We start from the raw sequence: 141,217 nt of genomic DNA on the forward strand, positions 1-141,217 counted from the left end.
ATTTATAACCATCCCTTAAACCTTAATTCCGAGACTTCTCTGAGGTCTTAGGCAGTCACCACCTTCTGTCCCTAACAGGGCACTCTGGCTCCCATCTTCCTGACTCACACCTGAGTCCTTCACCCTAGCTTAGTACCCAAATGCACACCAGGGGCCCGTACTATGTGGGGTGCGACCAAAACACAGGCCCTGTCCTCAAAGGCTCAGGCACAAGAAGAGTCCTTTCTTCTCACTCTTTACAGGGACCTCTTTGGGTGGGGAGACAGCTGTTCTGTGAAGACATAGCCTGCTTCTGTTGAATTTTCCCGTTTCCCACCATTCTGCCCTGAACCATCAGCCCTGGCAGCAGAAAGCTAGCTGGAGTAGTTCTGAGATATCATGCTGTGTCCTCTGCCTTGTTCCTTCCTGGCCAACTCCTATTCAGCCTTCAAAACCTAGTCAGTCCTCAACCCCACAGACTAGATTCCGGACTTTATTCACATTCCTACTCATCTTTGTCACATATGCGATCTGTTCACATAGCTTCCTCTTTGTGTTTCTTCCCTTCTAAGCTTAGACTCAGGTGGCCCCCAGTGACAGGGACCCCTTGGTAGGGGCCATGTTGAGGGGTCAGGACCCTGAGGGCTCAGAGGGGGTGAGGCAATGTCTGCTGCTGGATGCACTGACCATTTTCAGATTCACTGGGATGCATCCCTGCTCTCTACCCACTGTTCTCTCTCCACTTAGATGCTTCTTCTCATCCCCCCAGAAGATCACAAGTCTCGAAGAGCGTCTAACTCTTTTCTTGCCATTCCTGTGAATGAATCAAAGATGATTTTTACTTTAAGTAAAAAATAGGGGCGCCTGGGTGGCTCAGTCAGTTAAGTCAGGATCCCAGGGTCCTGGGATCGAGCCCCGCATCGGGCTCCCTGCTCAGTGTGGAGTCTGCTTCTCCCTCTGCCCCTCCCCCCTGCTTATGCTCTCTAATAAATAAGTAAATAAACAAATAAATAAAAATATTAAAAAAATAAAAACCAGAAGCCAGAAATTCCAACCTCCTATCCATAGACGTATGTGTACGAGTGCCCTCTGGTGCTGCTGTGTCTGACTCTGGTCATCCTGTGCCCTCACCTTCTGTGCCGGTCCCCTCCCCGGGGCTGGGAGCTCTCTCCAGCCCCGCGGCTAGCAGAGCTCCCTCGGGCGTCTCTGTCCTTCGGCTCTCTCCACAGGCGATCTCACGCCCTGACCCTCAGTCTGACCTCCGGAGTTTCAGCAGCATCTCTGGGTGCTCAGTGTTGCTCTGGCTGGCCCCCAGGGGACTCAAGCTCAACACTGTCTGTTAGGGCCTGACCTGTGCGCCCACAAAATTCATATGCTGAAACACCTCAGAGTGGGACTGTGCTGGAGATAGGACCTTTCAAGAGGTAATTAAGATAGAGTCAAACGGTGAGTTCTGGATGACGGGTGTCCTTGTAGGAAGCGGAAACGAGGACACGGACAGGCACAGAGGGAAGACCATGTGAGAACACAAGAAGATGGCCATCTGTAAAGCAAGGTGAGAAGCCTCAGAAGAAGGCAGCCCTGACGACACCTTCCTCTCGGACTTCCAGCCCCCGGAACTGTGAGAAGGTTAATTTCTGTTGCATAAGCTCCCCCAGTCTGTGGTCCCTTGTCTATGGCAGCCTTAGAAGATGAATACAGTGTCTAAAGCTGAATTCATCTCCAAATCCAAACAGAATTCACAAGGAGGGACAGCATCTCACGCCGTCCAAGGCGGAAATCCAGGCATCCAGAACTCTATCCATGGGCTGCATCAACTGGTCACTAAGTATTGTGATTCCAACCCCTTCTCTTCCCCACCTCACTGCTCCGGTTGAAGCATTATGCATCACCTTGATGACCACAACCGCCTCTATCCCTCTGCCGCACTGTGCTTGGAAACCGACTCTTCTTGCGACTGCCAAGCAATCCTTTAAGGCCAGGTTTTCAGTCTCAGCACCACGGACATTTTGGGGCAGTACAAGTCTTTGTTGAGGGGAGGTCTGTCCTGTGCTTTGGAGGATGCTGAGCAGCAGCATCCCTGCTCTCTACCCACTGCACGCCAGAACACCCCCTCTCCAGTCGTGGCAACCAAAACTGGCCACATCACTCTAGGTTGCGAACCATTGCTTTAAGGACAGGTGAGCCTGGATGCTGGCACTTGGCAGCCACTGAAGATTATATACAGGAGAAAATTCAAACTCCTTTGTCGCCTCATTGGTTCCCTCTAGCATCTAGAATAATTCACGCCACATAGTAGGCGCTCAATAAACATTCGAGAAAGATAAGGCAAAACCAAGGTCCTTGAGCTCAGTACCTTTTTCTCAAGCTCCCCTTCTTCCATCTCCAGTTTCAGCTACAAACTACTCGCCACCTGAATAGAACGTACCTGTGCTTCCCATCTCTTTCCCTCTGCCAGTCTCAGCCTGGAACAGCTAGCCCTCTCTCCACCCCAACCCACTTTCAGTATCTGGCTCAAGTGCCAGTCCTCCGGGAAGGAGGAGCTGGGGATTCCCATGTCCTCTAGGCGCACCCTGCACATTTCTCACCCCAATTTGAGCTTTAAGGAAGAAGGAAGACAGGAAGAGGCAGCAGATCAGTTCCTTGCTGCAGGCAGGACGACTAGTGCACGACACCCAGTGCTTACAAGAAGCAAGAGGACTCCCCTCACAGATCTCCAAAATGCTGAGGACCTGGAAGCCCTGGGGAGTTCGGAAGGTGGTGGGGGGGGGGGGGGGGGGGGGGGATGCAGGGAAAAGGCAAGAACAGCAAGACTAGTCAAAAATCTTCACAAAGAAGCAGTCAGACCCCAGGACCTTGCTTTCACCTTAGAACTGGCAGGCACCCGTTAACCCAACCAGAAGAAAACAAGGTTACACCTCGGAGCAGTCAAATCTAAAGGCTCTGGTGTCGGGCATCTCAGGCACAGCTCAGAGGGAGAGGTGGGGAACAGCCTGAATACTAGGCATTAGTGAAAATTTGCACCAGAGAAAGAAACAGCCAGGGCCTCCATACTTTTTTGAGGGTGGGAATTTTTTGTTAAGCTTCTAATATGGGCTAGCTGCTGTAGAGATCCTCTAATCTTCCCTGTCATTGAAGCTAATGCCTTTTAGTGTCCTGTTCTGATCACCAGCAGGATAACCTCCCTCCTCTCCGAGGACTCCACAGAACCCACCCTCCCCCGGGCTCCCAGGTCCTGGGTCAGTGACAAAGGGAAGGTGGTGGTACCTGCAGGAAGTCGTCTGGGTGTAGACCCTGCTATGGACAGGGCCAGAGCACACCGGCCGCCAGCTCTGGTAAAAACACCTTCACGAACATCCCAGCCCAGCAAGGGTAATGCTTACTTCAGGTTCATGCTTCAAGTAGAGTACTTATTAAGATACTGAGTGCTTTCAGTTTCAGACGGCAACTCCCAAGGCAAGAATTTCTCTGCTTCTCCATCATTACCCCACCAAGGACTCCATAGCTGGAAAAGAAACCTCTCCCTGGGGACCCAGGGACATGGCTCGATCTGGGGCTCAGCAGTGGGTGTTGGGGGAGAGGGGCTGAGTCCAGACACAGACTTAAAAGACTCTTCCCGCTTATTTCGAAAATACCCACAAAAAAGGGGTAAGAAGTAGGGCACCTGGGTGGCTCAGTCGTTAAATGTCTGCCTTCGGCTCAGGTCATGATCCCTGGGTCCTGGGTTCGAGCCCCGCATCGGGCTCCCTGCTCCACGGGAAGCCTGCTTCTCCCTCTCCCACTCCCCCTGCTTGTGTTCCCTCTCACTCTGTCTCCCTCTGTCAAAAAAATAAATAAAATCTTAAAAAAAAAAAAAGGGAGTAAGAAGTGAGAAAAGAGAACGTGACTTAACATCTGTTCTAGTTTGGGACCATGAGAGAAGGTGAGGGCAGCTCCAAGTTTATTTAAATAAATTATCTGGCTTGCTCCACCCACTTATAATTGACTCACCCAGCCGGTATCTCATCACAGGAGAGCCTCAGGGTTAGGTGTCCAACCCTCATTGGCCGTTCTCCTTCCCAATGCCTGGGGCAGCTGTAGGGCCAGGAGGGGTCTCTCTACTTAGTGGTTTAAACCCACAGAGGAAGAACTGCTAGTATGTATGAATCCATGTGTCCCGTGAGGGAAAAAGCAGGGAAAGAAGAGGAAAGAAAACGCCAGCTCTTGGTTTCTGGGTGAAGACACCAATAGTGCAGGCCAGATGTACTTGCTGAACATTGACTGATCCAGGTCCTTGAATAGGCACTGGCCAGGGTTTCCTAACCCGCTTCCCTTTCTACAATACCTTAACTCTACCTCTAACCCAAGCCTGTAAGTCCTTGAGGACCTTCAGAAAGAGACCCATTCAGTTGCCTGGGCTGGACAATTTGCATCGGTCCACAACCCCTCTTAAAGGCCTGCAGCTTAACAGGTAGGGGTCAAAGTCTATGGATCTGAGCACTGTGTTAATGAGCTCTAGGACACTAAACAAGCAAGGCTCATAGATATTGGGAATCAGTTCGTAGGTTAACATTAAGAAACTTGTCCCCTGAACCCAAGGCAAGGTCACTGGGGACACATCCAGGTAGCCCCAAGGCTCACTGGTGCCTAAAAAAAGCAGAGACCCCCCATCCTGAGTAATAGGCTAGAACTCAGTGTCCGAAAAAAATCAAAGCAGGTAGATTCAGGCCAAGAGTACAGGCCCTACCCTTCTGGTGCGGGCTGGGCTGGGTTCTGTTCTGTTCTGGCCTTGCCAGGGGCAGAGCCTGGTCCCATGGAGATTTCCCACCTCTACAGAGAATACATTTGTCTGGCTGAGGGGCTTTTCGAGCACATTAAAGAGAGACCTCCTTGAACCTGGGCCATGCTGGAAGGGACCAACCAGTTTACTCCTTAGGTCCTGCCAGGTCCTTTTACTGACCAATACACTGATCTCTAAGACTGTATGTGGCTAGGTCCTAGAACTATAATACCTTTCTCATCAGGGACCCCTTTAAAAATAAAAAAATATAGATTTTTTTTTTTTTTGCCTAAAAGGCTCATAGGCACTTTAAAAAGTATTTCAGATGTTCAAGAGCCCCAGGCTAAAGACCCTTGGTCTTTTGGAATCCCGGTTCTTGGACCCTGTGCCTTTACTTTATATGGCATGGGGCTAGAGCCCTAAGTTGTAAGATGGCTGCCGCAGATTGGCCTGTGAATTCATGTGGCTTCAACCTCTACTGCCCTCTGTTGGCCATGAGGAGGGAGGATAGGTTAAAAACAAAAAACAAAACAAAACAAAACCAAAACACCACTTGACTCCTTCCTAGCATTGAAACCCAGACGGGCTTTCTGTCCCAGAAGCCTAGGGGCAAACTTCCAGCAAGCTTTCGCCAGAACCTCTAGAAGGCTTACCCTTCCTTGAGGTGGGTTGGGGATAAGGGGGGTACACACAGGGAACCACCCCAGGATGTCAAAGCACCACAGTCCCGGTCCTGAGCCCCTGCATGGTTGTCAGGGTGGTCTGCTCCATCCCCCGTTATGTACCCCCGGCCGGAACCAGCGAATGCAGAGGGCGCCCTGCCCCTTGACTTAGAAGGACGACAAGGAAGCTGGAAAGTTAGCGAAGGCCCGTGCCGGGGCAGAACTCCACATCACAGAGCTCCACATCGCTTGAGACACTGATTGTATTTGTGGGGGGTTAGGGAAACAGTGGAATGAGAAATACAAAACTAAGGGGAGAGCGGACGTCGCAGACGCCAGGACCCCCTAGAACTCCTCGCTCTCATCCTCACCGTCCATAGACTCTGTTCCCACTTCTTCATAATCCTTCTCCAGGGCGGCCAGGTCCTCTCGGGCCTCGGAGAACTCCCCTTCCTCCATGCCCTCGCCCACGTACCAGTGCACAAAGGCCCGTTTGGCATACATCAGGTCAAACTTGTGGTCGAGGCGGGCCCAGGCCTCGGCGATGGCTGTGGTGTTGCTCAGCATGCACACGGCCCGCTGCACCTTGGCCAGGTCGCCCCCGGGCACCACTGTGGGGGGCTGGTAGTTAATGCCAACCTAAGAAGAAATGGCAAATAGTGTAAGCCCCTGGGTCTGGGTTCCCGGGAAGGGGTGTGTGGAAGGATTCCCAAAGCTGGGAGAGGGGCAGTCCCCTGGTGTTTGGCATTTGCCAGCCTGTAAGGAACACAGGGGTAAGGGAACAAGTTAACCACCGTAAGGAAACAAACAAATCCGGAATGTGGGACTTTCAAGACACGAAGACTAGTCCCTTCAAAGTCACCATCAAGAAGAAGGGTGGATGCTTTACATTAGAAGATTGAAGAGACAAATACAATGCCTGGGCCTGGATTATATCCTGACTTTGCAAAACGGATATAAAAGACATTTGTGGAAATTGGGAAAGTTCAAATACTGACTTAGGTATTCTTATTTTGGAGAGGATTATTAAACAACACACTGGTGGGTCATAAATAGCTGTAAATGAGTTTAAATGGGTCAGCAAAGCAAACATAAAGGAAACCTAGCAGAGTCAGATGCTGAATCTGGGTAATGGGTATATAGGTGTTAATTATACTAATCTCCCCACCTTCCTATAGTTTACAAAATAGCTTAAAAAATATAAAATCTTGTGAAGATCTCCAGTTGGATCTAGACTTAATCTACTTTAAATGTTGCTCTCTTCAGAATATACATTTCATATTCAGTGTTAAAGAAAAAAACAGTCAACTTCCCCCTTACTGCCTCTACGGACAGCAAGCTTACTACTTCCTGAAGGCAGCCTTTCTTCGAGTAGCTGAAGATTTCCTAATATGGAGCTAGAAGAATCCGCCTTCCAGACTTCCTCTCCCTGGCTTCTAGTTCTGAGCTACGGGACAGCTCCTCAGTCGAGCACACGGCTGTTGGCTTTGACTGAAGTCCCTGCGACGCCCCCCCCCCCCCCCCGTCGTGTCACATCTGTAACAGCGTCACCAGGCAGGGAAGCTGTGGGTTTCCGAAATGCCACAGCTGCCACCTTTAATCTTTCTAATTTCACCCTGGAACAAAACCCATAAAACTTAAACTAGGTCGCATGCCCAGTACCCTCTCTCTGTGGAGAGAGGAAAGAAAGGGGCATAAACAAATTCTTCCTCATTACTTCAAAAGGAAGGGGCTGTGTCCCTAGACCCTCTGATCCACGTCTTGCCCATTATCTGAACGGAAGGCCTTTCTGCGCTTCCAAAAGCACTCCCTTCCGAGCAGGAGCCATATTGGGTGGGTATGTCCCTGGCACAGGTGAATGGTCCCAGCCGGGCTGGCAAACCTAGGGAGCGCCCATTTGCCAGGCTGAGAGACATGAAACCTATTTTTCCTTTCATACAGGCAAGCTTTCGAGTGGAATAAAAAAGCTGTTATTTGCCCGATTCTCCCCATCCCTAGGGCTTCTGTCGTCCCGCCTGTGGCTCTGTGGGAATCTCTCCTCTCAGCGCGTACAGAGGCCACAGGCTTACCGCCTCCCCTCCCCCACCCCCCGCAACTGCATTCCTAACTTGCCTTGAAACCTGTGGGACACCAGTCCACAAACTGGATGGTACGCTTGGTCTTGATAGTGGCAATGGCAGCGTTCACATCCTTGGGCACCACTTCTCCGCGGTAGAGCATGCAGCAGGCCATGTATTTGCCGTGACGGGGGTCACACTTGACCATCTGGTTGGAGGGCTCAAAGCAGGCGTTGGTGATCTCTGCCACCGACAGCTGCTCATGGTAGGCCTTCTCAGCTGAGACGATGGGGGAGTAGGTGACCAGGGGGAAGTGGATGCGGGGGTAGGGCACCAGGTTCGTCTGGAACTCCGTGAGGTCCACGTTGAGGGCCCCGTCGAAGCGCAGGGAGGCCGTGATGGAGGACACAATCTGGCCGATGAGCCGGTTGAGGTTGGTGTAGGTGGGGCGCTCGATGTCCAGGTTGCGGCGGCAGATGTCATAGATGGCCTCGTTGTCCACCATGAAGGCGCAGTCCGAGTGCTCCAGGGTGGTGTGGGTGGTCAGGATGGAGTTGTAGGGCTCCACAACCGCTGTGGATACTTGGGGGGCGGGGTAGATGGCAAATTCCAACTTGGACTTCTTGCCATAGTCCACAGAAAGCCGCTCCATCAACAGGGAGGTGAAGCCTGAGCCAGTGCCACCCCCAAAGCTATGGAAGATCAGGAAACCCTGAAGCCCGGTGCACTGGTCTGTCTGGGGTAGGAGAGAACACTGTTAGGATGCAGATGACCCACCCCCGGCCCCCAGCCCTCTTCTCCTGACGGAAACCTGTCCTGTCTGCAAAGCTACTGTAACCCAACTACAACTGTATTCACTTCTGGATTTAGAAAACAAAGCAAAATAAAACTTTTAAGCACAATTTGTACTTAAAGTGTATACATTTTATTGCATGTACAATGAACGGTTTGACAAGTGTATATACCTATATTACCAAACTAATCAAGATACAGAAATTTCCGTGACTCCAGAAACTTCTCTCATGCTCTCTTGCTTCGCCTCTGTAGAGGTGAGAAGAGACTACCTCCAGGGGTTTGGAGTTCTAGGGCACAGATGACCTCGAAGAGCACTGCTGTGTGCGTGAAGCGGCAAGTGAGGGGTGGTGGGAGCGGAGCGGAGAGGAGGGTCAGGTGGGACGGAAGGCTGTCGTCAGACAGCTGGGCCCTCTCAACTTTGTAGCTTTGCCCCCTGGTTGCAGCAGAGTGGGAGGTGGGGGGGAGGTAGTGGGGGCATCTTGTTGAACATAGAGATTCTCAGGGCCCCCACGTCAGACTGGAACCCAGGGACCTGCGGGTTTAACAAGGACCCCCGCTGACTTCTGATGGAGCCGTTCCTTGGACGAGAAGAGCATCAGTCTAGACCAGATGCACGGGGAGTAACGATATAAAAATTCTGCATTTACTTGTGATATATCCATATATCGAATCACCATGTGCTACACCTGAAACTAATGCTATGGCAATTATATCTCAATAAAAATCAATTAAAGGAAAAGCAAACTTGATGCAAATTGATAACTAAAAAAACCAAAATACCCCCCCAAACAAACAAAGAAAACCCAAAAAACAAAACACCAACCCCCCCACCGAAAAACTGCTTACGAAAATTCTAGGACACCTGGGTGCCCCAGTCGGTAAAGTGTCTGCCTTCGGCTCAGGTCATGATCCCAGGATCCTGGGATTGAGCTCCGCATCTGGCTCCCTGCTAAGCAGCGTGTTTGCTTCTCCCTCTACCCCTCCCCCCTGCTCGTGACCTCTCTCTCTCTCTCATAAATAAATAAAATCTTAAAAAAATTTAAAAAAAAAGGAAAAGAAAAAAAGAAAATCATAAGCCCAGTGGGTACTTTGTTTTTGCAAGCACAGAATCCCATTCCTCAAGTCAATGAATGGCAAGTCCTCAGTCTGAACTAGTGAGCAGCACAGAGTAGGTCTGGACAATCCCTCTAGAGGACCAGTGCCAAAGTACGGGCTCCTAGTTGGCCTCGCTCCTGGTTCTCAGTGCCTCAGGCAAGGGATGGAGTAAACTGGGAAGTGGTTAAAAACTAACCAGTAAGCAGGAGCCTCTCCCAGGTGTAAAGTTCTGCTTAGGAGTCTAACAAGCTGACCTGCCAAGGCAGCTTCCACCTACCTGCTGGGGGAAGAGAGGGATCAAAGCTCAAAGAAGGCTTGGATTGGACAATTAGACCTGGCAAAGCTAGGAACCAGCAGGGCAGGAGCCTGAGTCCACAGACTCAGGGCAGAACCGGTTATTCAGGCTTCTAACCCTAGATCCACACCCAGGACACACAGCTCCCCCTAGGGGAAGCGGAGGAGACAGACAAGCCAAAGGAGCCATCCGGACACTAAGGGCGCCGGTCACAGCCACAGATCTGTGGTTTCCCCTTCTCCCACACATGTCCCGCCTCCCAGGCCAGGAAGAGAGAGTCAGGACACACGGATCTCCTGAAGGCGTCAAGGGCACTTGGTCCGCTCACCAGTTTTCGGATTCGCTCCAGCACAAGATCGATGATCTCCTTCCCCACAGTGTAGTGGCCTCGGGCATAGTTGTTGGCAGCATCTTCCTTGCCAGATATCAGCTGCTCAGGGTGGAAGAGCTGCCTATAAATGCCAGTTCTTACCCCATCTTGAGGGGAAGAAAGAGGGCAAAGGTGAGAGAGGCTGGTCTCATCCCCCACGTGGACACAGGCGCTAGGACCTAGGCTGCTAAGCTCCCCGAGGTATAACTGCGAAAGGGAGCATGGATGGCCAACAGCCTTCCAGAGAGCCACTTCCAAAGTCCAGTTAGTCCTCCCTGGGCCTGAGAGGGGGTAAGTCAGGGGGCCCCTTCAACAGTGCCTTCCCTCACAGCCACCTCTACTTGGTGAGGAATCAGAGGGGGTCTAGGGGAATCTCACTTCACTTTTGATTGGGACTAGAACATAGACTGATGCAGAAAACCCAGTCCACAGTTTACATCTACAAAACTATCTTTGGAAAGATGGGGAGATGGCGGAGCGCCTGGGTGGCTCAGTTGGTTAAGCGTCTGACTTTGGCTCAGGTCAGGATCTCAGGGTCCTGGGATGGAGTCCCGCACTGGGTTCCCTGCTCAGTAGGGAGCCTGCTTCTCCCTCTCCTTCTGCCCCTCCCCCCCACTCGTGCTCTCTTTCAAATAAGTAAAATCTTAAAGAAAGAAAGAAAAAAAGAAAGAAAAAAAAGGAAAAAAAGAAAGAAAGAGAAAGAAAGATGGGGAGAGGGGTAAAGTTTTCAGGAACAGGAAACTGAGGCGATCCAGATGCAGAAAGGAGGAAGCAGAGAACGCCCTAGGAGCCAGCAACAGCCAAGTTCACATAGGTCCGCATACAATTAAGGGGCCCCTTTCAGTTAAGGCTGAGCAGGGAGCCATTAAGAATGTTCTCAGTGCCCAGTTCCTTAGGCAATGTTATCCTCAAGAGTGTGCGCGTAGGAAAAAGGAAGTTTAAAGTTTCTGCTTCTATATCCATTCTTTTCTGCAGTCTTCATTCTGGGTCTGACCCCTGACTCAAACATCTGGCAGTTTCTGGGCAGAGCGGTTTGACTGATATCCTGAGTGATATCCGTCTCAGCACAGGAAGCCCTCAGGACCCCTCCTGAAGTCAAGAGTCTAGACAAAAGCAACAAACTTCAGTGTTGTTCTTGGCAGGGGGCTGCCTGCATTCCAAGAGCTTTTCCTTAAGCAGGGCTCCCCACTGACTTTGGGGCTGGCAAAAAATACAGGCTAGAGAGGGGAACCCCCGCCTACTCACCTATGACAGCAGGCTCCAGGTCCACAAAGACAGCCCGGGGCACATGCTTGCCAGCCCCGGTCTCACTGAAGAAGGTGTTGAAGGAGTCATCACTGCTGCCCAGCGCCTTGTCACTGGGCATGGTGCCATTGGGCTGGATGTTGTGCTCCAAGCAGTAGAGCTCCCAGCAGGCATTGCCCATCTGCACGCCCGCCTGGCCCACATGGATGGAGATACACTCACGCTGTTGGGGGAAGCAGAGAGATGATGGGGTGTGAATGGGGAAGGGAAGCAAGTGGGCCTTGAAAAGGCCCTGGAAGCACCCTTTTATCTTTCCTCCCTGGAGACTGAGGCCTGACAGTGAGTTACATGTTCCAAAACCTAAAGACTGGGTTCCCTTTCCAGACCTTCCCACACTTTAAGCCAAATGACCTCGTTTTCTTTTTCATTTACTGAGGGCTCGAGAATGAAGGTGGCTAAAGCCCAGGTCTTCAGGGGCAGGAACTAGAGAAAGCTGATACCAAGCAGCCAAATCCCACTGCCTAGTGCCCTGTGTGCTGGCTGGGGTGGTTCAGGGAAGCTCAAGAGTCCTGCACACCAAGATGGAGCCTCCAGCACTGGACCCCTAGGGGAAGGGGTCTCCCACGGTGGGGACTCTGTGTCCTCTACACTCTGAAGGGGCAGAAGACAAAGTTCAGGTTTGTGGGTTAACAGAGGCAGTGGCTCTGGAGTTAGAGCTACTTTGAAAGCTCACCCGCAACCTCCCCTTTTGAGGGGATAGGCCCTGACTCTGGACACTTGTCCTTGCCCACTGCACTACACAGTCAATCCAAATAAGTACTGCTCGATGGTCACAATGGAGCCAGAAGACTCACCCTGGCCCTTTCAGCTCTCCTGAGGTAACTCCTACAATGGAAAGACCCTCTTGGCTTCTCGTCCTTCACCCCCAACCCACAGTCTAGAGGATCCGTGTGAAAGGGCGGCACACTTCCCAGATGCAGAAGGAGTCTTCTAAGACAATCGCCAACAGTTTAGCAATTTTAGGAGCTATCCTTCAAGACAGCCTCAGAGCCTGTACAGGGGCTCAGGACACAGGCGGGGATCTAATGATTCCTGGGAGGCCCTGAGGCCTGACACACCCCGAGCTCTCCGGTTTCACTGAGGGACTTCACGGGCTTGGGCATCAGAAGAGGAGAGAAGTGGAGTAAAGGATATTCCTCCTTAGACACTAGGAGCTCACGGACGTGCCTGACCGGGGATGGGTCAAGGTCGTGCACCTCTGACGTCTGGCCGGGAGTCCGGCCGCGCAAGACAAAGGCATTCAGAGGAACAGTTCAGAACTGGAGAAACCTGCTGGAGTTTGCAGAGCGGCCCAGGTCCGGCCTCCAGCGCGGGAGTGTGACTTCACCCGGGGGCGGGGACTGCGGCTGGGGGCGGGCGCCTCTTTGTCCCGGACCAACGCGGGAGAAAACTGGGGCGGGTCCAGGCTCCCGACTCCGGAGCGCGCTGCACCACCGGACCGGGGTTGGGGTCCGGTGGACGCACCCCGCCACGCTGGGCGCCCCGCCGGCCCCGCGCCGCGGCGCCACCTCTCCCGTCCGCAGCTGCAGCGCGCAGAACTTCTCCAGCTCGCATCCGCCTCTCCCGGGCCAGGGGCTCAGAAAAGCAGCGCTCGGACGCGGCGGGCGTTCCCGGCCTTCCGCACAGCCCCCCAACACCGTGGTCACCGTGACCGCCCAAACCCCCCAAGAAGCCCCGCGCAACCTTTCGCACACACCATGGACTGCCCGGCGCCCCGGGCTCCCCTCCTTCCCGCGCAGCTGGCCCTTACCGGGGACCCTCGGGTGCCCCCAGCACGCTCTCCCGCGCCGTACCGCCCTCATCGTGGACTCCGCCAGTGCCCCCCAGCTCCCTCTCACCATGGTTGTTCCGACAGGTGACGTTTGCGGAGGGTCGTTGACTGCAGACGCGTTACGAGTCTCCAGCAACACCACGAATCCCGGTGCAGGCCCTCTAGTTGGGGCTTATATATCCCCGCCCAGCTGCCGGCCATGCCTCCCAGCGGGGCTCCCATTGGGCCGCAGCCAGACGGGGCCCGCCCCCTCCGCGTCTCTCATTGGGCCAGATTCCCACCGAGGCCCGCCCCCCTCTCCGCTATTGGGCGGGCGCTTATGAAATATCCCCGCCGTAGCCGGTCATTGGGCAGTTTGTAAAGCCAAAGGGAGGGAAAGCCTCCAGGGTCCGAGCCCTCCAGGTCAGCTCGACCCTCTTGCCCTCTGTTGGAGGTGTGCCAGGTCTGAGAGGTTGGCGCTTTGGAGAAACACCATTGTTCCGTCGTTGCCTTAGGCTCATTATATGGGTAACATGGCGGACCTAGTTCGAAAAGTGCATAAACCTTGGACGGTGGCGCAGATTTGAAATCCTCAACCGCTAGAGAAGGAAAGATGCTGTGATGAGAACCAGGTACTGGGAACTTCTGGGGAGAGACAAAAATGCGGCTAGGGTGGGGGAGGGGGACAGGCAGGTGTGGGAGAGAGCATTCCAGGCGCGGGTAATTGAAATTTACTTCCCTTTGACTGGGGCAAGAGCTTCAGATCAGGTGACTCAGATTGCAGGAGAGCAAGGGGCACAGGCTGCTAAGGCGATTGAAGAGGACTTGTAGGGTGAACATAGATGTTACTTTGAAGAGTTTGCACACAATTCCACTGGCTATGGGGCACCTTTGTGGGCTCTTGACTAGAAGAGTGATGTGCCAAGCAGTATTTTCGGCGGTTCATAGATGTTACCTGTGTATTTTTTTTTTTTTTCCGGTGGTGGTTTCTTAGCTGTCTGAGATGAGGTTTTACTTCTAAATCCCTAAGCAACACAAATTAGCCCATTTCCTAGTTTGGGAGGGTTAATTGGCATTTGGTTTTATTAAATGACTGGACACCCCACAATGATTACCTTAATATTTGTTCAGCACATTCCAGAGGAATCCAAGGCATCTGTCATCTCCTGTTCTCACTTCCCATTGGAAAGGTGACTGCACCCAGATTATGCCAGTCAGGCCTGGAGATTTGAATTGTTGCTTTAGGAAAATCTGCAGCTATAATGACTTTCTGTTGATACAACCCAGGAAGACTCAAAGTTACTGTGTCATTCACCAATGTGACATCAGATCAGCTGCCCCCTGGATTCCTGCACCTGTTTTCCCACAAGACTTTAGACATGTTATTCAAAAGTATTCTGAAATATTTAAAATATTTTGAAACTAAGTACTTGTCTAGGTGGCTTGGTGGTTTAAATTCAGGGTGCAGAGGTTAACTTCAAACTCTGAAGAGTGTTCTTTGATCTCAACCCTTGTGTTTTATGAGGCTGCCAGCTTTAAAGTGGTTATCTCTGGTCAAGGGATAAGGTGAGAGAGTGTGGGTGAACATTCAAATAAGTACTTTGAAAACCCTTGTATATACAAAGCTAAGATGTGGTTATTCATTGTCACAGGCCCAAGCAAAACAACTCAAATGTTACATCTTACTGAATATGGGCATATCAGTGATTAAAATGAAGCTATCTGGCCATAAACTCAAAAAGTCATAAACTCAACACCATCATCTCTTCCTTGCCTGGTCCTATTTAGGCATTCATCCCACCAGCTGGTAGTGTCTGCCTGTTCAAAATGTCCTTCCGTTTCTTTACTGAATAGAGTGAGTGGGCTCTACACCAAATATAACTATATTTGCAACAATAATCTTGTGTTATTTGTGGAAACGACACAAACCAACCTCTCTCGACGATATGCTTCTTTATAGAGCACAGATTGATAGTAGTTCTCTTATAAGGTGTTTGGATTTATTTCTATTATCTAGACGGCTGCAAAGCTTAGATTCTTTTTCTAACTTTCATCATCTTTTTCTCTATATCACTCCACTGATCTCCAGCTTAGTGCCATTGCAGATGTGCCATTTTCACACAGTTCTTCAGGAATTTAAGATATACCAAAGTTCGGAGAGAAAGGTCATAGTTACCTCTAGGTTTCAAGCAATCTAAAGATTCCTGATAAGTCTGCATCCTTTCTCCATGGGTACTTGCTCCCTATCCTGCCTTGCCACAAAGAATCAAATAACACTGAATTGAAAGGACAACCACAGTCCGACTGGGCGAGGGAGGGGCAAAGAAGTTGGAGAGGCTTTGTGGGAACAAGAATATCCTGTTCATCCACTGGTGAAGAATGAAGGTAGACAGGGAGACACCAGGGCCATACCTGAGCTATTCATTCTTGAGTCAGTGCCAACATTGCAGAGGTAGTACCTGGTTTTCAAATGACCGAATTATTTAACAACTGATGGTCACTCTAGCAAAGTTGCCAAAGTTGGGTGTGTCCATGAGCTCACTCCCCTCACCATTGTCTTATCTTAACATTCATCTACCCTGTGACTGGGGCAGCTGCTCCGTAGGATGGAACCTCCTCTCCACCCAATCCCTATTTCGCATCTCATACCAGAATCCATTTAGGACAAAGTAGGGAAGGGATGTGTAAACTTATGGGAGTTGATTACTCTCCCCTCACTTCCTTAGGACCGTAAGTGTCCCTAGCCCACATTCTGTCTCCTCACCAGTGCCCCCAGGTCATGGTTCATCCTGGCCCCCAACCTGAAATAGGATGTCTGGGGTCACCAGGTCTGGATTTTGGAGGGACCCTGCTCTAATTTGTAGCAGAGGACTTGTTCCTGACATGAAGAAATGAGAACCATTGATTGTAATATTGTGCTCTGGGTACACACAGTTTTGTGTCACAGGCTACTAATTACTCATCATGGATAACACATTGTTTCTACACAAGGCTAAATGATTTCTAAGTTCCAATAGATTTGAGTGAATATAGTGGATACTTCTCTCACTTAACCTTAAATTCTGACATTTAAACACATTTAGACATATTCCAGGAATTTAATTCTCCAAACACAAGAACACCTTGGTCACAATGGAAAGATTCACAATACTGAAGTTAACACCTTTATTTTCTTACCCTATGAAGACTTAGACGTGGTCATGACCACATAGATGTACTCTGTGCATGATCCTGTACCACGTCTGTTTTCATGGTCTTTATCAAAAAGCTTTGGGGAAAACAAACAAACAGTGCAGTACCTAACCTCTAACCCACTATTATTCACTGCATCAGAAATATAATTCATTCTAGGGACGCCTGGGTGACTCTGTCAGTTAAGCATCTGCCTTCGACTCTGGTCATGATCCCAGGGTCCTGGGACCGAGCCCTGCATCAGGCTCCCTGCTCCGCGGGGGTTCTGCTTCTCCCTCTCCCCCTCCCCCGCTCCTTCTCACTCTTGCTCACTCTCTCTCTTAAAGAAATAAAATCTTAAAAAAAAAACAAAAAACTTCCACTGAATTCTTTATTTTGGTTATTGGATTTTTTAAAATTCTAGAATTGGTATTTTTTTCACATGTCCAGGTATCTGTTCAAATTCCCAGAACTCGTTTATCTCCTTGAATAGAGTAAGGTTATTTTATCGTCTGTTTGATAGCTCCACTATCTGCGGCTCTTGTTTCACTGGTTTTCTTTACATCTTGTCTCAGATGCTTGGCTCCATTTTATTGTATTCACGATATTGTATTAGCAAAGTTACTGTAGAAACAAATCAAAGGGGGCGCCGGGGTGGCTCAGTTGTTAAGCGTCTGCCTTTGGCTCAGGTCACGGTCCCAGGGTCCTGGGATCGAGCCCCGCATCGGGCTCCCTGCTCCGCGGGAAGCCTGCTTCTCCCTCTCCCACTCCCCCTGCTTGTGTTCCCTCTCTCGCTGTCTCTCTCTCTGTCAAATAAAGAAATAAAATCTTAAAAAAAAAAAAAAGTCAGAGTTTAGGATGATGACATTTTTCTCCAGAGTGCGTTTTTGTTTGCTTATGCCAAGGGTTTGGGGAAATTACCACTTTGGGATCCACTTAATCTAATTTCACGGACTGGTATCATTGGAAGCCAAGCTGCAATCCCTTAAGAGAGCCTTTCTATTTCCTACTTCTGGCTCACCCCTCTTCTTGGGGTGCAAAAGACCGAGCGCCTCAGCCCAATGTGACAAACATTTACCAGGTCTACCACTCTTTGACAGGCCCAGACCCCTACTTCTGGAAGGCTGTCACAGTCACCCACCAGCCTCTGTCTGACCTGCCCCCCTCCACATTGCAAACGCCCCCAACAGAAGAGTGGCCTGTAATACTGAGCCCACTTCTCCGGGCCTCAATCTTCTCAGTGGTCCTGGTCCAGTAATTCTTCAAACACGTTAGCTCTCTGATGCCTTTGGATTTTTAAAATATTTTGTCCAGCCTTTCTAGTTGCCCTCAGTGGGATGGTCATCCAAAATTACCTATCCACCATTATCAGGAACAGAAGTTCTCATTAGTTACACATTTGGAGTTACTTGAATAGGTTCACACACGGCATAGTAACAATATGTAAAATGTCAGTACACCGGTATCCACCTCTGATCCTGTGTTAAAAAGAATTTTGTAGAAACAGTGAGGCCTTGGAAAAATCAATTGCTCTCCCTAACAGCAACTGCAGGTTTCTGTACTCATAGCAGCAGGTTTCTATACTCATGGGCTACTTCTTTCTACCTATGACAAAGCAGTTAATGATTTCACAAGTCTTTATTGAGAGCCTGTGAGAGCCTATTATGCGTAAGGGGAACAAAGAGGTGACATCCTCATTTTATAGCAGACACTAAATGATTAATTCGTTGAAAGACCTCAAGAGAAACCCTAAGGTTCAGGTTTCTGCTCTCCTCTGCTTTTTCAAATTGCATATTCTTCCCAAGGACATACAGGAATCTAACTTCTACTGTTTAAATGCCTTTATTTCAAATTAAACTGCAAAGGCAGAATAACAACTTGATAATTTTTGGCTACTGGGGCAACAATGTTTGGCAATTCTTTAAAAAAAAATACAAATGACCAATAAGTATATAAAAATTTCATTAAGCAAAATAAATGCAAATTAAAACAATGAGATACTTTTTCTATTAAAGTGGCAAAGTACTCTTTTAATGATAATAAATACCCAGTGTTAGGAAGGTTTCAGAGAGATGAGTGCTCTTCTACACTGCTGGAGGAGGGTGAAATTAGCACAGCTGTTTTTGAAGAATATGTGTCAATGGAGCAAATCCATGAAAACATGCATACCCTGCAATTCTACTTCTAATAACGTAGGAAATAATTAAGAATGTGTATACAGATTTAACTATAAAGTTGCACGTTACATCACATTGTTTATAAGAAACTGGAGGCAATCTAATAGTAGATTGTTTAAATAAATAATACAGAAATACAATGGAATACTAAAAACAAGGGTGTCCATAGATGGTTATCTGTTAACGTAGGAAGTCAGTATTTTGTCAAATGGAAAAATCAAGTTATAAAAGAGCACAGTATGATATAGTATTTCTTTTTAAAAACCGTATATGTTTATATATACATATAGAAAAACACCGAGAACCGGAGTTTCACCACATTACCAGAGGCAATCTCTGGATGGTGGAAATGAATGATTAAAAAAATGTTTATACCCATTTTTGTATTTATCTGCAATGAATGTGTACTATTCTGTGATTAAAAAAGGAAAAAAAAGTCAAAGTCTAATTAAAAAAAAAATGCTTTGTGTATGTTTTGGCTTGTGATAGGAGGGGCCACATGCCCCTAGAGGCATCTACTTGGTTTTGTTCCTTCTGACCTGAGTGGATAATTCTCACAGTTGTTTTTCTGCAGATGCCATGACCATGGACATCTGACTGTCTAGAGAACGGTTCTCCCATTTTCAGCTAGAGCTCACCGAGGCCATGACTGGGGAAGGAAGCCACCTTTCTAGAGTAGGTTGGTTGCAAAACCATGTCCAAGGCCTGCACTTTAGTTGGGGAGCCCTTAGAAAAGTTCTGGGGAGAAAGAAGGCAGAAGCAAGCAGAAAACAGATACAGAAGGATGGGCTGTAGATTGTAGGGTTTCTCTTTAGTCCTTATTTCAATTTTAGGGTCTCCTCAATCTTAGAGGTAGGGCCTATGGGAGGACACCTGAGACCTGGTCATAGAGATTCCTAAGATGTTGCGTCACTTCAGAAGAGAAATGAGAGAACAAGTGACAATCATATTGAAGGGTGAATAAGTTTGCTAACACTGAACTGTTAGAACGGCCCCACAGCCATAGTGACAGTGGCATTTGGACAGGAAGTCTGTGCGCTCAGTTGGTACGGGGATTCCAACTGAACCACAACTCTGAGGGCCATGCTTAGTAGGTTCGGCAAATGATGACACTATCCATTGGAGAAGTCTTTCCTAAGAACAAAGGAAGAGCCACTCGCGCAGATAAGACACACCTGTAAAGTCATGTATAACGTGGCAACGGTCTGTCCCTCCTGTTGCCCATATCCTCCACTCTGCGTCGAAACCAGCAATGAGTTTTCCTGGGGTGGCTGCCAGATAGGGCTGAAAATCTGAATTTCAACTTACTTCCAATGTAAAGAGAAACCACAGCAAGATTTGAAGGGAAAAGGGGATATATTCATCTTCACAATAAAAAGTCACTATAAACCTAGAGGCTCAGCTCTCAAACCTGGTATTACAGGTGTGTCTGAAGTAACGTGTTTCTTATTAGTAGTTTAAATACCAAAGTCTGTAAATGCTACACTTTTAAAAAAGAATAGATGACTGCAGATAAAGTTAGTCATACAACAAAATCACTCAGACACTTCTATGCTTTCTTGAATGAGACAAAAAGGTGGAGTCTGCACTATTAGCACGAGCATCAGCTGTCATGCGTCATCTTGGCTGAAAGGCTGAATGCTGCTCCTACAGAGCAAGAAACAAGGGAGCCCAGGGTCAGAGAGCCCAGGCAGGATGCCAGGGATGAGAGCAGATTTGTAGACTTGTTCCAGTGTCCTGCAACTGGGGGAAAAGGGAGATTAGGAGATGTGGCGACGCAAAGTGAGCTACGTAAGAGGCATGCACTCGAGGCTTTAAGGAAACGGGATTAGCCCTATGCATGTTCAACCGGACATGTCGATACTCATCATTTACATTAGTACAGAGAAGGTGGCCGCAGAGCGGTTACACCAGGTTAAAGGCCAGTTCTTGAGGGGAGTAGCTTTTATAGTTGGGGGTGGAGCTGCATCCCCCTCCCCTCAGTTACTCATGGGAAACCCGTTCCAAGGCCACGTAGAAACTGTTCTTGTCATCTAGGCAATGCCAGCCAATTGGTCCGATTTCACAGTCTGCGCACACCAGAAACTTGATGTTGCCCACGTCCTTGGTGAAGCCCACATTCTCAAAGATGAACATGTCATCAACCAGCCAGTGCTCCTGGAGGAGATCGCCATCAGGATTGCTGCCATCAGCCAGAGCTGGCTTCTTTCTCATGGAGGGAAGGAAAAGCTGCAGTGGAAGAGAACACAAAGAACACGCAGGCTGACTGGCCCAGTCACATCATCACCCCCATTCTGCTTATACTTTACATTGCTCCCTGGAGTTTCTTGGAATGCAAACGAGATGAGCAGCCCTAACACTAAGTTATAGACCAGAATGCTGGGTGGCTTCTCTGTTGCCTCTAGTCCATGCCCAGGTTCTTAAGACACACGAAAGAGGTACCGCGCTGTTGTCATGTGGCTTCGCTGCTGTCCTTATCTGCCTGTTCCTCATCTCCGTCTAGGTCATTCTGCTGCAGCCGCACTGGCCTTCTTGCCTCCTTCCGACAGGGTGAGTGTACTCTGCCCTCAGATCTCGGCAAAGCTGGCTGCTTCATGTATTCAGCTCAAATGCAACCTCTTCAGGAGGCCTTCTCTGACCAATCTGAGTAAGATTCCCATACTGCCCACTGTTTTGTTTTTTAAAATGCCTTTCCTGAGATGTAATCGACACATACACTGCATATATTTAAAGTGTACAATTTGATACATTTTGGCCCATGCAAATACCGATAAACCATTCCCAGCAAGATGACAAGCATATTCGTCACCCCCGAAAGCTTCCTTATGCCACTACCTCTTTCTTAACATTCTCTGAAATTAGTAATTTATTGGCTTAGTTATTTACCATGGGTCTCCCTCCACTAGAATGTAAGCCCCAAGAAAGCAAGGAGCTTACCTTTCCTGTTCACTACTATAACCCCAGCACCAAGAATAACGGATATAGAGTAGGAACTCAAATATTTATCAAAAGAATAAATACAGGATATCTGGCTTTGCTCTAGTCTATCAGTGTTACGTATATGCTGGATTTATCTTACAAAAAGAGCTTTAAAAAGGAAAATCTAGTTCTAGAATTTGGAATATCATCCCGAGGATCCCTGTACCCCCTAATCAACATGGCTTCCCAATCATCAGGACAAAGCCTCACACACATACACACCCTTAATTTCTTCCCTATGGTTAGTTTACGCACCTTTGGCTGCCCCAGCGTACTCGAAGATACGATGCCAGCAAAGCTTGTTACCCCTCTGCCCCTCATTGTTATTGCTGCTGCCAGTACACTTATTTTCCACCCCAGGGTACACTTCCACTGCGTCCCCAAACTCTAATAAAATAGGATGGCCTCAATGTGCTAGTCTGACATTAGCAAGCAGAATAAAAGCAAAAACCTTTTTTTTTTTAATTAAAAAAAAAAAAAAACTGGACTGACATCAGTCCAAAAGAGGCAAATGCTTTGGTAGGGATGAGCAAGCCTCTTCCTGAACTCGACGATTAGGGAATCACAAAGCTGCTAGTATGTATTAAATACCCTGGAGTTTGCACTTCTGAACTCTGGGCCAGATTCTGGCCAGTGGCTGTCCCTAATAGGGAGGAGAGAGCACTGATCCAGAACATTCTACTCCCCATCTTCCCAGCACTTGGCTTAGTAAAACAGGTATCTGTGCACTACCCTATGTGGTGTCACCTGAGACATCATCTGAGGACATCACAAAATAGGACAGTCCCTCCTCCTGTTATATTGTCATTCCAGTCACCCTTTTCACCTCATCTAATGTTTAAATGAATCCCCATTGCTTTGTTTTACCCTAAGTGAAAATGGGAACAGGCAGAAGCAGAGAGGAATCAAAATTCAGGGACCAGGAAACCTGGATTCCAAACCTAGCCGTATCTCTCTGTGGATTTCCTACAAGTATTTCTGGCCTACAGTGTAGGTGTGAAATCATCTTAACTAAACATAAGGCAAGTGAAACTTTAAGGGGAGAAAAATCAAAGACTTTTTAAACATTAGCCTTTAAGAAGTGTCTAAGAAAGGAACATCAGAGCTTCCCTCCCACTGTGTTTTGTTTTGTTTTGTTTTTATAATGCAAAACACCACCTCTGCAGTCCCTTTTTTGAGTAGTGATTTAAGGGAAATACTATTAACCATTCATTCAAGGGGTCAGACTGGATACTGTTCCCTCTCTTTCTCAACATTCCCATTTTTATTTAAATCCTGTAAGTCAGATCCACAAGGCTAGACATATATATGTACATTGTACGTGTATCTGTATGGCTCTCAACCCATTCTCTGTAGTGCCCAGGGCTATTGCAGGGTCAAGTTTTGGGATCTAACATTTGGAATACAATTAGGCTTTCTAGATAAACAATGGGGTGGAAATCAAGAAATTACTATCTCACTTGAGGCTGCTAACTTAGCTGGTTGGGGGCCAAAGTTGCCAGTTACATCCCTGACCAGGTGGGTTAACTGCTCACGACCCCAACCAGTACCCTAATCCTGGAGCATCTCCTCAGAGAGATGGAGAATACCAACTCAGTGAGACTGTCAGTGGAACTCCTTTTCCTTTTTTTTTTTTTTAAGATTTTATTTATTTATTTGAGAGAGAGAGAATGAGAGATAGAGAGCACGAGAGGGAAGAGGGTCAGAGGGAGAAGCAGACTCCCTGCCGAGCAGGGAGCCCGATGTGGGACTCGATCCCGGGACTCCAGGATCCTGACCTGAGCCGAAGGCAGTCGCTTAACCAACTGAGCCACCCAGGCGCCCTCGTTTTCCTTTTTCAAGAACTGCTAACAAGGGCACCTGGATGGCTCAGTTGGTTAAGCGTCTGCCTTTGGCTCACGTCATGATCCTGGAGTTCTGGGATAGAGTCCACATCAGGTTCCCTGCTCAGTGGAGAGTCTGCTTGTCCCTCTCCCTGCTCGTGTGCTCTCTCTCACAAATAAAATCTTTTTTTTTTTTAAGATTTTATTTATTTATTTGATAGAGAGACAGCGAGAGAGGGAACACAAGCAGGGGGAGTGGGGGAAAGAGAAGCAGGCTTTCCGCTGAGCAGGGAGCCTGATGTGGGGCTCGATTCCAGGACCCTGGGACCATGACCTGAGCCGAAGGCAGACTCTTAACGACTGAGCCACTCAGGTGCCCCACTAATAAAATCTTTTTTTAAAAAAAGATTATTTATTTGTCAGAGAGAGAGAGAGAGAGAGCACAAGCAGGGGGAGCGGCAGGCAGAGGGAGAAGCAGGCTCCCTGCTGAGCAAGGAGCCCAATGTGGGACACCATCCCAGGACACTGGGATCATGACCTGAGCCGAAGGCAGAGCTTAACTGAGCCACGCAGGCATCTCTTAAATAAAATCTTTGGGTAAGAAAAACAAAAACTGTCAACACCCTTTTAAAAATATTTTCTCTTTGTAAAAATCCATTCTCATGGTAGAAAACTTGGCAAGCATGCTACAATATGGATGAAAATAAAAACTGTTACAATACAGAGCAAACTTGTGGTAACTTTTTTGAAATTTTCTCCCTTCTGTGAGTATTTGTGATGGTTTTAAAATGTGCACAAATTCTTTGACAATCCTTCCACCAGGAGGTGGAGTCCATGCCTCTCTCCCTGAGCCTGGACAGGCCCCTGTGCTAGCCCCTGATGATTCAAGTGCAGTGGAGGTGACAGGTTAGGTTAGAAAAGGCCAGGCCACTTTTGCCGGTTTCTGTGGGACCACTTGCTCTGGGAGCCTTCAGTGTCTATGTAAGAATTGCGGCTCCTGAGGCCACCAGGTGGAGATGCCCCCGGAGCCTGTCCCGGTGCTCAGGTGTTTGAGTCTTCCCAGTCCACAGGCAGACACATGAGGGAGAGAGCGTTTCAGATAACCCTTCTGCCTGCACACGAAAGACCCCAAATGAGAACTGTCTAGCTAGGCCCAGTCAACTCCCCAGATTGTGAGCAAAATAAATGTTAATGTTTTAAATCACCATTTCTTGGGTGCTCTTGTTACACAGCAATAGAGAACGAGAATATTGCCTAACATAGTTGAAATGCATGTTCCATTCTAATTCCTAATTTTTTGTGATCAACTATATATACATACCATAAAACTTACCATTTTTAAAAAAGATTGTATTTATTTGAGAGAGAGAGTGTGTGTGTGAGCAGGGGAAGAGGCAGAGGGAGAGGTAGAGAGAATCCTCAAGCAGGCTCGCCGCCGAGTGTGGAGGCTGATGTTGTTGGGGGGGGGGTAGCGATCCCAGGACCCAGAGATCACAACCTGAGCCAAAATCAAGACTCAGATGCTCAACCGACTGACCCACCCAGGTTCCACTAAAACTTACCATTTAAGTAATTTTTAAGTGTGTGGTTTAAGTGTGTGGTTTAGTGGCATTAAATAAATATATGTATGTTGTGATGCAACCATCACCACCATCACCACCATCCATCTCTAGAATTTTTTCATCTTCCCAAACTTGGTACTCATTAAACACTAACTCCCCATTTTCCAGTCCCTTGCAACCACCACCGTGCTTTCTTTCTCTATGAATTTGACTACACTTGGTACCTCATGTGAGTGGAGTCATACAGTATTTGTCTTTTTGTGACTAGCTTATTTCACTTAGCATAATGTCCTGATTTTTAAAATGTTTAGTCAGGGGCGCCTGGGTGGCTCAGTCGTTGAGCGTCTGCCTTCAGCTCAGGTCATGATCCCAGGGTCCTGGGATCAAGCCCCGCATCGGGCTCCCTGCTCCGCGGGGAGTCTGCTTCTCCCTCTCCCACTCCCCCTGCTCATGTTCCCTCTCTCACTGTGTCTCTGCCAAATAAATAAATAAAATCTTTAAAAATAAATAAATAAAATGTTTAATCAGTTTTAAAGTTTTTTTAAAGATTTTATTTATTTATTTGACAGAGAGAGATACACAGCGAGAGAGGGAACACAGCAGGGGGAGAGGGAGAAGCAGGCTTCCCGCAGAGCAGGGAGCCCGATGCAGGGCTCGATCCCAGGACCCTGGGATCATGACCTGAGCCGAAGGCAGACGCTTAACGACTGAGCCACCCAGGAGTCCCAGTTTTAAAGTTTTATTGAGGTAACTGAAGGTTCACATGTAGTGAAGAAATAATACAACTAATATGCTAATTAGTTCTATATTAAGAAACAATACAGAAATTCCATGTACCCTGTGTTTGGTAATAGAGTTTTCCCTGATGGTAATATTTTGCAAAACCAGAGTATAATATCACAAACAGGACATCAACACTGATACACTCCACTGATTTTATTCAGATTTCCCCAGTTTACTTGGACTCATTTCTTTGTGTAATGTGTGTGTATACAGTTCTGTCAATTTCACCCCTAGTAAGTTCATGTATCTGCCACCACAGTCAAGACACTGAACAGTTCCACCACCAGGAGGATCCCTCACGTCACTTTTATAACCACACTTACCAAAGCCCCCAGCCCCCAGTTCCTAACCCCGGCAATCACTCATCTGCTCTCCATTTCTAAAACTCAAAAATGGCACAGAAATGGAATCAGACAGTATGTAATATTTGGGGACTGGCTTTTGTTACTCAGCATAATTCCCTGGAGATTCGTCCAAGTTGTATGTATCAATAGCTCACTCCACTGTAGCTCATTCCAGTGGATGGCCGTACCACAGTCTGTTTAGTCATTCCCCTGTTGAAGGACACCTGAGCTGTTTCCAGTTGGGGGACAGTATGAATAAAGGTGCAATGAACGTTCATGTACAGATTTTTGTGTAAACGTTAAGTTTTCATTTCCCTGGGATAGAGGTCCCACAGTGTACTGGCTGGGTCGAAGATTAACGACATGTTTTGCCTCAGAAGAAAGTGCTCTTGGGTGTGCCCTCAGGTCCTCTGCTCTCATATTCTTCACCAAACACTGCTCTATACTTTCTCCTATGAGTTAATCTTCCACTGCCCACTCCTGCCACGAATCTCGCCCTCCAAAAAATGTAAAACAGCAAATTACTCTCTTCTATGATAACATCATCACTGTTTCCTACATTCTCAAACTTTGGTGAGGGTTTCCCTTTCCTCTTTGTCTTCATTGAAGTAAGGCTCTTTGCCGAGGACACCACCACTGGCTCCCCAGTGCTGCCCATTCTCTGACACTCCACCTACTTCAGGATCGGGAACAGGAACCAGTGCTCTCCTTGCTTCCAAATTATTACTCCTACATCCTCACATCCACCTCTGCTTCTTTAAGGTTTCTGCCATCTGGTGATCCCTCACTGTCATCTGAGGTGTCATCTGCACTATCCACAGCTGACTGGCACCTGGCTCAGTCTCCTTTGTGATTCCACATCCTACCCCGACTTGTGAGCTTCTACCCCCCAAGGGGATGAATCATCCCCAGAGCTCCCTCACCTCCTCTATTCCAATCACCTTAACTCCCTCTGGCTTCGTTTCTTGCCAGTTTTAATACATCTGTGTTCTGGCCAAGTTGAACTTTTCAGTTCTTTAAACACCATACTTTTTCTAACAACTGTGAAACATCACACTGCTGTTCCCTCCATCTCTATTCAGCTTCATTATAATTTCCTCTGTCATCAACTTTAGATAAGATTTCAAGAACTCCCAAGTTCAACGGTATGAACATTTTATATGTAAAACCAAACCAGTTATAGGGGCACTTGGGTGGCTCAGTCGGTTAAGCGGCTGCCTTCAGCTCGGGTCGTGATCCCAGGGTCCTGGGACTGAGCCCCACGGTGGGCTCCTTGCTCAGCGGGGAGCCTGCTTCTCCCTCTGCCTGCCGCTCCCCCTGCTTGTGCTTCTCTCCCCCAACCTCTGTGTCAAATAAATAAAATCTTAAAAAAAAAAGTTATAGGGCTTACAAAGGACACATGCTGCACCAACAGTGACATACTAATCCATTCTCTCCATGCTAACCCATTATTTACACTGGGCTAATAGCTTTGTTCACTTATTTATTTAAATCTAAGTATCAAGATCTTACTTATGTACACAGTCTTAAGTGTAGGAGATACACAGGTGGGCAGGATACAGGACCTCATAGGCTAGTGGTATAAACAGCAAATACTAACAATATCGTAAGATCAACTGAGATTATAGATGTGAATGTGCTCTGTTGTCTTTAGGCCATGGTTTCTCAATCTTGGTACTACTGACAATTTTGGGATGGAGAATTCTTTGTTGTGGGGCCAGGGGCAGTGGGGGTTGGTGTCTTATGCTTTGCAGCAGCATTCCTGGCTTCTACCTACTAGGTGCCGTAGCACCCTGTTATAGACTGAATGTGTTTCCCCCCAAATTCTTATGTTGAAACCTAACTCCCAATGTGATAGGTCATGAGGGCAGAGCATATTTTTAGGGACAGTTCTGAGTGATAGGCTATGCACATAGCTGAAATGAAATTATACTTTACACTTTCCTGTGGGTATGTTACATCTCAATAAAAATTTACCAAAATAAAAAATTGTTTTCAACTTTCCCCTTTGGGGTGATGTAGGAAGGAGATTAAAATCTGTAACTTGAAGAAAAGATTAAAATAGAAATTAAATCTTCCTTCAAAATTGAGTTTCAGGACTTGATGTGTCCATCCCACTTGAAATAGGATTCGTTTGAGAAACTGCGTTCCACCCAGTACCTTGGTAAAGCGTGGGTTACGGGAGTCATCTGTCACATCCCCTACACCAAAGTTGTTTCTGGAGCTCCTTCTGGGGCGGAGTGGCGCCCAACAGAAGGGAGACCGGCGGGTGCACTGTGATGCGGGCCGCGAGTCCAGGTACACGGGCGCCATCGGGCCGCTCCGCAGCGTGGAGCTTCAAGAGCTGCGGGCGTCCCGGGGCGCCGGGCCCTCGGAAGGCGGCGGGCTCGGCTCAGCCCTGCACCGCACGCGGAACAGCAGCGTCCACACCTAGCGCGGGCCTAGGGCCGGGGGTCCGGCCGGCCCGGGAGACCGGCCCCGGGCTGCGCTCCGGCCGCGCAACTCCGGCGAGGGCAGCCTCGGGCGGAGCCGGGCCGCGACGAGGGGCGCGGTCTCCGGAAACGCGCGCGGGGACCCGGACTCCAGCCTCCGCGGCCCCCTGTGAAGGCGTGCGGGTGAGAGCCGCCTCCAACCTGCCTCCCTACCTGTCGGCGGGAGAAGAGAGCGGTCCCTGGCTGCAGCACCCGGGAGCCACAGCGTTGGCACAGCACCGCCTTCCGGTTTCGGCCCTCGGCTGACACTAAGTCGTTCAGCGGCTCGGCTGGTTCCATCGCCGCTACTGCCACAGTTTCCTCGACCACGACCGCGCAGGCGCTGTCTTTGCGGGCTCTTTTCGGAACTGCGCTGGCGCGGCTTTCAGAGACGGGGCGGGGAACGGGCGGTCACTCCCCCTCTGCGCAAGCGTCCGCTTCCCCCGCTCCGGATTCTGCTGCGCAAGCGCCTCATTCATTGCTTAACCTGAGTGGTTAGGTGTCCGCTGCCTTTGTGACAGGGTCACTCACTTCCTGGGACGTGAACAAATCCTCTCTTCATACTCACCTGGTCACTAGCCTTCCCTTACTATTCAGTAAAACCCGGGTAGATAATTCCCGAAAGTTGACCATACCTTTTAGTTTACTGAGATTTGAATTTAGTCTTATAAACGAACGGGGACGTTTCTGGAGGCAATGTGAAGGAATCTGGGTCACACTACACATCAGCAAGTTTTATCCACATTAGTTTCTTCAGTAAGAGACTACTTAGAGGGACATGTACCTTTTTGGTGTTGGGAAAAGATGCCTGGAAACTTTAATTGCTGGTCTCTGTTCTGATCATAGTGACCATTTACTACGTGGCAAAACACCGTGTTGAAATGCTTTAGAAACAAACCTATTGAATCATCATGATTTCCTTATGGGGTTGTCACTAATTACTCCCAGTGCACAACTGAGGAAGGTGAAGATCAGAAAGGTTACTTTCCAGGGTCCACAGATCCAGGCATGGCTTTAAAGCCACTGCTCTTGGGGTCATTACACTACACTTCCCAGTTCCATTTGATTAGTCCATAGATCTCTAGTTTATCAGTTCTAGTGCATTAGGCCATGGATATCCTGAAATGGCAAGGGAAGGGGAATATGAAGGGGAACTAAGCTACTTGATTAGGTAATGTCTAATCTACTCCTCACCCCCATTTGCATGTTTTTCTTTTTCCTCTTTGTCCTTCAGTAATTCAACATTTAGTGTAATATAACTAAACCCCGAGGATACAATGATAATAGGCACCCTATATTTGAGAACACAGTCTAAACAGGAAGACATACCCCAAACCAATGACATATGATAAAGACAATCCTGGGAACAAAGTAAACAGAAGCCAGGATTAGGGAATAATCCCCAGCTGGAGAGTCAGAAAAGGCTTTACCTAGGTGACATTTGAATTAAGCATCAGAGTGTGACTAGGATTTTGTCTGAAAAGCAAGATTTCAGATAGAAAAACCGTAGAATACCTGAACAAAGGTGAGAACAAATTTAAGAATGGTTAGCAGTCCACTGAACACATTATACCTAAGCTGAGAGAGGAGAGTAGAGGGAGGCAGGATCAGAATGGTAGAGCGGGCCCAGAGCACCATGGGCCTAAAGTCATGTGAAGGAATTTGAACTTTATAATATGGGCAATGGGAATCTATAGAATTTTAGGCCAGAAATAACTTTGATATTCACTGAATATTTGCTGTATATTAGGTATTGTAATGATCCTACTTGTACTTCTGGAAGAACACTGATGACAAAACGGAGGGGCTACACTGGAAAAAGGAAGAGTAGAGGTAAAGCTGTCAGGAAGCTATTACTCCGTGAGTCTGGGCAAGAGCTAAAGGCCTGAACCGGGTGGCAGCGGAGAGAATACAAACACAGGAATGTATTCGGAACTCTTAAAGATAAAATTATGTAGAAGGCAGAAATGAATTGGATGTCTGTATTGTAATGGGGATGACACAAGATAAATGACAGACCTCTGAGACTGGATAACTAAGTGGCTGGCTGCCATCTGAGAGAACTAGAAAAACAAGAGGAACCCCCAAATTAGGGGTACCTCTGTGCATGTGCATGAGCAAAGTGCGTAGGACTGGCAAGAGTGGAGAGAGAGCAAGAGTTTCAGTTTTCTGCAGAATATTCAGTTGTGGCTGCCACATGAAGAACTATTTGGGAATTTGGTCTGAAACTCGGAAAAATCAGCAGTAAAGATAACCATCAGTTCTTTACTCCCCACTTCTCTGCCTGCCCTGCATCTCTTCCTGATAGGACGAGTCACATGTTTCATAGCTGTGGTTTGATCAGCAGGCACAATCCATCTGCTGAGGAAACGTTGGCAGGCTCCTTTAGAGAAAGTAACTTCCTCTTGGGCTCCCCAGTCGCTTTGCTCTGGAAATACAGGATTTTTTGCAGTTTTGCAGGCCTTCTGCATAGCTGTTTATATAAATCTAAGCAAACAGAAATAGGACTGGAGTGACTAAAACCCTGAAAGTCAAGTGAGTATTAAATGAGCTCAAGATTGAGTCTTTATTCTATTTGGCATTCAAGTAAATTCCAAGTGTGAAAGGAGTCAATAAATATGCAACTTTAATATAAATATTTTACTGATGAGAATCTCTGCAAGGGTAAAGGGGCTACCTCTTACCTATGTGTAGCAGAGCTAGTTGGCTAACACATAAGGTGAACGGGGAGAAGAGACAGGACATACAGCTGATTGCTAGGCCTGCTCCCCCCAAATATCTGCAAGACAGTGCTGGTTAGCCATGAACTCTCTTACAGGCATTTGAGACAATTGATTTTTAATATTTTCTTAAAAAAATACAAAGGAAATGAACTCTTGAGGTCAATACAACTCAGGGAAAGAGGAAAAAATGAAATTTTGGAATAAAGGGAAAGTGCATCCTTGTTTAGGTTATCACATCCCCAACACTCCCAATACCCACAAAACCAAGAATTTCACTCCAAAACACAGGGGAAACTTGAATGGTGGCTCAGAAATGGCGATAGCAAGTACTGGAACTAACAAAAGGATTTTGGTTGTCCTTGATTATTCTGTCCTGGATGAATAAAATCCACTCTAAGGACAGGTGAGGGAATCTTATAGTAGGAAAAGGATTAATTGTACCAAACACAGCAGTAATAAGCACTCCTCAGCAGAAGGGTGCCCTTAAAAGAATGGAGCAGTAATCAGGTAGCTGCACTTTTAGGCTGCTGACACCCCCACCCCATCCCCAAATAAATAGTAATGAAGTATAATAGTGTAGTAGTATTTGATTCAACACAGAAAGATAGTCTCTCGCCCACTCAAGGCAAACCATGCCATGGATAGCTGAGCCCTGGGCAGGAAATAAGACAACTGTAAAATCACAGGTACTTCTAGTTTGTTCCCAGGCATACCGAACTCCCACATTTATTCCATGTCTGCTCAGCCCAACATTTGTTCACTCTTATTGTCAGTCTCCAGTGCCAAGATGCGCACCATTCTAGTTCAGAAAGACCATGGGGAAATAAAAAGATCCTTCCAATAATACCCCCTTTAAGTCCTCCAGGTTATACTTTAGTGGTGTTCTAGGTTCACTCACATTCCATCAAATTCTGTTGACTTCCCTTACTCCAAACCCAGTTCTGATACACCAACCCTGTGCCTTAAGGGAGTGCCAGGTCTCTCCCCAAGCCCCCCAAAATTTTGACAGGGGGCTTTTCCCTTTGTTATCCTCCAGAATGGAACTGTGTTGCACCTAGCTACTGTAGACTAGGAAAGATATTCCTGGAAAACAAGACTTGGATTTTACCCAGCTGACTCAAGTTCGTATCCTTCCAATCATTTACGCTGGATACCGCCCACATCTAGTAGGTCACACTCACCTTCCTTCTCTGCAATACATGAGGCACAGCAGATAGAGAGATTCTCCTGAGCACGTGAGAGTACTCTCTAGACCAGAAGGAGAGGTGATCTGGCCTCTCAGATCCATTCAGTGTGCACGGTCTTCCCTTGAGTGTCTGTTACCCACCCTCCTCAGGGACAACACCCAGCGCAAGGCGCAGTGCGTATCAAATAAGTACAATCATCACTGCACCGGTGCTTTGATTAATCACCCTGTGTGCACAGTGAGAAATAAGATATTCTGGGAAGGATCCTCGACTCTCCCGTAAACTGTCCCGTGGACTGGTCACTAGCCCTGGATGGTGCTCCAACAATGGTCACTTCTCTCGAAGAACACACACGCCAGCATCACAGCGCTGGGTTCCCATGGATGTCACTACTTCCCAGTTGTCGATGATAGGGTCATAGCACTCAATGCTACTCAGCAGGGAATTCCCATCATATCTGAGTGGGGAAGAAGCAAAAGAAGAAAATGAACTTTCTATTTCTTTCCATACAGTCCCTACATTAAAGGTTGCCACTGGAGATGTCTCCCCCAACCCGAAGGCAGTCTTGATCCAAAACTTCTGATTGGATCATGTGGTCCTGGATGCATGATGACTCTAGTGTGGCTTCCAAATCCTTACCCTGCAATAGCATAAAGTCTCCCCCGAAGCACCGTTGCCCCTACATAGCATCGTGGAGTGGTCATACTAGTGACAGTCGTCCAGGAATCAGTGCGAATGTTGTATGCTTCAACAGAAGAAAGGTGGGCTGTACCATCAAATCCCCCCACCACATAAATATGGTCATTCAGCAGGGCTACTCCTGCACCTGGAGGAAAAAAGGGCATAGCAAGTGAATACTACTAAGCTTAGGATCAGAAATTGAAAAACAAAACATGATCACTGATGGCTAGCTGAATTCTAAGGTAGCTGAGGGATGCAGACTAGGGCCAGACAGCCCTAGAATAATCTAGTTGTCTTTATTATCACTATATTTAGAGAAAAGACAGGCAAAGAGGAAAATGGAACCTCACTCCTTTTACTATAAGTGTACAGTGAGGAAAGAACTACAACTCTGATTTGTTGATCCCCTATTTTTGACTGCAGCACCACTGCATATATAAAGATTTGTCAGCATGGTCCACTGTCCTCTCCCTTAGATATGACTGGTCTTACCAGAGCGCTTGGTGGCCATTGGTGTAACATTAGTCCAGTGTCCTGTGTGGGGATCATATTTCTCAACTGAATTTAAGATATTCAGGCCATCATATCCTCCTGAAAAAATAGAGACCGTTTCAGAAAGAATGGGAAATCCTCATGCGCATTCCCAGGCTGCCTTTCTCTTGAGTGTTTCAATTAATTCTTTTAGTTTTAGTTCTTAAGAGTTTCAGTAATCCAGGGGCGCCTGGGTGGCTCATTCGTTGGGCATCTGCCTTCGGTTCAGGCCATGATCCCAGGGTCCTGGGATCGAGCCCCGCATCAGGCTCCATGCTCCGCGGGAAGCCTGCCTCTCCCTCTCCCACTCCCCCTGCTTGTGTTCCCTCTCTCCTGTCTCTCTCTCTCTGTCAAATAAATAAATTCTTTTTTTTTTTTAAAGGAGTTTCAATAATCCAAAGAGAAATCTGATAGTACCCTATTTTGTGCTTCCACAAAAAAGATAAACCTAGCTAACAGAAAAGATACGAGGATAGACTATGATTTTAGTTGAAAAAAGTCTATGAACTTTTTTTTTTATAAAAAGGAATCACCCAGAGGTTGCCGCCTATTAAGTTCCCTCCCATCTCTGCCTCCGAGACTGAATACCTAGACAGTAGATGACTCCGCTGGCCACAACTAGTCCAGCGCCCTCTCGGGCTGTCTGCATATCTCCCAGCATGCTCCACTGGTCAATGTTTGGGTCATATCGCTCCATACTGGTATGACGCCTGCTTCCATCAAAGCCTCCAGACACATAGATCATATCTGCTCAGAATGAATGAATCATAGACTATTAGAGGATGAGAGATTTCTAATAACTCTTCTCTTTACAAATTCCCCACAAGTACTTCAAACGTTTGGGAACAAAAACAAAGTGTTTTTCATGGGTAAGTCAATTACCTGAGTATAGATAAGGAAGACATCACAGTTAAGACACCTCAAAAGATGGGGTGCCTGGCTGGCTCAGTCGGTTGAGTGCCCGACTCTTGATTTTGGCGCAGGTCATGATCTCAGGAGGATCGTGGGATCGGGTTCCATGTCAGGCTCCATGCTCAGCAGGGAGTCTGCTGGAGATCCTCTCCCTCTGCTCCTACCCCCCGCAACACCTCTGCTAGCGTGTGCACTCCCTCTAAAATAGTAATCTTAAAAAAAAAAAAAAAAGACATCTAGGGGCACCTGGGTGGCTCAGTCGTTAGTCGTTAAGCGTCTGCCTTCGGCCCAGGGTCCTGGGATCGAGCCCCGCATCGGGCTCCCTGCTCAGCGGGAAGCCTGCTTCTCCCTCTCCCACTACCCCTGCTTGTGTTCCCTCTCTCGCTGTGTCTCTCTCTGTCAAAATAAATAAATAAAATCTTAAAAAAAAAAAGTGTCTAACTTTGGTTTAGGTCATGATCTCAGGGTCCTGGGATTGAGGCCCTGAGACGGGCTCCCTGCTCAGCAGGGAGTCTGCTTCTCCCACTGCCCCTCCCCCCACTCACGCACGCACTCTCTCTCAAATAAATAAACAAAATCTTAAAAAAAAAAAAAAAAGACAGACAGACCCCTAAAAAGAATGGGGTCAGATGGAATCCTCAAAGACTAGCTGGAGTTGGAAAAAAAAACACAACTAGTGCCAGTTCTCCACTCAGCACACTGTAACATGATTTACCAACTCTGCTGTCAGTGTTGAAATATCCATTAATATTGAAAAGCTTTGGTAAGTAACATTAATATTTCCGAAAGCAAAAAGGAATATTTAACCTTACCAGTATCCTCCACATTTCACTCTCCTGCAAGATAACAGGAGAGGTATGAACCCTGATCCAGCCACAACAAAATGGAAACACTGCCCTGCACACCAAGCATACCTCCCAGAGTGGTGGCTCCAGCAAGGCCTCGTCGGACGTTCATAGGGGCTACAGAATACCAGACTCCATCCTCATCTGCTGTATAGTCTAGACATTCCACTGAACTGAGGCGGGAACGGCCATCATAGCCACCAATCACATAGATCCGATCATGTAGGGACACTGAAGCCACGTAACGTCTCTTACGAGTGATGCTCTATAGATTTAGGAGAGAAGAGGTACAAGTCGTTTCAGGCATGCAAGTCTTAGACTTTACCTTTTGCTAACCTTCCTGTTTTTATCTACATTCCTCTCCTTCACTTGTCACCATGAACCCTTCTTGAGATGGTGGTTCACCCTCAAGTGATCTCCAACTGCCTACTGAATGAATACCCTCTTGCTTATATAATGCTTTTAAAGATGCAACCCTTCTGGACATTTGCCTCTTTCCAAGGCTTCCAAAAAGTTTAATGTCTTTCCATTATCCAGTATCTGATTCCTTTCTAGTCTATCTATTCCAGGGCTAAAGACTAATATCCTTCTATAAGGCAGAAAAGTATCCCCAAAGTGCTAATCAGAGGGCCAGGGATCCTAAAAGTTAGGAGGATAGATTAAAAGCTTTCCATGGTTTCTGCGGTACCTGGGTAGCTCAGTCGGTTGAGCGTCTGACTCTTGATTTCAGTTCAAGTCATGATCTCGGGGTGGTGGGATCAAGCCCTGAGTTGGGCTCTGAGTTCAATGGGGAATCTGCTTCTCTCTTTCTCCCTTTCCCTCTACTCCTGCCCCCACGCGATCCCTCTCTCTCTCAAATAAATCAATCTTAAAAACAATTTCCATGTTTTCTCAGAATTATTATTGTTCATCCAGCACTAAAAAGAAACATGAAGGGAGATACAAACTTCAGACTTCAAGTGAACACTAGTTCAATTTATTATTAAATTATTTCAATTTATTATATGAATTATTGAATAATTATTACTCAATAATTTAACCCTGAGTTCAGTTTAATAGAGTGTGATAATAGAGCATGCTGGGAATTACACAGACAGCTCAGGAAGGTGCCCAAATAGTGGTGGGCCAGGTAAGTTTAATTTGACACAGGGCCTTTGATATTTCTGAAGTCTGATCTTCTACCTAAATGGTAAATATCTACTGACTGATTGATTGACTGATCTAGAACTGACTATGTGCATGACACCATTATGAGGAGCATCATGCAGTTACTAGGCTTTGCTACTTTTAGGGCTGGATTAGTTATGATCTAGAGTTAGGGACTGAAGACCTTTAAAATCTTTCCCCATGACTGGTTCCACCACTACTTACTGGCAAAAAGCTCCACTCCTGAGTCTTGGGGTCATATTTCTCTACCACATCGATGGGAGACTGCTGGCTTCCAAAGCCCCCAACCACCAGAAGCACTTCATTGGCTCCTGAGGACAAAGAGAGAAAAAGACAGATAGGTTACTTCACCACCCCAGGGGAAACGTAAGTAGAAACAGTCATAGGATTTTGTTTTATGTGGCGCAGAGAAGCAATCTGAAATAGGACATTCATCATAAGCTGCCTAACAGGAAATAATTTCTTCCTGAGGCTCTAGCTCTTGAGGACCTGGATCTTAAATTTCAAGACATTAAAACTCCAGAAGGCAAACTTGAACACACCACACCATTCCAACCTATCTAGATGACTCTGGTTGACATAAGTGAGGTTCTCAGTGAAGGTAGGGGGCTAAAGGAACTCCCGTCCCTTCTCAGCCTTTAAAACTCAAAATGAGAGTTTTTTGTAATGGGGAAAGAACATTCTCCTAACGTTGTCTCAAGAAAGTTAGAAGTTACGGTTTAAGAACCAAGTGATAGATTTTTTTTTTAAAGATTTTATTTATTTGACAGAGAGAGACAGAGCACAAGTAGGCAGAAAGGCAGGCAGAAAGAAGGGGAGAAGCAGGCTCTCCGCTGAGCAGGAAGCCTGATGCGGGGCTCCAACCCAGGACCCTGGGATCATGACCTGAGCTGAAGGCAGCGCGTAACAGACTGAGCCACCCAGGCGCCCCCAAGTGATAAATTTTTAAAAATCTCTTTAAATTTTTCCAATTTAGCCAACTTTATGACCATGCTCCCTGCCAATTCATCACAACTGCCAGGTAATCATAACAGTAGGCTTTTAACGAGACTTTTTTTCTACTATTTTCCCAAAGAAGGTATTTTGATGGCCTTTATATCTTCCCCTCTCCCATAAGGCCTTCTTGCGATAAAATATCTCCTCCTTGGGGCGTCTGGGTGGCTCAGTTGTTAAGCATCTGCCTTTGGCTCAGGTCATGATCCCAGGGTCCTGGGATTGGGCCCCGCATCGGGCTCCCTGCTCCGCGGGAAGCCTGCTTCTCCCTCTCCCACTCCCCCTGCTTGTGTTCCCTCTCACTGTGTCTCTGTCAAATGAAGAAATAAAATCTTAAAAAAAAAAAAAACAAAAAAACTCCTCCTTTGCCTCTTTCCAAAGAGCAAAGTCTTTTGAGAAAACCCTCCGTACATGTGCTCTACTAGAGCTCATGGAGAGATTGGAGCATTTTGTACAATTCAATTACTAGAAGGGCATTGAGGAGATCAAAGTGATCTCGTAAGTAACTGGACTTGAAAGAGCAAATGGAGTACCTTTAAACTGACAAAAACACAGATGCCCCCTCATGAATAATGGCTCTGAAAATTATAATCAATGGCTACTCTAATCACTAGGGAAAAGCAAAACTACTACTTTATAATGCTCAATAGGAAGTACACCACCATCACCGATGACGTGTTCTTGCTAAAAAAAAAAAATGAACCCGAATCTTGAAACTAACCAAGTCACTAGTCTAACCACCAGTTTATAGGCAATTCAGGGGACAGAAGAACATACTAAATGACACTACATGGATGCAATCAGCAAAATCCAGAATATGGGAAATTCTACAAGTCAAACAGCCTGGTTTCTTCAACAAATAAATTGCAAGGGAATACAAAAGTAGAAGGGAAAAACCTATGGATTAAAACAGACTAAAGAGAGATAGGAACTCAGTGCAACATATTGACCTTATCTGGATCACGACTGGGGAAACATAAGTATTCAAAAACAAAACCTGGGGAAATATGAATATGTCCTTGATATCTGATGAAAATAAATAACTGGTTGTGGGTTTTCTTTGAAGAGTGATAATGGCATTTTAGATGCATTTTTAAAAAGCTCCTTATCTTTCAGAGATATACATGAAAGCATAATATAGGGTGCCTGGGTGGCTCAGTTGGTTAAGCGACTGCCTTTGGCTCAGGTCATGATCCTGGAGTCCCAGGATTGAGTCCCCCATTGGGCTCCCTGCTCAGCAGGGAGTCTGCTTCTCCCTCTGACCTTCTTCCCTCTCATGCTCTCTACCATTCTCTCTCTCTCTCTCTCAATAAATAAAAATCTTTATTAAAAAAAAGAAAGCATAATATATATGGATGGAATTATATGCCCTAGATTTGCTTCAAAATAGGCCATGAGTTGATAATTGTTGAAACTGGATGATGGGTATGGGGAATCATTATATTATTGTTTCTGTGTGTTTGAACATGAACCCTTAAGTTTAACCTCATTAAAGAGGGCATCTGTCTTCTGTACTTGCCAAATAAAATAAGTGGACCCTTTTCCAAGGTGAGCCAGTAAGGTCTCAGGTGTCAGTTCCTTTTAGAAAAGCAAAGCATTTGAACAAAGGGTCCTTTCATACTATGCTTATTTGTGCATAAAATTCCTTCAAGCTGGGAGAGGCCACGACCACAAAGTATTTGCTTCTTCCTTGGGAGTATTATTCCCCTATTTGTCCCTTTCTTACAGCATCTCTTCTCTCCCTTTGACTTGAATAGAGAAGTCAAGCAATCCTATCCAAACACATTTCCCTTTATAGACAAATATGCTAGGGCGCGCCTGGGTGGCTCAGCTAGTTAAGTGTCTGACTCTTGATTTTGGCTCAGGCCATGGTCTCAGGGTTCTGAGATTGAGCCCTTTGTCAGGCTCCATGCTGTGTTTGGAGCATGCTTAAGATTAATTCTCTCCCTCTGCCCTCCCCCCAAAATAAAAAAAAAAATAATAGATCTAACTCTTTTTAAAAAAAAAAAGTGATGCTAGTGAATGATATCTGTATGGCTAAGACAATGAAAATACTCTGCAACTGAGAGGTATTTTAAATGCTTTGCACATTTAAAAAATTTCCACTGATTTTCAGCTGTAATTTCTGTTGCTTTATGTAATGCCCAGAAACAAAAAATGACAACAACAAAAAACCTAGGGGGAAAAAAACACTCTTTCTTGATAATGTGGTTGCACTCAGGCAGCTTTTGAAGGATGGGGACATAAAAAAAAAAAAAAAAAAAGGAAATATTTAGATTATGCTACAAAACCCAGAAAACTGACAGCACTTCCTCTTATTTCAAAGTTTCTCAGTAAACATTCTGGTAACTCTATGTCTACAGTGGGACAGGGACAAAGGTCTCAGTGTGAGTCACTCAATTATTTTATGGTTCTAAATGCCCGGGGCCCTAGACCACTGGTTCTGAAATTTCTTTGCCACGAAGGACTCTTTTCATTACTTTCCCAAGAGAGACCTTGTGTTCTCAAAGACTAGCTACTAACTTCCCCATTGCTGCTGGAGTTACATATAAGTGCCAATAGAGCTTTGGATAAGTATGAGAACACCACTGTTTTCACAATGAACAGATATTTTAGTCAATTCTGATTTTTTTTAAAGATTTTATTTATTTATTATTATTCTTTTTAGAATTAGGGGTGGAACACAGTTGTTTTTTTTTTTTTTAAAGATTTTACTTATTTCACAGAGACATAGTGAGAGAGAGAACACACGCAGGGGGAGTGGGAGAGGACGAAGCAGCCTTCCCGCAGAGCAGGGAGCCCGATGTGGGGCTCGATCCCAGGACCCTGAGATCATGACCTGAGCTGAAGGCAGACGCTTAACGACTGAGCCACCCAGGCACTTCTATTATTATTATGTTTTTAAAGATTTCATTTATTTATTTGACAGAGAGAGACACAGTGAGAGAGGGAACACAAGCAGGGTGAGTGGGAGAGGGAGAAGCAGGCTTCCTGCTGAGCAGGGAGCCCGATGCGGGGCTCGATCCCAGGACCCTGGGATCATGACCTGAGCCGAAGGCAGACGCGTAATGACTGAGCCACCCAGGCGCCCCAATTCTGATGTCTTTATTTAGCTTTGTCTAGCACGAAAGCCATTCTTTTTTTTGGAAAATTTGAGAAATAACTCGAGGATTAGTATAATTGTCATCCTTACTTGCATATTAACCCCCATTGGTTAAAAAGATTTAGAAATTGTATTTCTTGGGTGCCTGTGTGGCTCAGTCGTTAAGCAGCTGCCTTCGGCTCAGGTCATGATCCCAGAGTCCTGGGATCGAATCCCACATCGGGCTCCCTGCTCAGTGGGAAGCCTGCTTCTCCCTCTCCCACTCCCCCTGCTTGTGGTCCTGCTCTCTCTGTCTGTGTCAAATAAATAAATAAAATCTTAAAAAAAAAAAAAAAATTGTTATTTCTTGTGATTATAAAACATAAGTAAAATACATGATTACTGCTAAAAGAACTTAGAAATACAGACAAGTATTGTGAAAAACGTTTACCCATAATTCCACAACATGAAGACACATCAAAATATAAGAGATTATTCCCTTCCAGCCTTGTTTCTAAATATTTGTAAAACATAAATGGGACCATATTTATTGTACCCTGTTTTTATTTTTTATTTTTTTATGATTTTATTTTTTAAGTAATCTCTACATCCACACCAATGTGGGGCTTGAACTCACAACCCTAGGATCAAGAGTTGCCCCCCCACCTGTTTTATATTTAATTTTCCCAAGATATTAACAAAATCTTTTAATACAAAATTTTATTATTCTAAGGCATTTCAGGTGTTTGTAATTTGGGACTATAAACAATCACATATAGTCCTGTGATAAATATGCTTGAATATGAAATCCCAGTTATTTTCTTAAGACAGAAATGGGAGGGTTGCTGGGGTGAAGAACATGAACTTTTTATTTTTTTAAGATTTTATTTATTTGACAGAGACAGATATAGTGAGAGGGAACACAAGCAGGGGTGGTGGGAGAGGGAGAAGTAGGCTTCCTGCTGAGCAGGGAGCCCAATGTGGGGCTCAATCCCAGGACCCTGGGCCAAAGGCAGACGCTTAAGGACTGAGCCACCCAGGCGCCCCAGAACATGAACTTTAAAAAAAATCTTTTAATATACATTATAAGAGGGTGCCTGGAAGCCTGCTTCTCCCTCTTCCACTCCCCGTTTGTGTTCCCTCTCTCGCTGTCTCTGTCAAATAAATAAATAAAATCTTAAAATATATATATATGCATATATATATATATACACATGCATATATATATATATACACACACACACATTATAAGATGACTTTCTGAGGTTTAAACCAATTTATATTGCTATCAACACTATAAAGTCGCCAATTCATCCCACTCTCTGTAGCTGGATATTGTTTTCTAATCTCTGGTGCTTTGGTAGACAAAAAATTGTATTCATTGTTTTAATTCTTACTTTATTACTAATAAGACTATTAGTAATTAGGTTGAATTTCCCCCTTTATATTTAGTAGTCAATTGTACTCCCTCCTCCGTAAACTATACACTCAAGTCTTCAGTGTCTCTCATGTATTTTTATTATGAGCTCCTTATATACAAATGAGTTTAACTCTTTGCCGTGGCTGTAGCAAATCTACTTTCCTATTTGTCTTACAATGTTATGCATGATTTTTATTTGGTCAAATACACTGACCTTTTCCTTTGTGATTTCTTCTATTACTTTGTGCCTAGAAAGTGTTCCTCTCCTGGGAGAACTCCTAAATGTTTCAATGTCTTCAGACCCTAAGTTGGGGACCACTACTCTAACAAACTAATGTGAAAAGAGCTAGTGAAAGGAATGACTAGAAGGAAACCTGTTTGTTCTCTGCCAATGAATTGGGGGCGGGGGGGAACTTGTTAAGTCAGGTTTTCTCTTTATCATAAAGAAAGTATGTCAGTCAAAACACCTGAAAAAAACAGTACAAAAAACCACATTAGTAGAACCGAGGCATCTTGACAATGCCATTGTCATTACTGGGGGGAGGAGTGTGTGTGGACTGTGGTGTGCTGTTAGAGGACTATAGCAGACAGCCTGCAGGACTGCTAACACCACAGGTTTCAGAGACTACATTTCCACATGTATTGATCTTTAGCTCAGAAAAGGAGACTGTGACAAATTAGAAATGGCAACTTCCACTGTACCTTCTGTGAAAAAGTAATGGGTAAAAGGTAAATAACTAAGACAAAATCCCCACCCATTATTTGGCATGCTATTTTTATGTAGCTGTAAATTTAATTGTCTAATGCTGTATGCAGAAGAATCATTATCCTGGTAGCTGGTTTAGCAATCTCTGTGAAGAGAAATGGTAGAAGACATGATGGTAGGAACAATTTACTTCTGAGGCACTGACAAGGAGATGCTAAAATAAGAATCTAGTTGGAGACAGCTTCAGGATTTCTTTTACTGGAACTTCTGAAAAATAATCTCACAACTCTAAGGGAATGTAGAATCATATTCTAATCTCTCGAGATCTTCTCTGTATTTCTAGCATTTCTACACTGATGTACATTGACATATAGTACTTACGCCATTAAAAAAATGTAATGGGACAAATCATCATTCTACTTAAAGCGATCAGTAAACAGCTTAATTATCAATTAACACCTTCATATACATGAGTCCACAGTTAGATAAAAGCAGACAATAACAAAAAGAAAACAGCACCCCGTAGATCATTTATAACCTACAATAGTGGAATAGGGAGGGCAGGAAACGGAAGTGAGGGAGTATCTGTGTACTTACTACCTGTCAGCCACAGCGCCAGGCATCTTATACGTACCATGCCATTTAATCTCCACAGCAACCGACTGAAATAAGACATTAGTATCCTCACTTTATTTCATTTCATTTTTAAGATTTTATTTATTTGACAGAGAGAGACACGGCGAGAGAGGGAACACAAGCAGGGGGAGAGGGAGAAGCAGGGGAGAAGCAGGCCTCCCGCAGAGCAGGGAGCCCGATGCGGGGCTCGATCCCAGGACCCTGGGATCATGACCTGAGCCGAAGGCAGACGCTTAAGGACTGAGCCACCCAGGCGCCCCAGTGAAATAAAATAACTTACACTGCCTGATACTTGACAATTTAGAATGTGTTTTTACATACTCTATTCCATTTAATCCTCTAAACAGTTATGTGAAATAGATAGGGAAGGTATCCTTGGTTTGTAGGAGAGCTCAGGGTGGTGAAGTGACTTGTCCAAGATGGCACTATTACTAAAAGATTAAAAACAGGTCTGAAAGGGGTCTTTGTACTTACAGAATGTTCTTTTCAACTATATCATGCCACCTGGCAAGAGGAAGTTGACATACATCCCTTCCTTCTGCCGAGATGCCAGCTTACCTAGACGAGCCCTCGTCCTGGGTCCCTGCATCTGACTTCGCAGTTCAGGCCTCAGATGAAACTTCTTTGCTTCATCAACTAGATCCCTGCACTGTAAACTACAGCGGATGAAAGGCTGAAACACAGCAGAGAGCAGAGTGAGCCACAGGGGCCATGTCTTTAATATATGAGTATAAATGGCACACGTAAGAAGGAACTTTTTGATCTAGAAAACCAGTTCCAGAAGGGCTGCTGGTAATAACTATGCACTGGGTTTCCACAAATTAAGAAAACAATTTTTTAATAGACAATATTACATGGTTAAAAAATCAAATGACGTAAAAAGATATACTGAGAAGTATTCTCTATCCACCTCAGCACTAGGCATTAACTATTTTTGTTTGTACATCCTTCCAGTGATTACACAAACACAAGTAGGAAATAGCTAATAAAAATTTTAAGGGAAAACCAAAAGGCTTCTGTTAATTCCTGGGATGATAGGAAGAAGTAAATCTTGTCTGAAATAATTCCCCCAAGGTTCACAGCACTGTCACGATGCCTCTGTCTCCTCCTGAGGGAACTCTGTACTGGGCAGCTCTCCGTCACATCCCTAGATTCACTCCCCATCCTTCTCCACTCCGCTCGCTGGCTTAGGAGACTGGCCTACACGAAGTATGTCGTAGGGTCCCTAGGCTCTCTGGCTTCTGGCTGGGCTCAACCAATGAGGACCTCCAGAAGAGCTCAGAGGGAGAAGGCGAGTGAGGCCAGACTCCCTCACTGCAGGGTGAGTGGTGAATTTGGGATTTCAGTCTCCTGAGTCGGACCCGAGAGTCTGCATTATGAATCACAACATAAAGAACAGACATGATGGCTGTATGAGTTGTTAGAAATTACAAATATGAGAAAAAGTTTGACACGTGATACTAACCAGCCTGCAACTTTTCTAATATGACCTGGAAAACTGTATGTAGTTAACTCCGCAAGAGGTCTGGGACTGGGCCAAAAGAAAGAATGCATTCGCTGACCTGGGCTTTACCTATACGTTAAACAGCAGTATTCGCCCAAAGTATGATCAGGGTGAATCGGTGATATACATGGTAGAAATTATGAAAACATACCACACACAAAGAACCTGGGTTGGAAAAACACTTTTATAAATAAACACAGTATAACCCAAATTGGTATTAAAATGCATCAAACTACTTTCACATTGATATCACGAGAGGTCAAAAATAGACTTGATAAGCAAAGCATCTTTTTCAGGGCAATCTGGAACAACTTATGTTTGATGGAGAAGGGGACATTTATCATCTCATGTTGCTTACGTAAAACACATAGGGGCATATAAAACAACAAGACAAGAAAACAGAAAATTAAACCACAGATTTCCATTTCCAGAAGGCTGACTTGCCAAGCAATTGTGTGGAGACTACCTAGCACCACCCTCTCTCCTCTCTGGCATTCCTAGACAGGCTAACTTGGGAGGCTCTGTGCCTGTATTAAAATAACCAATTTTGAGTACACAATACTAAGTTCCAAGAGATATTCAAGGTTTTGGATCCTGTGTGTTTTGCATGCCTTACCTCAGCATCTATTACGTCTGTGATGTACCTGGGGGTCAGCAGGGGCATCCGGACGTACTGTAGCAGGTCAGGCAAGGATTCTTCTCGCTCCTTCTTGGCATGCTTCACCCAGTTGATGACGGCTTCAAAGACGGGCTCTTCAGAATCCACCTATAAGTGTATAATTACACATCATGGAACTCTGCTTTTCCAATTATCTCACAATCTCAGAAAGTAACTGTGCTTACTTTCTCCTCCCTGTTCCCCATCCCCTACACGATTATTTCCTCCCTTCCAGAAATAGCTAAGCTCTTGGGAAAACAACCCTTGCCCACACAACTCACTAAGACCAGCCAAAGAGCTGCAGTAAAATTGGGTAAAAAATCTGAGATAGTGCCTAATAAACCATTAGTCACAAGTTGGCTTTTACTTCAGAAGTTTTTCCATTCCTGAATTTTTTTTCTGGCCATTTCTGAAACTTTACAGGGGGAGGAGGAATCCGTTGCCCTATTCAAAACTGGCTTTTTTTTTTTTTTTCAAGTAAGCTCTATGCTCAATGTGGGGCATGAACTCACGACCCTGAATCGAGAGTTGCTTGCTCTACCAACTGAACCAGGCAGGCACCCCCAAAATTGGCTCTAAAAATAACTTGTGTTCAAGGAAAGAAACAACAAATGTTGGAGAGAACGTGGAGAAAGGGGAACCCTCTTACACTGTTGGTGAGAATGCAAGTTGGTACAGCTACTTTGGAAAACACTGTGGAGGTTCCTCAAAAAGTTAAAAACAGAGCTACCCTATGACCCAGCAATTGCACTACTGGGCATTTACCCCAAAGATACAGATGTAGTGAAAAGAAGGGCCACATGCACCCCAGTGTTCATAGCAGCAATGTCCACAATAGCCAAACTGTGGAAGGAGCCGAGATGCCCTTCAACAGATGAATGGATAAAGAAGATGTGGTCCATATATTCAATGGAATATTACTCAGCCATTCAGAAAGGATGAATACCCAACTTTTGCGTCAACATGGATGGGACTGGAGGAGATTATGCTAAGTGAAATAAGTCAAGCAGAGAAAGTCAATTATGATATGGTTTCACTTATTTGTGGAACATAAGGGATAGCACGGAGGACATTAGGAGAAGGAAGGGAAAAATGAAGGGGGGGGTGGAAATTGGAGGAGACGAACCATGAGAGACTATGGACTCCGAGAAACCAACGGGGGGTTGTAGGGGGGAGGGGGGGGGGGGGGATGGGCTTGCCCGGTGATAAGTATTAAGGAGGGCATGTATTGCATATAACGCTGGGTGTGAATGAATCATGGAACACTACATCAAAAACTAATCATGTACTGTATGGTGACTAACATAATAAAACAAACAAACTAATTAATTAAAAATTTTATTATTAGCAAAGCAAAAAAAGTAAAAAATAAAAAAATAACTTGTGTTCATTAAGTGCTGTCTAATGACCTCCAGGATTGCTCCCCAACTCCTCCATCCAAGCCTGTGAGGCAGGAACTTCTCTTACATCATTATGCTATAATGCTAGTTTCCAAATAATTGTTAATTAGCATCTGAACAATTACCATTTATCAGGCACTGTGCTTTGAGACGATATATATAATTAATCATTTGGGGAGTGTATCTGTTCTGAGATACCTTTCAGAATGTGACAGTGCCTAGATAAAGACATCATTCTGTGAACTTTTCCCAAGAACTGAAAATAGAGAAAATGTTTCAGAACATTCATTCATTGGATTTACCAAACACCTACTAAGTGCCAGGCCCAGGGCTGGAAGCTGGTTATACACTGGTAACAAATTAGACATGAACTTTGCTTTTATGTGGGGAGTTAACAGTAAAATGAACAATCCCACTTTGTCATTATATACCATGTAGGAAAAGTACAGGGGCTATGAGATAGAATAACATGAGATGTTCTAATTCAGATTGATGGGTCAGAAAAGGCCTCCCTGTAGAAGAAATACATTTCAATCTGATGGATGAGTAGCACTTAGCCAGGAAGAGTGACAAAGTACTCCAAGGCAAACAGAAGAGCACATGAAAAAACCCTAGAGCTATATTGTCCAATATGGTAGCCACTAGCCATGTATGGCTATGTATGTTTACATTAATTAAAATTAAGTGAAATTAAAAACTCAGCTTCTCAGTCACACTAGCCACATTTCAAGTGCTCAACAGCCACACAAAGCAGGTGATTAGCAAACCGGACGGCATAACTATCGATCCTCCCCATCTTCACATGATGGTCTACTGGACAGCACTGTCCTAGAGCAAAAACGAACAGACTACAGGCTGGTGTAGTAGAATGAATGAGAAAGGGGAAGAATGGTAAAAGATCAAGCTGAAGAGGTAACCAAGGGCCAGCTCAGAGAGAGCATTAGAAGACTGGAATTTACTCTAACAGCAATGGGAAACCACTAAAAGGTTTCAACCAAGCTTGTGATATGATCATACTGATGTTTTAAAGATTGCCCTGACTACCATGGGTAGAACAGTGTAGAAGGACCAAGAGCTGGGATACCAGTTAGAGGCTCCTCTGGTACATTAGGCCAAAGGTGATGGGTGCTTCGGGGCGCCTGGGTGGCTCAGTTGATTGGGCGTCTGCCTTCGGCTTAGATCGTGATCCCCAGGGTCCTGGGATCAGGCCCTGCATCAGGCTCCCTGCTCAGCGGGGAGTCTGCTTCTCCCACTCCCCCTGCTTGTGCTCTCTTTCTCTCTGTCAAGTAAATAAAATTAAAAAAAAAAAAAAAAAGCGATGGGTGCTTAGACTATGGCAGTGGTGACAGAAATTTATGCAACAAATTTTACGGGAGGTCACACTAACCCAGCCTACTGATGGATTAGATGCAGAGGAGTGTGCAGAAGGCTGTCCACAATTTAAAAAAAATTTTTTTAAAGATAAGAATGACAAGCTCATAGTTGTAAACAGCTACACGCTAGGCTCTGATATATTTTAGGTTTAAATTAGATTTATCAATTTATAATGGGGTTTTTCAATGATTGGGGCAGAGATCCCTGATCTTACTGAAGACAGAATAAATTAGCACTGCAGAGAAACAGCTAAACTGGGAGGAAAAAAGCCCTACATTAATGCTTCACTATGGAGAAAAATTTCCCCCTAATAAATTTTCACAGAGAACTATTTCATGTATCAGGCACTGATAATTTAATGAGCAGAATGGCCCTATGCACTAAGCATGACTATTATCTACAGAAGAGGAAACCAAAGATTAGTGGTCAGGTTAACATGTGTCACATGGCCAAAATAAATCCCAGGATGATTCTAAAGCCCATGTTTGTTTGTTTTTTATGATTTTATTTATTTATTTGACAGAGAGATAGCACAAGTAGGCAGAGTAGCAGGCAGAGGGAGAGGGAGAAGCAGGCTCTCCACTGAGCAGGGAGCCGGACGTGGGGCTTGATCCCAGGACCCTGGGATCACGACCTGAGCCGAAGGCAGCCGCTTAACCAACCGAGCCACCGAGGTGCCCCTAAGGCCCATGTTGTTTTAACCAGTACAATATACTGTTTCCCATTGTGTTAAATACTATCGTTTTATATAATTCAGAGGAAGTATTAGTTGGGGAGTAAAACATCTGGTTCCTCTTTCTGGCTGGTATATGGAAGAGGAAAAAAATGTGCCATTTGCTGTCTTTCCAGAAAAAAAGACAAGTCTTGACAGAGGCTGAAGGAAGACAAAAGAGTTCTTAAACTCTTGTCGTCTCAGTTTCTGAATAAAAAAGTTAGTCTTTTGCTCTCCCTGTTCCATTTAATTTTATTCCAAAGTTTACATAGTTCTAAAATAAATGATTGCTGTAACTGCTTGCTGATTTGGTCAATGAGAAACTAACTAGGCAACCTGCTCATAGTTTCTTGGAACAGAACAATCTGGAGCCAGTTGGCCCAGATATGAGGCCTGGTTCTACCACTTACTAGCTCTGGTATGATGGGTATCCTCAAAGCCTCAGTTTCTTCCTCTGAAAAAATGGAGACACTTTTGAGAACTACATTAGATAAGATATACCAAGAATAGTACAATTAAAATGAGAAGTCCAGGGTACAGGGATTTTTATCTTTTTTGTCTACAATCGGATTGCTGGTACATGGAACTGTTCTGGACACACCATTAAGCGCCCAATAAATATTTAATAAAGAAACCAACAGTAAATGCTGAGTTTTACCTCTTTTATTATTATGTGCAGTGAACTTCAAGTCTATAGTACTCATTCTATTTACTGTATTTTCTAATGTATGGATAAATCAAGAAAAATCAAGATATTCTAGCAAGTTACCAGTTTCCCAAGTCTGAGAATGTGCCATTTGTCTATACCTGGCATTCCAGTGCATGGACACAATGTCCTACCACAGCAAGAGTGAGAACAAAACGTTAGCAAATACTTGGCTCAGTAACATTTGTAACAGCAGCTTCTCTGGACTAACATGACACCATGTCAAACTGTAAAATGATTCCTCTTTAGTTGGAAACGTCACCAAGTGCCCTAATCAATTTTCCCTCAGAAAGTCAGTAGGGAGGGGTACCTGGGTGGCTCAGCCGGTTAAGCGTCTACCTTCAGCTCAGGTCATGATCCCAGTGTCTTGGGATCGAGCCCCACATCGGGCTCCATGCTTAGCAGGGAGCCTGCTTCTCCCTCTGCCTGCCTGCCTGCTTGTTATCTCTCTTTCTGTGTGTCAAATAAATAAAAATCTTCAAAAAAAAAAGTCAGTAGGGAAAGACAAAAAGAAAAAGTTGGCTAAAATTTTGATAAACATTCTGAAGACTGTATTACATAAAAATCCTAGTTTTAATAAAATAAATTAGTTATCATTGCATTTACAAATGTGTATTATAGGATTTCTTTAGCAAATTCCTTCTATAGCACTTAGAAAATTCATCAGACTTTGATTCTTTTTTATATTAAAATGAGGTGCCACTAACTTCTGGGAATCCACTAATTCAAAGTTCATTTTTTTTTTTTAAAGATTTTATTTATTTATTTGAGAGAGAGAGAATGAGAGATAGAGCGCACGAGAGGGAAGAGGGTCAGAGGGAGAAGCAGGCTCCCTGGGACTCAATCCCGGGACTCCAGGATCATGACCCGAGCCAAAGGCAGTCGCTTTAACCAACTGAGCCACCCAGGCGCCCTCATTTTTTATTATTATCTAAGGAGAGTGAGAGGAAAAAATGAACTCTTAGCCTTCCTAGAGAATCGGATTTCTCCTGACTCGAGGAAACAAAACCTAACAGATGGACTTTTATCCTACCACTTGGCTCTGCTAGGTATTTTCTAGGAGCTACTAACCAGAGAATTCGACCACTGGAAATTAATGCCTTGGGCTTCAAAGACATCTATACCCCCATATTGGACTTCTCACTCCAATTGTCAGTCTAACTACAGATTTCTATTCAATAAAAACTCTGCTAAACTACTGGCACTATGATTTAGCATTAGGATTGACTAAGATCCTTCTTGCTGGGGTAAGTCACTGAACCCTTGCCCGCCCACCGGTAGTTTCCCCTCTGCTAGGTGAAAAACAACTCCCTCAAGGGGAGTTCGTATATCCCTTCTTCCCACTTCCTCATAACCCCATTAGGCACTTACCATCTGCCTCCTGCTTATGATCGCCACCGTTTTTTTCCACTTCCTTTCTGATCCACTTCCTTTTTGATCTAATTTTAACTTAAAAGGTTTAATTCTTTTTTCTAATTTCTTCACTTTGAATAAGTTCATTATTCTCATTATACTCTCTAAGTTTTGTCTTTTTGTCTGTCTCTACCACTACACACTGTGAATTACTGAAAACAAATGTATCTTACTCACTTTTGGGTCTATAGCATCTGGTACATATAGTTCATTGAGAATATCTACTGCTGTATAGTAGAAATTCTCAATAAATGTTTGTAAAATGAGTGAATGAGTAATAGAGAAGTGTTCTACAGAAATCTACTTTATTTCCAATTTCTGCTTATTCCACACTCTCTTTAATAGTGACTCTTGTGACACCTGGGTGGCTCAGCTGGTTAAGCGTCTGCCTTTGGCTTGGGTTGTGATCCCAGGGTCCTGGGATCGAGTCCCACATGAGGCTCCCTGCTCAGCAGGGAACCTGCTTCTCCCTTTGCCTGCTGCTCCCCCTGCTTTTGCTCTCTCTCTCTCTCTCTGGCAAATAAATAAATAAAATCTTTAAAAAAAAATAGTTGTAAGACATCAGAGAAACATTAAAAAAAAAATAGTGACTCTTAACCATTGCGATCATACACTGAGGAAGGTGGCTAACTCCCTCCCATAAAAGTGCAAATAAATTTGGCATATAATTTCAGGGCACTGAGTGAAACCTTTGGAGCCAATACTGACACCTGATTAAGATGCCCTGCTACAAAAAGACAGTAATTCCACCTTGTTTTTCCCAGGTTCTGTAATGGCCCAGTCTTAAAGAAACCCGAATACCAAGCCAAATTTGTACCTGAATTTCATCACACTTGATTAACTTTTCCACCTCTCCTTGACTTAGAAGAATGAATTCTTCATGCTGTACCACTTCAGGAAAATGCTTCTGGCTAAAAACCTCAGCTGCTTGCATCAGGTCAACACAATTGTGAGTTTCAGCAAAATCCCTGATACCCAGGCAATTGGAGGGGTCCAACTGACTTTCTAAGAACTCACAGCAGGCTTGCTTCACACCTAGGACAAACACAGACAATGAACACTTCAGAGTACTTGACCAGGTGTGAACTGGTCTACATTCTTGGATCAAGATGTCTTCTCTACACGGTAACAGAGGAATCCTGGCTCAACAGCTGGTGATCAGATTAGAAATTTTATGCTTAAGGAATTCAAATGCAATTTCTGTCTTATGTGCTATGTGACCTTCAAAGAAGGCCTTTACAACTATGTCTCTGTTTCAGCTTTAAAATAAGTATAGCAAGACAAATTGTTTCGATGGACACTGGCACAATTAAACAAAAATGCCTATAAAACTCTTGGGAATCAAGCTTTTATAAAATCAATCACAATTTAACATAATGTACCTAATTTCTACTCCATATGCAAACTTACTGAAAGACTCCTATGAAGGAAAAGTAAAAGACACTAACACCAACCTCTTATTTCTCTAAATTGACAAGTTCAGAGTATGAATCTAATGTTACAGCTGTGCACTAATGCAAAAGCTTCACACTGTTTTCAATCATGTATTAAAAAGTGAAAATTTTCAACCATGTGTTTCAAAAAACTGAAAATCATAGAAACATCAGGGCAAGTTAAGAAAGACGGGCTGGGAACAGCAATATTTAATCTCGTGAAAACATTATATACTTTCATTTTTGTATGTCAATTTAAATTTTCAACAGATAATTTACATGATTGAAAAATTAAAAGTACAAAAGGGTTTGCCATGGATAATCCCCCAGCCTCCCTATCCACCGGGCCATCTAGTTCCTTTCCATGTAGCCTATGAATAATATCAGTCTCCTGTGTTTCCCTGTAGAGTTACAGTGTACATATATGTAAGAAAATGCGTCTATAATCCCCTCTTCCATTTTTTAAAAAACATAAAAGGTGCAAATGCTCTCTTCTGAAGAGCCAAACACTCACATGTGGAGAGGCTCTTTGATACTGCGATTGAAATCTGATCTTCTGTGCCACAAGCAGTAAACGTGAGTGCCCATGGTCTGTCTCCATAATTTTTAGGATTAAGTTTACATCATTAATTTTAAACACTTCCAAGGCTACCTTGGCACAACAGCAACTTTAACATCCGTACCTTTCAGCTGGAGCAGACAGGCTGCAGGGAGCAGTTCCTGCACGTTCTCCACTGTCACATGTACGGTTTCAGTGTACACAAAGTCCAAAAGAATTTCCATGGTAGAAGCAGTTAAACCTTGAATATCAACATAAGGTTTCCCCTTCTCTGAAAGCTGAAAATTCAAAGGGTATGAAATAATGGTGGTTATAATTCCACGAGATGAAGGCAGAATCTCATATCCAAGAGCTTGAAGGGATGTTAATATTAACTGAATACACAGCTTTAAAAAATTATGGTCTAATTTGTTTGATTTGTATAAAGCAAATATGGCATATATTTGTAGCTTTTCAAATTGGGGGCAGCTGTATGTAACCCAAGAGCACACAATGAGGTGACACCTTGGAATATCAATGTTACCAGTGAATAATTTAAAACTCTGCTTTCATAATAAAACACAGATCTATTACAGAATAGAATGCAAAAATTCCGTGAACATGCTGCTGGTGTCCTTCAGCTTTTAAGATAAAACACAAAATTTCAACGAAATTTCATGCTTGTAGAGGACCCTATGGCTTACAGCTCCAGACCCTCCAAGATTACTCAGTATTGTTCTATTTGTCCTTAGACTACATTTGGTAACGACGAAAACATGCAAGTCATCTTAAGGGGCCTTCTACTGTGACACTGAACATAACTAGTTTGATACTTTTTTTTTTTAAGATTTTATTTATTTATTTGACAGAGAGAGACACTGAGAGAGGGAACACAAGCAGGAGGAGTGAGAGAGGGAGAAGCAGGCTTCCCGCCGAGCAGGGAGCCCGATGCGGGGCTTGATCCCAGGACTGTAAGATCGCGACCTGAACCGAAGGCAGGCGCTTAATGACTGAGCCACCCAGGCACCTCTGTTTGATACTTTTTCAAAATAATGGATCGAGTCTATTTTGGGATTACTGAATTGTTAGTGGCCTACTTAGTCCAGAATATATCCTTAGAGTAATGGGTATCGAAGAGGCCAGATAATCATAGAAAACTGTTGACTAAGAGTAGAAATCTTCAGTTTTACAGGACAGTAAACTACCTGAAAATTGACAGCCTTATGAAAATTTTATTACATCTGAACCTTAGTTAGAAATTCAAATTATTCACAAAACTCCGTGCACTTTCATTACAAACTAAATGTCTTTATCAGTTTTGATTTCTCCATCAGCCCAAAATAATAATAAAAAAGTATTCTCTACCAAGGCCAATAACAAAATCAATCCCTAACATTAAAAATGTCACTAGTACATCATTTTGGAAAAGTGTTTTATTAACATTGCACATAGCAAAAATATTTGCAAACAGAAATATATAAGTACATCTATTCCAGAAATTTCTTATTCAACAAACCATATTCTCATCAAATAACTATTTTTTAAATATGAAAATATTTCACTATTTATTGACTCACAGCAATTTATAGTATCATTTCACATTTATATTTGCTTTACAATTTTTCCAAGTGCTTCTTATCTACTATTATTTCACCTAATTCTCACAGCAACCTGGTAAGGATTTAGAGGTCTGGCATTATTCCCATTCAAAGAAGTTATGCGACCTAACCAAGGTACTAGTTAAACCTCAGGTACTAGCTAAAACTCAGGTCCTTTCGTCTCACTCAAATGATCTTTCCGTTGGACCACATTCGAGGAGCGTTTCAGGGCCGGAAGAAAATAATGAAACCATGTAGTTCAACTACTTTATTTTAAAGATCAACCCAGTGGGAGCCTGGGTGGCTCAGTCGGTTAAGCGACTGCCTTCGGCTCAGGTCATGATCCTGGAGTCCCGGGATCGAGTCCCACATCGGGCTCCCTGCTCGGCAGGGAGTCTGCTTCTCCCTCTGACCCTCTTCCCTCTCGTGCTCTCTATCTCTCATTCTCTCTCTCTCGAATAAATAAAAATAAAATCTTTAAAAAAAATAAATAAATAAAAATAAAGATCAACCCAGTGAAGTTAGATGGTTGTCATGGTTCATGCAGCATTGCTAAGAGAACTGAGCCTAGGACCCAGATCTCTGGACCCTCTCCTTTGTATCAATTACTTTTAAAAATAAAGACAAAACCATCTGGCATTTTCTTGCCTAATACCAGTTTTTAAAGAAAGACTATAAAATAATCCCTGATGAGAAAAAAGAATTCTTTTATAGAACTCTATACCAATTTCAATGTGCAGAGAGAGTAAAGACAGACTAATTTTCCTCAAGCTGACAAAGAACAGGATGTACAATATATAATTAGTAGTCAGCAGTCCTGATCCATTAGTACTTCATGCTCAGCAGCTGCTGAGAGAACCTTCCTTACCCAGTTAAATGCCAACTGCTTCTGATGCTCTTGGGCAGATACTTTTTCTGGAGGACGATATAGGACATGATCTGTGATGTTATATTACACAAGAGCATTTTAAAATTAGCCTGAATTAGCAGGAATGATCTGTCAGGTTTCCATGTTTTTCCTACCAGCCATGTGACCGAGCATTGGCTCAGAGCATCATAAACTATTTTGGCTTTGAAATTATAGAATATAAAAAATCTACATATCAGAGGCTGAAGAAGCACAGTTAATTAAATTTGTATAAAGCAAGTAAGATTTGCATAAAGCAATACAGCATATATTCACAGATTTTCAAATATGGCATATATTGTTCAGGTTTAGAGTCAGAAAATTTAGGAATGAACCCCATCTTTAGCATTTATAAGCCATGTGACCTAAGGCAAGTCACTGAACATCTGAGACTTTGTTTCTTCATTTGTAAAATGAGACGGTAACATCTAACCCTACGGTGAAGGACATACAGCCATCACTCTCCTATTCAGATCCAATGGCAAAATCTTCACTAAGGTGATGAGATTAACTAAATACTGATGGTTAAAAAAAAATTTTTTTTTAAGATTTTACTGAGAGAAAGAGCACGCGCATGAGCAGCGGGGAGAGGGAGAAGCAGGCTCCCCTCAGAGCAGGGAGCCTGACGTAGGGCTCGATCCCAGGACCCTGGGATCATGACCTGAGCCTAAGGCAGACGCTTAACCGACTGAGCCACCCAGGTACCCCCCCCTTTCTCATTTTTAAAGGAGCGCCTGGGTGACTCAGTTAGTTAAGCCTACGACTATTGATTTCGGCTCAGGTCATGATCTCAGGGCCGTGAGATTGAGCCCTGTGTCGGCCTCCCCGCTAGACATATAGCCTGCTTAAGATTCTCTCTCTCCGTCCCTCTGCCCCCTCCCCCATCCCTGCTTGTGTGCTCTCTTAAAAAATTTTTTTTGAAAATAGCGTTTTTTAAAAATAACGTTAACATAATGAGATATTTCAGGCATATGTATAAGCAGAGATACATGATATAATACACATTGGTGTACTCTCACTCAAGCTTAAAAAAATTCAAGAGCCTGGGTGGCTCATAGGTTAAGCATCCAACTCCTGATTTCTTGATTTTGGCTCAGGTCATGATCTCAGGGCCGTGAGATCGAGCCCTGTGACAGGCTCCGTGCTCAGGCTTCCCTTCTCCCTCTACCTTTACCTGCCCCCTGCACCCTGCTCTTGCACTCTTTCACTCTAAAATAACTAAACCTTCAAAAAAAATTCAAGATAATTGATTTAAATTTTAAAAATCAGACTTGAGATTTTTGAAAAATAAAAAAGCTGCAGTGCTCTCTGCTGTTTGGCTTTCTAAGAGCACTTCACAATACATTCAACAGCCTTACTCTTCATTTTAAGTATTCTGCCAATTACTAAAGCAGTCTTTTAAAAAAAGATTTATTTATTTATTTATTTGAGGAGGGGAGGGGCAGAGGGAGAGACTCTTCAAGCAGACTCCCAGCTGAGTGGAGAAGAGCAGGAGGGGAGGCCGACTCCATCTCACACCCATGATATCACAACCTGAGCTGAAACCAAGAGTTGGACACAACCAGCTGAGCCACCCAAGCGCCCCTAAAGCAGTCTCTTTCATTCTTCTCTCTCCTTCTAAAATATTTGACTTATTTATTTGACAGAGAAAGAGAGAGGGGGAGAGAGAGCCGCACAAGGAGAGGTAGGGCAGAGGCAGAGGGAGAAGCAGGCTCCCCGCTGAGCAGGGAGCCCGATGCGGGGCTCGATCCCAGGACCCTGGGATCACGACCTGAGTCGAAGGCAGACGCTTAACGACTGAGCCACCCAGGCACCCCTCAAGCAGTCTTTCTTAATACCTATATGCACCTTTTTTCTTGTCGAGTCAACCTTTTCCCTATTCCCTTTAACTGCTTATACTCCACAGTCAGCATCTTTTTCCAAGTTATACTCCATATACCTATACAGTCACGAAGTCATTTATTAAGTCCTCCTCTCATTTGAAATTACTCTAAATCTACACTGACAGAATGAATGTTGATTTTCTTCATATATTATTAGGTGGAGTTGGATGAGGACTGAATCCTACTCTCCTTTCCTTCCCTCCCCCTTATCCTCCTAGAATTCACTTTAAAATCTTAAACTTTAGAAGGAAAAAAACAAAACAGGAAAACAAATTTTAAAAATAAGTAAATCCAGTAGCTGACATTGGTGTTTTACCACAGGCCAGACACTGTTCTAAACACTTCACATGTGATTTTCTCAAATAACTGTCACAATAACCATATGTGACTGCAGTTGCTAGTACCCGTAATTTAGAGATGAGGAAACTAAGACATAGTCTAAAGGCAGATTTTGACCAGAGTCTGTCCGCTGAACCACCGTACTATAGAAATTCACCATTACATCAAACTTTTACTATTTTATTCAATGAAATGAGACAACTACAAGGTTACAAGTGTGAATTTCATTTGTGAGGCATTAAATTACCACTTACCTCACTGGTGAACATGGCGCAGAAGTAATCGCTACAGGCAGCTAGCACAATCCGATGGGCAGGGAAGTCTTTCTGCTCTACTCTCAAAGTCACATCACAGAGGGTATTGCTCTTCCGGAGAGAGTTCATTGAATTGAGGATGGATTTAGCATGAGTATTTGTCATTATGTCTTTGGGGGCCATAATGCCTCCCATCAAGCAATATGGAGAAAGAATGAAAAGGGGTCCTTGGATTCTGCAAGTACAAGAGAAAAAAACCCAGAGCACACTTGAAGGACGAGGAAAATTAAACATATTCAATTACCTACACAAATAAGGAGGCTTCCTCAGACCCAAACACAAGTAGAGAGTACTCCTATTACTGGTCTTAACCACAACAATCTAACCACAAACCCAAGTAAAAACAATCTCTTCCTCCAAATTCCAATATCGAGTGCCCCTGCCACTTGACATTTATTATAATCAATACTCAACTGTACTGTAAATAGAAAAAAACCCATACATACCTTGCATATCTTCACAACGCTGTCACAGTCTCAAATGATAAAATGAAAAGATAAAATTTCCTAAAGGTGTGATATCACTATTACTTAATATCCATAAGTAGATTAAGTAGGTATTTAGAGAATAGGATTCTGTTTTATGTATTTTTTCCTATCCTAGCAGGTGTACCTAAAATGTTTAGAAATCAAATGTAAGAAAAGAAAAATTGTGTATTCAACTTAGAGCAATAAAGGCCAGAGTCAGTGAAAATGAACAATTTTCTAAACAAGTAAGCAATTATTATGACTTCCAAATATATCTGGATTTCTTCCTAAAAATGACATTTCAAATGAGGACCCGATACCTACCCTGAATAATGGAAACACTGCAAGCTTACCTATGATTAAGTTATTGAAGCTCTTTAAGGGTCTTCCTACTCTACATTAGTAGCAAACATCCAGTAGTAATTCTTCTACACTGAAACCAAGAGCCTAATTATGATAGAAACCTATTAAAACTCCACTACTGGATTTTACTGCCATAGCCAGTCACTTGCAAAGTTCACTTGTATGCATCAATTAAAAAAACTCAGTAATACATTACATATTAAAAAAACCCAATGTACTTTTTACTCTCTTGATTATTGACAGGCTTTAGTGTTTTTTTGTTTGTTTCAAGGACAATTTCTGGGGAATGAAATGGGATGGTTATTAAGAAAGTCTTATTTGGAATCTATAACTTTCTGAGATAATCTAAGGGGGAAAAAAATCAAACAATGATCTTCAAGAGTCCACAACTCACAACCGGAATTTTTGAATAGCACAAACGAGATCCTAAATTCTCATCTACTTCTATATACAGTTAGCATTATTTTATAAGCACTCTAGATATAATCTTTCCAACAACCTGCAAGATCCATTTTACAGAATAGGTGATTCACCAAAGCATATGACGTTTTTCAAAAAGATTTTCCTTAAGTCTATTTACTTCCAATTCTGAAGATGTAAGAAAAGTCTGAACAGATGCCCATTTACTGTGAAGATTTTCTGAGGAGTTACCACAGGGCTGAGCCTAGGGCTGGGTTTTACAGTTTCAGTGTCAAAACCGACAGTAACCTTAATTCAGTGTAGTCTTCCTCCTTGGGGACTCCTGCCTCATAAAGCAAAATCTCAGCCCTATCTTTCACTCTCACATTTTTGGAACTTCCGTTAACATCTGAGCAGAGGGGTTCCACCACGGAAGATTCAGGGAGGGGGCGAGAGCGGAAAGGTGTCAAATTCTAGAAAGACTAAATTCCAGGTGGGAGAAGGAAAGACAGTCTCCCCTCCTGACAACACCGGGAACAGCGCGGGCAGCTCCAGGTGGAGATCCTGGAGGGGCGCAATCAGAGGGGGGATGAGAGGAGGGCGCTCCAGGCCAGGAGCGCCCCCGGCCCCGCAAGCCTCCCTCCGCTCACCGGCGTCTCTGCGTTCCACACCAGAGGGAGTCGATGGATGGGGGAAGGGCCGTAACCGGGAGTCGGGAGCTAGGAAGGAAAGAGCAGAGCTGCCTGCCACCGCCTCCTGCGACTCACCTCCGCTCGCGGGCCCACTCAGCCACGCCGGGCCTGTTCCCCGCCCGTGGGAACTGGGTGGGGCGCGGGGCCAGCAGGCGGCTCAGGAGGAGCCCAAGCGCCGCCGCCGCCGCCCCGACCCGAAGGCTTTGGAGCCGTCACCGTAGTCTTCCAGGATCTCGCCTCCTGGGCCGCGCGACGTGATGACGTAATGCAACTCGAGGCCCGCCCTCCTCCCTGCCGCGAGCTGCGTCACGTGGGGAGGAGGCGTCACGTGACCTACAGGTACCGGGGTGCCGGGCTTCCGCCCACTTAGAGAAAGGCAGAGGGAAAAGGTGGGGCAGAGTGGGGTCCGGCAGGGAGGGGCGGGGTGTACAGTTCTCTTGCCGCGTGATTGGCTGAGACCAGATTCTGCCCCAGTCTCCCGAGATCCAGCAGATTGACCGGATTACACCTTTTTTTTTTTTAAGATTTTTTTTTTTATTTATTTATTTGAGAGAAAGAATGAAAGAAAGCACATGAGAGGGGGGAGGGTCAGAGGGAGATGCAGACTCCCTGCCAGCAGGGAGCCAGATGTGGGACTCGATCCCCGACTCCGGGATCATGACCTGAGCCGAAGGCAGTCGCTTAACCAACTGAGACACCCAGGCGCCCTGGATTCCATATTTCTAAACTAAGGAGCTGGTTGCAGGAAGTATGTTTTACCTGGCGGGTATTCAGGAACCCTCTCGCATCGAGAAAGCCCATGGGGGCTTCAAATTTCTTTACGTCCATTGTCCACAACGGCCTTTTCCCGCGGACCATGGCTGTGGGGAGAATCCTCTGAGCCCTGCGATCCACTGACCTCAGCATTCTGTGCATCATAATGGGGCCCATCATCACCCTTGAGGTGGTTCTCCTCTACTTCTTGCCGTGCAGGACAATGTAGTGGAAGGAACTTGTGGTCACTAGAAGTTGGACGTTGTGAGGGAAATTGCGAAGGATCGTATGGGAAGTCCCAGTAGTCATCATTTCCCCTCTTTCTCTTCTGCTGACTTTTCACCAGCTCGCGGGTGCTGAGTGTTAAGTTTAGGAATTGTGCTTCTAATTGATTTTGGCACACTTATCTTAGTGGTTCAGAGGGGAATGAGGAACTATCAACTTCCGTGAATGTCCAAACTATTTTTGATGATACAGTACTTCCCCCTTATCCAGGGGGGATATGTTCCAAGGCCTCCAGGGGATACCTGAAACCATGGATAAATGAGTAATACTGAATACCCTATTTATGCTATGTTTTTTTTCCTATACATACGTATCATGAAGTTTAATCATTAAGTTAGGCATAGTAGGAAATCAACAACAATAATAAAACAGACTGTACCAATACACTAAAATAAAAGTTGTGTGAATGTGGTCTCTCTTTCTCTCTCTCTCTAAAATTATTGTACTGTATCCACCCTTCTCCTGATGATGTGAGATGATAACATGCCTACATGATGGGATGAAGTGAAGGGAATGATGTAGACACTATGACAGTGTTAGGCTACCAACTGGCCTGGCAATGTGTCCGGGGATCATCTGGTTCCAGACAGCAATGACTACTGCTAACTGAAATTGTGGAGAAGGGAGAACCACTGTACTGTTTTCCTTTGCAGGACCTTTGATTTATGGATAATAAAATGATAACCAAGTGGGTAGCAATCTAATTTTACATAGTGTTTCCATCTTTCATATCATCTCTCTCTGATCTAAAAGTATCCCTGATTGGGCCACCTGGGTGGCTCAGTCAGTTAAGCATCCAACTCTTGGTTTTGGCTTAAGTAGTGATCTCATGAATCGTGAGAATGAGCTCCACCTCGGGTTTGGTGCTCAGCAGGGAGCCTGCTTGAAGATTCTCTCCATCTGCCAAGCCCCTCCCCCCCACCCCCACCCCCACCCCCACTGCTTCTTGCTTGAGTGCACGTGCTGTCTCACAAATAAATGATCTTAAAGTATCCCTGATTTACGCATTGTGTGGGCAAGCAGGATTGACACAAGTTCTATTGGGGGTATTTGGGAAAAGTGAACCAAAATGATGACTGAAGATAACTTTAACTGAGTGATTTTCATAAATTTATCCCTTATATATACTCACGCACATGTAAAATGATGTGTGCACCAGGTTGTCTGTAGATTAGATTGAAAACAAACTTAACGTCCATTAGTAGGGAACTGCTTCAGGAAGTGTGGAACATCCATACAATACAATATCATGAAGTTGTGAACAGTGTGTATAGGTTGCTATTATTTGTGTAAAAGTTTGGGGAAATATTAATATTCATATTTGCCTGTATATGTACAAAATGCATCTGGAAAGATACAAAATGTTAGTTTCTTTGGAGTGAGGAACTGGTTGGTCATGAGATAGGGTGGAAAGGAGATTTTTCCCTCTATAACTTGTGCCTTTTGAACTTTTCATTATGTGGATTAAAAATATGTCCAGTTTAAATAAAAAGTAAAAATAGGGGCACCTGCCTGGCTCAGTCAGTGGAGCGTGCAACCCTTGATCTTGGGGTGGTGAGTTTGAGCCCCATATTGGGTGTAGAGATTAAAAATAAAAACTTTAAAAAAGGAAAGTAAAAATAATCCCATGTTTTCCAGATGCAAAATAGCACTTTAATGATATTGCTTAATTCCTGTCTGCTAAATTGAGAATTTTTCATGATGTGAGAGGGAACTTAAAAAAAAAAAAAGTGGCTTTGTTTAGAATATGCCCACACTTTTCCCAGAGAATAAAAGTTGGAGAAACTGCTAGCAAAAAAACAGAACACTGAGGGAATTAGTTCAGGCTTACCCTACTTTCTTCGGGGATATAGTCTCAGCACGTTTTGGGTCTTTAAGTCATGGGGACACTATCCTTTCCCCACAAGAATATTTCTAGTCATTTGTATAACTGACCTGAAACCCTACAGCCCAAACTTATCCTGACTTTTTTAGGCCCATTCTGGAGGGCTAGGGCTGGATAGGGTGAGTCAGTCAGTCCAGTTCTATACGTCATCCTGCCTTTATGGTTTGGGTATTTATATTAAAGGGTTTCAGGAACAGAAGACAAAGAATTGGCCTTGGAACTCTAGATCAAGTACATAGAATATAGGTTGGAATCTCTAAAACCAGCTATGCAGGATACATTGCATTTTTGCACCACCAGAAAATGGCAGACAAGAGAATGTACCTCTTAATTATTCACTGAATGTGATCAAAGCAGGGCCCCAGCTACTGCTTTGAAATTCATCACTGAATTTGCACCCAGGTCATGTCTCCCAAGGGCTGTTTCCTGCCCCTTGCTGGGGATAGGAGAGATGCTAAGGCAGACCCTTTCTAGGGGAAATGGGACTCTGTTGTCAGGGGACTTTGGATCAAGGCCTTCTCCTAAACAAAGGGCTTTGCTGAACCTTTTTTTAGATGGCAAGGCAGTCTAGGACGCTTCTCCCAACCTTCTCTCCCTCTTTCCTTCAGTGGGGGTCAGACCTGCATCACAGCCTCATGGCTCTCCCTGCCTTCTCTGGCTCCCTTTATATTTTCTTTTACATATAAGCATTTCCCCTAATGAAATCCTTGTATACTTAATTTCATCTTGGAGAATGCTTCTGTGAGGACCAGACTGACAGAGTGTTCAAGAATTTCTTTAGATCTTGGGCGCCTGGGTGGCTCAGTTGGTTAAGCAACTGCCTTCGGCTCAGTTCATGATTCTGGAATCCCAGGATCGAGTCCCACATTGGGCTCCCTGCTCAGCAGGGAGTCTGCTTCTCCCTCTGACCCACCCCCCTCTCATGCTCTCTCTCTCTCCCATTCTCTCTCAGATAAAATCTTTTAAAAAAAAGAATTTCTTTAGATCTTATCCATTTGTAATAATTTAAGAGTTTACTAATGTTCCCAAAGTTCTATGTTTAAATTGAAAATGGATGTTCTAAGGATAGAGATAAGTTAGTCTCTGTCCTAATTTTTAATTTATTGATAGGAAAGGGCTAGAGTCTGATTCTTAAAATTTTTTTTTAATTTTATTTATTTATTTCAGAGAGAGAGAGAATGAGAGATAGAAAGCACGAGAGGGAAAAGGGTCAGAAGGAGAAGCAGACTCCCTGCTGAGCAGGAAGCCCGATGTGGGACTCGATCCCGGGACTCCAGGATCATGCCCTGAGCCGAAGGCAGTCGCTTAACCAACTGAGACACCCAGGCACCCCTAGGTGCCTTTCTTTAATCAGCGCTTGGCCGTGTTTTGCCATCATTTACTTGTTTTTCTCTAGTGCCTACTATACAGCAAGTCCTGAACAAGTATTTAGGAGGTGAACAAACCAGATGTATGCAGCCAAAGAAGGTAATACTCACTTGCTACTAGTTAGTAGTTCTGATAGGGAAGATACTGAAATCAGGAGCAGAAGGGATTTTTAAATGATCTGAGGCTTTAGAACATAGGGTTTAAGTCAGCATGATCTGCATTCAGATACTGACTCCAAACCTGTCCATCATCTTGGGAAAAAGTTTTGGTCTTTTGGGACCTTAAGGTTTTCATTTATGCAATGGGATAATGCTCCTACTTCAAAGGGTTAAAGATAAAAAAGATATAAAATGACATATGAAAAGTACAAAGATGCCAAATCAACGTTCTGTCTCAGATCCTCTTTCCCGGGTCCAACTACTGACAAATGAGCAAACACATACACACTAGGTCCGCTAATTGCTCTGGATCTCCGGATGTCCTCACATACAAAATGGACGGATGCAGTCGGATCAGATGCAGTCCATTTCCTTCCAGCTCTATACAGTGGTTGCAAACTCGGGTGCCTCTAGGGGTTAGGCCAGTGCCCCGACAAGTGAGGGGCAGTGACACACTGAGAGCACAAGCCCTCTATCAAGGGCATCACTGGTATTGAGCTGCAGGTGACTGCACTCTGCCGGCCAAACAAAACGTTTGTGGAGGTTTGCAGCTTACAGGTCACCAGTCTGTGACTTGTGCTGTCAGCTCTTTAAGGACTTTTTTTTTTTTAAGATTTTATTTATTTATTTGACAGAGAGAGACACAGCAAGAGAGGGAACACAAGCAGGGGGAGTGGGAGAGAAGCAGGCTTCCTGCTGAGCAGAGAGCCCGATGCGGGGCTTGATCCCAGGACCCTGGGATCATGACCTGAGCCGAAGGCAGACGCTTAGCTAGACTGAGCCACCCAGGCGCCCCATCTTTAAGGACTTTTTAAGCTTCAAATTGTTTCATATTTTTTTAAAAGATTTTATTTATTTGACAGAGAGATACACAGCAGGAGAGGGAACACAAGCAGGGGGAGTGGGAGAGGGAGAAGCAGGCTTCCCACTGAGCAGAGAGCCCAATATGGGGCTTGATCCCAGGACCCTGGGATTGTGACCTGAGCCGAAGGCAGACGCTTAACGACTGAGCCACCCAGGCGCCGCCAAATTGTTTTGTATAAAAATACAAATAATTCTTGGGGCGCCTGGGTGGCTCAGTTGGTTAAGCGACTGCCTTCGGCTCAGGTCATGATCCTGGAGTCCCGGAATCGAGTCCCGCATCAGGCTCCCTGCTCAGCGAGGAACCTGCTTCTCCCTCTGGCCCTCCCCCCTCTCATATGGTCTCTCTCTCTCTCTCTCATTCTCACTCTCTCAAAATAAATAAATAAATCTTTAAAAAAAATAAATTAAAATAAATTAAAAAAATAAATAATTCTTGCATATGTGCAAGAAAACATAACTATGGGATAAGGAACACCCAGGTACTCATCGCCTAGTTAAAAAGAATGTAAGCTTTACTTTTGAAATGTTCTATGGGCCCCTACTCTAATCCTGTTCTTCCTCCTTCAGAGGTAACCGTTTTTCTGAATTAGTATTTCTTTTTTAAAGGTTTTACCATGTCTGTATCCCTAAACTATCATTAGTTTTGCAAATTAATAGCTTTACATAAATGCAGTCATACCAGTTTTACTGTGAGTTGCTTCCCTCCTTCCCCCAAACTTTTTTTCCTTCCCTAATCTTATTTGAGATTCAGCCATGTTGCTTGTCACTATAATTAATTTTCACTGCTAAATAATGTTTCATTATATGAGTAAACCAAGACTTAATTTTCCATTCAACAGTTTTGGACATTTGGCTTGTAGTATGTTGCTACCATAGACAGCTGCAGTGAGTCTTTTGGTATAAGCTAAGTTTCTCAAGGGTAGTGCTTTTCGAAGTGTGAGTTGTGACCCATTTAGACTTATGAACAATTTAGTGGGTCAGAAGGAGCATTTTTATTTTTATTTATTAAAGACTTTATTTACTTGAGAGAGCATGAGCAGGGGGAGGGGCAGAGGGACAAGCAGACTCCCTGCTGAGCACGGAGCCCGACTTGGGGCTCGATCCCAGTACCCCGAGATCATGACTGGAGCTGGAAGTCAGACGCTTAACCAACTGAGCCACCCAGGCGCCCCAGAAGGAGCATTTTTAAAAAATGAAGTGATCCAGGGTGCCTGGGTGGCTCAGTCGTTAAGTGTCTGCCGTCGGCTCAGGTCATGGTCCCAGGGTCCTGGGATCAACTCCCATGTCAGGCTCCCTGCTCAGTGGGGAGCCTGCTTCTCCCTCTGCCACTCCCCCTGCTTGTGTTCCCTCTCTCTGTGTCTCTGTCAAATAAAATCTTAAAAAAAAAAGCGGGGGGCACCTGGGTGGCTCATTTGGTCAAGCGACTGCCTTAGGCTCAGGTCATGATCCTGGAGTCTCAGGATCAAGTCTTGCTTCGGGCTCCCTGCTCAGTGGGGAGTCTGCTTCTCCCTCTGACCCTCCCCCCCTCTTGTACTCTCTTTCTTTCAAATAAATAAAATCTTAAAAAAAAAAAAGATCCAGGATAGACATCAGATACATTTCATATTGCAGAGTGTTGTTTCATAAAATGTTTGAATATTGTGTGTATATCTGCTCTACGCACGTCCACACGAAGTCATCCTACCAATGTGCACTTCCACCGCAGCATCTGGTCTGTTCCACATCTATACTAACACCCAACACGATCTTTAATTTGTGCCAACCTGGTAGGACTGAAACGGTTTATCACTTTGGGTTTAATTTACATTTCCCTGATTACTACTTGAGGTTGAGAAACTTTTGCTGTGTGTTGGCCTAATTGGATTCTTTTTTAAAAGAACCATTCGTTCTCCCAATTGTACAAACTTCAACTTTGAAGTGAACCCAACTTTGTAACTCAAGAAGATTCCTGTCTAAAGGCCTACAGTTAGTGATTACTGCAGACCATGTGCCATCTAATGAACACAACACGTCAGGTTGAGCACAATTCGCAAAGGCCCAGAAAAGCATGGAATAACCTCTTGATGAGACAACCTTAAGCCAGGCAGCTTTAAAAGAACTAAACTCTAAAGTAATATGTAGTAGAGCTTTGATCACAGGGATATATTCCCAACACCTTCGAGAATCTTCTATTTAACACCACTATGGTAAACCAAACTCTCTAGTACAGTGTCTGTGTGTTAAGTAGAGAAAAATAAAGCTGTATCGAGGAGCAGATGCTAGGAATTCAATTAGGCTCATTCACTGGCCTGCATATGCCAGCCTGTCAATGACTGTGATTCAAATTTGTATCTCAGCAGAATCTAAAACTATGTTACCGGTTTTAATCCTTTGGAGTTGTGTACAAATAGTTGAGACCACACGTTAAATCCTTCAATGCCAAGTGTCTTCTGTACTTTCTTTTATTATCATCATAGTCTTTGCATCAAGATACATAGCAATGATAGCAAGTTTCTTTTTAAAGCTTAGTATTAAATATTAAATATCTTTCCCCATTTTAATTTTACATTACTCTGCCAAGAAAAAAAAAATTAAAAGTCAAGTTACTTGAAGCCTGGACACACTTCCATGATTAGCCGGGCTATGTAGAAGTTGGTGGCTTTGTTCTTCCTGCTGTAAAAGCAGATCCAGGCCCGAGAAAGATGGGGCCAGGTTCTAATTGTTTTTGAAAAGTGTGCTACAAAAATGGATGGCCTGTTATAAGCCAGGTTACAAAGTAAGGATGGGGGTAAGGGAGGGATATTTTCCTCCAGAAACAGAATTTCTGAAGAGTCCCAGTCCATAATTTTTTTCCCCAAAATGGTTGGAGGAGGGGTCAAATCTCAACATGAGCTTCGAAGTACTGTCTCTGTGAGGGGACGGTAGTTGCCTTGCCATCGAGGGGGGCTGCTGAGGAGGAGCATGGCTAGACTGGGCCATCCCCGCCCTTCTCAGCTAGGGAAATGGAAAGTTTATTGCCCAGTGGGTGTGAAAGTGGGCTGAAGCTTGGTTGGTACTGAATTCTCTAAGAGGTTTCTTCTAGAAACAGACAACTCAGACTCTTCCTCTCACGTCAACAAAGAAGTTATTTTTAAAAGCACTTGGGAAGTTCCTCCGCCACCGCTCAGGTGGGAAGGCTCAGAGAAGGGAGTCATCAGTACAGCCACCCTCTAGGCCGTAACGGAATTCTTGAAGGTTGGAGACCCCGTAGAAGTGGACGAAGGCTGCGGCCACCACCAGGACATGGAAAATCTGATGAGACTGGAACTGTAGGAGTGACAAGAGACGGGCCGTTAGGAGGGCGGCAAGGAGAGATTAGAACTAAGTAACAAGCATTTGCTTCTTCTAGTTTCTCCTTAAGATTTTTTTTACATCATGAAAATGATGTATTTGTTGTAGAAAATTTTTTATCAATCTTGTCAGAGATACACCAAAATGTTAATACCGGTTATCCCCCTGCCATTTCTCCTTACGTATATATAGGTACCCTGAAACACTACAGGATCCCTATGTCTCTTACCGCCTTGTACTTAAGCCTTTAACTTTGGCTGGTCACTCACCATCAAAGGCCCTGCTGGAAGAGTCATTTCTTACCCATATGTCAAATTTCCCAGGAAAGAAGCGTTCAGGAATTCGAGCAGCATAAAGGCCAGCTCCGGTGATGTACATCACAGCCATGAGGAAGAACCAGCCCATCTGGCCCACTGTGGTGGCCTTGACAAAGCCCTCAGCGATAGTAAAGTGCATGGTGGGCACAACACCACTCAAGCCAAGTCCCAGGAACACTCCTGAACAAAGCAGACATAAGATCGTCAAGCAAGGAAACGGTTACCACATGGCAGGCAGCCCTTACTCCAGAATTCAGAGGTTTATTGTGACAATTAGCTATCTTCTGGTGAAGAGGACATGTTTAGGAAACTGAACCACAAGACGAGTAACAGTCAGCAGACATTTCTTCAACATCCAGAATGGGAAGAAGGCTGTGTCAGTGCTATTACCTTTTAAGGAGCACCAAGAACAAACATCTGACATTCTTTATTATTTGTTAAGAAATGTGAAGCCTTGGCCAAAAGGCTCTGTCAAAACCCTCTCACAGCTGACTGGGATAAGGAACCTAAATGGCAAGGCTTCAGCTGAGTGGCTTCCAAGTCAGAGAGGAGTTGGGCAGGTTTTCCATTAAGATCATAGAAGACTTAAGTATCGGGACTCTGACCTCCTGAGTAGACAGACATACCCAGATTAGAAGCTGTCAAGCTGCAGGGACACACAAGTAAGATAAGAGGAAGGGAAGAATGGGTATTTGTCTCAACATCACTACACTACACATAACTGGGGGGCAGGGCCGATCTTCTGCATTTCTTTTTTTTTTAAAAAGATTTTATTTATTTGACAGAGACACGAGAGAGTGAACACAAGCAGGGGGAGTGGGAGAGGGAGAAGTGGCTTCCCGCGGAGCAGGGAGCCCGATGCGGGGCTCGATCCCAGGACCCTGGGATCATGACCTGAGCCGAAGGCAGACACTTAACGACTGAGCCACCCAGGCACCCCTGATCTGCATTTTTGTAGATGCCCTTGTTAAAGCATAATGCTTGGCACACGGTTGGTGCTTGATGAATATTTAATTCTTTTAACTGAAGGTTTAAGACACAGCACATAAGAAGAAGTCCAAAGGGCCTGAAAACTAGTGGTAACTAATGTGTTGCTGCAAAAATAAAGCTTAAAAGGAGAGTCCAGATGAGACAACACAAAGATGTTTATGCTTGTAGCTGCTACAATAGTTGTGACCAGTGTTGATGCTCAAGGTGTTTGTTTTTTTAATTCACCAAACCAAGCCTTCCATTCCCTTAGGAAAAATAACTCCAGGTGTTTTAATTTTAACCCCTTGGTTTGAGTGCCTGGTTTAGACCAGTCACTAAAATGATGGTGCTCTGTATATTTTTTTAACTTTCTCAAATCAAATTTAAGAGCAGTCATTTCTATACTTGCAGCAAATTGACCAGCTTGGTAGTTATCTGTCCTGCTAGCACACCACTGAAATACTATGAAACATTGGGGAGAATTGAACTTTGAAAATTCATGGCGCTTTCCAAGTTCTAAACACAAATCAAGGCTTGGATGGGGTCCCCCAACTGCAAACCTTAGGGCCCAGGGTTGAGCCTATTAGGCTCAAGGCCCAAATATGTGTGAAGTTTACACTATGTCTTCCTACCCACCTGCTCTTGTCTGCCGGTGCTTAGGAGTGGCAAACCGGTCCCACTGTGCCACAATGATGGCAGAAATGCCCAGGACGCAGACGATGGAGAGGTAGATGAGCCGTGGCTGTGGGGAGCAGTAGAAGGAGTAATAGAGCCAGGGGACAAAGCTCCCCATAATCAGTAGAGCAATCCCTGAATAATCTAGTCTAAAAGAGAGCCATAAAAATGAAATAAATCAGTGGGAGAAATGAAGAAATCCTATGGCTTGTTGAACTTGTTCTTTCAGTTCACCTGCTCCAAGCTTTGAACATCTCCACCCAGCCTCCCCTCATTTCCCATACAATTTATCCTATATCCTGGATCAAAAACCCACCAAGTCAAGCACATCTATTTTGCAGTGGAAGTTTCTTTTCTTTTTTTTTTTCTCTTTTCTTTTTTTTATTATGTTATGTTAATCACCATACATTACATCATTAGTTTTTGATGTAGTGTTCCATGATTCATTATTTGCATGTAACACCCCGTGCTCCATGCAGAACGTGCCCTCTTTAATACCCAGCACCAGGCTAACCCACCCCCCACCCCCTTTCCCTCTAGAACCCTCAGTTTGTTTTTCAGAGTCCATTGTCTCTCATGGTTCATCTTGCAGTGGAAAAGTTTCTTAAGAATCCTGCATCACAGGACTTCACCCCTTCCCTTAGTTATGAGCAGCCAAATCTCCCCCTAGTGGAAACTTCAACTTAGGAGTTCTGTCACTATCCAGCTGATTCCCAGCTTCCCATTCATGAAGGGCTCTGAATGTTCTTCAGTTCTAACCTGAGTTCCCAAAACAAAACCCCTGAATTGGGAGTATTCTTAAGAGGTACTGTTCTGATTTAGTTGACTTTTTTAATGATAAAAATGTATTCCTGGTATTATGGGAAAAACAAAATAACCTGCCGCCATTACCACCAAAACCAACAACAACAACAAGCAAATAAACAGAACTCTGGGCACAGAGTTGGGGAATCTGAAAAGCATTAGATAATGGACATCTGGGGCTTCCAGCAGTGCATGGGCAGCAAAGATAAGTTTAACTGGACGGGTGGGTAGGAGCATTAGCAGAACGAAGCAGGAATACTTTACCACGCCCTGCTGTGGCTCTGGCCAACAGGAAGGTAAGATAGTACTGGGTACTTGCGCTCCAAGAGCAGCCCACTGGTACCCCAAATTTCACAAAGGTTAGTACCATACAGGTAAAATCCATCTGTTGAGGAGGCTGCAGTGCATTTTCTCATGAGGGATTTAAGAGAAGAGCTTCACCGCCCTATTATACCCACAAAATAGAAAGCCCTTCCTCTGGGACATCAGGGAACCTTTAGGAGTCATTGGAGTTTCCAGTACCCAGTCAGCCCTCAAATCACATCCCCACAAGATGTGACAGTAGTGTGTGGTCTTTCCGTACTGATGTTCTTTCAACTCACTTGGAAAAAGTCCGAGAGACTTTCTCTGAATGACAATAGACGGTGTGAAAGAGCCAGGAGAAGCTGAGGCAGAGCACTGCACCCAAAAAGAACATCCCAAAAACCACCTTCTCCTGTAGAGGGGCCATGAAGTACATATTTGGTCTGAGCATGGTCAAGATTCCCAAAAAGAGAAACAGCACAAAACCTATAGGAGGGAAAAGAAAAAAAAAAGCCTAAGGGAAAGGACAGTACATGCACTTTGACAGTTGATGGTGTTAAATCAGCACTAAAACAACGGGGTTCAGCTGTGGGAACTGCAGTCTAAAATTTCAGGAGAAAATGGCACCAGTCACAGAAATTCAGACTAAAAGAGCACTTTTTGAAATGCTGGCATTTTGTTTGGACAGCGGGAATTCATGAAATAGAAGCAACTGCCTCCACTGAGGACAGTTCTGCCAGGGTTCCAATTTCTTCTCCTGGTTCTAGGCCTTCCTCCTCTAGTCTCAAAGATCAGTGATCAAGGATCAATCAGTCAGAACAACTTTGTTCTTTTCCTTCCCATGGGCAAAGGCTATATAATCCCTCCCTTGGCATTTAAGGAGACAAAAACATTGGATTTCTTCCCCACCCAAATCACTCACCAAGCAGATGGGTCCAGATGTTGCCAGTTTCTGTATGGATGCGGAAAATGCTCTTGAAGCAAGCCCGGAAGGAGGGCATAGGTGGTCTATGGCCATGTAGCAAGTAGTCATTGTCCTTCAGCCAGTCAGGGAGTACGTCATATGGGATGACCCTCCAGCGTCCCTCCCAGACCTGGAATATATATACTGTAAGAAGGGCCCTAAAGAATGCTAGTTTCCCCAAGGACAAGGATTGAAGGACAGCCAGTCCAGGAGAATGTCAACCAGGCTTCGGCTGGTAGGTAATAGGGAACCAGCCTGGACCTACAGATGTCCAAGGCACAGTATGAATGAGGCCATTGCAGTACTGTATATCTTGACCAATTTTTGCTAATGCCTTTGTTCTTGTGTCATGTTAGTTTATCGGGATATGCTTTAGATAACTGTATCTCAATCTTGAAAAAAATATGGCAGGACTTTCTTTAAGCTACTTGAAATTTCACAATTAAGTAAAAATAGTGAATGAAAACAAAGAAATAGAAATTATATATAATGGTTTTAAAAACATACATTTTATCGCTCCTTTGCCCCTCTAATCCAGGAGATTCTAGCTGACCCCTGCTCAATCCCTTCCCCCCAGTAGATTCCAAGTCCTTCCTAGGTTGGGACTATGTCTTTTTAGAGCAGGGGTTGTTAACCCAGGACACACGGACAATGGATAGAATCCAGGGAGGGATGGAAATTTGGATGGGAAAAAAATGATCTTTTATTTTCACTCACCTCTACCTGAAAGCTAACACTCCCCTCAATTATAAATGTGAGCAACAAAGCACAGTAGTGCTGGAACCTGTGACTGTCACCCATAGAAATCCGATATTTTCATACACTAGTTTTGCAGATATCAAAATATTGTTACGCTTCACTGCTTAGAAATGATAAATTTTAATAAAATACATTATCACTTGTCATTAATGCATATCCAATGTGTTCATAAAAGGAGCCCACATGAAAACTTCAGAACTTTAAAAATTAAAAAATTCTAACAACTGCCAAAGGGATCCATAGCAAAAAAAGCTAAGAACTTCTGTTTTAGGATATATTGTGAGCACTGCCTAACACAGTAGGTAGTAAAAATGTAACTAGGCTTCCCCTTGATTTACTTCATCTTGAGCAAAAACAAACCCACAGGCAGGAGTAAAAGTTCTTCAATCCAATGCGTGTTTGCTGCCCTTCATCCAGGACAGAAGCTACTGGGCTGTACCTTGTACACAAACTCCTCCATCTTTTCCATGGCATGGTGGGCCTGCAGGGGAAGTGTCAGTACCCGCACCTCCTCCTCCTCTTCCTGGGGCAATGGGCATGCTTGCTCTTCTTCAGCCTACAGGGACAAAAAAATACACAAAAACCAATCCTAAGAGCCATCTCATACACTGGGCTAGTCCAGATCAGAAAGATCCAAAGAAACCTGAACTCAACATTTCCTGCCTGGCCTCTCTCCTACCCATAGGACCTTGTGGCTTTCTCTCCAAAAGCATGATAGTTAATGAGTTTATAACACTGTAGCTCAAGCTTGATTAATTGCAAATGCTGGAGTGAGAGCTCAATTCAGCACACAGGAGGCGGACTGGTGGGGGCTGACTCGAAAGGGATACGGGACTGCCACACCAGTTCTAAATGTTCTTTAAGTTTGGATGGCCCCTCCTTACCTATCGGACAGTGGTTCTCAACTGTCACCAATTTCCCAAATCTCTCTCTATTCTAGACCACTAAATCTTCAAAACAATGGAAGAGACAGAGTCTCAGAGATTCCCTTAACAATTTAAATCTGTTCATAGCTCCCTGTTCACTGACTCTGAGGATTGTATCATGACTGAAACTTTGTATTCCTTGCAGCTCCCAAGAGTCTCAGGGCCTCCAAACTGGTTCTGTAGAAAGCAGCAGATTCCTACAGGATAGGACAGAGTCCTGTCCCCCAAGGAGCTTTGACACAAAGTGTGCACACAGGAGAGCACTTCCCTATCAAGAAGCGAGACTTTTCTCTCAGTCCCAAGGCTCCAAACCATGGAGATGGAGAGCTGGGAGGTTCAGCTCCTTCTCTTTCGCTCTCCTGTGGATGGTCCCTGGGGAAACAAATGGTTCCTCTTAAATTGTGTGGTACAGATTCCTGCTTGCCTACCCCCATATCCATTCTCTCTCTCTCTCTTCCTCAGTAACAAAGTCCTTGGTTTTATTCAGGGTGAGAACATTACTGTAATTTTACTCAGGCCCAATGAAGAGATGACATTGCCTACCTTCCACTGCAGCCGAATATAACTATGTAACTAAGTTCTGGCCTGTGGGATGTAAATGGAAGTGTTGCGAGATACTTCCAGAAAGGGTGGGCCCTTCTCCTCTTTCCCCTTCCTCATCTTCTGGTGGCTGGTAAGGGGGTGTGATGGAGGATCAAGACAGAGGCCTGACAATCGTGGAGCCCTGTTACCAGCCTGGGATGGGTTACTTCTAGAATTCTTTTACATGAAACACACTGTCTTCTGTCTTGTCAAAACTGTAGGGATTTTTGTTTGTTATATGGAGCCAAACCTAATCCTAACTGATGCTTCATTCATTCACACGCATTTACTAATTACTTACTGGACTTCAGGCCTTGTGTTAAGTCCTGGGGTTATAAAGATGAGTGAACTTGCAAAAGCTTACAGTGGAAAAAGGATACAAATAAATAAGACACATATAATACAGTATGATAAGGACTGGATGGAGATATTCCCAGGGTGCTATGGTCCCTCCTTTGGGGAGAGGTGAGATCTTAAAAAAATGGACACTGACACAGGCCTAATGAGAGATTCTGATTAAGGCAATGGCTCCGGGAAGACAACTTACTTTGGTTGGGTTGGCAGTTACCCGTTTGCCCTTCTCTTCTAGCAGGGGTCCCAGTTCAGCCAGCTCCACCGTGTCCGTTTCCCTGTTACTGGCAGGAGCCCCATTGCCCTGTGCCACCACAGATCCTTTGTGAGAAGACATCTGGCTGGTACCTCAATACCCTGCAGCTTCAGCTTGGAGAAAGGTTGGGGTCTCTCAGCCCCAGGGGGCAGAGATCTCCCTGTGATGGTAAACACTAAAAGCAAACACAAACATGAAGGGTATTGACAAGTGATTCCTCTTACGGTTTCATTTCCATGAGTCAACACTGCATAAGACACAGCTAATCAACTCACACCCTACCTCCAATTCTAAAGTCTAGGCAATTGCTAAATTAAAATCTATTCCTTGTTCTCCCTCTTTAATGTTAGTCTTGACTTGGAATTTTACTAATCTTACAGATAAGGTTGAAAATATAACATCTGGTTGCTTGTCTTCAAAGGATCTGTGGTAATTATACCAAACTGTCACCACAGAAAACCAGCTACTCACCCTCAACCCCTTCCCACAGGTGTGGAGCCCATTCAGTGAGAAGAGTCTAGCCTACCATTCTCAAAGCTATTCTGCCCAAGAAAGGCTTGGCTCTGAGAATGAGGAGCAAAAATAGGAGGCCAACCCCTGGCTGTAATTACAGTTGACCCTTCAACAAGACAGGTTTGAACTGCAAGGGTCCACCTATATGCAGATTTTCTTCAAGATATATGTACATATATGTACAGTACTGTAAATATATTTTCTCTTCCTTATGATTTTCTTAATAAGTTTCTTTTTTCTAGCTTACTTTATTGTAAGAATATAGTATGTAATACATGTAACATACAAAATATGTGTTAATCAACTGTTTATGTTATTGGTAAGAAGACTTCTGGTCAACTAGTAGGCTATTAGTTAATTTCTGGGAAGTCCAAAGTTACACGTGGACTTTCAACTGTGCGGGAGTCAGTGCCCCTAACCTCCGTGTTGTTCAAGGGTCAACTATATTTCAAGACCACCCAAGCTTTAAATAAATTAAATGCCAACTGAACTTGGGTGGGCTTTTTCTACAAATGATCTCACAAGTGTGCCTCATATGCAGAAGGAACTTGGTTGTGAGCTAGACGGTTAATTTCTCTGCAATGCCTACTAATTCTACTGTAGGATTATAGCCTGGGTCTGACACTTGGATAACAAGCTTTCATCATAATCTCTCCTTAAAGCAAGCAATAACTTACCTGGGAGCAGGAAGTTGAAGACAAGGAGGCAGCCCCAGCCTTGCCCTTTGCCAAACACATACCAAACAACCAGCTCAGTAAGGGCTTGTCCCAACCACCACAGCTCATAATCTAAGCCCCACTCAAATTAGTTTTTCAGAAACTAGAGACAGGTACACAAATCCTTAAGGAAAACCAGAGAAACCTAGAATTCAGTTTTCTAGGAAAAACTTCTAATACTTGAGGTTTTCCTGAGTTGGACTTCAGGCAGTGGTCTTTCAATCAAGCCTCAGGGAGATGAAAATGATATTGAGAAGAGAGGGAAAGTGTCCAAAGATGCTCACCACCTTGTATATGACTAGCCCCCCTCCCCCAACAAAGGAGTTTATTACTCATAGCAACAGTAATGACCAGAATATTAGCATTTTTATGCACTGGCTCTATGAACCCAATGACCACAGGGCAATGCAAAAAGGATCAAGCAGCACCTGCCCAGGGCGTGGGCTGCATTACCAAAGAGGAAATTTAAACTTAGGGAACCCAAACCTCTTATAATAGGCAGTAACCAGGACTGCTCATGAGAGAGACACTGTATCTATCCCCCACCGCTGTTCACTACACAAACATCTTTGATATCTTATACCAGTTCTCTTTTTATCCAAGACTAATTACAATTTCTTCTCAGGGATTATAATTGGATATAAGTAGTCAGATGAGGGCAGGCCTTAAATTTCAAAAGTCGTGCTATGTTCAACTCACAAGCACAGCTGAAAGCAATAGGCAAATCTAGTTCAAGAGAGCAAACGGTAACTCACTGCACAGCAGACCTTTATATGGTGTCAACACATAGACAGTTCTTCTTCCTTCAAATGTGCAAGATTCTGACAAGACAGAGGCCAGCCCACAGCCAAAGCCAACAATTGAGCCTAAGGAGAACAGGAAACTGGAGGCCCCTGAAAACCTCAGGAAATAGACAATCCCCTTAAGAAACACTGGGAAATCTTTTTCAATGGGTTGACCACAAAACGTATTTCCTTAGAGTGAAGTACTCCTGAATATAAACAGCTTTACCAAGAAATATTCTATACGAAAGAAAAGAAAAATAAAAAGCTTTGGGCACTTTGGACAAGTCTGAATAGGGGGCATGCACTTAGCTCAGAACACTGCTGCTGGGGCAAAAAACAAAAAACAAAAAAACTCAGGTTCTGTGATATGTACCCTTGATTTTGGTCAGAACCCATCTTTCAAAATGAATGAATGAAGGGAGCAGCATTCTAGTCGGCAAGCATATGACTTATCAGCTTCTTGTCACTAGCTAAGGGTTTATGCACTTTTTCTTGTGCTTGTGGGGCTTCCTCTTTTCCCCAGAGTAAGCCAATATATTCACAGAATATTTAACAAATATATTTAGCACTAGCACCCTAAGGCATTCTAAGGTACTGTGCAAAATACACAGCTGAACAAGTGTCTTCAAAGGAGCCTATCATCAGATGGCATGAGGTCACCTGTGATATGTACAAAGTCAGTGATATAATTTCACCGTTTCAGGAGGGCAGCGGAGGCAGAGAACACATAGCCTAGAATGGCCACATACTAAATTCAGTTATTTCGAATGCTGTGAAACTATTTTACTAGAGGCAATGAGAATAATATAGATAAACTTTAAGTTGGACAGTTAGGGTCAGAGATCAAACGCAGAATCCAGCTTGGTATTCTTACTAATTTCCTCATTTGAATTGCAAAGTTTTTACGCCCTCAAGTCTAGTGTTCTTCTAGGATGATCTCTGTCTCTTGGCCAACATGTCTTTTCCCTTTCAGTCCAAATCACTCTGTTAATTCTTCTGATGCCCTCCAGCTCCTCTATCACTAGCTCCTACACCTCTGCTCAGCATTATCTTCTAGGCCCAGAGTCACTAAACCTAACAGACATCCCACTTAACTCACAAACCAGCCATCAGCTACAACTCATCATACAAGATATGGCATCATGTAAAGTACATACAATGGAGGTCAATGGAGATCATGTCATCATAGTGAGCAAAGTCCATTGTCCAGTTTGGTCTTCTAAACTGTAGCAACACAGAGACAGGAAAGGGAGAGATAGGGATCGGAGGTCTGGCAAGAGAGAAGCAAATAATACTAGGACCTGGAAATATAACTTCTTACAGGGTGACCATTCCCCAAACAACTGGGAATTATTACAAGCGTTTTTGTCTTTATTATATAAAACCAGCATAAACCGCTATGGTATTAAGACCGGTTCTGGGAGCACTCAGGAGGGCCGAGTATACTTGAACTTTCTGCCAGCTCTCTATGCCCTTAGTATTTCAGAGGAAAACACATTTCCCCTCAAACTCACCACACCCAATATAACAAATCAGAACTGGGCCAAACTCCACTGAGTGCATTTTTTATGGGATTTCTTCAAAACAAGCTAATAAAAATCTTTACCACTAAGCTTTCCAACTGGATAAACCTATGATATTAGAGAATAACGCTGTGGAGGCAGGGAGGTGTTTGTGTTCCTATAAATAAGATAATCCTGTGCCACACTTGGGAAAGAACTGATTCTTAATCACCGGCCAGTTAGCCAGAGAGTTTACTTCCCTCACAGTTTCTGGAGATATTTATTTTGAGAACCAGTTCCCAAGTTTTCCAAGTAAATCCTTCCCTGGAGTCAAAGGCATAAATCTTCCTCTGTGAATTTTTAATCTGGAGTTTCTGGACCCTTAAGAGATTCTGTGGGTAGGCATGGGTAGGCTCGATCTATGTCTGCCTGACTCTGTTGTTCCAAAGCATGATTATTTTAGCAGTAAAGTCAGAGAACACAGACATCTTCTCTACCTATGCTCTGTTAGGGCGTGTGGTTTCGTAGCACTGCTGGGGAAAGTGAGTCAAGGCAAAGAACTAGGTTTGAAAATTACCAAACTGCAGCAGTGAGGTCTTAGCTTTCTCACTTGATGCTGGGTGTCACCAATGTAAGTGTCTAAAGTGGAGAATCACACTCTAACTTCCCTTGTAGCTCTTCTCCCGCTATCCCAACAGAAGACTTTTTGATCCCACAGACTGATTAGCTTTCCAAATGCCATGACCAAAAAATAAATAAATAAATAAATAAATAATAAAAAATTAAAAAAAAAAAACACAGGCTGATGAAGGAGTTTCATGCCAGTCCCTGTTTTTAATATTTGGCTTTCATATATATGGTTAATACACTTAATACATTAGAGCACTCACTTTACACTGTGTACATCAGAAGCCCCAATCTAGGTGCAATACCTAAAAGCCAATCAGTTGGAACTTGTTTGCCTACAGGGCACTTTCCAGGATTGTTTCCATTGAAGATAGTTATAAACTTTATGAACATTAACCACGCCCCCAACATTTCTGAGAAGGAAAAGGGAATTAACTTTGAGCATAGTGAGAGGAACAAAGTTTGGTGGGCGATATTAGAGACGAATGGAAGTTAAGGACAAATGTAATGACTTTGATAAGTACCAGTACCAGAAAAAACAACAGCATAATTAATAAAGCTTCTGGGTTTAAATGTGACTGTTTAGTTCACCAGTGCAATCACACGGAGATGGGCCAGGATAATACAGCAAGAGTTTTTTTTTTTCTTTTTAAGAGTTTATTTGAGAGCACGCGCACGAGCAGGGGGAGGGGCAGGAGAAGCAGACTCCCTCCTGAGCCGGGAGCCCGACGCCCCCAGGGCTCTATCTCAGGACCCTGAGATCATGACCTGAGTCAAAGGCAGCCGCTTAACCAACCGAGCCACCCAGGCGCCCCTACAAGAGTGCTAAAGAGTTCAGTTTGGCTTTATATTATAGGGGTCAACTGAAATTTCCTAGGGAAATAGAGAACAAACTTAACTGGCCTAGAGAGAAACACAAATTCTATTCTTTATCCATCTGACAATACCTATTGATTGTGCCTACAGAGATAAGGCAAAGGAGAATTAGAGGCATGACGAGTTGCTGGCTTCTATTTTAAGAGGGGGCAATAACTTTTTCTACTAACATCACTACAAGGCTAAATGTCATTAAGTGGAGGAATTCAGAAGAAAAGCTCAATTTTAGTTGGAATGACCAGGAAAGGTTTTGCGGAAGACCTTAAGGAAGTATCTTGATAGATAAAGTGGAAATAGTGGCCATTCCAGAAGTGCACCTGGTATGACCAAGGCACGCTTGAAAGAACACAGTCCCCAGGGCAGTGAATAATCCACTTTTCCATAAGATAAAATGAGACCAGACTTACTGAAGATAGCCTAAAAGCCTATTTAAGGTGGTATCCTTCATCCATTAGCAATGCTGAGCCTAGTGATTCTTTCCTACTTGCAGGCAAAGTGGTCATTTATTTTTTTAAATCCCTTGGGAATCATGTAATTTCTTGGCCATTGAGAACAGAAGGCTCTCACATTCTATTCTGCAATTAGGTATGGTTTTGTGGAGGTCTACCGGAAGATGGACCCTCACAGGTAACACACCACAGTTTTTCAGATTGATTCCCCAAGCACCAACCACCACCACTGTATGGGAACACAGAAGTTACTCCATAATAAATTTTAGTGGGTGCAAGCTGGAAACTGCTAGCCTAACACTGCAATCTATTTAGCACCGCACAGTCTAAATTCCTGGTACTGTAGATACTACAAAATATCAGCAACAGCCGTTGCCCTGTAACAGGTGACCTAACCCCATCAAGAGAGAAAGACAGTGAACAACCCCACTATGACTTCACTTCAGAAAAGAACCAGATTATTATGGTGTTAATTAATATCAGCAGCCTATATATTCCCTGCTGTGTTTTCTAGCTTGTCTTCTAAATACTTGGGGGAAACAGTATGGTTAATCTACTAAAGTAGTATGTAGGCCTCTTATTGCTCCTGACACCTGAAATTGTGGAAACTGAAATTCGCCTCGTCAGTTTCCCGGTAGCATGAGAAGCACTAGAAACTGAGGGAAAGCATATTATCTATTTTATTTTCTTAAAAGCCAAAGACTTGAAGACCCAAAATCTCACACATAAGATGGCATACATCAATGTGAGATTTCTAAGGGAATAAAATTCCATTTTCCTCCCAGTTTCGATTTTGCTCGCGTTCCAGCTTTTAGGGTTACCTTAAATAAAGGTAAATTGTCCACTAATCTCCCTTTCTCCCCCCAGTCGAGGTGGGCACACTGTCGCGGTTTGATCTGCCAAAAACTTGTCGTCGAGGACCCCTTGGGGTTGCCCCGTCACCAAAGGCTGAGAGAGGCGCTTCTGCGACCCAGGCCCGCACCCCCCACTCCCCACTTGCCTCGCGCAGCGGCCTGGGGACCCGGCTTAGCTCTGGCCTGGCCCGTCCCGATACGATCCCCGGGCCGGGATCCCGACGTCTCAACTCCCCGGCGGGGCTGGGAAGACTCAGCACTCAACACGGCGGTTAGCAGCCCGGGGGGGAAAAGCCGAGGGCGAGCAGCCCACCCGCCCTTAAATTGTTGGTGGAGGCCGCCTCCGAGGCGGCGCGCAGTGGGAGGGGCCGGAAATGTTTACAACCCCGACCGCGGAGCAGCCCGGAGGCGCTGCCCGCTCCGGTTGGGGGGTCTTGAGACCCTCGCGGTGTCTGGGCGGGTCAGCCCCACGGGCTGTCCCCGCCTCAGGCCTGGGCCGAGGCTCCCGGGGGTCCTAGCGCTGCGGCCGATCCCCGCCCACCCGCTCGCCGCGGCAGCCCGGGGGAAACTTACGGCCGGCGGGCGGGCTCTGCTTGGGGCCGCGGTCCCCCGCGCTACATCCCGCGGCGCTGGAGGCGGCCTACGGCCGAGCGGCCCCGGTTCTTCAGCGCCCTCCCCGCGCCGGAAGGGGCGCGCGACCACACGGCGTCACCTCCGCGGCCGCGTCACCTCCTCTCGGGCTCTCCCTCCCCCTACTTGCCAGGCATTCCTCCCGCAGTCCCAATCACAGGCCGGGTCCCCTCGGGCACGCCTACCGAGCGCGGGGTACCGCCCCCTCTGGCCCGGTCCCGCCCCCTCCGCGGCAGGCACCGCCCTCGAGGTCCGGTTTCCCGCGGCAGGCCCCGCCCCCTGGCTCGGCTCCAATGGTAAACTCCGCCTCTCCAGACCCGGCGAGGACCGCACCCCCAAGTTACTAATTGGTGTGCGTGATGGAGAAGGAATTTCTGGGAATTAGACCGAACCCAGCGAAGGAATGCCGAATTCCCTAGCATGCACCTTGTCCTCTAAATTGGTAAACTCTCTCCACTTTATTACCAACGCCAGTGGTTTTATCTCCGAAACACTTAATTTCTTCTTCAATCTCATGGTCCCTCTCTCCCCTCCACGAATGTTTCTTTCTTTCTCTTTTTTTAAGATTTTATTTATTTATTTGACAGAGGGAGAGATAGAGATAGAGAACGAGATTGAGAGAGCACAATCGGGGGAGTGGCAGGCAGAGGGAGAAGCAGGTTTCTCCTGGGAGCAAGGAGCCCTATGCGGGGTTCCATCCCAGGACACTGGGATCAATGACCCCAGCTGAAGGCAGACGCTTAACCACTTGAGTCACCCAGGCGTCCCTCTACGAATGTTTCTTCAAGTGCCTACCATGTGCAAGGCACTGGGCTAGACTTTAGTTTTGACTCCTGTTATTTCTCTTCAGAAACAGCAGGATTGTTTCTAACTAGTCTTGCTTGAGAGAACTCTCTGCTCCAGCTCCCTGCTCCTACATTGCAGCCAGAATGGTGGCCCTGGAGTGCATGTCAGGGAGACTATTGGGCGGTGCCGCCCTCAGATGAATCACAAAACACAGAAACTTTGAGGAACTGACAATTTTCTCAGTTCTCCCAAGGACAGTACAGAGCTAGTGCTATTCTAGATGCTGAGAGAGAAGGCAATTTATTATAATCTTACATGGACGCCTCGGGGCAATGGGATTAATTCTTTTGGTGCTGGTTAAAAGCATGGGCTCAGGAGTCACATAGAACCAAGTTTCCAACCCTGGCCAGCCTATGATCTTGAGCATGTACTGATCAAGAGAATGATCTCATCTGAAAGATGGGAATAAAATAGTGGTGATTTCAGGGGCGCCTGGCTGGCTCAGTCGTGGAGCACTCGACTCTTGATCTCTGGTTTGTGAGTTCGAGCCCATGTTGGGTATAGAGATTACTTTAAAAAAATAAAATCTTGAAAAAAAAAGTGCTATTTCACTGAATCTTTGTCAGGATTAAATGAGATAATTTATGCAGGCTTTTAGTGTGATGCCTGGAAAATGGTGAATGCTTCATAAAAGTTCACTATTACGAATTGCCCACTGTACAAAACCCTCAGAAATTTCACTGTCCACAGGATTGAGCTTTAAGTTTCTTTACTGAGACATTACAAAGGCCTTTATCAGCTGGCTCTCACCTACTTTCAGGACTCACCTTGCTCTACTTTCCCTCCAGCATTTGGGCCTCACTGAACTTCTGCTAGTTCTCCAAATATGGACATCTCTTTCATTCCTCCAGGCTTTTGCAAATGCTGATTCTTCTGCGGGATTGCTCTTCCTCCCATTCTCGCTGCAAGATCCAAGCAATTGACAAGGCCCAGTTCTGAGTCTGGCTTTGGAATGAGACAATGCTAGGTTCACATTCTGGCTCTGCCAGCCACTGACCAACTGTATGACCTTTGGTAAAATCTTAATCATAGACTCACAGGATTATCATAAGGATTAAATAATACAGATGAGTATTTAGCACAGCACCTATTACATGGCTAACTCAAAAATGTTATTCTCTTTCTCCTACTCTGGATCTTTTCCAAACTCTTCCCATCTGTACTTTGTATCTCTACTATACTATTAATCACACTGTACACTGTGTTATAATTGTTTATTATTTGTCTGTCTTACTCTAGACCAAGTCTTTTGGGGGGGGTTAAGACCAATATTGGTCAGAATCGTATCCTTGGGAACTAGCACAGTGCTTGGCAGGTGACAGGTCCTTAATAAATGTTTGTATGTTGAGTGAATGAGGCAGAAACCCATGTAAGACAAGGAACAGTGAGCTCTTGTGTGGGAATTTCTCCTTGTTGGGCTGCTTCACTATTTGAGCCTAACAATCCAATGCAAGATCTTTTTGTTTTTTTTATTTTTTTTTAAAGATTTTATTTATTCATTTGACAGAAACACAGCGAGAGGGAACACAAGCAGAGAGAGTAGGAGAGGGAGAAGCAGGCTCCCCGCTGAGCAGGGAGCCCGATGTGGGGCTCGATCCCAGAACCCTGGGATCACGACCTGAGCCGAAGGCAGACACTTAACAACTGAGCCACCCAGGCGCCCCAAAATCTTTCTTTTTGGAGGTGAGGTGGCCAAGTGTGTCTCACAGAGCACAGTGGCATACACATCCCAACTGATCAAGAAATGTTTGATGGAATACTAGTAACAGTATTTATTGATGACTCTGCTGTATGGAGGGGTGAATTCTGCAGGTCCCACAAGCCTTTCTTTTGGGGCCCCAGGGAAAGCAACACATAGTTCCATGCAGAGAAGCAATGTTGACCTTCCTCCTAAGATTGATTCACTGTTCTGTCCCAATGGGACTAGCAAAGATCTGAGGAAGCTGCCCTAGTCCAACCCTGGGAGAAGGCAGTGAATTCCCATAGCAGAGGTGAAGGGCAGTCAGGATAGATGGGCCTGGGGGAGGCCAACTCTCTCCAGGCACCAACAAGTCTGGCTGGGGCTGGTGGTGATATCAGGTTACTATTTAAAGGAGAAAGTTTCTCTTCCAAACAGAAAGACAATACTTTAGTTTGTTTGCCAGGTACCCTGAAGTAGAAGTACGGTGAAGGAAAGGCCAAGAGAAGGCAGGGAAAGACTGGCCAAACCAAGGGACCACTGTGATCATACCTGGGTTCAAAAAGCATCCCCTCCAACTTGTGTTCCCCTCCCCCACCCTTAAAAGCCTCCGGGGAGAAGGTGAGCTTCTGGCTCTGCTGAGGCAGCTGTTAAGTGATCCCTGAGTTTGGTGGCAGGTCGTATTTCAGCACATGGCCCTAGCACTCAAAGGTTCTCTGGAAGGCCTGGGAGAAATTCTGTGCTGGGAAATGCTTCCTCCCAGGATTCCCAGGCGCAAAAAGCCTTAGAAACAAACACAACAACCCCTTAGGTATAACACAGGGGCCTGAGCCCCATTTATTTGCATAGCCAGAGGTTTCTGCCACAAGCAGCTGTCTTCGATTGTGGGTAGCCATCTCCTTCCAGCCTGGGCAGGGGCAGGGAGAGACAGACACACACAAACATATTTCAGATTCCCTTCTCTGAGGTCTAAAGAAATCATTTTCTCCTTTCCTGCAATCTCTATGAGACTACGTCTGTAAGGCTGCTCAACTTGGGCTCACACATGCAGAATCTGCTTGGGTTAAGCACCAAATATTAAGTAAAACACATGACACAGATTGTTCCTTTCATCACAGGCACCCAGTGTGATGCTATCAGGGAACTAGCTAGTCTCAGAACAAATGTACACGCTTCCTTCTTTCTGACCCGTGGAAGAAATTGCTCCACGGGCCTGACCTGGACCTTCTATCACAGGGAGATCTGGGGGGCCCCTTCCAGGAACTACTCAGCCCTGGCCCTCTTCCATGGCTACAAGGATGCTGTTCCTGCAGGTATCATCCAGATTTCGGCTCCAGAGTAAGACAAGAAGGCTGATACTGTCAGGAAAGGAATCTAGAGCTTATAGCATTTGAGTACTGACTGAGGACAATTGCAGGGAACAGGACCAGGAAACAGGACCATGGAGCAAGATGCTCAGTAGGTGAATCGCATCTTTTGTGAGTAGCCTAGTTTGTCCAAGTTGGGATGGCAGGCCAGCTGCACCATTGGGGGTGGTCCACAGAGCAGTAGCAGAGCGTCGTCCCCTGGGGCGGGCAGGTGCTCCCGGATCATGTCGGCCGTCACAAAGCCCTTGCTGTAGGCCCAACCTGAAGTACAGAGGAGAGGAGAGACCAGACACTCCGACTCATGCTGGCAAGGGGGTCGGGTACCATAAGGTGGGGAGGGGTGAGTCCTGGGTAAAGCCTCTTGAGAAAGGATCAAGTTGTAACAGTAGCTAGGTGGGTATACTCAGCCTGCTTCCGGTTCACAGCCATCCCTCCCCGCCCAACGAAAACAGGAACCAGAAGGAAAGGCCCAGGAGAGGCACTAAGTCTGTGCACTCACACTTTTGAGTTTGGCTGTGTTGGAGGGTTGGTTTCACTGAAATCAGAACCCTCCCCCCCCCAGCGGGGAGAAGGCCCTGATTTGCGGATGTCCAGAAATGGGGCACATACCTTCTGGGGGGTGATCCAGAGTGAACCAAAGTTTAAAGCGACTCGGATATCGGGCTTGCAGCTCCTCCAGGTCCTCCCGCAAGATTATGTCCTTTTCAGTCTGAAAGGGGAAGCCAAGTCTTTAGGAACCTCCTCAGGCACGCGTAAAAGAAGTTCTCTGCCATAATGACTTTCCAACCAGGATGGAAATAGAAAGCTAAAGTTCTAGTGAAGAAGCAAGACGTTTAGAGAGGTAGCATGAGGGAAGTAGCCCTTATTTACACAGTATGAGGGAATAAAGATGGAATATTTAACAAAGGAAATCCAAGGAGCAGCTTTCTACACTTAGAACTAGGTTCCTTACATGTTTTCTTTTCATTTTCCCTTGGGGGGCCAGGGAAGGATTTGGCTCAATGCTCCGTCCTCCTTGTGGCAGGAGAGGGTCCTCTCCCTTGCAGGGGGGGACCTTGGGCAGAGGCCACAATGGGCACTGGACCAGCCATGCCTGCTGGGGCCACACCTCTCAGCCTCCACAACTTTGAAGACCGAGGCCTGACAAAAGTAAACCAACCTGGTTGGCAAAAAGCAGGGAGCACTGGGTTGGATCTTCAGGGTCTTTCAGGATGGCCCGGATCAGCTGTAGCATCGGGGTGATTCCTGCAAACAGAGAGCTCCTGATGAGATAGGATGGCCACAGCGCCTCCCCTGTCCCCGCGCCTTAGCTGATCAACCTTTCATCTTCATTCTACTCCTTTACCACTCCTCTCCACCTTCCTTTAGTACCCTAACCATTTGTCCTCCTGTGTGGCCTGCAGCACTGACATTCTGGGACAGAGATGCCCTTGATCTCACACTCAACTTCGTATCTGGCAGGCGAATTGTGGTCATGCTCACTATTCACATAAGATCATACTGTTGAAATCCTTCTAAGGAACCAATCTCAGGCTCTTCCTCTGAAGGTCTACTGGAGGCTAGGACTCAAATGGCACAGATGAGTACCTAGTGATTCAATGATGAAGGTTCAGGAACGCTGGACTTGTGGGTTGAGAACATGTGCTTTGGAACTGGACAGAGCTAGATACTAATTCTGTCTCTGGCCATTACTATTTAACCCTGTGGAGACCACTCGACCTCTCTGAACCTCCACTGTTTTCATCTGTAAAAGGGGAAGACTAATACCTACTTCATAGATATGCATGCATGTAAAGTGACTAGCATCATGTCTAATACAGAAACATCCAATGTTTGTTCACTTTCTTCCTTCTTGACTTCCCTATTTCTAGCTGCTTCTCTATTCACACCTAAAGATTATTAGATTCATTCCACTGGAGGTCTTAGGAGAGCCCACATGATTTATTTCTCTCACTCTATTAGTTAAAAAAATTTTTTTTTCTTTCTACCTGATTATGATTTGTTTTTCAGATACTAGGGAGTTCTAGGCATTGCCAGGAATCCACTGATTAACAGCTTGGCTATGATTACCAAACCTTCTGAGAGTCACTTGGGTGTTTTCATGGCAATAATCAACAATGGTGGGAGAGGAGGGCCCCTCAAGTGACATACACCTGTTCCGCCGGCAATCATCCCCAGTTTCTTCGCCACTTGGGGTTCTGGTGGAGATTTTTTATTGGGCTGAATGCTAAAATTCCCTGAAAAGTCAAGTGAAGAGAGGGGTGGAAGAAAAAAGTCAACACCAGGAAATAAGAAAACAAATACAGAACTGAAAATGTGTCCCAGGCCAGTTTAGCAGCTGCTATGCAATCAGATCCCGGAGCTTGGGTGGAGGTTTGAGTTGAGCAGCCCTGACAATACACTTGAGGGACAATGGGGCCTGGACTATCTGTCCCATATCATTAAGTACCAGTCAGTTTAGGGCTACACAGTGAGTCATTCGCTGCCTCTGGCACAGGGTCACTCCCTGGTGAGGGCGACAGGCATGAAGCCAGGTGTGAATCTGTTTTCTCAAGTGGCAAAGCGCAACTCCGGAGGCTTGCTAATGCACACAGCTGTTCCCATGGGCAGGGATGAAAGAAAGCTATCTCTGGCTATTTGAACCGCTCAGCCAGAGAAGCGAATCTCGGAGGGAGGACAACAGAGACATGGGTTTGCTTTAGGCATGTCTACAGCAGTCATGGCTGGTGAATTCTAGTGGATAGGGAACGGACCCCTGTGGCAAATGGAGCTGAGAAATATGCCTCTCTATCATATCAGTGCTATGTTTAAAGGAAGGGCAGCTCTGGGTCTTCCCCATGTGCACATATACATGCATGTGCACAGCCACACTGGGCCAAGACGACTATGGGCACTGAAGAAGTGGGAGACAGGCTTAGGAAGGAGAGAGGCCATTACCTTTCCCGGTGTAAGTGAGCAACCCGCTGGGCCCTCGAAACTCCACCACATCCCCAATCTTCAGGCTATTCAGGTACTGAGACATCTTCCCTCCCTCGGGAAATTTGGGGTGCACACCCTTCTGGTAGACCTGGTAAAACAGAACAGAACATACTTTATTTGGAATGTCACTGACTTCTGAGCCGCCTGCTGAGCGGTCCTCCCTGAAGCTGGGGCAGGAATTACGCATGTGCCATCATCCCCAGTCCGAGTTCTTTCTTCATATGCCCAAAGGACATGTGTCTCCTGCTATCAAACAATTCTTGGAAGTTTACACATCCCACAAAGAGAAGGATAAGGTGCTCCTGGGGCTCCTTCCTACCCCCTTACCTTGATGACAAGATCCACGTAGCCTTGGTCCTCGTCACTGGTGACAGGAGTGTATGGCCTGATGACCAGGCTGCCATCAATCCGGGCAGAGAGGTAGACATGTTTGCCTGGGGACCGCGTGGAGAGCTACATAAGGGCTGCTTGTGGACAAGCGGCATTCCTGTTACCTTTCGAAATACTCAAGGAATTTTGAGAGAACAAGGATGTCTTGCTTCCTAGCATGGTTCCAGTGAGCTACCAGGCAGGGAGGAGCCCTTTGGGCCACAAGTTGTATCCTTCATAAGCCCCCCATTGGAGAAACTCATCAATTACTACCAGGACTTTAGCAGTGGCAGGTGATCTGAGGGTCCACCAATGAGAACAAAATTAGTGTTTGCTTGGGGGGAGGTACAAACAAATCCTGCAGGGAGGAGGAAGAACCGGTGAGTGTGAAGGATGTCTGGGGGCACAGAAGCCACACCCTGGAGTGGTCCAGGGGTCAGTGGTACCTCATGGATCCAGAGCTGGGTAGGGAGGGGAATCACCCTCTTCGGATACCCGAGAAAGGAGCCCACTGCACACTTTCCTTACCCACAGGCAGCCCCAGAATGTGGTGGGCGGTGGGCAGGGCAAAGCGGAATCTCTTGGTGTTGTGGCTCACAGTCTGGAGGATGGACGACACACACGTTTCACCAGGCCAGTCTGGTGCTGCAAAGTCTCTTTGGTGGATGGTCCCCCCTCTACCCAGACTCCTTCCTCCACAACTTACCGTCTTGTCTAGCAGTCGCAGCAGGTACTTCTCATTGGGGTCCAGGAGAGTGACCTTTGGCCGGCGGGACCTCCGAATCAAGTAGGAGCCCAGAGCCAGGCCGAGCAGAGTCAGCAGCCCCACCCCCAGGGAGGCCAGAAGGACTGGGCTCTGTGGGTAGAGGAGGCAGCGTGACCATCATGCTGGGGAAGAGCCCGGGGAGTGGGCGGTGACTGTCCCGTACGACCAGCCGCCCCAGGGATGGCGATCCCGAGCTCCAGCGCGAGAGCCTGTCAGGGCCAGAAGGGAAACCTGAGCAGGGTCCCGAGCCCCACTCTGCGGTACCGGGACCCCGGCATCCAGACCAGGTGCAGCGCCCTACGGGGCGGGGTCGGCGGCGAGAGCCCCTGGTCCGGAGCGGAGTGTCCAGAACCAGATGGGACGTAGTCCCCTGGTGCAGGGCATAGAGCAAGGGTCTCACCGGCTGGAGGCCCATGACCGCGCACCTCTTCCTCCGCGGCCAGGCCCGCGGACAGATCCCACAATGCGCCGCGGAGAGGGCAGGAGGAGGGGCCTGGTGAGGGCGGGGCTGGCGGGCGGAGCGGCTCTGCCCCCCACCCCTTCGTCCCAGACTTGGTGGCCAGGGGGCTCAGGAGCCCCTGGACTAATCCAAGATCTTTTAAGGCCGCAGCTCCCCTCCTCCTCCCCCTCCCTAGCCTTCCGTCCCTGCCACTTCGATCTGATCACCCCGAACAAGTTGGGAGTCCCGTCAAATGTAGAACCACACCAAGGTGGGTGGGGACTGGGAATCTGAGTCTGCGAACGCTAAAACAGAAAGCTGTCTGGCACTGAACCAGAGACGGGCCCACAGTTGAGCAGGAAAGGCTGAAATTACCTTAGTTTCCCGACAGAATGAATTGCAACAAAATTGGAACAGTCTGGCGGGGGCTCCTTCAGGAATGAGCAGTGTGGCATGGCAACTTCGTTTCCTGGTCCCACATGAGGTTCTGCTTATAAGCGCCAGGCCATCGGGGCCACTCAGTAGCTTCTTTTGGGTCCAAATCCAGCTTCTTGTCCTCATCTGAGTTCTCCTTATCCTCAGGGTCAAAGACCTGGGCTTTGGAGGCTGACTGTACTAAATAGGAATCTCGCCTCTAGCACGGACTGGCTCTGTGACCCTTCTTAACTTCTCTGTGACTCCTCATTTATAAGTGGGTATATACTATCATCTGTCTAGTCCACAGGTTTGTTGTGAGGTTTAAATGAGATATGTAATGTGCCTAGTGTACTACCTGTTAGAGCAAAATACTTGACAGATGATGTCAGCTACTATAATGGCTCAGAAGATAGCACTGATAGGGTTTTAGATCTGAGTTCTAACAGGTAAAACGGGACAAGCAAATGAGCAAAATGGGACAAGGGGAGTCAGAAATAGACGCTGAGAGCCACCGAGCTACACATTTGCCAAGATGGCCAAGATGGCCATTCTTTCCCAACCAGACTGACATTTGCCCTTGGTTTCTTCTGAGGTCTCTTGCCTTGGCTGGTAGATACACATCTTCTTGTATTTTCACGTGGTCTTATCTCTGTGTGTTTTCTAATCTCCTCTCCTTATAAGGCCACTAGTCATATTGGATTAGGGCCCACCCTACTGACCTCTTTAAAGACTCTATCTCCAAATACCGTTACATGCTGAGGCTAGAGGCTAGGACTTCAGTATATGAATTATTTTTTAATTTTTATTTTTTTACTGTTATGTTAATCACCATATATTACATCATTAGTTTTTGATGAAGTGTTCCATGATTCATTGTTTGTGCATAACACCCAGTGCTCCATGCAGAACGTGCCCCCTTGAATACCCATCACCAGGCTAACCCATCCCCCCACCCTCAGTATATGAATTTTGAGGGGGCAGATGACACAATTCAGGCCATAATAGAAGGGTGCTATTTTACATGCCATTGCTTCTTTTTTTGAGGGGATATACAAATATTTTATTTATTTATTTATTTATTTATTTATTTATTTATTTATTTATTATGTTATGTTAATCACCATACATTACATCATTAGTCTTTGACATGCCATTGCTTCTTAAAATTTTGATTTCTAATTGTACATTATTGGATAGAAATAGATTGATTTCTATGTGTTGACCTTGTATTCTGTGATCTTGCTAAACTCATTCATTAGTTCTAAGGATTTGGTTTTATTTTGTTTTTGGTAGATTTCTTGGAATTTTCTATACAATTATGTCATCTGTGAATAGAGATAGTTTTGTTTCTTCCTTTCCAGTCTATATGCCTTTTCTTTTCCTTGCCTTATTGCACAGACTAGTACTTTCAGTTTACTGCCTTGTTCCTGATCTTAGGGAGAAAGCATTCAGTCTTTCACCATTAAGTGTGACATTAGCTATAGGTGTTTGTTTTGTAGCTGCCCTTTATCAGGTTGAGGAAGCTCCCTTCTATTCCTAGTTTTCTAAGAGTTTTTGTCTTGCGTGGGTGCTGAACTTTGCCAAATGTTTATCCTATCAATTGATATGATCATCTTTGCATTATAATAGAGTGGATTATGTTGGGTTTTTTTGTTGTTAATATTGTTAATATTGAGCCAGTGTTACCTTCCTGGGATAAGCCCCACTTGGTTCTGGTGTATCGTTCTTTTTATATATTATTGTATTTGATTAATATTTTGTTGATAATTTTTACAACCATATTCATGAGAGACATTGGTCTGTAGTTTTCTACTTCCTGTACTGTCCTCTCTGGTTTACAGTTTTAAATTGTGTTGTTTGAATCCAAATAAGGTCCACACACTGAGATTTGTTTATGTTTCTTAGGCATTTTTAAAGGTATAGAGTTCCCCTCCATCTCTCCCCTTTTTTGCCCTTACAAATTTACTTACTGAAAAAACTAGGCTATACTCCTAACCACTGTAATAAGTTGCTTGTAGAAGGTATTTGAGGCCCAGTGTCCAAAAAACACAGCAATCTCTAAGTTTATAGATATTCCTGGGTGAATCATAGTAGTTCCCAGGGGGTCCTACCGATTAGCAGGAAGGTGGGTAGTTGTTGTCAGGGAGCTCTGTTTCTCCTTCTCGGATAGGGAGCTCTGTCTGGGTGGAAACCTATAGTCCAGGATGGTAGAGGGTGCATCTCTTGCTTTTAGAGTGTAGATCAAAGAAGTGAATATGAGCATTTAGTGTGGGGGTTGAGGTCAGGCGGTCGGAGAATGGATTTCAACAGAGGTGCTAACAAAAGGCAGGAGCAGCTGGATTATGAAACCAGGGGGAACCCAAGAAAAAGAAATTTGACAAATGGGAAAAACCATCACAGAACACACTTGCTGAGTGCCGATCATGTCTCAGGCACTATTTTAGGCATTGGGGGATATAGGGTTGAACAAGACACAGACCCTTTTTAGAAGAATTAATAATCTGGGGGCTCCAATCTTTAAAAAAGAAACAAAACCAAAATCCCAATCTTGGCTCCCCATTGTTCTTATAAAAAAAATCAGGCATAGCCTCCAGACTCCCTAAAAGAAGAGCCCCTCTGTAGTTCTTCCTCCCATGGTGACAGACTCCATCTGCTTTCTCCCCTTTAGCCACACTCTCTTTCATTTTGTTTTATTTTTTTAAAGATTTTATTAATTTGAGAGAGAGAGAGAGACAGAGATAGTGAGAGAGAGCACGAGTGGGGAGGAGAGGGAGAAGCAGGCTCCCTGCTGAGCAGAGGGCCTCATGCGGGGCTCGATCCCAGGACCCTGCGATCATGACCTGAGCTGAAGACAGATGCTTAACCAACTGGGCCACCCAGGCGCCCCTTTCATTTTCTTGAACAATCATGTGACTAGGGTCTTCATAGTCTTTGCAAGTACCATTCCTTTTGCCTAGAACATTCACCCCCTATCCTTCCACCCACGCTTCAGCTGGGTTTTTCAAGCTTATTCAGAGATTGTGGTAGGCGCAATTCTAAGATGGCCCCCGAGATTCCTGCCCCCTGTTGGACATGACCTGTGTACTCTTCTGCCTTTGAGTGTGGGTGAGACTTTTGACTATGATGGGACAGGCACTCAACTGATTAGGTTACTTTATATATGACTTGTCTTGGTAGACCCCAGGGAGTTCACCTGCCGGATTTGAAGGAGAAAACTGCCACGTTGAGAGAGGGCCATGGAGCTGGTACCTGACGGCTGCCTTGAGATGCTAAGAGCAAGCCCCCAGGTGACAGCCAGCAAGAAAACTAGGACTTCAATCTTATAGTCACCACGGACTCGATTCTGCCAACAGTCTGAATGAGCTTGGAAGAAGATCCCGAGCCTCAGGTGAAACTGTAGCTCTGGCTGACAGCTTGTTTTCATCCTGACCATAGGACCCAGCTAACCTGTGCTTGGTCTCTTGACCCACAGAAACTGTGTGATTATAACTTTGTGTTATTTTTAGCTACTGTTTTGTGGTGATTTATCATGCAGCAATAGAAAACTAATATAGAGCTGAACTAAAGCATCTATTCTTTATTTTTTTAAAAAGGTTTTATTTATTCATTTATTTGAGAGAGAGAGCACAAGTAGGGTGAGGGGCAGAGGGAGAAGCAGGCTCCTCACTGAGCAAGGAACCTGATGTAGGACTTGATCCCAGGACCCTGAGATCATGACCTGAGCCAAAGGCAAACGCTTAACTGACTGAGCCACCCACGTGCCCCTAAAGCATCTATTCTTTAGAGGAAACTTTTTTTCAGCCACTCCTATCCCCAATAACCCAGTCTCTTTAGACATCTTGACTCTGTACTACTTTTTCTTAGCACTTACCACAATGGTTATGTCTGATCCATTTTGTAGTCAGTTATTTTCTGTTTCCTGCCTAAATTTTCAGCTCCGTGGGGTAGGGACCGACATATTTCCAGTACTTCACAAAGTGCTTTCATACATTAGGGGTTCATTAAATATTTTAGGGGTTATACACTGTTCTGGTATTATAGACAGCACAAGAAAGGAAAACTTTTGTTCATTCTCTATGAATGTTAAGTGTAAAATTAATAAAATATTAGCAAATTATATCCAACAATTATTAATTAATTAATTTATTTGAGAGAGAGAGTGAGAGAGTGAGTAGGGGGAGCAGCAGAGGGAGAGAGTCTCGAGCAGACTCAGTGCTGAGCGTGGAGCCCCATGCAGGGAGCCAATGTGGGGCTCGCTCCCACAACCCTGAGATCATGACCCAAGCTAAAACCAAGAGTCGATGCTCAACTGACTGAGCTTGAGCCACCCAGGCAACCCTATCCAACAATTACAATTTTTTTAAATTAAATTAAATTTAATTTTTTTAAAGATTTTCTTTATTTATTGGAGAGAAAGAATGAGAGAGAGAGAGAGAGAGAGAGAGCACATGAGAAGGGGGAGGGTCAGAGGGAGAAGCAGACTCCCTGCCGAGCAGGGAGCCCGATGCGGGACTCGATCCCAGGACTCCAGGATCATGACCTGAGCCGAAGGCAGTCACTTAACCAACTGAGCCACCCAGGTGCCCTTTTTTTTTTTTAATTTTAAAGATTTATTCATTTATTTGAGAGAGAGAGAGAGCACAAGTGGGAGGGGCAGAGGGAGAGGGAGAGAGAATCTCAAGCAGACTCCATGCTGAGCCCAGAGCCTGATCTCACGACCCTGAGATCATGACTGGTGCCGAAACCAAGGGGCAGACACTTAACTGACTGGGCCACCCAGGTACCCCTCCAACAATTATTATTGTTATTTTTTAAAGATGTATTTGTTTATTTGAGAGAGAAACAGAGAGAGCACAAGCTGGGGGAGGGGCAGAGGGAGAGGGACAATTAGACTCCCCACTGAGCAGAGAGCCCAACATGGGACCTGATCCCAAGACCCTGAGATCATGACCTGAGCAGAAGTCAGACCCTTAACCAACTGAACCACCCAGGCGCCCCAACAATTATTTAAAAAAAAAAAAACAACCAATAAACCATAATCATGTTGGATTTATCTCAGGAATGTAAAAATAGGAAATTTCTATGTCAAATTCTCAGCATTAACAGATTCATGGAGAATGATCACATGATCATCTCATTAGTTGCTGAAAAAACGTTTAATAAAATTCAACCCCATAATTCTCAGGAAGCTAGGAATAGATGAGAACTTTTCCTTAACTTGATAAAGGTTATATATCAATATTCTACTGCAAATATCATATTTTAGATACATTTCCATTAATCAGGAACAAAGCTAGAATATCTGTAACCAATGCCATTATTTAATATGGTATTGGAAATGCTAGCCCAGGCGTTGGCAAACTTTTTCTGTTTGGGTTGAATAATAAATATTTTAGGACATATAGCTTGTGTTGCAATTATTCTACTCTGCTGTTGTAGCATGAAAGCAGTCACAGGTAATACATGAATGAATGAAAGTGACTGTGTTCCATTAAAACTTTATTTACAAAAACAGGTAGTAGGAAATATTTGACATGCAGGCCATAGTTTGCCAATCTCTATTTCAGCCAATGCAACAAGATAAGAAAAATAAGTGAGGAATAAGAACTGAATGTGACAAAATGGTCATTACTGGCATATAGTGTGCATCTGCATAGAGAATTCAAGAGAATCAGTGAGCTCACTATTATTAATAACAAGAAAATTCAAGATGATTTCTGAATACAAGATTAAACTAAAATATTGAAAAGTCCAGGGACGCCTGGGTGGCTCAGTAGGTTAATCACTGGACTCTTGATTTTGGCTCAGGTCATGAGCTCATAGGTCATGAGCTTGAGCCCCGCATGGGGCTCCGTGCTCAGCGGCGAGTCTGCTTGTCTCCTTCTCCCTCTGCCCCGCCCCCTGCTCATGCTGTCTCTCTCAAATACATAAACAAATCTTTCAAAAGTCCATTATATTATAATTGACAACTATGAAGTATAAATATTATAGTAATAGTTTGATATATTAATATCAAAAGAAAATATAAGCTATGTAGGAATAAATATAATGAAGGAGGTGCAAGGCCCTGATGAGAAAATTACCAAATTCCCTTAAAAGACGTAAAAAGTTATTTCCTATCTCAGTGGAAGGCAGCTCCATCTTTCTAGTGATTTGGTCAAAAACTTTGTGGAGTTATTCTTACTGTTTTCTCAAACCCTACAACCAATCATTCAGGAGATTCTCTTGGATCGATTTTCAAAATATATTAAAAAATCTGACCACTTCTCACCACCTCCACTGCCACCACTCTGGTCTAAACCACCTTCTCTCACTTGGATGCCTGTGGAGGCATCCCAATTAACCCTGTTTCCATCCTTGTTTCTCTATAATCGCTAAACAGCAGCCAGCATAATCCTTTCCTAACTTCAGGCAGATCACGTCACTCCTTTACTCAAACCTCAGTGGTGATCTCTCTGCCTCACACTTATTTATTCTGCTCATTGCCTCTCCCACTTCAGTATATGCCACCATCAGGGTAACCATCTTGGTCTGCTTACTGATGCATCCTGAGTGCCTACAACAGTGCAAATAATAAAAGAGATAACCACTAGCTCCAAGGAAAAATTATACATGGAAGAAAATATAATCACAGATTGCTACTGTGAAATGAAGCAATCAAGCAATCCCTAAGCACAGTGTAGCGGCTAGGTTGTCTTGCCACACTTCCACAAATGCAGTTGCTAAGGAACAAAGAAACTGTTATTACCCATGACACAGCAGGTAGCCTGGACTTCATGATGCAGTAATTCCCTTTGCTCCCCTTCCCAAGTTCTTCCTGGGAAGAACTGCGGGTCTGTGTTGCAGCTGAGAAATGCTGCTACTGTGGGAAACTCTCAGTCTTATAAGGGGACTGCTAGCAAACCCAACCTTCGCCCCTCAGGGAGTCATTATCTTTATTATCCTGGTTTAGGATACATCTTCTCTGAGGAGGGAAAGGAGACCTTATTATTCTGCAGTGTCTCTGGAATACTATGTCTCTAAATCTCTCCAGAGAGAGTTACTGTCTTTTAAAACAAACCTGCCCTCTGCTGTGGCAGACAACACTAGTTCTAGCTTGTAAGGCTGTTTGCTGTATCAACATCTTTGAAAAGAGAGCCCAAGATATATAGAAATGCCTTGGACGACTGCCTGCCAATGACTTGTTCAGCAGTGAATACTTCACATAAGCATCAGAATGTGATTCCTGGAGAAAGCTATATTGGAAGAATGGAAGGATAGGTGTGTATTTGTGGAGTAGCATAAAAGGGCTAACAGCTTAACTGTCATGGCACCGAATTGTATATAAAGCTAATCAAACAATGGTAATGTATTATTTGGAAACATGGATGCAAATAAACACTGGAAGAAACAGTTAAAAGGGCTGAAAGTAGTTATGAAAGTAGTACTTGCTTTCCTCGCTCACCTTTGCTGGTTCCCCTTCATCTACCCCGCCTCTTAATATTGAAATGATCCAGGGCTCAGTCCTTGAAAACCTCATGGTTTTATATGCTGACAAATTTCAAAATTTGCAACCAGGAGGTCATCAGAAATCTTGACAAGGCAGTTTTGGTTGAGTGGTAGGGGCAAAACCCTGAGTGGAGAGGGTTTGAGAAGTTCATAGATTTTTAAAGTATGGATACACTCCCTTTGAGGATTCAGATCATCCTTCTATTACAAACCCCAAGTAAAACCTCATATTTGACAAAACACCACAATTCAGTTGCTTTTTTTTTTTAATCACCGGGTAATTCTGATTTTCTTTAAATTTTTTATTGTTATGTTAATCACCACACATTACACCATTAGTTTGTGATGTAGTGTTCCAGGATTCATTGTTTTCCTATAACACCCAGTGCTCCAGGCAGAACGTGCCCTCTTTAATACCCATCACCAGGCTAACCCATCCCCCCACCCCCTCCCCTCTAGAACCCTCAGTTTGTTTTTCAGAGTCCATCGTCTCTTATGGTTCGTCTCCCCCTCCGATTTCCCCCCCTTCATTCTTCCCCTCCTGCTATCTTCTTCTTTTTTTTCTTAACATATATTGCATTATTTAAAACACCACAATTCAAATGTAAAGAATAATGAAGTTAAAAGAAATCCTAGAAATTCCTTAAAACGTCACACTCATAAATTCTCTTCTTTATAGACATTTTTCTAGATATATTTTATGCATGCTATGACTTACTTGCTGAGCTAGTGGTTTTGCCTTTTGTGGCTAAAGTAATTTTTTGATCTGTCTGCTATGTGATAAGTCCATTTCCTCCTTGCATAATTTTGACACTTTGTGCTTTTGAAAAGTTGTTTAAAAGCAGTGTCATCCTGGGGCGCCTGGGTGGCGCCGTTGGTTAAGAGTCTAACTCTTGGTTTCAGCTCAGGTCGTGATCTCAGGGCTGTGGTCTTGAGTGAGATGGAGCCCTGCGTTGGGCTTCACGCTCAGCGAGGAGTCTGCTTCAGATTCTCTCTCCCTCTCCCTCTGTCCCTCCCTCTTGTTCTCTCTCTCTTTCTAAAATAAAAAAATAGGTCTTTTTAAAAAATAAATCAAAGTGGTGTCGCCTTGTCAGGTACGCTGCTGCTGATTGATTGGAAGGCTGGTTTCTCAGCACGGGCACTGTCGACATTTTGGGTGGGATCATTCTTTGCTGTCAGGGCTGTTTGATCTGTTGCAGTTTGTTTAGCAGCACCCCTGGCCTCTTTGTACTAGATGCCAGGAGTATCCCCCAGTTGTGACAACCAGAAATATCTCCAGACATTGCCAAAGGTCCCCTGGTCGGGGAGGGGGGCAAAAATCACTCCTGGTTGAGAACCACTGTTAAAGAGAGGGTCAGGGAAGCATGGAACGCAGGGAGGCTGGGAAGGAGGTACTTCTACAGTGAGAGTAGAATGGAACTGAAGAAGCAAAACCGAACACTTGTTTGTTACCTCATTTTATCTTTGCCTTCGTTCTGGTCTTTGTCACTCTCTGTTATTTAAAACAGTCCCCAGTCCTCCAGGAATGCTATGTCTGTGTTTCCGTATCTGCTCCGCTTATGGTATATCTTTCTTGGGTAGGCAGAGGTTGGAGGTAAGAAGCCAATATTCATAGAGAATTAATGCCTTCCATGGGCGCAGAAAGAGCTCTGGAAATGACTGAGATCATTTCTTTCTCCCCGCCCCCCAAGTTGTTTCTGTACCCTTTGTTTTCCCGCCCACTACCTCCTCATTGTGAGTAGTACTGTGTCTAGATCAGTCTTTGCTAAGGACAACTGTATGAAACAAGTCCGAGTTCTTCATGCCCCTTTGAACAGGGTAGTTCATCAAAGATTAAAGGCAGAAATGGTATTTTGGGGAGTGAGTACAGTATAGGATGGCTCTTTGCCAATACAATGTTACTTGCAAAAACAGTTGATGAGCTGTATTTGGTTCAAGGGCCTCAGTTTACCCACTCTTGCTCTACATCCTTTCCAACACATGGTACCGTCAGTCTTTTACATTTTAGCCATTTAAAGTTTTACTTGCCGTTCCCTGAGGAGAAATGACATGATTTCCTCTTGAAACACTTCCTCTTTTGTGAAGTTCCCTGTTGAAGTTTTTTGCCCATTGGTTTGTCTGTCTTTTTCTTAGTGATTTGCAGCAATTTTTATCGATTTCTGGATAGACATCCTTTGTCTGTTACATGTATTGCCAATACTCTTCTTCCCACTCGGTAGCTTGCCTTTCACTCTCTTCAAGTTCCTCAGTGTGGCATATTTGCTCCTATACTGAATATTGCGTTCCCTATACATTCATTGTTTTTTGTTTCTACTGTTTTACTAAATTCTTATGATGGATGCTAAACTTGTTGATTTTTAGTACTGCTTATTTTCTAATTTACTAGTCTTACTTATTTTCATTTAAGGTGATAAATTTCTTTCAAGAACAGCATTAACTGCATGACCTAAGTTTTCATATTAGTAATTCCATTATGACTCAGTTCTAAATATTTTCTAATTTCTATGTGATTTTTCTTTAGCTTTTGAGTTATTTAGAAATATATGTGTTGGGGCGCCTGGGTGGCTCAGTTGGTTAAGCAACTGCCTTCAGCTCCAGTCATGGTCCCAGGGTCCTGGGATCGAGCCCCGCTTCGGGCTCCCTGCTTGGCGGGAAGCCTGCTTCTCCCTCTCCCACACCCCCCGCTTGTGTTCCCTCTCTCTCTGTCTCTCTCTGTCAATTAAATAAATAAAATCTTTAAAAAAAAGGATTTAAAAAAAGAAATATATGTGTTTATTTCCTAAAATGTGCATTTAAAAATATTTCTGTCATTAATTTAGAAACCAGAGAGATTAGATCCTAATTGTGTTGTTGTCAGTGAACTCTGTGTCACTTCGATTCTTTGAAATTTGTTGAGATGCTACATGGTCAATTTTCATAAATGTTCCATGTTCATAAATGTTCCTTTTAAAAAGTATAAAGGATGCAATATTCTATATATGCCCATTGAATCAAGCTTGTTGATTATATTGAAACCTTATTAATTAAAATTTTTAAATCTATCAGTTGCTAAGATAGGAGTTAAAATCTCCCACAATGATGGTGAATTTATCCATTTCTCCTTGGGGATTTTGTCGATAATAACTGTCTCTCCGAAGTAAAGTCTTTAGTTATTTACATTGTTCTACCTCCCTGGTGAGCTGCATCCCTTTTTAAAAAATCTCTACACCATTTATATTCCAATTTTGTCAGTTCTGTTCTGTTTTTTTAAATGCTTAAAGTATATATATATATTTTTTAAATTTAAGTTCAATTAATTAACATATAACATTTTATTTGTTTCAGAGGTACAGGTCTGTGATTCGTCATTCTCATATAATACCCAGTGCTCATTACAACACATACCCTCCCCAGTGTACATCAACCCAGTGACCCCATCCCCCACTCCCCTCCCTTCCAGCAACCCTCAGTTTGTTTCCTATGATTAAGAGTCTCTTATGGTTTGTCTCCCTCTCTGGTTTCATCTTGTTTCATTTTTCCCTCTCTTCTCCTATGATCCTCTGCCTTGTTTCTTAAATTCCACAAATCAGCAAGATATATAATTGTCTTTCTCTGACTGACTTATTTTGCTTAACATAATACCCTCTAGTTCCAGCTACATTGTTGCAAATGGCAAGATTACATTTTCTGATGGTTGTGTAATATTCCATTGTATATATATACCACATCTTCTTTATCCATTCATCTGTCGATGGACATCTGGTAAGTTGCATTTTTTTTAAAGATTTTATTTATTTTTCAACAGAGAGAGAGATAGCGAGGGCAGGAACACAAGCAGGGGGAGTGGGAGAGGGAGAAGCAGGCTTCCCGCGGAGCAGGGAGCCTGATGCGGGGCTCGATCCCAGGACCCTGAGATCATGACCTGAGCCGAAGGCAGACGCTTGACAACTGAGCCACCCAGGTGCCCATGGTAAGCTGCATTTTTTATCAAGCTCTCCCTGAGATATGTCTTGATCTTCTTTTCCTCTGGTAATGCCTTTTTTTTTTTTTTTGCCTTAAAGTCTTGTTCAATGTAATTTAATTTTTGATTGTATTAGCCAGTGATATATTTTTCCATGCCGTCATTTCCAACTTTTATGTGTTATTTAGTTTCAGTCCTTATAAATAGAAAAAGTTGTATTTTTTTCCAACCAAGTAAGAAAATCTTTTTTAGGGCGCCTGGGTGGCTCAGATGGATAAGTGGCTGCCTTCGGCTCAGGTCATGATCCCAGACTCCTGGGATCGAGTCCCGCATCAGGCTCCCTGCTCAGCGGGAAGGCTGCTTCTCCCTCTCCCTCTGCCATTCCCTCTGCTTGTGCTCTTCTGTCTATCTCTCTGTCAAATAAATAAATAAAATCTTAAAAAAAAAGAAAATCTTTTTTAGCTAATGTGTTTAGTTCATTTTCATTTATCAGATAATATTTATACTTATGAATTTATTTATACTATTATCAGGTACCTTCTGTTTCTCTTTCTTCTCCCTCTATTCTTGCCTTCTGGGAGAATTGGTTGAGTTTTTCTTTTTTTTTTCATTACATTTCCTTTTCTCTCTGGTTTTGGCATGGAATACTATTTCAGCCTTTAGAGTTATTCTAAACATTTAACGTGAATGTTTTTACTTAATATTTAAAGTTAGTATATTTGCTCTTCCATTGAACTAGAACCTTAGAATACTATAATTCTAATTAACACTCCCCTCTCTACAAATGTGTGTGCACATGCATACAATAGCGATATAAGATAAAATTCATTCTCTAACTTCTCTTTATTTTGAACCCAGATTGGAATTATGATTGTCATTTACAGTCCTCTAAATCTCTTAAATCTTCTCTCATATTTTCCCCCATCTTTTTATCCTGTGCTGCATTATGGATAATATCTTTAATTCTATCTTTTAGTTCACTAATTTTCTATTTTATTGAGTTTAATCGGATTTTCAACTTATCCATTGGGTTTTAAATTTCAATTCTTACTTTTTCCTATCTTCAGAAGTTTTATATTTCAGAAGTACCTGGCTGGTTCAGTCAGTAGAGCATGTGACTCTTGATCTCTGGGTTGTGAGTTTGAGTCCCAGTAGAGTGTAGAGATTACTTAAATAAATAAAACTTTTTTTAAAAAGTTCTCTATTTCAAATATTCTCAGCCCTTTTTCTAGTTATTTATTCTTTATTCACATTTTCAATCTTAACTTCCATTTTTTAAAAAGATTTTATTTATTTATTTGAGAGAGAGAGAATGAGAGATAGAGAGCACGAGAGGGAAGAGGGTCAGAGGGCGAAGCAGACTCCCTGCTGAGCAGGGAGCCCGATGCGGGACTCGATCCCAGGACTCCAGGATCATGACCTGAGCCAAAGGCGGTCGCTTAACCAACTGAGCCACCCAGGCGCCCTTAACTTCCATTTTTAAAAATATATTAAAAATTATTTTTTTCTGGGTCTGATATTTTCAATATTTGAAGTCTTTTCAGCTCTGATTCCGTTTTTTTTTTTTTCCTGGTTCTCGTTATGGTGCCATATTTCCTTGTATGTTTTGTGAATTTTTACTGTGAGCTTAAGTTTTGTAGAACTTTGTGAGGATTCTCTAGGTCTTAAATTCTTCCAAAAGATTTAAATTTGCCTTTTCCCAGAATCTTGGGAGGCACTACCAACTTGAACTGTGACTAATTTAAAATATAATCTTGGCTTGAGATTTTTGGGAGCACTTGGTAATGTTAATTTGGATCACAGCAAATCCATAATGGACAACTTGTGTTTAGGAATATCAGGGAAAAAATTTTTCCCGTCTAATAGTGCAGACTGAGACAGGTAATTTTTTTTTAAATTTTTTTATTGTTATGTTAATCACCATATATTACATCATTAGTTTTTGGTGCAGTGTTCCATGATTCATTGTTTGTTCATAACACCCAGTGCTCCATGCAGAACGTGCCCTCCTCAATACCCATCACCAGGATAACCCATCCCCCTCCCCCCCTCCCCTCTAGAACCCTCAGTTTGTTTTTCAGAGTCCATCATCTCTCATGGTTCGTCTCCCCCTCTGACATACTCCCCTTTTCTTCCTCTCCTGTTATCTTCTTCTTTTTCTTTTTTCTGAAAATATGTTGCGTTATTTGTTTCAGAAGTGCAGACCTGTGATTCAACAGTCTTGCACAATTCACAGCGCTCACCGTAGCACATACCCTCCCCAATGTCTATCACCCAGCCACCCCATCCCTCCCACCCCCAACCACTCCAGTAACACTCAGTTTGTTTCCTGAGATTAAGAATTCCTCATATCAGTGAGGTCATGTGATACATGTGAGACAGGTAATTTTATTTCTGTTCCCTTCTGTGGTGTTGTCTCTTTCCAGCTCTCTATGATGAGCATGTAGCCACTTGGTATTGCAGATTTACACGGTGGTCTCCCATTTTCCATGAACTCTTAGGTATCTCTGACCTTTTCTTTAGTCTCATGCACCCCACACAGCTATCAAAATGGAGCTCATAGGAAACAGACTGAAGGTTGTTGGAGGGGAGAGGGGTGAAGGGATGGGGCAACTGAGTGATGGACATTATGGAGAGCACCGGATGTAATGAGCACTGGGTGTTACATAAGACTGATGAATCACTGAACTCTACCTCTGAAACTAATAGTACACTGTATGTTAATTAATTGAATTTAAATAAAAAATAAATTTAAAAAATAGAGCTCAGTGTTACTGGTATTTGGTTAATTCCCTCAGGGCAAAAGCCGGCTTAAGTCCTTATTTACCTATCTGGATTCTTATTTTTGTTTAACTTTTTGGTCTCTGAGTATTTCTTAGATTCTTTTCATTTCTTTGATACACTTAAAAACAGTTTTTAAGTAGTTTGTGTAGTTTATTTAGTTGTTTTAATCAGGGGAGTTTTTTTATAGTGTTCATAGACAAATTGCCAGTAATAGATTCTTCAGTAGTTTTTGTAATTATGCTGAGTAAAATACATGGAATTTTTTTGCATGAATGAATAATTTTGTATATATTATATTGAAGCTGCGGTTTTTTCATTTAATGGTGTGTCTTGAAGATCTTTTCAAGTTATACGTAAAAGTTTTTTTATGTAAATAGCAATTTAGGTAATTTGAACCTTCTTATGTAAGACAACTAGAAAAGCCGAACAAAGTATAAATAGCATCTGACTGAAAGCAATAGCAAAGTACAAGATAAAGAAGAATTATTAGGTCAATGAGAAAAAAGGTTTCTGTCAGCTGACTAAACCTCTATTGGAAATTTTTACTGGAAATCTCACCCAAAGATTTTGCTTTCATTTTATTGGTCAACCAAATTGCAAGGAACATGGGAATTTTGTTCTCTTTTAGGTGTGTACATGGTTTCCCATGATGTTATTGTTTCTAATGAAATGGGAGAATAGGGGCGTCTGGGTGACTTGGTTAAGTGTCTGACTCTTGGTTTCGGCTCAGGTCATGATCTCAGGATTGTGGGATTGAGCCCCATGTCAGACTCCACGCTCAGTGGGGAATCTGCTTGGGATTCTTTCTCTCTCTGCCCCTCTGCCTCTCCCCTCACTCGTGTTTTCTCTCCCTCAAATGAATAAATAAAATCTTAAAAAAAAGAAATGGGAGAATAAATATTCTAGTGAGAGGCAATTGGTTAGACTCAAATATTTTTTTCCTTTTAAATTCAGGAAAAATTTCAGGGCACCTGGGTGGCTCAGTCGGTTAAGCGTCCACCTTAGGCTCAGGTCATGATCCCAGGGTCCTGGGATCGAGCCCGCATTGGGCTCCCTGCTCAGCAGGGAGCCTGCTTCTCCCTCTTCTCCCTGCTCCTGCTCTCTCTCACTGTCTCTGTCCCTCTCAAATAAATAAATAAAATCTTTAAGAAAGAGAAATTCATGAAAAATTTCAAAAACCAAAACTCCAATTTGTGTTTTTATTGGAGTTCATCAATTTTATTTATCTATTTAGAGAGAATTGATACCTATGTCACCCAATTTTTCTGTCACACAATTTAATTACTGATTTTTGTTGTTAAGTTGCTTTTGGTGTCATCCATGTTTGGTTCATCTTATTTTCCATACTGTCTTTAATAGCACTTAACCTTAAGTATGTAATAGTTGATGAATAGATACATGAAGGAATATATAATCCTAACTCCTTATTTTTCAATGGAAATGGAAAGATATCTGTTGTAAATAACATTGTTCCTTCCCTCAAGAAGGTTATAACTGCTGTTATACTATTGTTAACTCTTTAGAGGTAGATAGGGTATTTTAATGCTGTGATGAAAGTATTTTCTTCTCAGAAAAATGCACATATGAATTCCTACCAAATTTTGCATACCATTCTAGGGGATTCATAGGTATTTTGTTTTACTCAGATATTTTATTTTTTTTTAAGATTTTTTAATTTATTTTTTAACAGATAGAAAGACAAAGCGAGAGAGGGAAGACAAGCAGGGGGAGTGGGAGAAGGAGAAGCAGGCTTCCCTCTGAGCAGGGAGCCCGATGCGGGTCTCGATCCCAGGACCCTGGGATCATGACCTGAGCTGAAGGCAGACTCCTAACGACTGCGCCACCCAGGCGCCCAACTCCGATATTTTAAATGTCCATCCCTGGATCCCAACTAAGCAAACTTTGCTTCAGCAAGGTCTCAACCTTGGCACACTGGAGCTTTTGGTATTGCTATGGCCTGGATATGTCCCCCCAAATTCATATGTTGAAATCCTAACCCCCAAGGTGATAATAATAGGAGGTGGAGCTTGTGGGAGGTGATTAGGCCGTGAGGGTGGAACCTTTATGAATGGGATCAGTGCCCTTATAAAAGAAGACTGAGAGCTCCCTTATTCACCTCTGCCATATAAAAATACAGCAAAGATGCAGCCAGTCATCTGTGAACCAGGAAGCAGGCCCTAACCAGACAATAAATCTTCGAGCACTGGGGCGCCTGGGTGGCTCGGTCGTTAAGCGTCTGCCTTCGGCTCGGGTCATGATCCCAGGGTCCTGGGATCCAGCCCCGCATTGGGCTCCCTGCTCCGCGGGAAGCCTGCTTCTCCCTCTCCCACTCCCCCTGCTTGTGTTCCCTCTCTCACTGTGTCTCTCTCTGTCAAATAGATAAAATCTTAAAAAAAAAAAAAAATCTGTGAGCACCTTGGACTTCCCAGCCTCCAAAACTGTGAGAAATAAATTCTTGTTTATAAGCCACCCAATCTATGGAATTCTGTTACAGCAGCCCAGACAGATCAGGACAAGTGTATAGATCTGATCTAAAGTCAGTTCCACCATGATCATAGTTCCACCACTATAAAGACTGCTGTAACTCTATATAGGGCAATAACTCCTTCATGGAAAGATCTTGGGATGTTATACTTGTTTGTTGATAAGAACCCAGGCAATTCATGGTGACTCCTTCCCTCTTTCTGGCCCTTGGAATCCAGAGGACATTGTCTTGTCTCTGCCCCTCATCAGACTGTATTATCTATCCTGAGTAACCTAGAAAAATCAGAATTAGGATGAGCACACATCTCAGCTTCTCTGGGACAGTCTTGCTTTCCACCTGTTGTTCGAGTGTCATTTTTAATAGTGCTTCCTTTCATTCTCAAAGTGTCCCAGTTTGGATAATAAATTACACAGTCACCCTACTCAGAATGAGCAGGCTTTGATCGATTTTAGCTTTATTTCTGGTCAGCCACGTGGATTCCATTCTCAAGCCCCACCCTTCCAGTATTCCCATTGTGCTAACTCTCCTCTTCCTCATTCTGAGTCCAGACTCTGATCTGCCTGATCAGGAGCCAAGACTTTTGAGATGCTAGCACAGTCAATCGTATACAACTCAACTCCTCCACAGAATCTTCTTCATAAAATACCCTCTGGTCCAAATGTCCTTCCACCAGTGGACCTAGTAGGGTATAGCGGGCACAGCCTCTGGAATCCTCTAAGGGATCATAGCCAAGTTCCACTTGTCCCTGCTGTAGCCAGTACAGCCCTTGTTTGTCAGAACCTGTCAACACCTCTATCCGGATGACTTTCTGTGGCTTCTCCAAAATCACTGTCAGGTAGTTGCCTTCTATAGGATCGAGGACAGAGTAGCACTCCTTGTTCAGAATATAAGCATACTGTGGAATAATATTCAGTTCTGCCATCATGTCAGTGAGGACATCGGCAACAGGGTTGTCTGGTTCATCAAAGACCTCTTCCTTCTCCACAGGAAAGCAAGTGTCCTCAAACACAGAATAATTGCCCATGTGGTAGAAGACCGAGGGACTGAAACGAATTGGAACATTTTGGGCCAAGAGTAGACGGAATTCAGAGAGAAACAAATGAATGGGAATGTTCTCATGGAAAAGGAGAAAGAAAGAGGTCAGGCGGGAGAGGTCACTGTTGTGGAACACTTTCCCAGAGAGGCTCAGGCTGGAGAACTCTAGGATCACCCAAGGTAGTTCTTTCCAGGCTGATAATACCCAATAGATGGTAGAAATAAATTTGGGGGTGCAGTGCACATAATCTTCTATCATCAGAAAGTATTCAGAAAGGTTGAGAGCGAAGTTCATGAGGAGGACATAATTGACTTTCTGCCTGGAATAATGCGCTTCACAGGGTGAGGCGTGACTAACGTTATTCAGATCTCCTGGGAGAGGGGAGTCACTGAGACCACCATGGATCACGAGCAGCTTCTGGGCCTCGATGTGTGGTTTGAAGAGGCTTGAAATATTGGCAACCGTTTGGCTGAGCCATTCGGGATCAGGATCCGACAGGTGGACCAACACTACGATACAATTCAGCTCAGGTTCTGAAGAAGCTTGGAAAAGGGACTGCAAGGTGTCCAAGAGGTAGCTCCCATGAAGGTGCTGCTCTGAGGAAATCCCCACCGTCAGCAGCTCTAGGGGTGGAGGGAGAGAAGGGAGCCTTTACCACTTGCAGATGGGGAAGAATTCCTAGGTCTCTCCTCTCAGGTCTTCCCCTTAATGCCATACCTGTGATAAATTCACGTTTCCTTTCCTTGGAAGAGTGTGGTCCAGATATGAGGTTAATCTCTGGTTAGAAGTTGTGAAGTGGTTTTATTTTATCACACCCTTAAACGGCTATTGGCAGAAACTTTATGAGGAACAAGTCTCCCTCTGATGGGGGAGGCTGCCATGTACTAAAGGTAAATTTCTTGGCTTGGCCAGTTAACCAGGCCTTGACCTCAGAGTTATCTCAGCTACTGTGGATCAATCAGACCTGGATTAGAGGATCTCCAGGGACCTACACAAAGCCAAGGCTTCTGGTAGTCTAGTGTACAGCTAGTCAACATCCAGCCACCCTTTTCTTCCTCTACCCAGTGCTTTTTACCATAGCTCTCCTCTCCTCTCCTCCTCTCCCATTCTGTCTTTCCCCCCCACCCCCCGGGGTGCTGGACATGAATGAGCTTCACTATGGGATGGCTCCTTAACAGGTCACTATGGACTTCTCAACTTGTTAGTCATTCAGGGGGGTGGCCAGTGGGAAGAAAGTACACTCAGGATTAAAACGTGCACCAAATTTCATAGCATGGCCCTCCCTCAGAGCATCCTGCTTTCCTCCCCAGATGACAGCTCATGGTCCCTTTTTACCCATCCTCCTTTTTCTTGTTGGAATACCTTGTCTGACCTCCTCCCAGTCTGACCACTCCCTCCCCTATACTCACTCTTTTCCTGGGGAGGGGATCCAGCCAGGAATTTGTAGCTGGCCCGTTGGAGTAAAGGGGAGGGTTTCTGCATGTCCTTGAAGGTCGCCAGATGGTTCTTCTGTTCAGAGCTGATTTGCTTCTCATTGAGCTGCCACAGTGTTTTCTTCTTTTCCTCCTGCTGAGGATATGATGAACATCAGCCCGGAGAAAGTAAGGGGCAGATCCCCCCTTTAAGACAGGCGGGGGCATGCCCCAGATCTAGTCACCAGAGAGCCCAAGTGTCAGGACTTAGTTGACTGCTGTCCCCACCTCATCATGAGAACACACAGGACTTTCCAGAAGGGGTGGTGGGCCCTGGAATCAGGTAGAAAGTAGGAATACCTGTAGGAAGTTCCTAGGCTTCTGTAGCGTAGAACTTGCTGGCCCCACCATGTCTCACATCTAATTTCTCTTACCATTTTCAGGCTGGCCAAGGTCATCTAACTCAGCTTCGACTGTGCTGGATTCTGTGGCATGTACTGAAGACCAGTGCCTGGTCCTGTCCTTATGGAAGACACCCACAGTGCCTCAATTCTAAAGACCTTTCTTTTACTCCACTCGGACTATATGCATGTTTCTCGACCACTTCCCCACATCCACCTATGCTTTGCTGTAGCTGGTCTGAGGCATTAAGGAAAAATATAGACTCCTAAAACCCGAGCATGCCCTGCATTGGATTTGGTTTTCTTTACTTGCAGATGTTGTGCACGTGGGAGAAGTTATTTTAGGGCTCTGTGTCTCAATCCCTTTGTATGAGAAATGGGATGACTAACCTCTCTCACGCCAGGCTCTGTTGAGGGAAGTGGCCAGCACTCAGGCAGTCCTCATCACAGGCAGAGCCTGCCAGTCAGCACGGTTTTCTAGAAGTGTCTGTGCCTTACTCTCTCCACACTTAAACTGCCCTTTCTTCCTCCTTGCCTTTACTCAAATATTATACATCTTTCAAGGCTGGTTCAATATTAACCTTTTCTCTGACACTCTCCTGATTCTTCAAGTGCCCTCTTCTTAGAACTTCTGCGGTGATAACTAGAGTGTTCGCATGACTGGGAAAAAATCGCCCCCTACCGAAGTATTGGCAAACAGTCCAATCTCTGTCTCTGGTACTTACCAATGATAAGTTATATGTAAGATGCTCCTCATTATTCTTTTGGAGGAAGAAGTTCAGGAAGATTAAGGACACAGCAACCATGATATATCTCCATAGGCAATGATGCATGGTGCTGGAGCCTGGAGCAGCTCTGCAAAGAAATGTGAGCGGGATACAGATCCTGAGTGCCTCCAGCTCAGAAAAGCATAGCGATGGCCTCCTCTTGCCTGGAAGTCTCCCACTACCTTTCCCCTCTTCCCTCCTCCTGGACACCATTGCCAAATCATGTCAGTTGCCTTTTCCCCACCCACTTCAACGCTCCTTCCTACTTGTAGCTATCTAAGGAGAGACAAAGGCCAAAGAGTTTGATCCTTTTCCCACTTCTACCTTCTTCACCTCCTGTCTGGGTTTCCAGGTGAAACTGGAGTAGCTTCTTTTGTTTATCCACTCTTGGAGTAGAGACCCAACCAGAGAGGATGTGTTGCCAAGAAGAGGAAATCAAGTGTTAGACATTAATCATATTCTTCCCTAAACTCCAAATTCAAGTCAAAGTCCTTCCTTGGATGTTATTGACCCATAAATTGGGTCTTGTCTGTTAGTTCCCCATTTACTTTTGTGTCTGATCCTTCTTCCTAGGATTATGTTAGGCAGATTATGATGTTTTGAATCAAGTCAGAGGGACCAAGGGAAGCTCTTGCTAGTATATCTCTCCCCATCCTGAACTGGTAAGTAGGATGGAAACCTAAAAGTGACAAGAGATTTCTAATCACGTGAAAGTCGTTACCATGTTTGGAGTGCTACATCCATGGAGTCTTTTTGTCTAACAGAAGATGTGGCTTGAGAGTTTATCGGAGAGCTGGAATTTCTCTGAAATCAAGGAGAAAATAATATTTGTATGCTTGCAAGATGGGGGTCCCAGAGTGGCTCCTCTGAGGTAGCAGAAACTAGTCACCCCTCCCAGGAGACCCTGCTTGACAACCATTGTCCAGCCTGAATGGGGGGCTGGTTACCACTCCAGCCTCACATCAAGCACCTGTTTCTGGATAAGGTGGAGCTAAAGTTTTAAAGCCGGCTTTCCAGTCTTTTATCTCAAACCCAGAGGTGTGGAAATTAACTGTTGGTTTGAATCTAACTAACGAAAATGGATATTGAATGTTCCCTTCCCCTATTAGAGGGTTGCCACAGATGGTTCCTGGAGGACTTATCTCTCCCCTTCTGCCCCCTCCCCACCCAGGTTCTGTGATGCTGTGCTGCTTGGGGGATATGGCAGTCACCGCAAATTGGCCCTCACATCTACAGTTCTTCCGTGGGCCTCCCTCTTCCCAGAACTGCCCAACGGGCTTCTGAAGTTTCCTTTTCTTCTCTTTATCTGCTCTGTCTCATTACCAAGATCACATTTCCAGTTTTTCCTTGCTCCTCCCACCCCTCCCCTCCATGCTTGACTTGGCATTGGGCAAAACGCAGATTTGGCCTTTTACTAAGTAAAGAATAGAACCAAATGACATCGTCTCTTATCAGTTCAGCTTTTTAGATATGAAAAACTGAACCTGGGGCACCGGGGTGGCTCAGTCGGTGAAGCATATGACTTCAGCTCAGGTCATGATCCTGGGGTCTTGTGATCGAGTCCCGCATCGGGCTCCACGCTCGGTGCAGAGTCTGCTTGTCCCTCTCCCTCTCCCTCTGCCCCTGGTCTGGCTTGTGCTCTGTTTCTCTCTCAAATAAATAAATAAAATCTTAAAAAAAAAAGAAAGAAAAGAAAACAGAAACTGCATTTAGAATAAGATTTTACTTACAATAATGTTTTATTTCCTTTCAGTTTTATTGAGATATAGTTAACATACAGAACTATTTACATAGGTTTAATGTGCACAGCACAGTGCCTTTACTTACCTATATTGCAAAATGATTATGGCCATAAGGTTTAGTTAACATCCATCATCCCATATAGACACATACACACACATACACACATCTTTGTTATGAGTACTTTTAGTATTTACTCTCTTAGCAACTTTCAAATATACCATACCACAGAGTTAGCCATAGTCATCATGGTGTACGTTATATCCTCGGTCCCTATTTATTTGATAACTGGAAGTTTGGACGTTTTGACCACCTTCCTCCACTTCCTTCTCCCCTTAACCCCCCACTTCTGGTAGCCACAAGTCTGATCTCTTTTTCTGTGAATTTGTTTTTTTTAGGTTCCACATATAAAAGAGATCATATAGAATTTGCCTTTCTCTGTTTGACTTCTGTCATTTAGAATAATGCCCTCTGTGTCCATCCATGGTGTCACGGGTGGCAGGATTTCCCTCTTTTTGATGGCTAAAGAGTATTACATACAATTTTCTTTACCCATAATAGTGCTGTTTTGGGAAGTCCATGTATTTTTAAAAAACGCAGTCTTCTACCACGGCGTAACTACCTTGAACTTAAACCCTGTTTCCTCCTCCTCTCCTCCGCTCTTTGAATCCTCTTCTTCCAATTTTTCCTCCCCTCTCCTTTCTCCTCTAGGAACCAAAAAACACACAAGCAAACAAACAAAAATTATTATTTTTTAATTTTTTAAAAAGATTTTACTTATCTATTTGACAGCGAGAGAGGGAACGGAAGCAGGGGGAGTGGGAGCGGGAGAAGCAGGCTTCCCGCGGAGCAGGGAGCCCGATGTGGGGCTGGATCCCAGGCCCCTGGGATCATGATCATGACCTGAGCCGAAGGCAGACGCTTGGTTAACCACTGAGCCACCCAGGCGCCCCAAACAAAAAATTATTATATTGACGTTGAGATGATTAGAGAAAATCTAGGACAATTTTTTTGCCTTAAAATTATGTATAATTTTGGTGTTCAATTTATTATTTTTTCTTTTATGGTCAGTGATTTTTTTTTTTGGTCTCTTTAAGAAATAGCACACTCGACGGAGTGACCAACGGCCTGCAGAGCAACATGCCTAAGTTTTATTGTGACTACTGCGACACGTACCTCACCCATGACTCTCCATCTGTGAGAAAGACACACTGCAGTGGTAGGAAACACGAAGAGAATGTGAAAGACTACTATCAGAAATGGATGGAAGAGCAGGCTCAGAGCCTGATCGACAAAACAACCGCTGCATTTCAACAAGGAAAGATACCTCCTACTCCATTCTCTGCTCCTCCTCCTGCAGGGGCAATGATCTCACCTCCCCCCAAGTCTCCCGGGTCCTCCTCGCCCTGGTATGATGCCAGCGCCCCATATGGGGGGCCCTCCCATGATGCCAATGATGGGCCCTCCTCCTCCTGGGATGATGCCAGTGGGACCTGCTCCTGGAATGAGGCCACCTATGGGAGGCCACATGCCAATGATGCCTGGGCCCCCAATGATGAGACCTCCTGCCCGTCCCATGATGGTGTCCACTCGGCCAGGAATGACTCGACCAGACAGATAAGAAGAGATAGGAACCTCTTTATGTTCATTTTATATTACTTGTGTACTTCACCAGGAGATCATGGTGTTGTGACTCTGGGTGTTTTCTCACAGCAGGACAAGGAAGACTTGCTCCCCCTTCCTATCAAAGAGAGAATAGTTTTTGCCGGGGAGTAGTGGGACCAAAAAAAAAAAAAAAAAGCAATTTTCATTTGTATTGTGAAATGTGAAAATAAAATTGTCAACTGTTTTAGTTGAAAAAAAAAGAAATAGCACACTCTACAAGGTTGCAGAGATAGTCTCTTACGTTTCCTTCTAGAAGCTTTGTAGTATTAATTATCCCCCCAGCTTTATTGAGGTATATGGTAATTGACAAAAATTATATGCATTTGAGGTGTATGACTTGATGTTTTGATATATGTTTACATTGTGAAATAATCACCACAAGCAAGCTCAATAACATATGTCACCTCACATAGTTACTATTTTCTTTCTTTTCCTTTCCTTCTTTCCTTCCTTCCCCCTCCTTTCTTTTGATGAAAGCCCTTAATATCTACCCTCTTAGCAAATTTCAGGTATACAATACAGTATTGTTAACTATCCTCACATTGCTGTACATGAGATCCCCAGAGCTTATTAATCTTGCATAACTGGAACTTTGTACTCTTTGACTGAGATATCCCCATTTCCCCCTTTCCCAGCCCTGCCAGCCACCATTCTACTGTCTGCTTCTAGTAGGTATATACTGGTATCATACACTAGGTATATCATACACTATATACACTAGGTATTGTGTTTGTTTTTCTTTTGTAAACTAAGATTTAATTTTTACATGGTAAAATCACCTTTTTTTAGCACAGAGTTCTGTAAGTTTTGACATGCATATACTGTCGTGTAGTTGCCACCATATTCAAGATCGAGAACACTATCATCACCTCCTGAAATGTCCTCATACACTCTTGTAGTCAATCCTTTCCCTCACTCCCAGCCTCTGGTAGCTATTCACCTGTTTTCCGTCTCCACGGTTTTGCTTTTTCCAGAATTTCATGCCAATGGAATTATGTAGTATGTAGCCTTCTGAGTCTGGCTCTTCTCAGCATGCTGCATTTGAGACTCACCCATATTTTTGTGTATATTAGTAGCTCATTCCTTTATTCTGCTGAGTGGTAGTCTACTTTATGGATGGCCCACAGCTTCTTTATTCATTCATAATTTGACGGATATTTGGGTTGTGTCCAGGTTTTGGCAATGACAAATAAAACCTAAAACCAAAAAATGTTCCCTATCAGGTTTTTGTGTAACATAAATTTTCATTTCTTTCAGATAAATACCCAGGAGAGCAATTGCTGAGTCATACAATCAGTGCATGTTTACTTTATAAGAAATTGTTAAACTATTTTCTAAAGTAGTCGGTCATTTTGAACCCTGCTCCCCCCCAGCAATATATGAGGAGAGTTCCAGTTGCTCCCAATCAATACTTGGATTGTCAGGTTATTTTTAAAACATTTTATCCCTTTGAATAGGCATATGGTAGTATCTCATTGTGTTTTAAATTTACATTTTCCTACTGGTTAATAATGTTGATCATTTTCCCCCTTAAAATAAGATTTTAAAGCTATATACTTTATTCTAAGGGCTGCTTTAATTGCATCCCATAAATTTAGAGGTTGTGTATTCATTATTATTCAGTTCAAAATAGTTTCTAATTTCATTTGCAATTTCTTTTTTGACCCATGAACTATTTAGAAATGTTGCTTAATATTCCAAATCTTTGGAGATTTTCTAGATATGTAATTGTTCTTGGTTTCTACTTTTATTCCTTTTGGGTTCAAGAGCATATTTTGTATGATTATAATCCTTGAAACCAGGGTAGTCCTCTAATACACAGCCATTGTTATGCTGTGGCAAAATATTTGGCAAAATCTTCTTGCTTGGCCTTGCTTTTGGTTTCCCACCTTACCCCTATCCTGACTTTCTGGCTTCACCTTTCAGTCTTTGATCAGATAACTCTTTGAACCTGAAGCAGATCTGGCTTCTCTGGCTTGCCTTGTCAGTCCTTTCTTTGGCACCATTTTGTCATCTCCTGGCTTCCTCCATTTCTGGCTGGGCCCATTACCATCTTGCCTAGATAAGCCCTGGTCTGGAGCCTGGTCCCGATTTGCCTTCTTGGCCCAGGCACCCTGGACAGGAAATAGCCAATTTTTCTCCTAAACCTACAATGCTCAAGGGATTGTGATGGGATTAAGGAAGTGCTGGTGGCTAAATTTTGTTTCACCTAGTCAATCTGGGTGAAGATGCTCAGAGCAGAAAGGGTAGTGGCCCTCGGAGGCCAATTGCCAACGATGAGATTAGAGTAGTATATTTCCCTGCACTCGCAGATGTAGCCAGCCTCGCTCTCTTTCTACTGATGTTTTTCGTACAATTCCATGAGTCTGTAGCCAACCTCTCACTCCCATGATGCAGCCCTGACCAGACTTCAAGACCTACACCTGTGCGTTTTGTGGGTATGCTGAAAAGGTGGAATTTTCCCTGATCCCCTTAACAGGGATTTGAAAAGATGGATTATCCCAGATAATCAGCCACCCAGTGAGTAGCCTAGGAAGAACGTGGCAGCATTCCTGGCTGCCCTTCATGAAACTCCACCCGAAGATAACTGAATTGCTTCACTGCTACTAGCCTTCATCATAAAAGAAGTGGTGCTCATTTTTTAAAAACGTAATTTCAAGAAAAGCTTTCAGGGACAATGTTATAGGGGCTGGGCTGCTTTACTGAACCGGAGAGCCCAGCAGAACTGCCATATGCTTTGTCAGGTTTTGAACACTGCTGGCCATATGTTCTCACTGGCTTTGCCCAGCCCAGGGCAGGCATCTGGGTAGAATGGAGAACAGCAAGCAGGGTCATGCCTGGATCGCCTTGGGATGAATAACACAGCTCAGGGGTTGACCAGTTCAGGACCTGACTGGCAGCCAATGAGCTTCAGAAGGTGCTCAAAGAGGAGGCTCAGGGCCAGCTTGTAGGTCCATTATGGGCACTAGAACCCCAGCTGCTTTTATTTCTGAAGGTGGGCCTCACCAACCTACCTCCTTCTTTGCGCCTTTCTGATGCAGGCAAGGCCCAGAAATAGAATAAAGGTGCAGTAACAGATGTCCTCTTTTCCTTAGGAGTCATTTTGTCTCTGAGGAACAATTGGGTCATATCTGGTTCACTAGGCCTGTACTATACTCAGGGATGGTCCTATCTGGGGACTTTCTGGACTGACAACCTCAAATGTTCTTCAGAGGGAAAGGGAAGAATATCCAGGGGATGCTCTTAATCATGGTTTAGACATAGACTTCTTTGGACTTTCTCAGAAAAATGCATAAAACATAACCAGGCCCTCACACACTCCTCAATACCTACTTATACAAAGACCACAACTCCTCCAACCACCCATACATATACCAGGTCACACCCCCGCATCTCCACACGTATATCCACTCCCACATGGCCACACATCAACCTTCCACAGACCAACCCCACACACCTACATAATATATCCTCTTATACACACAATACACTCTTCTCACTAACACACTTACCCACTACCTACCCACCCGCCTGTATATTCCATACATACCCATAGCACCCATACAGATTCCTCCTTGCAAAAACCATGTACACATCTCACACACTCAGGTTAGCTCCAGGTTAAGAACTCATCACTGTAGGGTGTCTTTTCACAAAAGTCCCCTACTCATAGACTTCTGTATCTGACAGCCTAGACTTGGGGATCCTGAGGAATCTCTTGGAATAAATCATCCGTGCTTTGGAGCAGTGTGGGTGGGGGCCCCTCCTCTCTGCTGTCCTTACTCTCTGTGCTTATCTCTAACTAGCATTTCCCATTATATGAGGATGTGATATTCTAGTATGTACTAATCTCGCCGCTAGTCTGTAAACATCTTGAGGCCAGGGACTGTATCATCAATCTTTGAATTCCCAGTGCTTAGCATAATGCTTAGCTCATAGAGGGCACTCAATTAATTTTGAGAGAAGGGGTGACTCACTTTCAGACTGCCTGAATGAAAATAATTCACCTACTCAACAAATATATGTGGAGTTTCTATTGGTTGCCAGGTGCTGCACTAGTCTTGTAGGAGGTGAAAGGAACAGCAAGACTTTGCCCAGTGACTTTTGGAGATATAGTCGAATGTGGGAGACAGGCAGACAGAAAGTTATAATACCTGAGGGTATTTATTTGTTCAATTCTTTTTTTTTAAAGATTTTATTTATTTATTTGAGAGAGAGAGAATGAGAGATAGAGAGCACGAGAGGGAAGAGGGTCAGAGGGAGAAGCAGACTCCCGGCCGAGCAGGGAGCCCGACACGGGACTCGATCCCGGGACTCCAGGACCATGACCTGAGCCGAAGGCAGTCGCTTAACCAACTGAGCCACCCAGGAGCCCTATTTGTTCAATTCTTATGACATGGAAGGGACTCAATATAATTTCTTGATTGAACCAAGTGCTATAGTAGAGTTCAGCATAATATAATATGAAAAATAGCAGAAAGGTGTTAACTCTGTCTCTGGGTGATAAGGAAAGACTTCCCGGAGGAGATTACATTTGAGCTAGAATTTGAGAGCTGATTGGGAATTTTCCAGGTGCATCTAAGGGAAAGGGCATGTTAGACGATCTGAATTCTGGCTGCAGGAAGTAGAAGGATATGAGTCTGAGAATTTGATCCGGATTGTGAGACTCTTATGAGTAACATAGGGCTGATGTTCAACCCAGTACTACTAAACAATTAGTAAACACCTGCCCTTGGGTATGGTCCAGTGTCCCAGGAGGCATCTCTTTCCCTTCCCTGCTTCTCCCCAGATCTTCCATGACCTAGCAACAAGAGTTAAGAATTAGTACTTCAGAGGACTTCTAGGACCCTGTCCTAGTGCTGGGGCCAGTGCCTGTTGCTTTTTTTTTTTCCTTAAAGATTTTATTCATTTATTTGTCAGAGAGAGAGAGAGAGAGAGCACAAGCAGGGGGAGCGGCAGGCAGAGGGAGAAGCAGACTCCCCACTGAGCGGGGAGCCTGATGTGGGACTCGATCCCTGGGATCATGACCTGAGCTGAAGGCAGACACTTAACCGACTGAGCCGCCCAGGCGTCCCGACCAGTGCCTGTTTTAATTGAAGTGTTCTTGTTCCATCTAATTTTTAAAATTTTCAGTACCACCTCTGATACAATGCAAAGAAAAAGACCCAAGAGAGAGTTAGTATTTACTGAGCAACTTTTGTGGCAGACATTGGTAGTGATGGAACGGGAAGTCATTTGCTAATGTGTTCTTATTGAGTCCTCATAAATGCCATTGAATGTACATATTAGTATCCTTATATATGAGGAAGTGAGGCTAAGTCAAGAGAAGAAATATTTATTACGAGTCTGCTATTGATAGATGCTGCCTTGCTCCTGCCTTTGGCCATGGATCTTGGTATTTGCATTTCTGGACTCTAACTCTTGGGAGACTTTGCTCAGCTCTCTTAGGATATCCCAACTTAATTTTGATCACAAGTAACCAACTGTGTTTTCCGATCAGCACACAACAAAATTCTTTTAAAATGGACAGAAGGTCAATAAAAGACAGCTTGATGTAGAGATTCATACAAGATGGGTGGGGACAATACCATAAGAGAAAAACAAAAAAGAAGTAGTTATTGAAAAAAGGATAAGAGAGAGAGAGAGAGCAGGGATAAGGGCAGAGGAAGAGGGAGAGAGAGAATCTTAAGCAAGCTCCACACCCTGGACAGAGTCTGTTGCAGGGCTTGATCTCATGACCCTGAGATCATGACCCAAGCCGAAGTCAAGAGTCCAACACTTAACTGACTGAGCCACCCAGGTGCCCCTGGGATGATCCCCTTTTGTATCAGAAATGCGCCCCATCTATGAGCTGAATGTCTAAAGCCCAGTGCTTCCACATCTGTGTGGTTGTACAGATTGTGTTTTGCACGAAGTGGTAGGGAACTAAAATCCACCACTATAAACCCTGGTTTGGATATTCCAACTGGGAGCCAGCCACCTTAGGAGGAGTGCCTTTTTCTAATTTATGCAAAAGAGCAGTATAGACTGGGTTGAATCCACTCAGTGCCAAGGTGGGATTACATGTGTGTGATTTACTGTGATTTATAGCCTTCAAGAATGCAATGGAAGTTTGACATCGGGGGAGGAAGGGAAGATTGGGTAGAAAGCATTCTGTACATCAGTGCAGTTTCAGGAAACCTCACACAGGCCGATGGGGAATCCGCAAGCTAAAGTTGCCCCATGGAAGAGTCCTGATCTTGTTGGAATTGGTCTGTTTTAGTAACCCTGATGTGCTCAGTCACCAGTGAGGAACAATCTGTGGGAAGTATGTTTAGTCGTTCAGTGAATTATGCTCCTCACAGCAGGAGAGTGGAGCACCACATTTTCATGGCAGCTGTAGTCAACCCCTTGCACCATACAGATCTACTTCTCCATTCAGGTTGGGGAGCAGCTCCTCCCTAGTTCCCATTGGTCTCTCTTCCCGAGGGGAAACCTCAAGAGAGAGGTATAGTACTCATTGCTGTAGTTGCAGCAGGGCCATGACTTATACTCCTCTTCATTTTCCTTTCCCACCTATTCTAAATTCCTCTCACCCTCAGCTATTATTTTGGCGGGTCTTGGTGGCTTCCTTTCCCAGGTGGTATGACCCAAACCTACATTTCTAGGAGGTCTGAGTTCCTGTCAATCACAAACCTTCTTGTACTAGGGTTGCTACAAATGTCCATTCACAGTTACAGTGGGGCGGGGGAGTACCCGCAGGTGCCCAGGTGGGTCACCTAGATTCCATAGGTATTGTTTTCTGTTCTGTGTAAAAGTAACCCTACCTCCTCTTGCTGATCAGGGACAGTTACTCTTCACACAATGGTGACTACTTGTCTTCTGGTCTCTGGACACAAAGAGTCCAAAGTGCTCTGATGGCAGCTATAACTTGTAGTTCAATAGGCCCTTGCTGTGTCCTTTGGCAAGGGTGCCACCTCTTTGGGAATCAGCACTTTCAACCCTGGAGAGTCCAGAGTTGCAGATGTGGGAGGCACAAAATCCCTTGGTGGGTCATGGGGAGTGATGGTAAGTGGGGCCCACTCCTGCTTTCACCTTTAGGTTCCCAGACCCATATATTCTTTCTTTTGGGGAATCATTTAGATCCTCTGATTTCATGTATATACTGTATCCCGAAGGATGCCATCCCATACTTTCAGAATATTTCTGAGCTAGTACTTCTGCTGTACCTTTAGAAAGGCATTCCAGTGCTCTATGAGGTCAGCTTCTTCTGGATGGTGTGCCATATGATATGACCAGTGGATCCCAAGGTCAGGAGCCCGCTTCTGTACTTCCTTTGTTGTGAAATGGGTCCCCTGATTAGATGCTATGTTGTGTGCAATTCCATGGCTGATGATCAGGCATTTCATAAGCTCCTAGACAGTGGTCCTGTCTGAGACTCTGTGGGCAGGAAACGACAACCCATGCCCAAAGTAGATCCCTATTCCTATAATGATAAACTGCTGGCTCTTCCAAGATGGAGCTTGCCACCAAATATCTGGCTGGTCTTCTCAAGGAATAGGACCATAATGGGGACTTACATTGGTCTCTCTTGTTGACAGGTTAGGTATTCAATGGTAGCAATAGCTAGGTCAGTCTTGGTAACTGGGAGTGCATGCTCTTGAGCCCATATGTAGTCTTCATATCTGCCACCATGGCCACTCTATTCATGTGGCCATTGTGCCACTTCCATGTTGCCTAATGTTACCTGGCTGAATCATTTGTCTACTTGGTTGTTCAGAGTCTCTTCCATGGGGATGCTTTCTGGTGGTTATTAACATGTGATACAAAAATTTTCACACTTTGTGCCCATGCCCATATGTCCTTCCACGTTCCTCTATCCCAGTCCTTCGTAACTCCAGGCTCCTAGTCCTTTCCCTTTGAGGACCCTTATAAGACAGTCAGACCTTTGGTCACTGTCCAGAAATCATGAATGACCCGATACCTGTTCAGAGCTCTGCTCATTGGGAAGATTTTCCTGTCCTGTCTTTCAAAGTCACCCCTAAATGTGTCCATAATGCAACCACCACCTGTTTTCAGCTTATACCCACATGTAGAGCACACCTATATGTAAATCAACCTTGGGCCTTTTCCCTGTCCTTCAGCTAGTAATATAGAACCCTCCGTATGGCTATAGGTATGAGCTGGGGGAGGGTATGGTGTAATTATTTTGGATGGTATGAATTATCTACCAATGCAGCTTATTTCTGCCTTCTGGCCCCGCTTGATCCCAGATAAACCATTTTCCATCTTTTGATGGACAGCTGCTAGGCCTGTCTGACTTTATGACTTGGTGGGTATAACTGAATTCAGCTCATAACGGGAAGTTATGGACACATGGTCACCAGGTGCTCCATGCTCAAGCATTTTGTGTCTATCAGGATTCAATTACATGCCAAGAGCTGTTCTTCAAAAGGTGTATAATTTTCTGTTGCCAATGGCTTGACCTTGCTGCAGAATCCTAGGGGACTGCATTGTGATTCTCCCATGAGGGCTTTTCATAAACTTTACACTGCATCTTTTGCCATCAGCATAAGTTCTGATACCATCAGGTCTGCTGGATTGTATGATTTCAGTGGCAAAACTTCTTGTCTTGCAGCCTGGACCTGCTGCAGAGCTCTTTCTTGCTCCAAGACACATTCAAAGCTGGCAGCTTTCAGTATCACCCAGTAAATGAGCTAAAGTAGCATTCCTAGATTTGGAAACTGTTACTTGCAGAACCCAAAGAGGCCTACCAGGCCTTTAGTTTGGAGGGAATATTCTGGTACTCCCTTGACCACTGGACTCCAAAATACTTCACTCTAGTGGCAAATTCCTGAATTTTACCCTCCTACCGAGACCTCCAGCATGTAGCCACTTACTTGTCTTGTCTAATGAATATGATGTTCTGTGGGATATCTAGGCAGTCCAAATCTCTTTGGACTATATTATTACAGAGGGCACGAGAGTTTACATTGTTTTTTTTTTTTAAGATTTTATTTATTTGACACACACACACAGAGAAAAAGCAGGGGGAGTGGCAGGCAGCGGGAGAGGGAGAAGCAGACTCTTCGCTGAGCAGAGGGCCCAATGCGGGGCTTGATCCCAGGACACTGGGATCATGACCTGAACCGAAGGCAGATGCTTAACCAACTGAGCCACCCAGGCACTCCTGAGTTTACATAGTTGTGGGGCAAAAATGTGAATGAATATTGTCAACTCACGTGAATGTGAAGTCTTTCTGATTTTCTTCTCTAATCAGAATAGAAAAGAATGCATTTTCTAAGTCAATGGCTGCATAGTATGTGCTCAAAGGCATATTAATCTGCATTGACAATGACAGTATATCTGACACAGCAGCTGCAATCAGGGCTACTAAATGGATGAGCTTGTGGTAGTCTACGATCATTTTTTAGGAGCCAGCTGGTTTCTGCAGGGGCTAGACTAGTGAATTAAATAGATATTATAGGGACCTCCACAATTTACACTTTAGGTCTCTGCTAGTGACATTAATCTCTGCCATCCTTCCCTTCCCCACTTGGCATAGAGTAATTTTCAATTTGCTATCTTGGCCAGGGGTAGGGGCAGTTTCAGAGGTTTCCACTTGGCCTTCTCCTCTATGATAGCTCTTACCCCATAGACCAAGGAGCCAATGTGGAGTTACTCCAACTGCCAAATACATCAGTTCCAATTATACATTTAGGGACCGGAAGGGTGACCAATGAGTGGGTCTGTAGACATTGTGGTTCCACTATAAGCATGACTTTGGCAAGGACACCATTTATAATGTGGCCCCCTTAAGTTCCCACTCTAACAGGAGGCCGTGATTATGCTTTGATTCTGGATATCAATATCAACCCAGAACTTGTGTGCAATAGTTGTGAAAATGTCTGGATATTTCCCTTCCCCAGTTGTGCAATTATCCAAGCAAATGGCTATAGGTCCCTTCGGTAAAAGAAACTGGGGAATTGTTACAGGATATATTGTTACAGGGTCTTCCTTCTAGCGATTTGGCCACTTCTTCTGTCAATGTACATAGGCCTGAAAATTGGCGTGAGTCCAGGAACTAAACAAGAGACTGCCTTCAACCTCCTGTTCCTCCATTTTTGCCTTTTCTTGCTTGTAGATCTTAAGAAGCAGTCTTTTCATCTGCTTATTTTGTCCATAGCAATGACATGTTCTGTTTACCTATTTTAAACTCTATTTCCACAACTTGCTGAGGGTCACGAGTAACCAGTCCCAAACCCTCACCTTACTATCCACTTCTTTAGAGTACTCTTAGTACCCCTTGTTTTAGTTCACACCTGCCAAGAAGCTGACGTGGAAATGGGATTAGACATCCAAGAGATTTATTAGTGGAGGGAGAAGGAGAAGGCTTCAGAGTGTAGTGAAGGTCTGACAACTGTGGAAGGTGACAGAGAAGGAAGAAATTGCTAAGAAGAGTCTAGGACTGCAGCATGGTTCCAAGAGAGCTTCCAAGCCGTGATGGAGAGTCCTTGAGCCAATGTCACCTGTTGGAGGAGTCCCCCATCTTACCAGAATGGGCCTTACTAGTACCCCTGCTATAGTCACTTACTGGTTGGGAGCATTCTGTGGGAAGTATGGCCTTGACACCAACACTGTGGTGGATCCAGAGAACAGCAGTGGAGCAGTCAGTTAGTCATGCTGCTTGTAGCCGATTTCAACAATCCATTTTTATGCCTACCATATACACTTGCCCCATTTCCCTGCATTTGATGTTCCCGAAGCTTCTACCTCACATCCTTGTTTGGCTTCCCCCGCATCCCTCTCCTTGTTTCCATCCCATTATTCTGTTTCCAAATCCCCCAACTCTTTCTATCCATTTTTATTACAACTCATTTGGACATATTGCTTGGTTTTTTATTTCATTTCTTCCCAAACATCCCTCGTAAAGTGGTCTTTTCCTTTTCCTTTATCCCCACCTTCATGGATTATAGTTCTCAAGCTAGTGAAAACCAGACACTGCACATTATTTGAGTTCAGGGCTCAGAGCTCAGAGTTTTCTGGAACAGAGATCTCGTAGCAAAACTGAACTGAAAAAATGTTAGTAAAATATCCAGTTTTTCCTATCAGAAACATCCCAGTTACCTTATAGTCCCAGAGGTAAGACTATGCTGGAGACAGGAGCAACCAAAAATCAGAAAATTACTTTTTAATAATTTTGATGCTATTTAATAAGGAATATCCTGACATATTAGGTGATCAGGTAGGAGAAAACTCTGCCTAATATAAAGGTTACCCAATAAATATTTATCAAATGAATGACTGCCTCATAATGAGATAATGAGATCACAGAGAAAATAGTCATGTTCCTCTCCTGACCAACCAATTTCTTTTGGTCACGTAGGAAGTTCAGCTTTTAATGACTCTATTTTTTGGCTGTTGGAAAGGTCCTCTGTCTTCTCTCATGCACTGCTAGAGTCTCCGGATATGAGCATCAGTCAGTCCTATCCGCATGTTCCTGTTGTTTCTAGAAGTCTAGTGTTCTTGCCCCAAGGGAAGAATTTTGGATGGTAGATCCTTTTGCATAGAAAACCAGGGAAGGGTTAAAAATCCTGCTTCTTTCACTAGCGGCTCTCTGGGACCAAGAGGATGTAACCTTCACTCTGCCCTTCAGCATGCTGTGTCTTTTGTATTAAGAATCCTGAAAGGACCCAAGAGCGAGATGTCCTTAACCAATTTCAAGACTTTAATTTTTTTGACCTCTATAAGAGTCTAACCTCTAACCTGATCCCTCCCAGAACTCCCAATGGCTTCTTCAATGTTATTATTATTATTTTTTTAATTTTTTAAAAAGATTTTTATTTACTTATTTGAGAGAGATAGTGACAGAGATAGCGAGAGAGAGAGTACGAGCAGGGAAGAGAGGGAGAAGCAGGCTCCTCACTCAGGGAGCCTGAGGCAGGACTCGATCCCAGGACCCTGGGATCATGACCTGAGCCAAAGACAGACGCTTAACTGACTGAGCCACCCAGGTGCCCGGCTTCTTAAATATTATTTAACTTCATTTAATCCACAGGTTGATGTGCCTGACTATTATTCCAGAGGGTGGAGTGGCTGTCACAAGCAATCTCACACATTTTACCTTCTTCCCAGACTCATTAGATAATACCTGCTTATTCAGGGTGCCATTTTCCAGTAGCCCCAGCAGAATATAGTCATCACAGTCATTGACCCTATTAGTAGCATCATAGCCCAGTTCTACTTGTCCCTCTTCCAGCTGATTCTTGTTTTTTAGGTGAGAACCAGTCAGCACTTGAACTTGGAACACTTTGGCAGGTACATCCAAAACCACAGTCAGATGACTGCCAGCCTCAGCTGATTTGGTATAAAAGAAATTCTTATCCAAGCTGTAGGCATTCATGAGAACAGAGCCATTGGCAACCTTCAGGCTAGTGTAGATGGAAGCAGCAGGGTTGCTGGGAGAACCAGGGTCATTTTCCTCAATCTCTTTATCTTTGAATTTGAATTTGCTGTCAAAGAAGGAGTAATTACCCCTGTGCTGGAAAAGGGAAGGGAAGAATTGGATTGGTGTTGGTTGCATGAGAAGTTCATGAAAATGAGTGAGGAGGTAGTCATAGGGCATTTCTTGGTAGAAGAGGAGAAGGAAGTGAACTAAGCAGGGAAGGTCTCTAGTACGAAAGAGTTTTCCAGTGAAGCCCAGCTGAGAGAAATTCAGAGTCATCCAATGTTTGTTTGCCCAGGCAGACACTATAGTAGCTATCTGGGTGACAAATCCTGGAGCACATTTCACATCATCTTCGATCATCAGAAAATAGTCAGAGTGGTTGGTAGCAAAGTTCATGAGGAAGGCATAATCCATGTTCTGCTTGGAGTGGAAGGCTTCATAGGCTGGGGTGGTGTGAAAGTTTTTCTTAAGGTCCTTTAAAAGAAGATAGTTTTTAAGAGGTGTATTGATCACTACTAGCTGTCTGGTCTGGATATACGGTTTAAACAGGGTTGAGATGCTGGAGATCATTTGACCAAGCCACTTGGGGTCAGGATCTGCCAAGTGTACCAAGACAATGAAGTGTTTCTGCTCAGATGAGGAGGAAGCAAAGAAGAGAGACTGCAGGGTGTCCAAGAGGTAGCTCCCACTGGGATGTTGAACTGAGGAAATCCCTATGGTTAGCAGTTCTAGGGTTGGGAGAAAAGAGGACCTTTAACAACTTAGAGAAGTGAGGAAGAAAATACTTGCTATGGGTGAGGTTATAATACTTCCTTAGGTCTTTCCATATGCTAAATTCATTTGTCCTGTGGTTATTTTACATTTTCTCTCCCCCAGGCCTGGGTATGGACCATATTAGGAGTTAAAAATATCCAGTCATAAGTTGTGAGTTAAAAAAAAAACAAAACATTATCTTTGAAAAACTATTGTGGGAGAAATACAGGAGATAAACTAAAAACATTGCATCTATGTCTCCTCCCACCCAAAGTCTCACTGAGAAACCAGGAAGGTTGCCATGAAAATCATACTATTTGAAGAATTCCTGGAAGATAGAAAATGGAACAGGATTGGTGGAGAAATCTAAGTAGAATTTATAGCCCAAAAGACACACAGAGAAAACAACTGCACAGATGCATCTATACCAAAAGCCTCAGAAAAGTTCTAAGTTTGAGCCACCAAATATAGAGGTCTGGGCTCTTGGATGGTCACCTGGATAATTACAGAACTGTTTCCAGAACCACTGAACCAGTGATCACCAAGGAGCTGGTAGTAGCAACGCCCACCCCCAGGCTAAAGTCCTAAGGACTTCTGTCTAAATAAAGTGGAAGGTCTGCCAGGCAAAGGCCCAGGGTGTGAATCCTGGGGCTGCAGAGAACATCAGAACTACAGCCAAGAACTCTAGGCAACAGAAGAAGGGGGGAAAGGAGATAACACAGCTGACTATGGCATTTACCTTTAGATTCCCTCAAGTAGACATTCAGAAATGTAATGGCTGCCAGAGTGTCTAAGCAGATAAATGGGTGAAATTCCCTGGATGACTTAGGGTTCTACTAGGAGAGATAGTGGGACACTTCACCCAGAAGATCTGCTACTCACATTTCTTACTTCCTCTATGTGTCACTGCTCCCCCATAATCTAATTAGGCAGGCTTCTGTAATCACAACACACTTCTACAGACAGGCAAAGAAGGAGTTGTTATCTGTAGAGAATTACGCTGTTCATTCTAGATCTTTGAGTATAAATCTGAAACAAGAATCATCAAACATTTGAATCATCAAACATTGAATATAAATATGAAACAAGAATCACCAACACACAAACAAGACTCAACCAGAAAGAGAACTCCAAAAATATAATAGAGGAAACACTGAAATGAAGAACATCTTGAATATTCTATATCAATCCTCAGAGAGATTGAGGAAGAAATCATACTTTTTGGTAAAAGAACAGGCTCATATGAAAAGAAGTTTGTAGAAAATATGGATATGGGGACTTGACCAAGTTCAGCTTAGATTTATCTGGTATGTTCTTCCATCAGAAGGCACACAATGGCAAATTGTTTCTGTTTTTAGGATGTTAGCAGTCTTTGATGTTCAGTGTCTAGATCCATTAATACTCTAAGGGTTGTAATATGGTGATATTCTAAGGCAAACATTCCTTCTCCATTCATTATCTGGAATGTTTCTATAAAGTGAAAATTCCCCTAATCTCCTCTTTGGTTACTCAGTGGTATAGTTCACATAGGAAAGTGAGATAAGTATTTGATTCTTTCCCTTTATTTACCAGCTTTCAAAATAATGGATTGGTTTCCTAGCATTTTCCAATGGTGGCAAAATTGGTTAGTTGGTTTTTTGTTTGTTTGTTTGTTTTGGTATCCATATGAACTCATGAATTTTATGTTTCAAACCACTGAAATTTTATTGGTGCTTAAATTGTCCTATCTTAGGCAAGTAGCCTCTTGAAGTTGGATCCTGAGCCCATTTAATACAACTTTAGTAATTTTTCTTTTTTAAAAAAGATAGATTTATTTATTTATTTATTTATTTATTTATTTATTTATTTATTTATTTTAGAAGGGAGGAGAGGGAGAGGATCTCAAGCAGACTCCTGGCTGAGCCAGGCTGGACCCGGGGCTCCTTGTGGGGCTCGACATCATGAACCATGAGATCATGACCTGAACTGAAAGCAAGAGTTGGATGCTTAACTGACTGTGCTACCCAGGTGCCCCTCAATTTTAGTTATTTTTGGAAGATTCTTTGCTATCTGGTATGATATTTCTTGCCTTGGACCTGGAATCAGCCACTTTTTTTCGAGGAGGACTGGTTATTTTAGTATAAAATGGTATTACTCATTGCTAGTGGGTCATTTCTAGGCCCTAGTGAACAGAACTAAAAAAATTTTTTTTAAAAGATAAAATACATCATGGGTTCAGACTGAGATTTCAAAATGCATTCAATTCAAAAATACATTTTAAACTTAAAGAAAAAAAGTAGTTTTTCCTTGCTGAGAGTTCATTGTATTTTTAAGACAGACAAGCTTAAACCCTCTTGAACTTACCTTGTTTTATTGACAATAAATAACTTTGCACTGTCCTTTGAATTCTTAAGGTGTTTGAGTCAGTTAATGCTTATTCTGTCCCAAGGTTTATTTTTTCTTATCAAATACCATCACAACTTATGGGGATTAGATGAGTACCATAGTTGGACCTCAGAAGGGCACACAATGCCAAAATGAAGCTTGTTCAGCAAAGAGAATCACCAAGTGCTGATTGAGCTGACAGATAAAAGCCACATATTCTCTAGCCATAGACTTCATAACAGATGCTAGCACAGTTACCAGCAATAGGGGAAAGAGGGGTACCATTACTGCAGAAGTCAGTGAGGACCACAGTCGGAGCTAGGCTGGAGCTATACTTTTGAGAGTAATTAGCACATAGATGGTAGTTAAGGCTGTGAGACTAGACAAGGTCACCAAGACAGTGAGTCTAGACAAGAACTAGGATACATCAACATTTAGACATTGGAGAGAGAAGTAAAACAGCAAAAGAGACTGAGGATTTACTAGTGAAGCGGGGGAAAACCAGAAGATTTTGGAATTCTGTAAGCAATTGAAGAATGTTAGAACAGAGTGATCTACTGTATCAAATGCTGTCATAGGTCCATCTCCTTTCTAGTGCCTTCTGTCTCCACTCTTGTCTGACCTGTCCCAGCATGTTCCATACCCCTTGTGCATACTCACTTTTTTTCATAGGAGGAGCTCCAATCAAGATATGGGAGTTTACATTTTTGAGCAGTTCTAAGTTTTTCTGCATATTTTTGAAGGTTTCCAAGTGGTTTGTTCTACCAGGGCTGATCTGCATCCGGGCTCTCTGCCAAGCTACCATCTCCTTTTCCTCCTGAGAAAAAAGTAAGTTTCAGCTGTATGATTCAAGCCCTTTGGGAATAATAGTTGAGTGGATTCTCTTTGTATAACACAATGAAATATCTCCAGGATACAGGGCAGGTTGCTCAGGGCTGACTTCATTTTCTTGCTTATTCTCTAAAAAAGTTCTGCACGAGGAATTCTTGTATAGACTGTGGGTCCTGGGGTGAAGGGAATTGGAATTTCTCTAGCTCTCCTGGGTTATATGTAGGAAATGAGAATGTCAGTCGATGTCATTCTTCACTCACAATCATCCCCTATGACTACAGCCTGATTTGGGTTCCGTGAAGGGTAAGACATATATCAAGTGTGAGAGATACAGGAGAGAAGGTAATTCCACCCCAATGTCCCAATCTAAACTATTTCCTGTTGGTGTCACTTCACTCTTCCGAAATCGTTTACTACTCTCCCTTTTCTTCTTTGTTCTTTCTGGTTTTTAGTGCAATTTTCTCAATTCCTTAGACTTTTTCTTGGCTTAGATAAATGACTTAACTTTTCTGAAATTCAGAAACCTATTGTATAAAATGGGCGGGAGGGGATATGAACTTTGAAACTGAAGGAAATTTTCTAAAATGGGAAACTTACTAAACAAAGAGAATATTTTATGTCTCATCAATTGCTATTAAAAAAGGACCAGGTTTGCTGAAGTATTAAATAAGTGTTATTTTTTCTCAGCCCTAAATTCTCTCTTCTGGAGTGCCACATCCCTTATTGTCTATATCAAAGACAAATGATTTGTTGAGTCCTCAAACTTCATTATCTTTTCTCTTCTTTGAGTGTCTACAGTGTTAGTGACAATTTCACACAAATAGACACTTAGATAATCTGTTTTTGTTTTTGTTTTTTTTAAGTCAAGGGATTTCAACTTTGCCCCATCCATAGTTTCTGGTACTCACCAAAGATAGGAAACTTGTAGTATCAAAGGGATTTTCTCTAATGAAAAAGAAGACTGGGAACACCATTGCTGTTGCAATAACGATGAATATCCATAGGAAATCTTTCATGGTGTTGGGGTTGGGAGCTTTTAGAGTTGTTTCTCAATCTGTGATCCTTGGATGTATATTCAGATGTCTGCAATTTATACAGTATTGAGAAAAGTTTTCATTTGACAGTAACATTTTTTTTCATGAATCAAGGAAGTTTATAGTATACAGTTTACTTGTATAAGTAGCATTCTTTTTTTAAAAAGAATTTTTAAAAGAGCAGTTTTAGGTTCACAGCTAAATTGAGAGGACAGTACAGAGATTTTCTATATACCTCCCACTCCTACACATGCATAGCCTTCTCTATGATCAACACCACTCACCAGAGTGGTGTATTTGTACAACTGATGAACCTACATTAACATAGCTTTATCACCCAAAGCCCATAGTTTACATTATGGTTCAGTCTTTGTGGTGTATTCTATGGGTTTGGACAAATGTATAAATGACATGTATCCATTATTATGATATAGCATATTTTCACTGCCCTAAAAATCCTCAGTGCTCTGCCTATTCATCCCTCTTTCTCTCCTAATCCCTGGAAACCACTGATCTTTTTACGTTCTCCACAGTTTTGTCTTTCCTAGAGTGTCATATAGTTGGAATCACATAGTGAGTAGCCTTCTCATATTGGCTTCTTTCATTTAGTAAGATGCATGTAAGGTATTTCAGAGTCTTTTCATGACTTTATAGCTTATCCCCCTTTAGCACTGAATAATATTCTATTGTCTGGATGTACCACAGTTTATTTATCTATCCATTCACCTACCAAAGGGCATCTTGGTTGCTTCCAAGTTTGGGCAATTATGAATAAAGTTGCTAGAAATATCCATGTGCAGGTTTTTGTGCAGACATGTTTTCACCCCTGGGTAAATACTAAGGAACTCAATTTCTGAATTGTATGTTAAGAGTAGTTTAGTTTTGGGATGCCTGGGTAGCTCAGATGGTTAAGTGTCTGCCTTTGGCTCAGGCCATGATCCCAGGGTCCTGGGATGGAGTCCCACATCGGGCTTCTTGCTCAGTGGGGAGCCTGCTTCTCTCTCTGCCTGCAGCTCCCCCTGCTTGTGCTCGCTTTCTCTCTCTCTCTCATACAAATAAATGAATAAATAAAATCTTTAAAAAAAGAGAGTCTTCCATAAGTTGCTGTACCATTTTGCATCCCCATGACAATGTATCAGAGTTCCTGTTGATCCACATCCTCACCAGTATTTAGTGTTGTCGGTGTTCTGGATTTTGACCATTCTAATAGGTTTGTGGTGATATTTCTCGTTGTTTTAATTTTCATTTCCACGATGGCATATGATGTGGAACATCTTTTCATATGCTTTTCTCCATTTGTATCTTCTTTGGTTAAGTGTCTATTAAGGTCTTTGGTTCTTTTTTTTTTAAGATTTTATTTATTTATTTGACAGAGAGTGAGCAAGATCCTGGGATCATGACTTGAGCTGAAAGCAGACACTTAACTGACTGAGCCACCCAGGTACCCCTTTTGGTTCATTTTTTAATTGGGCTGCTTGTTTTCCTATTGGATTTTTAAAAAATTCATTTATTATTTTTTAAAAGATTTTATGTATTTATTTAAGAGAGAGAGAGAGAGCACGTGAGTGGGATGGGAGGAGCAGAGGGAGACGGACAAGTAGACTCCCTTCTGAGTGCAGAGCCCTACTTAGGGCTCTATCCTATGACCCCGAGATCATGATCTGAACCCAAATCAAGAGTCAGATGCTCAACCGACTGAGCCACCCGGGTGCCCCTATTTTCCTACTGAGTTTTAAGAGTTCTTTGTATATTTTGGATAACAGTCCTTTATCAGATGTGTCTTTTGCAAATATTTTCTTGCAGTCTGTGGCTTGTCTTCTAATTCTCTTGACACTGTTTTGTGTACGGCAGAGGTTTTAAATTTTAATGAAGTCCAGGTTATCAATTATTTCATATGTCATGTGTTTGGTATTATACCTAAAAAGTCAACGTCATACCCAAGGTCATCTAAGTATTCTCACATGTTATCTTCAGTCCTTCAACTTTGTTCTTCTTAAGTATTGCATTGGCTATTCTGGGTCTCTTGCCTCTTCCTATAAGCTTTTAAATCAGTTTCAATATCCATAAAATAACTTGCTGAGATTTTGACTGGGATTGTATTGAATCTATATATCAAATTGGGAGGAATGGTTACCTTGACAACATTGAGTCTTCCTATCCATGAACATGAACTCTTCATTTATTTAGTTCTTCTTTGATTTTTTTCAAAGTTTTGTAGTTTTCCTTATATAGATCTTGCACATATTTTGTTAGATTTATATCTAAGTATTTCATTTTGGGGAGGAGCTAATGTAAATGATATAGTGTTTTTAATTTTAAATTCCACTTGTTCATTACTGGTATATAGAAAAGTGACTGACTTTTATATATTAACCTTGTGTCCTGCAACCTTGTTAAAATTGCTTATTAGTTCCAGGAGGCTTTTTTATTAATTCTTTTGGATTTGTTAAATAAATGATCATGTCATTTGCAAACAAAGACGGTTGTGTTTCTTCCCTCCCAATTTGTATACTTTCCTTTCCATTTATTTATTTATTTGCCTTATTGCTTTAGTAAGGACTTCCAGTACAATGTTGAAGAAGAGTGGTAAAAAGGGACATCCTTGGCTTGTATCCGATCTTAGTGGGAAAACTTTGAGTTTCTTACCATTTAATATGATGTTAACTGTAGGTTTTTGGTAAATAGTTTTTGTTAAGTTGAGAAAGTTCCCCTCTATTCTTAGTTTATTGAGAGATTTTAATCATGAATGGTGTTGGATTTTGTCAAAAGCTTTTTTTGCTTCTGATAACCTTTTTAAATCTGTTGATGTGACAGATTACATTAGTTGATTTTATATGTTAAACCAGCTTTGTATGCCTGGGATAAATCCTACTTGGTCATGGTGTATAATTCTTTTTTACATTGTTGGATTCAACTTGCTATTTTTGTTGAGGATTTTTGCATCGAAGTTCATGAGAGATATTTTGTTTTCATGTATTTTCTTTGATTTTGGTATCAGCATAGTATCAACCTCATAATTTGAGTTGAGAAATGTTCCCTCTTGTATTTTCTGGAAGAAATTGTGTAAAATTTGTTTTAATTATTTAAATGTTAGGTAGAATTCTCCAGCAAACCCACTTGGTGGGTTTTTGTTTTGGAAGGTTATTAGTTATTAATTCAATTTAATAGATATAGGCTTTTCAGATAATCTATTCCTTCTTGTGTGAGGTTTGTCAGATTGTGTCTTTCAAGGAATTAGTTTATTTCATCTAGGTTATCAAATTCGTGGGCATAGAGATAGTGTTAATATCCTTTTATTATCCTTTTGCTTTCCATGGGATCTGTGGTGATAGCCTTTCATTTCTGTTATTAGTAATTTGTGTCATTTCTCTTTTTTTTCTTAGTTACCCTGTCTAGGGGCTTATTGATTTTATTGATCTTTTCAAAGAACCAGCTTTTGGTTTCATGCTATTGATTTCCTGTTTTCCATTTCATTGATTTCTGCTCTAATTCTTATTATTTCTTCTGCTTACTTTGGATTTAATTTGCTCTTCTTTTTCTAATTTCCCAAGGTGGAAACTTAGATTATTGATTCTAGGTCTTTCTTCTTTTCTAATATATGCATTCAATGCTATAAATTTTCCTTTAAGCACTGTTTTCACTGCATCCCACAAAATTTGACAAGTTGTGTTTTCATTTTCATTTAGTTCAAACTATTTTAAGATTTCTTCTTGTTCTTCTTTTTGGTGGGCAGCAAAGCAGGGTTTATTGAGCGATAGCAAAGTGATAGTACAAAACTCCCAAAGAGGGAGGGGACCTGAGGGGGTTGCCCTTAAGATTTCTGCTTTGACCCATGTGTTATTCAGAAGTGTTTCCTTGGTTGAAGCTCCATGTATTTTGGATTTTCCAGTTATCTTTCTGTTTTGATTTCTAGTTTAATTCCACTGTGGCCTGAGAGAAGACGTTGTGTGATTTTGATTTTTTTAAATCTTTCCCCTCCCCGCTTCTCCTGCCCTGAATTTTGCTATTTCAGTGCAGCATTCATAAAGTTTTCAGTTTTTAGTGAAGGCAAGTCAGCTGGTAGAACATAGAACATGTTTCTTTTTATTTGAAACAGTTTTTTTCTTTTATGGTTTATGAATATGAGTACTTAGAACCAATTGTTCTTTCATTCTCTCATTGCTTTATATTTGTCAATCTTGTCTTCTCTATTAGCAGTAAGTTCTCTGAAGGTAGAAGGTATTTTTCCTTTGTGCTCTCTATGGCATTTAAACATAGTGCTGAGGATACAATAGGTGCTTAATAAATTCTTGCAACTTTTGATTCCATCCTTTTAAAAAAATGAGATGCTTTTAAAATACATTCAAAACCTTAAGACTCATGCTCAGTATGGTCAGGGCTAAGTAATATAAGTTCTGGGAAATGACTGAGCTCTTGATCTCTCCAGAATCTTTTTTTTTTCAAGATTTTTAAAATTTATTTATTTGACAGAGAGAGACACAGCGAGAGAGAGAACAAAGCAGGGGCAATGGGAGAGGGAGAAGCAGGCTCTCCGCGGAGCAGGGAGCCCGATGTGGGGCTCGATCTCAGGACCCTGGGATCATGACCTGAGCCGAAGGCAGACGCTTAACGACTGAGCCACCCAGGCGCCCCTCTCCAGAATCTTTTGGTACATATAAAATTGTTAGTGATAATTGATGGAAATGGCTACTATTAAAAATAGGGCTTCTAAACAATTTTTAATCTATATATGCCTGTCCACGTATTGGTGTAAAATGGAATGTCAAAGAAGCACTGGGAATAGAATACTAATATATGTGTTGACAAGTGGAAAATAAAAACAGAGAAACCAAAGGCAATAAAAACGTAAGGTAATTATGATTTCGGTCTACTGGGTTCTTTTTCGATTCCTTTACATTTGTTAAGATATGTCTTATGGCCCAGAATATGGTCAGTCTTGGTGAACATTCCATGTAGACTTAAGAATGTGTATTCTGCTGTTGTTAGATGAACCAGTCTGTGGATATCAAGTATGTCTAGTTGACTGATAGTGTTGTTGAGATTAATTATATCCTTACTGATTTTCTGCCTGCTGGATCTGTCCATTTCTGCTAGAGTGGTACTGAGGTTTCCAACTCTGATAGTGGATTCATCTCATTCTCCTTGCAGTTCTATCAGTTTTTCCTTCATTTAATTTGATGCTCTGTTTTTAGGTGCATACACATTAGGAACTCTTATGTCTTCATGGAGAATTGCCCCTTTTATCATTATGTATATCCTTAAAAAAAAACTCTGATAATTTTCCTTGTTTTAAGTCCTCTTTGTCTGAAATTAATATGGCTACTCCCTCTTCCTTCCCTCCCTTCCTTCCTTTCCTTTCTTTCCTTCTAAAACCATGTTGAATAGAAGTGATGAGAACAAGTTTCAGTCTTTCACCATCGAGTGTGAGTGTTTTTATCATAAAAATGTGTTTTGTCAAATGCTTTTTCTGCATTAATTGAAATGATCACGTGGGGCTTTTTCTTCATTCTGTTGATGTGGCATATTAGATTGATCAAATTTTGTATGTTGAATCATTCTTGTATTCCGGGAGTATATCCTACTTCGTCACGGTGCATATACCTTTTAATACTGAATTTGAGGGGTGCCTGGGTGGCTTAGTTGGTTAGGTGTCTGCCTTCCACTCAGGTCATGATCTCAGGGTCCTGAGATCAAGCCCCACATTGGGCTCCCTGCTCAGATACGAGTCTGCTTCTCCCTCTTCCTATCCCTCTGTGATCTCTCTTGCTCTCTGTCAAATAAATAAAATCTTTTTAAAAATACTGAATTTGGTTTGCTAGTATTTTGCTGAGGATTATTGCATCAATATTCATAAAGGATATTGGGCTGTGATATTCTTTGCTTGTGGTGTCTTTGTCTGGCTTTGGTATCAGGGTAATGTTGGTCTTATAGAATGATTTATGAAGTATTTCTTTCTCTTCAGTATTTGGGGAAAGTTTGAGAAGGATTGGTACTAGTTCTTTAAATGTTTGGTAGAATTCATCAGTGAAGCCATCAGATCCAGTGTTTTTTGGTTGTTGTGGGGAGATTTTTGATTTCTGATTCAATCTCTTTACTAGTTAAAGATCTTTTCAAATTTTCTATTTCTTCATGGTTTAGTATTAGTAGGTTTTGTGTTTCTAGGAATTGGACATTTCATCTAGATTACCCAATTAATTGGCAGACAATTTTTCATAGTACTCTTATTTATTTTTAATTTTTAAAACATTTATTTATTTGAAAGAGAGCAATAGATTGAGAGAACAAGTTGCGGGAGGGCAGAGGGAGAAGCAGACTCCCACAGGGACCCTGATGTGGACTCGATCCTAGCACCCTGGGATCATGACCTGAGCCAAAGGCAGATACTTAAAACCAACTGAGCCACCCAGGTGCCCATCAGAGTACTCTCTTATAATGCTTTTTATTTTTGTGGAATTGTTAGTAATATCCCCACTTTCATTGCTGATTTTAGTAATTTTAATGTTGTCTTTTTTTCTTAGTCCATCAAGCTAACGGGTTTTCAATTTTGTTGCTCTTTTAGAAGAGCCGGCTTTTGGTTTCATTGATCTTTGCTTTAATCTTTATTACTTACTTCCTTCTATTATCTTTGGGTTAGTTTGTTCTGCTATTTCTAGCTCCTTGAATTGTAAAGTTAGGTTATTGGTTTGAGATTTTTCTTATTTTTTGGTGTAAGCATTTATAGCTATAAACTTTCCCCTTAGAACCGCTTTCACCATGTCCCATAAATTTTGGCATGTTTTATTTTTACTTTCATTCATTTAAATATTTTCAAATTTCTTTTGTGATTTCTTCTTTGATTCATTGGTTGTTTAAAAGTGTGCTATTTAATTTCCACGATTTTGTGAAATTTCCAGTTTTCCTTTTGTTATTGATTGCTAACTTTATCCCATTGTGGCAAGAGAAGATACTTTGTATGATGTCTATCTTTTTAAATGTATTGAGACTTAATCTGTGCCCTGACATATGGTCTATCCTGGAAAATGTTCCATGTGCACTTGAGAAGAATGTGTATTCTGTCGTTGGTGGGTAAAGTGCTCTGAAATGCCTGTTAAATCTAGCTGGTTTATTGTGCAGTTTAAGTCCTCTATTTCCTTATTTATTTTGTGTCGTTGTTCTGTTCATTACTGTCAGTGAGGTATTGAATTCTTCAACTATTACTGTATAACTGTCTATTTCTCCCTTCAATTCCATCAGTTTTTGCTGATTATATTTTGATGACCTGTTATTAGGTATGTAAATGTTCATAATTGTATCTTCTCCCTGTGTTGAATACTGTAATGAACTCTTATAATGTCCTTCTTTGTCTCTTGTAAACTTTTTTGATATAATGTCTATTTAATTTCTATTTTGTCCAGTATAGTTCAGCCATCCCTTCTCTTTTGCTTAGTATATGCATGGAATATTTTTTTCCTATCTTTTCACTTGCAACCTGTTGGTGTCTTTGGATCTCAAGTGATTGTCTCTCAGGGTGCCTGGCTGGCTCAGTCAATGGAGCATGTGAGTCTTGATCTTGGGGTTGTGAGTGGGTACAGAGATTACTTAAAAATAAAATTAAAAAAAATTAAAAAAATAAAACTGAGTGTCTCATAGATAGCACGTAGTCGGATCAGATTATTTTAAAAGATTTTATTTATGTATTTATGTATATATGTATTTATTTATGTATGTATATATGTATGTATGTATTTATTTATTTTAACACAGAGAAAGAAAGACAGAGAAAGAGAGAGAAAGGCAGCGAAAGGGGATGGAGCAGAGAGAGAGGGACAAGCAGACTCCGCACTGAGTCTGGAGTCTGATCATGGCCCAATCCCAGGACCCTGAGATCATGACCTAAGCTGAAATCAAGAGTCAGATGCTCAACCAACTGAACCACCCAGATGCCCAGATCAGCTTTTTAAGTCAATTCTGCCAATATCTGATTGGAAAATTTAGTCAGTGTACATTTAAAGTAATTACTCCTCAGACTTCTGTCATTTCATTATGTTTTTTCTAAATGACTTAGAGTATTTTTGTCCCTTATTTCCTGCATTACCATTTTCTTTTGTGTTTAGTTGATTTTTTTTTTTTTGGTAGCGAAATGTTTTAATTATCTTCTCATTTCCTTTTGTGTATATTTTATAGCTTTTTTTTTATGGTTGCCATGGGAATTACATTTAGCATCCTAAACTTATAACTCTTTAATCTGAATTTATACTGGCTTAACTTCAATAACATAGAAACTGCTCCTTTACAGGTTATTAAATATATATATTTATTTATATTTATATATATTTATTTATATTTCTATATTCATATATATAAAAGTTTCAACCACAACTCATGAGTCCTCACCTTTACTGGAGCTGTACTTCTGAGACTTCTTTTGGGGGGTGCAAAGGAACGCAGCTTCACAACTCTTCAGAGTTTAAGACTTTCTCCAAAGTCAAGAAGAAGAAAATATAATGTTTGGGGGAGCTGGGATGGGGCCACAATTTGCATCCTCTGAGGCAAGACAAAGTTGGTCACCGCTTTCAGGTGACACTCTGCCTGACAACCATTGTTCTCCCTCAATGGGGCCTGTTTACCCTCTAACTTCACACCAAACACCAGCTCCTTGGTGACAGTCCCAGGGAAGTGGTGAGGAAGTTCTGACACCAGCTTCCTGGAATTCTGACCTAGATCCAGGACTGTGGACTGGGCCACATTTTTCTCCAGATAAAAGTAGTTTTATTGGTATTTCCCCCAATTTTAGATACAATGCATGTTCA

The 141,217-nt window shown here is 43.6% G+C and overlaps 7 protein-coding genes and 1 pseudogene across 17 annotated transcripts; 1 reads left to right on the forward strand and 7 right to left on the reverse strand.

The window, feature by feature from the left end:
• Positions 1 to 5,621: 5,621 nt before the first annotated feature.
• LOC112811265 (tubulin alpha-1C chain) lies at positions 5,622 to 13,270 on the reverse strand. Of its 2 annotated transcripts, none has more exons than XM_025855268.2 (5): positions 13,156 to 13,270; positions 11,258 to 11,480; positions 9,971 to 10,119; positions 7,513 to 8,193; positions 5,622 to 6,039 (listed from the first exon to the last, which is right to left on the reverse strand). In XM_025855268.2, the coding sequence occupies exons 1-5, from the start codon at positions 13,156 to 13,158 to the stop codon at positions 5,746 to 5,748; spliced, it is 1,350 nt and encodes a 449-aa protein (XP_025711053.1). In that variant the 5' UTR covers positions 13,159 to 13,270; the 3' UTR covers positions 5,622 to 5,745. The 2 variants fall into 2 exon arrangements, with proteins under 2 accessions (XP_025711053.1, XP_073740634.1); XM_073884533.1 differs by lacking the exon at positions 13,156 to 13,270 and adding an exon at positions 12,112 to 12,241.
• Positions 13,271 to 20,228: 6,958 nt separating this feature from the next.
• Positions 20,229 to 28,846, reverse strand: RABIF (RAB interacting factor). Its single transcript, XM_025855056.2, has 2 exons — positions 28,552 to 28,846; positions 20,229 to 20,644 (listed from the first exon to the last, which is right to left on the reverse strand). The coding sequence occupies exons 1-2, from the start codon at positions 28,675 to 28,677 to the stop codon at positions 20,399 to 20,401; spliced, it is 372 nt and encodes a 123-aa protein (XP_025710841.1). The 5' UTR covers positions 28,678 to 28,846; the 3' UTR covers positions 20,229 to 20,398.
• A 2,352-nt stretch (positions 28,847 to 31,198) lies between these two features.
• Positions 31,199 to 60,830, reverse strand: KLHL12 (kelch like family member 12). 2 transcript variants are annotated; one of them, XM_025855054.2, is made up of 13 exons: positions 60,720 to 60,830; positions 59,450 to 59,457; positions 57,980 to 58,214; positions 53,144 to 53,297; positions 51,845 to 52,062; positions 45,381 to 45,530; positions 43,819 to 43,933; positions 36,628 to 36,734; positions 35,326 to 35,521; positions 34,088 to 34,246; positions 33,461 to 33,559; positions 32,927 to 33,113; positions 31,199 to 32,744 (listed from the first exon to the last, which is right to left on the reverse strand). In XM_025855054.2, the coding sequence occupies exons 1-13, from the start codon at positions 60,816 to 60,818 to the stop codon at positions 32,618 to 32,620; spliced, it is 1,854 nt and encodes a 617-aa protein (XP_025710839.1). In that variant the 5' UTR covers positions 60,819 to 60,830; the 3' UTR covers positions 31,199 to 32,617. The 2 variants fall into 2 exon arrangements, with proteins under 2 accessions (XP_025710839.1, XP_025710837.1); XM_025855052.2 differs by lacking the exons at positions 59,450 to 59,457; positions 60,720 to 60,830 and adding an exon at positions 60,036 to 60,209.
• Positions 60,831 to 67,674: 6,844 nt separating this feature from the next.
• On the reverse strand, positions 67,675 to 82,540 carry ADIPOR1 (adiponectin receptor 1). 3 transcript variants are annotated; one of them, XM_025855029.2, is made up of 8 exons: positions 82,384 to 82,540; positions 75,429 to 75,663; positions 73,813 to 73,929; positions 72,573 to 72,744; positions 71,950 to 72,136; positions 70,505 to 70,692; positions 68,886 to 69,079; positions 67,675 to 68,558 (listed from the first exon to the last, which is right to left on the reverse strand). In XM_025855029.2, exons 2-8 carry the CDS (start codon positions 75,567 to 75,569, stop codon positions 68,430 to 68,432), a joined length of 1,128 nt encoding a protein of 375 aa, XP_025710814.1. In that variant the 5' UTR covers positions 75,570 to 75,663; positions 82,384 to 82,540; the 3' UTR covers positions 67,675 to 68,429. The 3 variants fall into 3 exon arrangements, with proteins under 3 accessions (XP_025710814.1, XP_025710813.1, XP_073740701.1); XM_025855028.2 differs by lacking the exon at positions 82,384 to 82,540 and adding an exon at positions 81,957 to 82,331; XM_073884600.1 differs by lacking the exon at positions 82,384 to 82,540 and adding an exon at positions 78,660 to 78,677.
• Positions 82,541 to 85,771: 3,231 nt separating this feature from the next.
• CYB5R1 (cytochrome b5 reductase 1) lies at positions 85,772 to 90,997 on the reverse strand. Of its 3 annotated transcripts, XR_012375801.1 has the most exons (10): positions 90,846 to 90,997; positions 90,386 to 90,535; positions 90,208 to 90,280; positions 89,638 to 89,744; positions 89,269 to 89,398; positions 88,485 to 88,568; positions 87,491 to 87,576; positions 86,941 to 87,040; positions 86,367 to 86,592; positions 85,772 to 85,871 (listed from the first exon to the last, which is right to left on the reverse strand). XR_012375801.1 is itself a non-coding variant. In XM_025855030.2 (9 exons), exons 1-9 carry the CDS (start codon positions 90,858 to 90,860, stop codon positions 86,420 to 86,422), a joined length of 918 nt encoding a protein of 305 aa, XP_025710815.1. In that variant the 5' UTR covers positions 90,861 to 90,996; the 3' UTR covers positions 85,772 to 86,419. The 3 variants fall into 3 exon arrangements, 2 of the variants coding, with proteins under 2 accessions (XP_025710815.1, XP_025710816.1); XM_025855030.2 differs by having other exon boundaries at positions 85,772 to 86,592; positions 90,846 to 90,996; XM_025855031.2 differs by lacking the exons at positions 89,638 to 89,744; positions 90,208 to 90,280 and having other exon boundaries at positions 85,772 to 86,592.
• Positions 90,998 to 108,435: 17,438 nt separating this feature from the next.
• Positions 108,436 to 113,171, reverse strand: LOC112811118 (alpha-1,6-mannosyl-glycoprotein 4-beta-N-acetylglucosaminyltransferase-like). 5 transcript variants are annotated; one of them, XM_025855026.2, is made up of 5 exons: positions 113,099 to 113,171; positions 112,336 to 112,418; positions 111,573 to 111,702; positions 110,444 to 110,603; positions 108,436 to 109,657 (listed from the first exon to the last, which is right to left on the reverse strand). In XM_025855026.2, exons 3-5 carry the CDS (start codon positions 111,678 to 111,680, stop codon positions 108,516 to 108,518), a joined length of 1,410 nt encoding a protein of 469 aa, XP_025710811.1. In that variant the 5' UTR covers positions 111,681 to 111,702; positions 112,336 to 112,418; positions 113,099 to 113,171; the 3' UTR covers positions 108,436 to 108,515. The 5 variants fall into 5 exon arrangements, with proteins under 5 accessions (XP_025710811.1, XP_073740625.1, XP_025710810.1 ...); XM_073884524.1 differs by lacking the exon at positions 113,099 to 113,171 and adding an exon at positions 112,585 to 112,717; XM_025855025.2 differs by lacking the exon at positions 113,099 to 113,171 and adding an exon at positions 111,939 to 112,000 and having other exon boundaries at positions 112,336 to 112,457.
• Positions 113,172 to 114,480: 1,309 nt separating this feature from the next.
• On the forward strand, positions 114,481 to 115,213 carry LOC112811234 (U1 small nuclear ribonucleoprotein C-like; annotated as a pseudogene).
• Positions 115,214 to 127,041: 11,828 nt separating this feature from the next.
• LOC141371121 (alpha-1,3-mannosyl-glycoprotein 4-beta-N-acetylglucosaminyltransferase C-like) lies at positions 127,042 to 128,016 on the reverse strand. Its single transcript, XM_073884497.1, has one exon. The coding sequence runs from the start codon at positions 128,014 to 128,016 to the stop codon at positions 127,042 to 127,044; it is 975 nt and encodes a 324-aa protein (XP_073740598.1).
• Between the last annotated feature and the right edge of the window lie 13,201 nt (positions 128,017 to 141,217).

Source organism: Callorhinus ursinus, unplaced genomic scaffold (genome assembly GCF_003265705.2).
Source record: "Callorhinus ursinus isolate GAN/ISIS: 27379988/994484 unplaced genomic scaffold, GSC_fseal_2.0 scaffold57, whole genome shotgun sequence".
Lineage (NCBI taxonomy): Eukaryota > Metazoa > Chordata > Mammalia > Carnivora > Otariidae > Callorhinus > Callorhinus ursinus.

Excerpts from the sequence above, each read along its gene's own strand:
- LOC112811265 (XM_025855268.2), bottom strand. Across the intron at positions 10,120-11,257 it reads CCTGGAGCCTGCTGTCATAG|ATGGGGTAAGAACTGGCATT; the intron begins GTGAGTAGGCGG and ends CTTCCCCTCAAG. Across the intron at positions 8,194-9,970 it reads TGGAGCGAATCCGAAAACTG|ACAGACCAGTGCACCGGGCT; the intron begins GTGAGCGGACCA and ends CTCCTACCCCAG.
- RABIF (XM_025855056.2), bottom strand. The coding sequence starts at position 28,677 with ATGGAACCAGCCGAGCCGCTGAACGACTTAGTGTCAGCCGAGGGCCGA. Across the intron at positions 20,645-28,551 it reads CTCTCTTCTCCCGCCGACAG|CTTTTCCTTCCCTCCATGAG; the intron begins GTAGGGAGGCAG and ends CTTCCACTGCAG.
- KLHL12 (XM_025855054.2), bottom strand. The coding sequence starts at position 60,818 with ATGGTCCGCGGGAAAAGGCCGTTGTGGACAATGGACGTAAAGAAATTT. Across the intron at positions 53,298-57,979 it reads GCGCCATGTTCACCAGTGAG|CTTTCAGAGAAGGGGAAACC; the intron begins GTAAGTGGTAAT and ends TTGAATTTTCAG. Across the intron at positions 34,247-35,325 it reads TGGAGCCACCACTCTGGGAG|ATATGATCTATGTGTCTGGA; the intron begins GTATGCTTGGTG and ends CATTCTGAGCAG.
- ADIPOR1 (XM_025855029.2), bottom strand. The coding sequence starts at position 75,569 with ATGTCTTCTCACAAAGGATCTGTGGTGGCACAGGGCAATGGGGCTCCT. Across the intron at positions 73,930-75,428 it reads TAACTGCCAACCCAACCAAA|GCTGAAGAAGAGCAAGCATG; the intron begins GTAAGTTGTCTT and ends TTGTCCCTGTAG. Across the intron at positions 72,137-72,572 it reads CATCTGGACCCATCTGCTTG|GTTTTGTGCTGTTTCTCTTT; the intron begins GTGAGTGATTTG and ends TCCCTCCTATAG.
- CYB5R1 (XM_025855030.2), bottom strand. Across the intron at positions 89,399-89,637 it reads ACGTGGATCTTGTCATCAAG|GTCTACCAGAAGGGTGTGCA; the intron begins GTAAGGGGGTAG and ends CTGTTTTACCAG. Across the intron at positions 88,569-89,268 it reads GCTCACTTACACCGGGAAAG|GGAATTTTAGCATTCAGCCC; the intron begins GTAATGGCCTCT and ends TTGACTTTTCAG.
- LOC112811118 (XM_025855026.2), bottom strand. The coding sequence starts at position 111,680 with ATGCATCATTGCCTATGGAGATATATCATGGTTGCTGTGTCCTTAATC. Across the intron at positions 110,604-111,572 it reads TTACATATAACTTATCATTG|CAGGAGGAAAAGAAGAAAAC; the intron begins GTAAGTACCAGA and ends TCATATCCTCAG. Across the intron at positions 109,658-110,443 it reads ATCCCCTCCCCAGGAAAAGA|AGCTGCTGACGGTGGGGATT; the intron begins GTGAGTATAGGG and ends CTCCACCCCTAG.
- LOC141371121 (XM_073884497.1), bottom strand. The coding sequence starts at position 128,016 with ATGATCTCCAGCATCTCAACCCTGTTTAAACCGTATATCCAGACCAGA.